This window comes from Eublepharis macularius, chromosome 8 (genome assembly GCF_028583425.1).
Source record: "Eublepharis macularius isolate TG4126 chromosome 8, MPM_Emac_v1.0, whole genome shotgun sequence".
Taxonomy (NCBI): Eukaryota; Metazoa; Chordata; class Lepidosauria; order Squamata; family Eublepharidae; genus Eublepharis; species Eublepharis macularius.
The window spans coordinates 100,886,061-101,007,956 of record NC_072797.1 but is presented as its reverse complement, the minus strand read 5'-3'; the positions used below and the strand labels follow the sequence as shown (position 1 = coordinate 101,007,956).

The 121,896-nt window shown below is 42.4% G+C and overlaps 2 protein-coding genes across 2 annotated transcripts; one reads left to right on the top strand and one right to left on the bottom strand.

Moving 5' to 3' along the window:
- Positions 1 to 6,731: 6,731 nt before the first annotated feature.
- On the top strand, positions 6,732 to 72,824 carry PGM5 (phosphoglucomutase 5). The gene is made up of 11 exons (XM_054986529.1): positions 6,732 to 7,313; positions 19,507 to 19,669; positions 20,881 to 21,027; positions 21,828 to 21,953; positions 23,026 to 23,216; positions 24,609 to 24,763; positions 45,567 to 45,682; positions 52,807 to 52,942; positions 54,914 to 55,097; positions 55,684 to 55,818; positions 68,602 to 72,824. Exons 1-11 carry the CDS (start codon positions 7,053 to 7,055, stop codon positions 68,689 to 68,691), a joined length of 1,704 nt encoding a protein of 567 aa, XP_054842504.1. The 5' UTR covers positions 6,732 to 7,052; the 3' UTR covers positions 68,692 to 72,824.
- Positions 72,825 to 75,414: 2,590 nt separating this feature from the next.
- Positions 75,415 to 80,043, bottom strand: TMEM252 (transmembrane protein 252). The gene is made up of 2 exons (XM_054987481.1): positions 79,720 to 80,043; positions 75,415 to 77,086 (listed from the first exon to the last, which is right to left on the bottom strand). Exons 1-2 carry the CDS (start codon positions 80,016 to 80,018, stop codon positions 76,819 to 76,821), a joined length of 567 nt encoding a protein of 188 aa, XP_054843456.1. The 5' UTR covers positions 80,019 to 80,043; the 3' UTR covers positions 75,415 to 76,818.
- Positions 80,044 to 121,896: the final 41,853 nt, after the last annotated feature.

Here is a 121,896-nt window from a genome sequence, read left to right as displayed (position 1 = left end):
AACTATGCCATTCCCAATTATCCTTTATTGTTTCTGAAGGTGCTTATTTGTGCTGTCAGCTACTGCAGTGTATGTTAGGTTGTAATGCAAAGATGGGAGTTCAAACTTCATCTGGAGCATTTCTTTCCTTTCAGGCTGTGTCATACAAAAACCAGTTAGGTAATGGCACAGGTATGGAATAGACAATGTCTCCAGTTAAGCCTCATCTCCTGGGATGCATTTCATATGTCTTGGTAGCTGAAGAGAGGTTCTCAATATAATTTCAAGGTCCTTTCTCACTAGAAAAGGAAACCATTGTGCACTACTTGGAAAAGGTGCTGCAAATCACTTCTACCAGATTGACAGTAATTAAGATACAAGTATAGATACTTGTGTGAAATGATTGATATGGGCCAATGGCACACTAGTGGGTGAGTTAAAGAAACAATTACCTTAAACTGTAAACTTGCCTGAGAGGTTTTCCTAAAGTTATTCTTAGGCAAATGCTGTTTGAAACCTAACATTCCACAACTCATAGTTGATAACATTTGCTTCAGATTTGTGTTTCTCACTGAATAAATTTTGTTCTTATTCATTTTTTAAAAGCAAGACATTTCACCTAATATCCTCATTATCAGACCAGGCTTGGGAAGGGTTGCTATCCTCTAGGTGGCTCATGGAGTTCTCCTAGAATTACAACTAATCTTCAGACTATAGAGATCACTTTCCCTAGAGAATATGGCAGCATTAGAGAGATAATTCTATGGAATACTATAGATTCTAGGTGAAATCCCTCCCCAAATTCTTTTCCTCAGCAACTCTAGCTTATACTAGGGATCCCAGGTCTTCGGGTGGAGGCAGGGGATCCCCACTTCTACCCTCTGCCCCCTGGCACCACTCACCTGGCCCGAAGTGGAGGGGGAGGCAAAGGAATAGGCTCAGTCCCAGGACAGCATGACTCTCAGGAGTGGTGTCATCATGCCGCCTTGAGAGTGGTGCCGTATTTTGCAGTGGGCCAATTTGGGGCCCAAACAAGATAAATCAGGCATATTTGGGCCCAACAAACAAAAAAAGTGTGAGTGCCAGGTCCCTCCCTCCTGCCAAGAGGATAAGGGGACCTGGCAGCCCTAGGTTATACCCAGGCCAGGTTTTATCCCCTTAACCTTTAAAAAAAATTGTGCTGGGACCCTGGTGCAATGGGGTGTAAGATGCTGCATCACTTAGGAAGATGTTGAGGGTCTTCTTAAGAAAACAGTATAACTTTATTCAAAATAAATGTAGAAAGGAACACAAGGCCTAACAGAGCCTTTCATAGGAGTCTGTATAGCCAGCTTGCCCTGAGCCTTAAGTACAACCTGGCCTGAAATCACTCCAGATTCTGGTATCATGGAACTATATTAAAATATAGCTTGCACTCAGGGCTGGCCCACCCATTGAGGCCAGTGAGGCTGCCGCCTCGGCGCTAAGGCACCGGAGGGGCGCCAGCCCAGGGGCAGGGGCATGCGCCAAGGAGCTGCTGCCGCTGGCCAGGAGTGTGTGCTGGCGGCGGCAGCGTGGGGCAGCTGAGCAGGCAGCCTCCCTTTCAGTTGCTCTGCGGGCCAGGCACAGCCGGCGGCCAGGGCAACTGGCTGAGCCTGGCCCACAAAGCAACTGAATGGGAGGGCTGGAAGCCCACCCCCTGGTGCGCATGCCAGCCCCTGCGTGATGACGTCACACACAGTGATGTCATCATGCAGTTCAGTGCGCGCGCAACACTGGAGCAGGTCCTGCCTGCACTTTAACTATTACCTGGGTAAGGTGGAAAACTGTGACAAGAAAAACCCTTTGGGGTGGTGTCTAACTCCTAGAAATCCATCATACTATTGTATGCTTTTAATACCTCTCAAAGTAATGGAAACAATGTGACCAGTCTATCACTTTTCTCATTCTTCCTTTTAGTTATTTTTAAAAAGCAATTAAATGTGGCTTTTCTTCCTGAGGAGGTCATACATTATTGGACTAAAATGCTACCTGACTAATCAGATACACTTTGCCTTACTGGATATATGTAGATTAAAGCTATGTAAACTTTTGGGGTATAGTAACTTAAAGAAGCCCCCCAAAGTACTGAGAGAGTCAATGTTATTTTGTGCAATTTTCTTTAAAACTTGTTTCATAATATGTGGGTGTATATATACAAGCATAGCAAGCAAAGTTATCAACTCATTGTATACTACACCAAATGCAGATGTTGCTTTAGTAACTCTTGTCAAGTATAACTATTGGGATATATAACATTATTGCTGTCAGCTGTAGTTTGGATGTATGTGCATGAGAAAATACTAGACAGTCCACATGGCTGTGTTTCAAGTAATTAAAAGCATACAGCTGCAATAAAAAATGTAATTTTTTTCTGGTGATTAATGAAGAACTGCCAGAAAACAATTTCACAGGACTACAATTCCCACCAGATTATAAATAGTCACTTCTCACAAAGAATTATTGGCAGAGGATTCAGTATACACAAAGTTCATCTGGATAAATATGAGAACCACACAATGCAGCATGGAGCATAAACAGAAAGTATGATGCAATCAAGCCATTCAAGATGGATCAAGCTTTACCCTTTAAGTGAATAGTTTTGAACCTGCTGATTTGGTTCTATTCATGTCAGCAAAAATCACTGTTCTCTTCCGGACTTCATTTCTGTTTCACTATAGCTAAAGCCTCGAGCAGCATGTGTGCACTGTTCCACATCCTACTTGCCACATCTTCCAAACACCTAAGCATTCAGTGCTTACACCCTTCTAACTCCATTGAAGTCAATTTATTTGAAAGGGTATAACTCTGCTTAGGATGGCAATGTTGTTATTTTTGAACTATCTGGTTGTTTAATTTCCATAACACAAGTCTATAATTTTAAAAGAATTATAGATGTTCTGTTCATTTTAAGAACAATATCTATCGTACATCTTGGATTTAGGACCTTTTTGTAAACTTTTAAGTATATTTTTATTCTTAATGGTACATTAAGGACAAGCACTTAAAAGTGCTTAAAAGTCTTTAGGCATACGAGTAGTCTAAAGACACTCAGTATGTCCTATTAGATACAGTTGGCTCCTGAGCAATGAAAAGATGTCTAGACGATATACAGGGACACAAGCTTAAGCCCACTGGTTGGACAGGTGTAACTTTGCATAAAATTGCACTGGCAATCACCTAGCACACTATCTATGGTATATTATTGTTAGCATTGTTCTAGCGCCATCATTGTGCAAGATCAGTTGTGACTTAATAACAGAAACAGTAAGTTCCTGCCCCCCTCCACACCAATTAACTCCTTAAAACTTTGAACAGTCCTCCTTACACACTAAGCACAGATACCTGCTTTGGGTCCTTATTTCAAACAAATGGAAGTAATCAATTCGGCATATGAACTGAACGTTTGAAAATGGCAAATGAATCAGCCATGTAGCAGTTGGTGTGTTGGCATCAGAGTACAGAAGTCCATGTTCAAATCTCTGATCAACTGTGAAAACTTCTGGGTAACCTTGGACTAGTCATTCAGTCCAAACATTTTCATGGGGTTGACTATGTAGGAAAAAACGGGATAATGTCTCACATTTCTTGGAAGATGTTTGGAATTAAAATCTAATAAAAAATCCATGCAGATAGCATGTGAATCTGTCAGTATTAGACCCTGGTGGCTTGATTTACAGATTCTTTCAGGGCCCTAGGTGAACTATGATTTCCCCCCCGCCCTCCATTCAATACAGAGAAAAGTGAGAAGTCTAAAATTAACTTTTACTTTTATTTACTTTCAAATGAAATGTTGGTGGGGGGAGTGAAGTGTGGTGAAGTAATAGGGGAGCGATGATTTTTCTATATTAATTAAATACATATTATATAGAATGGAGGTTAATGGATATAGCCAGTGCAGTGTAGTGATTAGAGTATAGAGACCCAGGTTTAAGTCCCCATTCTACCATAGACACTTGCTGGATGAGTGTAGGCCAGTCCTACTCTCTAAAACAAGAACCAAGCTACAGTAGAGATGCATAACTGGATATTCCAATGCATTTTTAATACTAAAAAGAAGCTGTGGGATGCAGGAGGTGTTCTTGTTTGTCTTATTTCTCTAATAGGGTTAATTGCAGCTTGGGGAAGCATACACAGAGAATGAGGCCGTGGGCAGTCCAATTATACTGAGGAACATACCCTGGGGCAGGATGGCATCTTCTGTCCCCAATGGTTGTTCCTGCGGTGGAACAAAGGATTGGGAAGCTGTCTCCGGGGTGAGACAATGAACTGGGAAGGTTTGATAAGACCTTCCTGGGCAAAATTAAAGTTACCAATGATTGATGACCCGTGATGGCTGGATGGGGGAGGCTATAATAGGAGAGTGGATAAGAAAAGATTGATAGGGTGCATGAAGTACTTCATTCAAGTACTTCTGGAGACCTCCATTGTTCTATGGTTTTGCACATCTCCAGGGATGGGGCTGAGAGTTAGTCTTACTTCACCTCTCACATTCCAGCACTTTTCCATCTTCACATAGTTTGACTTTCTGTTTTGTAATCTTAAAGCATATCCCTAAAGAAATACTGGAGGGAACAGGGCAAAGCTTTCCTTTCCATTGCCTATAGGTTCCTGTGATGGAATGCACTTTTTAAAAGCTTAGAAATGCTGCACAAACAGCTGAAGGACTGTGAAGGGTTAAATCTTCACAGAAACAGAATGCCTAGAGTGACAGGCTATTCCAAGGAATCAGTCTGGATATCATGAGCTGAATAGAGAAAGACTTCTGAACTGGATGCTGGGGAGAGGAGATTCTGATTTCAGCCCCAGCTGAGAGGAGTGGAATACTGACAGTTTTTGAGATTCAGCCCTGAGAGCAGTTTTAACACAGACAGGAGAACTAGGGGGAAGTTGGCAAGGAAGTTTGGAAGTAGGCACAGGATCCCATTTGGGCAAAAGAAAGGGGGTAGATCTTCTAGTGAGAGGAGAATTTCCCTACCCAGTCAAACAGGGAGTTATCTCTAAAAAGTGAAGAGATCCCTGGTCTGGTGTGGTTAGAAACTGCCTTTGGAGACCTTAAGAGTGAAACTCAACATGAGTACTGGTGTTTCCAGAGGGTTTGGGTACTAGAAAGAGAGTGCTAACCTTCTGATAACCAAAAAGACTAAGAGAATTCTCAAAGAAAGTGTACTGGAGTATTTGGGAAAACACTGGAACTAAAACCTCTCAACATAAAGATTTACATAACTGTGAAGAGCTTAAGAAACTCTCAGTCTGAAACATAAGAACTAACATCTGTGCAACTACTGATTTTACCTCAGAGTTATCTATATTGAGTTACCTCAGAAATTTTCAACCCCTGATTTCAACTGACCTTTCCCCTCTATATTAAACAAAATATTTTTAATTTTGAATTTAAAAATGCCTCTAGTGCCGTTTAAGTCATATTTTCTCTTAAATTTTTTTTGTTTAGTTTGATTTCTTTAATTCTAAAATCCCTCGCACAATGTGCCATTGAATTTAGTGAAATTTATTTTCAAGTAAACATTCATAAGACTGGGCTCTAGATCAAGGTTTTTAGCTAAATTAGAATGTGAAGCAAGCTGCAATTAGATGAGATAACTTCTCTGTTTGGATCAACTCCAAATTCTGAGAGTATGTAAACTGTTATATTCTTCAGGATGTCATTACTTAATGCCCTATTGGCTATTTTTAAATGTCAAAATGTTTTCTGCAGGACTCCTCTTTTGTTATCCTATTCAAATATACGAGTTCACTGAATTCACTGAAATGATTCTTCTTTAGCAGGAGTGTTCTTTATGTCACCAAGATCTCACTATTCATCCCCCCATTTTCTCATCATTCCAAGTGTCCTTGTGTCCAGTCACTTTGAAATCGTCTGATAAAAAAGGCAATGGAGACACTGCTGGGGGGGGGGATCTGGGAAGATTTCTATATCATTTTTTTAAAAAACTCACTTGCAATTTAAATAGGAATTAAACAGGAACATAACTTCATTTTTAGAATACTTTTATTTTGAAATGCTGAGTTGGGAACCAAGCTGGCACCAAAATGGAAACAAGATAAAACAAAACAAAGCCAGAATCACAGGAAAAGAGCTCCAATATGGAATACTGCACGAAAGTATACGCTGGACTGTGGAGTAACATTTTGTTAGTCACTGAGGTGCCACAAGTCTCTTGTAGCTGTGGAGTGTGACATATTTACTATTCTTGCAAAACCACATATATTGTTTTTGTTCCCTTGCTTTACCATAATAGTGTGAGCAAGTCAGGTCAGATTAGGTTTTTCGTCACAAATAGCTTGAGTGCTGGTGGAGGAAAGGATTCTTACTCTTTCTATATATACGAGTATGTGTGTGCCTGTCAGAGTGATCCCAACACCACAGGAACCTTCTTTCAGCATATCCAAGCGGCAGTCCCAAGAGGCCGCCTGTAAACCTGATCTAGAAAGACCTGGGCAGCTTTGTACTAAATAGAAAGCTGGAGAGCTGACAGTGCATGATCCCCTGGAACAAATGTGTGTGTGTGTTTCTCTCTCTCTCTCTCTCACTCACACACACACAGAGACCCTTAGCTTCCAGTTTCATCTCTGGCAGCAGACAACAATCCTGGGCTTCTCTGTCCAGGGTTATTATTGGCCGAGGGGGGGGGGGGGAGGCTACTGCCGGGCGATGGCCATGGAGCTTGGGCAGCCCCCTGGTGTCCTTGTTCAAAAAGGGCAGGCGGGTCGCTCCACCGAGCATTGGGGCGAGGCGAACACGAGAGTAGTTGCTGAGGCGCCCCAGCACAACGCTGCCTTTTCCTCTCGGCCCCTTTCCTCGGGCAACAGTCTGGGCGCGATGCAGAGCCTTTAGAAGCCGCGGCTTCCCAGCTGGGCGGGAAAGAGGCGCCGTGGAGGACTCAGCTGCCGGGCGGCTCCCGTGAACGCGGGGTGGGGCTCGGTTTTCGCCCCTCTCCTCCCATGTGAGGCACTCGCAGCAGCCAGTTTCCTGGCGAGAAGGAGGCGGGCAAGCCCGGAGCTTCAGGCGGACGGGGAGCAGCCGAAGCGCCAGCATGGAGGGGAGCCCTATCCCTGTGCTCACCATTCAGACCGTCCCGTACGAGGACCAGAAGCCGACGGGCGGCGGGGGGCTCAGGAGGCCCACGGCGGTCTTCGAGAGCCAGCGGAACTACCTGCCCAACTTCGTGCAGAGCGTGCTTTCCTCCATTGACCTGCGCGACCGCCAGGGCTGCACCATGGTGGTGGGCAGCGACGGCAGGTACTTCAGCAAGACGGCCATCGAGGTGGTGGTGCAGATGGCGGCGGCCAACGGGGTAAGGGCGGCAGGCGGCGCGTCTCCTCTTAAGGGCGACTCAGCAGGAGCCCCCTTAATTCTGGGTGCGGTGGGCGATGTGAGGGCGTCGAATCTAGTTGTGTGTACAGAACCGGGGCGGGGGGATAGTTCATCTGGAATAACAGCGCACTTCGCAGCGTTACGCAGTTCATTGAAGTCAATGGGTTCAGAAGGGTATCGCCCGTGCTTTCTTTGTACAATTTAAAAAGTGCCAGTATAAAGTGGCATCGATACTTACCATTTCCCCGTTCAGCACTTGGGAGAGCCCTCTCAAGAAGGTGCCGGTACCGATAAGTATCATCAAATATTCACACCGCCCTGTGTTTAGGATGACACTGTGAGTCAAGCAAAAGTGCTGTGAACATCTTTCTTTTATGATTTTTTTTAAACCTGACCTTCCTTACAAGTAGTTTAGGAACCGCACATGTATCTCCTTGATTTTATCTCCACAGCAACCCTGTGAGGCAGGTGGCTGAGAGATTGTAGCTCGCCCAGGGTCAGCCAGTAGGCTTTGTGGCTGTGCTGGGATTTGAACCAGTGTTGACATGCAACTTTTGTTTACTCCAAGCTGAGCCCTGATGTGTCCCACATTATGCCCTTATCTCACCCACTCATCAAGCACTATCTGTTGTGCACATTATTAATTTAATATATTTATAAATCACATTCTCAATAACAGATCCCAAGGTGGCTTCTGAACATCAAAGCTGTTAAAATGGAAAAAAAACCCTTATAATAAAACAAAGCTCAAAATATCTAACTGACTAATTACAGTGGCAATAAATAATATACTTTTAAAAACATTTAAATATGCAGGTTACCATGATATGCTAAATATTTTGATGTATTTATTTAACACATCCATATGTGTGCCTCATCACAAAGTTTCAAGGCAGATTTTTAGGAGGTAGGTCCTATTCCTATAGCCCTATTCCATTGAGCAAAGTTTATTAATTTTTAAATTTATTAAAATATTTATACCGCTATTTCTTTTTGGCTCATATTTACAGCTTTCCTTCAGTTGAAGGGACCTTCCTTCAATTTGTAGTACTTCTGTGGGAGGAAGAGCCACTTAAGTTGGAGAAAGGCTACTTGGAGGATGGTATCTTCAAAATGTTGATTTTCTCCCATCATATAAAAACCAATGTTAAAATAATATTTGGATGTCCAAAGGTATCTGAAGAAGGGAGCTTTGACTCTTGAAACTTTATACCCTGAAAATCTTGTTCTTTAAGTAGCTTCTGTACTCAAATCTTACTGTTCTATTACAGACCAACACAGCTACCCACCTGAAACTATTTGGATATAAGAATCTCTATAAATCTTATTGTGTCTTACTTAATGTACAACCTCTGCATGATAATGAACAGTTGCTAGAAAGAAAATTGGTATTCTGCCTGTAGACTGTAGGTTGAAATGCTCCAATATCAAGCATTCACCAGTAAAGATAGGAAATACATGAGAAAAAATTAAATTTACATAAGGGGAGCTGACAGTTATACTTTTTAATCCCACTCATTTATTGTGTTTGTTCTATATGCTTTATTACTGGTTTTTGATTATTTTACTTGCTGAGTCCACTAACAGTACAACATTATGCAAGGATAAAATTAATGGTCTTAATTTGGAGTAACTCTGCATAGGATTGCACTGTAAATCTACTATAAAGTTCTCTTAGTTTCACATGCTGAGCTTTCTTGTGACCCAGCCACTGTATTCCTGTGCACTCCTTTTCTCTAGCTATTACTTTGCCATACCTTGGTCTGTTGGAATCTATAGTTTACACCAATCATTGGGTTCAGTTTGATTTGTCATCTTCCACATTGAGCCATATTTGCAATCTTTGCACTTTATCCACTGTATTTCTATGACTCTCTAATATAATTTGTTAACCTCGATCACTGAATTCTACTATTGCATCATATAGGTTACAAATGTATCCCCAAGTGTCCCAGCTGCTATGTTTCTGAACTTATATACCCATGACTTCTTAGAAGCAACTGGTAAGGGAACTTTCTCTTATGAAAGATCGTAGGTTCCTAACACCTTCACCTCCTCTTCCATTTTCTGATGGTATCTCTCTCTCTCTCTCCCTCTCCCCACCCATATTGAAAAAGCAAGAGAGCCATATCAAAAAAGCAATCCAAAAAGCAGGAGAACAAGGCAGACAGACACATATAAATTCAAATACATATTTATCATGGCTTTTTTATTTATGTATTTCGTATTCCAAGGAGCACCCAAAGCTGCATTCTGTCTCATAATCTTTCTGGAGACCGTGTGTGGGAATATCAAGTTTGCCTGATCCTGTGCTTTGGTTCCAAAACAATTAAAATAATGTAATAGTCTGGAAACAAATGTGCATTGGAAAGGAAATATAGTGTTGGCGCCAAAGTCTTTTCCATTCAGATGGTGTCTGATATCTTTAGACTGCAGTAGTTTGGTTAATTCCTTATCTTGTTCTGGACGGAGAGATGACCGCCTAATGGTCATATGTACTTGCTAATAAAAACAAGAAACAAGATTTGGTTATGTGTATATTGGGAATGAACAGTTTAGCAAATAAAATCTAAAGAGCTTGGCCCTCCTATTTTGATTTAAGGGTGTTGCATGTTTTTTTTTAGGCACAAGCTAGCTTAGAAATTTTATTGTGGCTTGCCAGTCAATTAAAATAAAGTGTGATGGTCAGGGTATATAGATTCCTGTAGGCTGATACCACAGTAAAATATACCCATTTGCACTGGTTGGGATTCTGGGTGATTGGCTTCTACTGTCTCATCCATCCCACCAGGGCTTTTTTTCAGGGGGAACGCGGGGGAATGGTGTTCCAGAACCTCTTGAAAATGGTCACATGGCTGGTGGCCACGCTCCCTGATCTCCAGACAGAGGGGAGTTTAGATCGCCCAGGATGGCCATCTAAACTCCCCTCTGTCTGGAGATCAGGGGGCGGGGCCACCAGCCATGTGACCATTTTCTCTGAGGGCAACCCACTGAGTTCCACCACCTCTTTTCCCAGAAATAAAGCCCTGCATCCCACCCTCTGAGAAACTTGTTGACCCTCTGCCAAACCTTGTTCCCAGTGACCTCAGCTGCGCCAGTTGGCTACTTAAAGCCAGAGTCTCAAGAATTCTTCGTCTCATGCCAGAAACCTCAGCCCACCTGGATCAAACATTGGCAGCTATATTTGGTTCATTAAGGTACATCTGGTTTCAGTTTCCAGGATGACAAACTGTTTAAATAGTAATAAACTGAAGTTAGTGTGGGAGATAGCCCGTTACACAAAAGAAGGTGCAAGCAAAACTTTACTGGCAGAATGTCCATGGTTGGACTAACTTTATCTAGAAAGTTGTATATAGGGTTGGCATGTTATGAGAAGTCTGGGAAGTGGGAACCAATGATGTTGACAGTACTTTCAAGAAACAGAAAGATGGGAAAGTTGTGTTGTTTCCTCCTAGACTTTATATTTGGAACACTACATGAGAGCCTGGGAAATGATGGGCTGTCACTGCTGACCCACACAGTATTCTTAGCCTTGGAGTCAACAGATTACCTCTTTGTCTCCTTTTGTACCCTTCATCTCTTCTTATTTAAGACACTCAGTCTTTTAGTCACACCACAGTGTTTCTGAGCACCAGGTACAAATGTGTCGGCAGTGCTAAATGGAGAACCGCATATATGCGGGTACAATAAAACTGATGCTCCTCTACAAGAAACTGCCTTGATTTGCCTAATAAGAAAGCCGTTCAGCCTGTAAAGATAATTCATGGTATCTCAGGGATTTCATGAGTACTGATACTCTTCACAAATGGGGGTTTTGCTGCCTTTACAGAATTGACCGATATTTTCTTGTTGGTGTTATCGTAATTTTGACAGGAAGGAGATCCATGGGAATTCTTAGGGGAAGAAAAATTCTGTCTCTACTCCAATTTGCTCAGTCTTTGTTCCCTTTACCTGCCTGTTTTTTGCTCTTCCCTTTCTGTGCCTGCCTGCTCCTCTCACCTGCCCCCCCCTAATTCTCTCTCATTCACCTCCATTCACCTCTCCAGTTTTGCCCTGCATAGAACAGAAGGAACAGAGGAAGTTGGGTGGACCAGGCAAGCTGGAGCTGGCCATAGCTTCGCCTCTTTGCCATGGTGACCACGTTTTTGTGTGGCATTTTGGGTTGCCATGACAAACTCTGGGGGTTTGTTTGTTTTAAATCGGTGATATCTGTGTATGTGCAGATCCATATGCATGCACAGACATCATTCCTAATGTGAATGGGATTTTATCGCCTCAATTTTTTTTAAACAAGTTTTGGGTTTTTTTTGTTTTTTCTTTTAGAAACCAAATCCTAACCCCTGAGTGGCTCTGCTGTGTGTATTATTTGATCTTCAAGGGGGCGCTTTTGGCTATTGGATGTAAAAATTTGTAATTTTCAGAATTTTCCTGTCTGTAACTAGCATATCCTGGCTTGTATATCATTTCTGCTCCATTGCATTATGCCACTTAGTTTTGATGGTAGCTCTGTTAAGGATAAGAATGCAAAGACTGGGCAGTGCTTGAGATATTGTCTACTTATTTTCATGATTGTCAAGGTTAATAGACTGAAATATGAACGATTATGAAGCTGAATTTTTCACATACAAAAAATTAAGCAACACCATGGCAATCGAGAGAATTATTTGAAAATTCAAAGGAGCCCATAGTAGCTATGCTTGAAGGTTATTCTGACAAAATATATTTTAGGTGAACCTGCCTTTGAGCTTGTTTAACAGTTTGCTAGAAGTTATGTTTTTTCTCCTAAGGCTATTGTGAAATACAAAGCGATTCATGGAATATAACAATATTCAGTATGATTTTTTTAGCCCTTTAGAATAGTTGAGAACATATGACTATTAGCATGTGTGAATGAGCCGACCTAGATCAAACACCACAGGTAAAGTTTGCATATAATTTCCAAAACTATACTTGTGTGAATTGCTTTCAATGACATCTGTTAGCCTCCAAGCACTAAGAAAATGATATACCTGCTTTCATTAGCCAGTCTGTGACGATATATGCAGCTTGTGTACTATTTGAGTAAATTTATTAAGTAAGAACTCGGTTAACTAAAAGTTAAGGATAATTAAAATTATATTGTTAGTTATGAGATTTGTTAGTTGAAACTGGAGCAGACAATTTCCACATACACAGAAATTAGAAGTGCTCTACAACACTGTTTTATTTAGTTGTCCAGTCTGCTTAATCTATTGGAAGTCTGCATGGTCCGACAAATGGATAGTTGGATTTAGTTCTCAGTAAACTGGCTTCATATCTTGCCGTTGCTATAGACTGAGGCTCAACTAACATGTGGCTATGGCAGTTCAGCTTGTTCAAACTTGGGTACGCCTCAGTCACATATCAAATGGAGGATCAGACCTGACTGTTAAGATGCATGAACAGATGAGAGGAATTGAACCTTCCTTATATCCACTACCTCTTTCCCTGTATTCTTTTTCTCTGCCAAGCTCCTTTCTGGTATCAGAGCCCAGCTGAGAAAAGCACCAGTGGAGGTGTCACAGACCACTCTGGAAAGAGAAGGGGGGGGGGAGCAGAGATGGAAGGCCCTACTTCCCTAGCTTTCCTGGGTCCCATTTGGTTATTGCTTGCCCCTGAAACAATAGGCCACACACACTTGCAGGACAGCTGCCACCACCTGTCACTTTGAGATCTGAGGCAGAGTCTGACAGGCCTACTTCTGCCTCTCTCTGTCACTCACTCTCACGCACAAATGCACACACGCTCCTCATTCAGTTAAACATGCAACCTGGCTCACTTAAGAACTGGCCTACACATAACATAATCCTTTTACTCCCACGTGTTCTTGGAATGACAGGCTCTCTTAAACAAGAGATACTAATTTTATTTGAGGAAAACAAAATAAGGGAAGGCAGATGCAATAAAGACAATGAAAGGATTTCATACACATGGGAGAAAGCAAAACATAAAACAACATAAAAAGCGAATGCAACCTGACTATACTGATCCCCTCATGGCTTACAGATCCTGAGCCATGTCAATCTGACATGGGCCTATCTAGCAAGGGACCTCTTATTTCCTTGCTTATTCCTGGGAAAGTCAAATCTAACTCTCACTTCAAGGTTTTATAATTTTTTTTTCAGTGATCACACCCCTTTTCATGGATAGGTGCTCTTTTCCTGCTCTAGGTGGTATCAGGCCAGTCAACTGGTCCCTCTTCTTGGAGGAGAACCCTCTCTCCTCTATGTGCTGTGTTGCTTTTGCTGGCCCATTCCTGCTTTTGCTGGAAGGGCTGTCTAAAGGGGATTCTTGTTTTCGGGAATCATGGGAACCAGAAGAAGAATCATGATTGGGGGACAGGCTATGGAAAGGGGATAGGGAGAGTTTAGTATTCCTTTTGCTCTAGAAGCTGCCTCTTGCTTTATACATGCCTAGGGCAGGAAAGGGTTTTAAAATGGGTGTGCTCCATTTTGTGGTCCCTTTTTCCACATTTGTGACAATGGAAATGGGCATCATGCCTTACGGGGCAGGTAGAAGACAAACTTTACTCATTGAACTTGCTGTGTATAAACAGTAGCTTTTCTGGATAAAGCAGAGGTTTGTCAATTGTTGGTGGATTAATCCAGTGCTTATGCTGTTCACGTGCAGCATAGTATTGCTTTTGTGGTCTTGTGGATGCTATCCAACCTATGTTTCATGGCTGATATAGTAATGCAGTCTGTGCCAGCACAAGTAAGGGCTGGAGTGTTTGGAGGGACACAGAATTTGACCAGTTATGTGCCAAGGGATGTTTTTATGTTTTGTTTAAAATATATATCCTATGATATAAAAGGCGAGCTGTTTTGGTGCCAACGCACCTTTTATCCTGGCACAGGTGCAGTGAGGGGCCTGCAGATATGCCTGTGCCAAGCTTCTAAGGGGCCATGGAGGCAGTGGGAAGGCGTGACCTGGCAGCCCGGCCCAGCACAACCTGGCAACCTGGCCCGGCGCGACCTGGTGGCCCAGGCAGGGCAGCGCAGCCTGGCCTGGCCTGGGGAGTGCCTCACCACCTTGGGAGGGCTGCACTTGAGCTTGTTGTATTATTTCACACAACAGGCTCTGGTGCTAGTATACTATACAGTGCTAGCTACTATAATAGTTACATCAATTTCTATCATGGCATAACATAAATTGCATGGCTATGTTAGGCTTACAAGTTTTCTAGTAAGACATTTTTAGTACATAAGATACAGTATAGGGAAGGAAGGTGGCATAGCTCGATTTTATCAGATCTTGGGAGCTAAGCAGGATTGGTACTTGAATGGGGGACAACCAAGAAAGACTCTGCAGATAGCAAACCACCTCTGCTTCTCAGTTGCCTTGAAAGCCCCTTGCTGGGGTTGCCATAAGTTGGTTGTGACTTGATTGACGGCACATACCAAGATACAGAATAGTTAGTATCAGAGTCAACTTATGTATTGCAAATTATGTAAGCTGCTTGGGTATGTTGGGTATAGTTTAAGAAGTTAAACTATAGCTAATAGAATAAAAACACATTGCTCTTCTTTACTTTGTGATTTTCTTCATTTTTCTTCTTTGCTTATTTTCTGAATCTGTCTTCCCCACTTCTCTTGGTTATGTTCTTATACACACATTCTGTACCCATCCTTCTCCAAACAAGCTTATAAATTATTCTCTTTCAACCCACAATTGTAAATATTGCTACAGTTTTGTTATTTGCATTTGCTGTTAAAAGAAAACTCACTTGCCTTTTTGCTGAAATAAATGGAATGTTGTTTAAATGCTGTTGCACATGTTGGACCCAAATTTGTTGCTGGGGATAACAGTCTTTCTAAATATTGTTCTGTTATGACTTTAAAAGAAAGAGGCAAAAACACTGTAAATATGTCATGCTTCTGCCACAAGAAATATGCACAAGTAAACAACGAGACTAGCAGCCTGTGGCAATCTGTCAAGAAATTCCGTGTATTTTCCCCACCCATTTAGCACAATTTGGCAGCAAGGGCTGAGTAAAGACAAGATTATAATAGAGGCAAGTGGCAAGATTTCAAAAGCAGTTTCACAGACAAAAAAGAAACCATAAAAGGATAAAAACCACTGCAAACCAATTTGGAGCATAATTAACTTAAATTATATTTTATCAGATGCAGAGTCTTGGAAGAATAAAGACAATATAATATTAAAAACTTAATACGATTATTTGCTCCAAGTTTACTTACTTTCCAGGTAGGTGATTGGTTGGTGTATTTGTTTATCTCTGACCTCTTAGAAGGAGAAAACAAAATTAATCTATCAAGCATCAGATCTCTGGAACAGGACTTGCTGCTTACATGGTTTGTTATCCTGATGTAACACCATGTTATCTTGCTTCAGCTTTGAATTTGTTTATACAATCAAAGGTAAATTGACTGTCAAAATTAATTAGCTGCAAATCGAAAGCCCTTGAGTGATCATTACTCATGCTTTCCTTTGCTTTCCCTTGTCTGATAAACAGTTACATTTATGCAGTTACATGGGACAGAAAGGCAGGTTTATGGGTCTTTTATTTGAGGGAGTTTGGAAATTGGCAAAATCAATCATGATCTGGGCTGGTACTGGGAAATTACAAGGGGAACAAAATGAAAGATGATGGAATAGTATCAAGTCTACAATAATCCAGGCACAACTTCTCATCCTAGTGACAAAGGCATCTACTATTCTGCTTGTTTCACCACCTCTAATTCTGTCCATTGCATTATCTCTTTTCCTCTCTTCCCTATTTAAACAGCCTTTTATGAACTTCACAGTACCATCCCAAACAGAGTCACATTCTTCTAAATCCAACGAAGTCAGTGATCTTAGAAGAGTGTAACTCTGCTTGGAATGTGATTGCTAGTCTCTTGTTTACCTCAGCTCTCTCAGCTTTTTCAGTTGTCTTCCAAACTGTATGCTTCCTTCTCTATGACACTTAAACTCTGTCCCTTTCAAATAGGGATGCGGATGCCAAAAACCTGGAGAAAAAAATGTCCTTTTAATAGAGGCTTAATGTGTTGAAATGAGGAGATGAAAGCTTTTAAGGCAGTGAGTCATGTAAATATCACCTGGAAAGCCTGGGCTGCCATTCTTGTGGCAGGCCCACGCAGCTCCCAGCAACCTCTGCAGCCTGCACGGGAGCCAATGGAGCTGAATCCCCGGGCCGGCCAATCAGGCGAGACTGGCCAGGTCCCAGGGGGTGGCCCTTGCTGGGCAGACCTGGAGAGCATAGTCTCCAGTCAGGTCCAGCAGACGAGCTCAAGTTCCAGTGCTGCCTAGGCCACACCACAGTTGTATCTCATGCAGCTTGTCACTCATCCCTCCCTTGGGTTAGGTTATATTATCTAGCGAGTTTGTATTGGTGGGGAGGGAGGAGGTTGCTGTAAATGTTCTGATTCTCACAACTTTAGGTTGCGGTCTGGCATGACACATGGATCCTTTTGGGGGAAGCAGGGCCTACGTGCACTGCTTCCCCATAGCGGGAGGTCCCCTTAAGGGATCTTGAGAATGATGCTTGGTAGGGACAAGCCCGGCTTGGGGGCTGTCGGGCATGCTTGCTCCCAGGTAGCAGGGAATCCACAGAGATTTACACCCATGTGGAATCTCACTTACTGTCGTCCCACAGTTCCCCTCCTCAGCAAGCAGGCTGAGGGGGTCATCAGCTGGCAGGCGGGTCAGCCAATGCTGGGATCCGCTCCCCATGCTGTGCCAAGGCTCTGATAAGCTATAATCAATAAAGTTGTGGCCTTTTTATCTCCATGTGCAGTCTCTGTGTCTCTGTCGCCTCACATTTCACCTGGCGCCCCTAAAGCTGGTCCCGCAAAGAATCTATTAGCCTCTATTAGAGGAACATGACTCTTTCCCTCAAGGCTGTTGTTGGCAATCCTACTTTCAAACTACCCCCCCCCCCCCGGCCCCATTCCTTAGTTCACTTCGTCGGCCTTCCGTTTCTTTCTTCTTTTTGTTCATCATTTTTTAAAAAAGTTATTGTAACTCATCTTATTCTCACTCCCACCCCCTTTCCCCATTTTGTCCCTTCCTGCAATATTTGGTCCTTCCCTCTTCTGTTTGCTTTTAAGAGAGGGTGTTGTGGCTTATCTCTAGTAGAAAACTGAGACCATAACAGGCCTGCTTGTTTCTTCTGCAGAACTGTTGTTGTGTTTCTGAAACCTTCATTGCATACCAGCCAGTGATAAGAGGAATCCCAGGGGTATTTGTATCTCCTCCAGAAGGAGGTAGTTGGAAATCATTTTTTCCCTATGATCCCTTGACATTCAACACTGTGGGTTACTTTAAAGGGGGGGGGAGCAAATACTCTTTAATGTTCTGTAGGAATATGTCCCATTCTTCAGTAGTCTTCTCTAAGAATTTTAAAAAGGGAGGCATTTGAGGGAATAAACATTTAAAGATATGATTTGCTGAGTTTCTTTTAAGAGTGTATATAAGAGAATATATTCTTTAACAATAGTTAAGTTTCTTTTAAGATTGTATATAAGAGAATATACTCCTTAACAGTAGTTGTGAAACTGAGAAAATATTAATGGTAAACACATTGAGTCAGTAGTTAATAACAGCATCCTGAAACTTCGTCATGTTATAAAAATGGGGTGGTACTTCCTGTGTTTGAACCCTTCTCATCCCCTGTTCACACTACTTTTGGCAAGTGCCTCTCCGCAGGCTGAGTTCCGAAATGCACTGTGCTCCTGGCTTTTATTTTTAACACAGAAATCTGACTCGGGACAGCTACAGGTCCTAGCAATCAGTCATCTCTTTGATCCAGCTGAAAGGCCACTGTGAAAGGCAGTTGCTGCCTGTTCTCTTTCATGCCAATTAAAGATCTAAACTTACAGTTGAGTCCACATGTTTCAGATTCTTGCATCTTCATAGGGATTTGCTGGTTTCGGTTGGGGACTACCTGTACACAGGTCTTTGTGCATCTGAAAATGTGATGGGGCCTAATTGTAGAACCAAGATGGCACAAGATCAATTCTTTCTTATTATTTGTAGTTAGAGTTACTTCACTGACCAAGGTAGCTGAGAGCAAACTTTTCTCACTTTAAGAAATATCTTAAAGAGCTGTATCAATTTTGTAATAGTTTCTCTGAAATATCTGTCCTTTTAAATAATGCACAGCTTGTTTTGACTTTTAATATAAGGCTGTATTTTTATTTTTAGTAGGATTTCACTTAAGAAGCAGTTTGAGATCTGTGGCCCTTTAGAACAGATATGCAGTTTTAGCTCAAAGGCTCTAATACTGCTCTAGTCTCCAACATTAAAAGATGCATTCAGCAAGACCACTGGCTTCCAAATAAGTAGGTGATGTGGATGCAAATCCAGGTGCATGTTTGCATATGGCTCCCAATCTCTTTCTGGGCACAACGCGAGGTGCTAGTGTTGACCTTTAAAGCCCTATATGGCTTGGGACCAATATACCCGAAGGACCACCTACGCCCTTATGAACCTACCTGACTACTGTGGTCATCTTCTGAAGCCCTGCTTCAGGCTCCTGCACCTTCTGGGTTCAGATAGGTAGCAATCTGGGAGAGGGCCTTCTTGGTCATGGCACAAAAACTCTAGAACTCTCTCCCCAAGGAGACTCATCTGTCCCTTTTTTGTTGCCATCTTCTGCTAGCAGATAAAGACTTTTTTTTGTTTCATCTGGCTTTCCCTCAATGGTCCCTCCTTCCTCCCCTATATATTTAATGGTTGTTTTCATGTTTTTATATGTATTTTAGCTTTGGTTTAAATTGTTTTAATGGTGTGTTTTTGTTTGGTTTTAATGGTTTTTAAGATTTGTTTTTATTACATTTTTAATCCATTAGCTGCCTCAGTGGCCTTGATGAGGGAAGAAAGCCAGGGCATAAAATTTGTAAATAAATATATATTGGCTGTGCGTGCATATTGTGCCCTTCTGCCTGTAGGTCTCCCTTCCTTGTCTTGGAGGGAGGCATTTTAAGCCATAGTCTTCTTTAAGCACATCTTGTCTAAATTCTGTGTTCTAGTTTTAACAACTAGTTGGTCTTAGTTTCAAACCATATATTTATGCTGGGAATCGAACTGTGTTTTTATAGCATTTTCTTACTCTGATTATTTATTAAAGTTTCAACACTCAGTAATTTGTATTTATCAGATATGATCTTACCAACTATGTCTTTGTCTAGATTGGAAGATTGGTTATTGGTCAGAATGGCATCTTGTCTACTCCTGCAGTGTCGTGCATTATCCGAAAAATCAAAGCAGCTGGTGGGATTATTCTGACAGCAAGTCATAGTCCTGGAGGACCTGGAGGAGAATTTGGAGTTAAGTTTAATGTTGCCAACGGAGGTAAGTATTTTTATGATACATGATATCATTGCAAATGTAGATTTTTTTTTAAAGTTGGAAGAAAACATAACTAGGTTACAACCGTATACTTTCTGTGTAAAGCTTCAAAAGACATTTTTGCACATTTCTAAGCATTTTAAGAGTAATGATATTTTATAAGCAACTTTCTTTTGTTGGGTTGTTTCCCAGAGACATCAGCAGGTGTTCTTTGCCAAAGTCCTGGAGCATTGCCAATTTTTTTTAAAAAAAAACATTACTATATATGATATATAATTTAATTTCTGTTGTATTCAAAGTGGAACACTATTATGAGGCCCCATTGTTTTCCTACATGGAGGCATTTCAGATTTTCATGCAGAATTCTGCTTCGCTACACCAGATATTATGAAAGTCTTGCAGAAAGACAGGGAACTTGTGCATCAGACCAGTAGTAGCTGGGGGCAGCTATACTGCACAAAAATCAGTAGCGCCATATTTTGATGTGCAGGTTCCTTCTCATCAGAAGGAGTATCTGGCTAGTTCAGTAGAGCTTGAGATGTGCATAAGCATCAGTAACAGTGCAGTCCTAAGGAGAGTTATAGCCTACTAAGTCTATGGACATCAGTGGGCTTAGAAGGGTGTAATTTTGGTTAGGGCTGCACTGTTAATCAAATGAAAGAGGTGTGTGATGCTTCTTTGCTGTAACGAAGCATTCATTTTTGGCCTAAGACACACGGAATTGAGTTGTGTGTGTGCTTCTGTCTATATGACATATACTCTAAAGGTATATGGTGATTTTTTTTGATCCCATCTCTTTTCTATCCTATTTTCAGTACACTGAAAGAATTCAGTTTTAGCTTTATGTCCTCTCTTCTTTCGAGTAGAAAATTCAGCTCTGTTCTCTTGGAAGAAAAACTATTATTCTGTGTGACATTTCCCCACCCCACCCCACAACAGGTTTGATTTGTCTGTTCGGGTCATTTGAAGCCAGAGTCACAGGAAGTTGGCACGGTGGAATTTATGGCAGTTTTGTTGGGAAAGAATACAGAGATCACAAAATTGCACTTCTGTGGCTGATTTTGGATGTATTGCAGATTGTGGTTTATTATACTTTTAAATTCTGTGTTATGTCCTGTTATATAGAGACTCCAGATGTATGTTGCTGACAGTTTTTCGGCACTTAGAATGCTCACCTTATTAAAGAAATTATTTACTGATCATGTATCTTTCAGGACCAGCTCCAGATGTTATTTCTGATAAAATCTACCAAATCAGCAAAACCCTAGAAGAATATGCCATTTGTCCTGATTTAAGGATTGACTTATCTAGGCTAGGAAGACAAGAATTTGATCTGGAAAACAAATTCAAACCTTTCCGAGGTATTGTATTATTTTTCACAGCTTTAGTCTCCATTTGAGTTACTATAAAATAGTTGGCTTGCTTTCTGCATACTTTTCTAAATAGGAAAACATTGTAAAATTAGAATTTAGCAACTAGTGTAGTAGTATGAAGTATGCAGTTTGTTGACTGGAGGTAGTGTTCTGCTTTACTTTGATATATCCCCATAACATTGTGTGTGAGTGTGCATGTGGATTTGCTGTTATTTGTATATTTATTTTATTTTTTGTGTGTCACCTTAGCCAGCTTGTTAAGAAAAGCAATATAGTTTTTTAAAACTATAACCGTATAACCAAAGTTAAATGCTTTTAGTCCCTTTAAATGCTTTTTAGTCCCTTTAAATACAATGGGAGATATGTAACTATGTACTTAACTCTCCCACAGAAAAAAATGTGACTAATCTTGGCTAGGGCTGGGCCTTGCCCATTTATAAATAAACAAAAAATTGTGGAACCTTGTTTTTAACTTTAACTGCCACTCTGTGCAGCAGTTATCATGTAAGCATTAAATAATCTACTGTTCTCTGAAATCTTGCTTATCCTTCGTTTCTGAAACATGATTTTTGCTTACTTCCAGAATTTCTGGAAACTTGGCAGTAGTTGGCAGCTTATAATACCTGATAGTAATAAAAGTGCATTTGATGGCTGATCCCTGCCTCGGGAATGAGCCAGTAGGACTGTTTTGGGTCCCAAGTATATGATGTTTTGTGCAATAGAATTTCAGCTATTCAGAGATAAAATGCGTTGGTTAACTAGTCACTACTTTGACCTTGTTTATTCAGTTGAGATAATAGACTCTGTGGAAGTGTACCTCAACCTGCTGCGGACAGTATTTGACTTCAGTGCGATTAGAAGTTTGCTAACAGAGTCAGATCAACTTAAGATAAGGATTGATGCTATGAATGGAGGTAAGGAGATTGAATTTTGATGGGACAGAAGTGCTATTGTAATATAAAAGAAATATTATACCCAATGGCTAGATGGTACTACTACACAGTAATTATATTTACTATTTCTTCAAAGCATTTCATACGTAAGCCTTACAGAAGCCATGTTAGGTAGACCACCATTTTTACCCTCATATTTCCTATAGGGTGAGGGGCGGAGAGTGTGCTTTGCTAATGGCTTCCTAATGAGTTTGTTAGAGAAATTATTTGAACGAAGTGAACTTTGACTTAAATATCTGATAGAAGATAACTTTTTGAGTTGCCAGTAGAAAAGTCGTAATGATCTGACCATGGTGGAGAGCTGTCCTCAAAATGCATAGAATGATTAGTGTTTAAATATAACCTACAAGGGGCAATATAACCTACAAGTGTGCAACAAGGGACATCAATAATATTTATAGGACTGCAATGTCCTGGAGTAAGGGCAACTTTAAAATAAGAGGTGCCTCTTAAAAATAAGGCCAATCTAACAACTATGAGTTGTTAGATCCAGAGCCCATTTTCAGTGAGAATAGATTCAAATGCTTTTGAACCCATTTTTGAAAAGAGACTTCAGAGCATAGTCACATAACATTCTAGAAGTGCCTGCATGTCAGGAGCTTTCCAGTATTCAGGATACCTGCTGTGCAGACACTTTTAAACATGCAGTGCTGCACATTCAGCAAAGATGGTATCATGTGCCCTTCTGCACATTTGGTATGACTTCTCTTTATCTTAACAGACTGGGCAAATGGCTTCTGTGAAGGAATCAACATTAAATGAGACAGAAAGACTCCATTTAGTGGAACTATGTAGGCATAGATTCTTTGATAACAGCCTTTTCAGATGGAGACCTTACTTCATTCAATAGAAGTCAGTGTGGCTTTTTCCCCTTGAACTTTTCCTGACTGCTACTAGTGGTTGGTCATAATGCCCTGTCGTGATGCCTGCTCCATTTTTGTAATATAAATCGCAAACACGCATGTATTCTATGAATGTAAAGATAGGATGCGTGTGCTCTGCCTTGAAACTGGAGGGTTGATTCCTTTTACAGTGATGGGTCCCTATGTCCGAAGAATCCTGTGTGATGAATTAGGAGCTCCTGCTAATTCTGCAGTCGACTGTGTTCCTCTGGAGGATTTTGGAGGCCAGTATCCTGATCCAAACCTGACATATGCAACTTCTTTGCTGGAGGCAATGAAAGGAGGAGAGTATAGATTTGGGGCTGCTTTTGATGCTGATGGGGTAAGTATTTGGAAAAGAGTGGATATGGTGGTTACAGAGACTGTTAATTAGTTCAGCTGTGATATTTAGAGGGAGGCTTTTACAAGAATGTCCTGCTTTCATTTAGGTTCAGAAGAAATGGAATGCCTTTCTATCATTTTTGTCCTTGAAAAATCTGTATTTTGACTGTTTTTTCAAGTATTACTTAGTTTGCTGTTATTTAAAATTTCAGAAGTGCTGTTTCATTGACTTTAGAAGGCCAACCTTAAAGGTTTTGAAACCACAAGTAAGAACTGTAAACCAGCTCTCAGTATTGGGTTAAAGAGTCTTGTTTCACATAGAATATTTTTCAGATGTTATTAAAGCACCGTGCGTGTGGAATCCCACGTGTAATTTGTTATGTATGATGAATACACATGCATCTATTTTGTTAATATTCAAACTGGGGTTTGGGGGGGAATGCAGTAGCAAGCTGTATAATTGGAGCAATGACACGGGCACACAATCGTTTCAGGGAAAAACCAGTTAACATTAGAAGCTTCAGCCAAAGGCCCCATATTTTTTCCATTCTTCATAGGCAAGTTTTAAACAGTTCTTTACAGCTATGAGAGCTAGAATCCTCCTGTCCTCCCAAAACAATTCATGAAGTTTAGGGGATTATACAAATATTTCTTTTTTATGCAGAAAAGGACTTTGGAGATCAGGAGCTTGCAGAGATGTTACTTTTTCAGGGGTACATTGTATTCTTTTTGTGGGGAATACAGATCTTCTAGGTTGTGCTCCATTTCAAGGAACCCAATACTACCATCATAATTTAGCATTACTACTTAAATCCAATTATCCCACCCCCTTGAGCTAGCTTCTGTACCTTCCTTTGCATAACAATACAACAAGGGAATATTTTTTTATCTGTCAAATGCCACCTGTCAGGCACGTTGTTCTCTTTCTGTGCAGGACTCAAAACAGGTGGAAAAGGAACAGTGGACAGCCTCATTCATGGCTAGTAAGGGGTTAAGTCTATCTTTTTCATGGGCTCTGATTAAAATATATTAAGAAAAGATCTTCCCATACATATTCCATCAGTCTTTTTGGTCTGGTTTAGCACAACAGTTAAACTGAGCCCCAATAAAAAAATATCCCTGTCAAGAGAAGGAGACGGGGAGACAGACAGTTATAATTCCCCATGAGCTCTGGGTCAGGTCTAATCAGTGAAAAGATTATTTTTTACAGGAAATACACATGCATGTATCTTAATGCCATGAGACAGGCTGGAGCCAAGGAGCAATCATGGCTGGATTGATGGGGAGAGAAAGCTCAACATAGAAATGATATATTTTTACAGCGGTGTTGTGGATGGATGCACTCCTCTGCTTAATTTATCACCCCACCCCTGTGCTTTCTTTTCTGTTCCAGGACCGCTATATGATCTTGGGTCAAAATGGATTTTTTGTGAACCCTTCTGATTCATTGGCCATCATTGCTGCCAATCTCTCTTGCATTCCATATTTCCGTCAGATGCCTGTGCGAGGCTTTGGTAGGAGCATGCCTACCAGTACTGCACTGGACAGGTAAAAGGGGTAGAAGATTCATTAGTACTAGATCTAGGGATACTAGACTAAGATGCTCCATTTTATTGATTAATATGTTGGCTATTATGAAAAAAAAACTTTGAGCAGCAAGATTCAGGTTATAGTCACAGTGACATACCTGTGACAGAGTAAGAATGTTATCCACCATCTCATTCTCTTCATCCTAAGCAGGAAAAGATAGCCTCTCCCCTTTAGTCTGTCTTATCTGAGGCGGCTTTGCTGTGAATTCTAAAGATGTCACTCTGTAGTTAATTCATTGTGCAAACATTTCCTCTCATGGCAATGTTGCTGCTAGTACTCTGGTTCACCAGAAGGGCAGGCTAGAAGCACTTCAGCATATTTCAACACATCCTCTGTCTATTGTCTAGTCATACAAGCCCACTGTTTTGTACGTGCCGGTTTTAGCAATAGAACTGCAATCTTGGCTACATTAAAATTTTGGAGTTAAATGAAAAAATGTTGCTTAATGAAGGTCTTGAATCTTAATCTAGCAAACTTTACTAATAGTTAATTTGTGAACGAATATGTTTTATTATTTAAGCAGTTTGACCCCAGTGATTTGGAGAGGGGAAATTACCTCTAACTAGCACTTGAATGAGGACTGTTTGATCTTTAAGCAAGTGTATATAGGAAGGGCCAGAGTTAGCCTTTGGATGTTATTTCTTTCATTGGTATATATCTTCTTGTTATGTCCATAGAGTACTAATGATGAGTAAGTTAGACCAGTGGTTCCCAACCTTTTTGATAGAGGAACAAGTTGAAATTTACTTGACCCAACTTAAAAAAGAACAGGGCATGCACGAATCAGTAATACTGTAGAAACCTTGGGCCCACATTCACAGGCTTCTCAACTGACTTTTGGGTCAGGACCTACAGGTTGGGAAATGCTGAATTAGGCATGATTGTCAAGCAGTCAAGCACGACTCCTTTCTACTGTTTTTGATGTGGATGTGGGCCAATTGATGCCTCGTCTAAAGTTTAATTAGATAGCCAACTGCATAAGCCAGCAATATTTTTGATGGCCCATCTGCAGTCTGTTCTGGCCTCAGGTCTTTGGTCTCCTCATGAGCCAGGATTTACCCTGTAGATGTTCACAGCAGGATCTGGAGCAGGCACAGCCTGGAGCTGGATCTAATGCTCCCCGTTGGGGCCTTGCAAACTGGTGGATCCAGCAAAGGCTGACTTCCCAAGTCTTGGTTTAAGTAGGCTGTGAGGCAGTTGGTCCCAGCTGCACTGCTGGCAGATACTGGAGTTCCTGAGTCTGCTCTGTGTACCAGCCAGGATACTACGAGGAATCACCCTCACTGTGCTGCTATAGCTCTGCCTTGGGGTTCCCTGCAGCCATTCTGGCATATCACCTTCTCCGTGCCACCTCAGCCCAGTGTTCATGTAGACTGTGAGAGGGTCCTGGGGGATTACAGACCTGGGTTCAAGTCCTGCCTGGCAGAGGCCTGGTGACTGTCTCAGGGGCTGGTGGCAAGGTTTCCCTCACGGGCTCTGACGGAGTGTCCTGAGGTACTGATGAGATGTCTGCAGGTGCCCTGCAACGCTAGCAGTTCCTCGTCCCTCTGGTCCACCACAGCTGCTGATCCTGGGTCTTTGGGCTCCTCCTGTGGGGATTCTGAGTTGGAGCCATTGAGTGGGTCAGAGGGGATCGTGACCCAGACTTATTATTATTACAGCTTGTAGTGAGGAGTACATTCCTCCACAGCATCAAGGCAACAGTCCATATTTCTAATGAGTACAGAATTTCCTTTTCTTCTTTAGGTTAGCTTTCAGCTGAGTATATTAATGGCCATATTCTTTGAGCCAAGAGCTCTCTGTAGATAGCAGTTGCAAATGAATTACATGTCAGAGATAAGGGATAATATTTGGAGGTTGAAGCTGTTCTTAGATACAAGTAGGCACTATTTCTTCTCAGTGTTGGTTTTAATCTTATTTCAAAGCAGCCAAGAAATTATCTGGAGAATGCTGATGACTCTAAGCTCTCTGTTAGTTTTCAAACTACAATAGGAGGAATTTTCTTTTTTTCTTAATTTGTTATAAAATGTGGTAAAGACTCTTATGCCAGGATAATGGGAATAACCTTGAGCATTATTAACCATAGAGTTCTAGTGACTTCTCTAGATGGATGGCCAGTAAAGGAGGAATAGCGTAAGTGCTATTGAACCAGAATGGGGTAATAGTGTATTAGATTTATACCGGAGAAAATGTGAGATACTGTGGGCACTCAAACCCAATTGGGTGTGCCAGCTGACCTGCCTATCATCAGAGCAGGCTGCTGGGACAATCTCCTCTTCACCCCACCCGGAGGGATCCAGTGAGAGTGTCTGGAATTAGCTAACTGAAGGGTCTAGTAAGACCTTGCCTGGACATATGAAACTGTTGCCTTCAGCTGAAGCAACTTTTCTGTGATTTAACGACTTTGTTTCTCTGGGAATCCTGATTCCTGATATGTGCCAGTTTGACCTCGTACATTGACTTTTATTTTGGACTGTCTTGTGGATTCTGGCTCCTAGCCTGACCTTGGCTACGTTTCTGCCTAGCCTAGGACCCCCACTGAATCCTGACCCTTATTCTGCTGTGCCTTTATTCTACTGCCTTTATCTGTTCTTTTGGCTACTTGGCTTGACTTTGGACTTTTCTCCCTGTTCAGTTGTGTACCTCAGCACTTGTTAGTTTGCTCAGACTCCTCTTATTCTTATTTGGGTTAACAGAACCAAGTATGTGTTGGAGATGTCCCCGGGATGGATTGGTCCCCTGCAACTAGAGGACCCAAAACTGTGCCACTTGGTCCTGCAGGTGACTGTTGAAAAAGATTGGATGGCCAATCCGCTCATGGTACATGAGACTTCCCCCCCCCCAACCAAAGTCCCATCCAGGTACCCTGTTCCCCTGCTTAAATGAGTCAATAGAACTTAGCTTAAATCATTGTTCTCCTTTCATCTCCAAGCCTACCTTATTGACATAGTGAAGATGGGATTGGTTCTCTCACCCTACCTGCTAGAGAAGTTTTGTATTGTCCTGCTTGAATTGGATTATCCAGAGATTGCCAGTTGGGATGTATTCTTGAATGTGTTAACCAAACTATTTGAAGATTCCTCCCACAACGCTGATTCTGCAGCGACAGCTCTTTGGAAGCTCAGCCAGCCTCTTCCATCATCCCCCATGTACATTGCATAGTTCTGGTATTTGATTCTGGATTCTTCCTGGGTGAAGGACTACAGGATGAGCAGGCCTGTGTTTCCAAACTGATGCACAGTTTCATGAGTAGAGATGGGCACGAACAGAAAAAAACCCGAACATGATATTCATTGTTTGTTGCCAGCCACAAACAGGGACTCACGAACAACCACGAACAGGGCCCTGTTAATGAACATGTTCGTGATTGGCTGTTTGTGGGGGCCAGCAGGCTCTCCTCCAGCCATCATCCATGTCAAGTTCCCTACTGCACCACTCCCAGAAACCTGACCTGAGCAGGCACCGGGAAAGGTACCAATAATAAATAATAGCTTGGCCCAGAGCCTGGCAGCAGCCCTGGAACTTGAAGGGGTAGATCCCTATCCCACCACACACAAAGAAAATTCAAGCTCCAATGCACTCTATCAAAATGCCAACAGCAACTCTCTCCCTCTCCACTGTCTGCAAACTAAGCCAGAGCTGGGAGCCCCCCTCTCCCCTGCTCTTTGCTCCCTTGTAACAAATTTGGAGCTCCACACTTGAAAGGAAGACCTACCTATCAAGCTAAATTGGGCTTCCGAGGCAAGAGCAGGAGTTCAGACAGATGTTAGGGATACCATTCCAACCAAAAAAATAACCCAACGAAAGGAGGAGAACCAAGGATTTCTGAAATGTAGCCAAATCAGTTCTTCTCCCATTTTGCAGTATTCTGAGATGTCCTGGCTTATCTGTCATAATGCCTGTATTTTGTAGTCCCAGAGGACCGTATGTTTCCCATCAGATTACTTCAAGGTTTTTTACTTTCAGACTCTCAGTAAAAAGAAGCTGCAATAGTGATCTAAATACTGCAGTCTATTCTGCTTTGTAGCCTCACTTCAGTTTCCCAAGGATTCCCAGATCCTTGACGGCCTAAGAACTGTTGGGGCTTCCAGGGCATGTTTGAGAAATGAAACAGAGACATGTTACCACTCCATTGACCATTTGACTGCCCAGGTGGATCTTATGCTTACCTCATACCAGAGCCAGAATTGGGAGCCCATTTGGGAAAACCTGGAAAAATACCAGGCAATCCATGTCATCAGCTAGACCCACTGAGTTTTTATTGTAAAAAAGGATGGGTTCTTTGGTTATGTGTGGCTATAAAGCAGGGGTGGCCAAACTTGCTTAATGTAAGAGCCCCATAGAATAAAGTCATATTTTTGAGAGCCACAAGACATGATGCATTGAAGTGACTTAAAAGAAGAGGTGGGTTTGGGGGAGTGCCCTGAAAGTGACATCACAGGAAGGGGTGGAGTTTTGGTGCAGTATGAAGTGACGTCATCAGAAGGGATGGAACTTGGGATGTACCACCACCTGACCTTTGTCCTGGAAGTGACATCACAGGACATCACAAAAGTGATGTCATATCTTTGCTAGGCACCATCCCCAAAGTCTCCTGGCTCCACCCTGAAAGTCCCTAGCTATTTTCCAAGTTGGACCTGGCAACCCCAATGTTTTTATTGAAAATATGCAAATTTGTATTTTATTACCATTAAAGGAGACTGCCAAAAATGAAAACAAAAGTGATAAAAATAGATACTGCTAATGATATTTATTCTAGTACTTGGTCAAAACATGGATGAAAATATGTAAACCAATTAAATTAGAGATACCGACTGTTTACTGATTGTGAGTCTGTAACCAGGGGGTTGGGAATTGGACAACCGTCTTTAATTATATTAACCATGAATGGATTTACAAGAAAGACGAATCAGGGTTTCAGATTTTGCAAGTCCTCAAACCTATCTTGGAAATTATCAAGTAGTCCTTGTAATTTATCTTTGGATTCTTTCAGTTTGTGGTCTTGTATTTCACTATTAGGGAATATGTCGACTCTCCTTTTGAAATTGGGAAAGTGAATGAAATTTCTTGACAATATGTCTCTTCGTAAAACTTTTAATTTACTCTGGAAACTGTCTAAGTAACATCAGAAACAGTTTTATCATTCCCCTGGAGTGCCAAGTTGAGAATCTGTGGGGTTCCTAACCTCCAGGTTAGCTCTCCAGGCAGCAGAAGGCAGTTCTCTTGGAGGAAATGACTGCTGTGGAGGGTAGTCCCTATATTGTTTAACGTCAGTCTGAAAATTGTTTATGCTCCATTTCAGCATTTATTCAGCTCTGTACTGTATTTATTCAGCTCAGTACTGTATTTCTGTTGGTTTTAATTCTTTGCAAATTTGCAAGTATATACCCTATTATGTTGTTTATTGAAATGTCTGAAATTGATTATATTGACTTACTCCGTAATCTACCTTGAGTCTCAGTGAGAAAGGTAGACTATAAATAATGTAAATAAATAATATCCTTCTGAGTTCCCTCCCCAAGTTCCGCTCCCAAAATTTCCAGGGCTTTCCCAGCCTGGAGATGGCAACCCTACAAGTACCCCTTCTGCCTCTTCTTTCAAACTCTTCTTTCAAACAAAATATTTTCTGCACCCTACCTTTTTTTTTTGGCAAGGTTCTCGTCAAGCCAAACTGCATCATAACAGGGGGAGGGGAGGAGCTTGCAAGCTTGCCTTCCCCCCCTCTTTCCCCACTAAAATCAATCCGGCTCCTCTCACAGAACATGCATGTGTGTGGCTTCTACTGCCACACCACTTGGCGCACCCATCTACAGGCTTGCCACAAACTCAGAGATGGGAGCGGGTGGGAGGGGAGAGAGGAATGACCTCTGGGAGCTACAAGATACGCCTAAAAGAGATGCATGCAGCTCATGAGCCGCACGTTGGCCACCCGTGCTATAAATAATTGAATAACATCACCCCTAGAATTGTTACTCCTTGCCTCTGATTGTGAAGCTAGTCAGGTTATGGGATTGTACAGATATTCACTAATATGTATGGAATTTGAGTTCTCATGATGTCTGGCAGTCTCCCTGGTACAAATCTAACACTCTAACTAGTACCCTATTCTGGTTCAATAGCTCTTATACTATTCCTTCTTCACTGGCCATGTATCCAAAGAATAAAATCAGTAGCATTATTAGGACTCTGCCTAAGCATGTAGTATTAAGGTTACTACCTTTACTGGTAGCAGTTGATGAACTAGTTATAGAATATAATTTTTAATACTAGTAATAACATAGCATCACTGACAGTTTTAAAACAGTCCAAGGTGCTATTTCTTAGAGATGAGTATGAAATATGAATCTATTCTACATTCAGTTTTGAAAACACTCTCTTGGACACCATAATTATTTCTGATATCCACTCTGGAGTATTTTAAAAATACTTGTATAGAAAGTCGCATGCTAACTGAATTACTTTTATAACTTGATATTTGGCCTGCAGCAGCAAAACCTGTAACTAGAGCGTTTATGAGAATCAACTGTTTTTAACACTGTGGTGGATCCTGGTCTTAATAGTTACGAGAAGTGGCTGACTACAACAAATAGTTTCCCCTCTTTTTTTGTTCTTTGGAACTATTCATATTTATTGCCGGTGGAGCATCCACACTGAGTGAGCTGTATTCATTTGTGCTCTGCATAATAATGGGACCTGTCTACTGCTGTATCTTACGTTGCTTGACCTTTTGGCTACACTTTTAAAAATGTCACTTACGTTTCTTTTCTCTCTCTTAGAGTACATGAAGTGAGTACTTCATGCATGTGATTAACTAGGCTTGGGTCCATAAATACTTTTATCACAGTATATATGTCGCAAAATGATTAAGATATTTTTATCTACTCTCATAAGGACACTTCCCTGGGAGTAAGCCACACTGAATAAGATGGCATTTACTTCTGAGTAGACCTGCTTAGGCTCATTCCATTTATGATTAGGTAATAACAGTTGCTGCACATATATAACTGGTGGCTAAAGAGCCACTCTCTTTAAACTGACAAAGTGATGAGAATCCGCACGATTTGGTTATGAGCACGGCATTCTGTGGCTGCTAAACCTGACTTGGTATAGGTGCTGAGAAGGAGTTCAAAGCCTTCAGCACATAGGAACAGTCTCTGTGCTGCCAAATTACAAGGGAAAGGGCCTGTCAACACAATATTGTCCTGGAGCAGGTCCAGTATACTTGATGCACTTGCTGTACAATATATGAACATAAATGACATTGTAAATGATGGCATTTATGAGTGATGGGTCCCACCCTGTTTTTGTCTCCTGCACTAATGGATTAAAAAATACTCTGTTCTCAGCTAAGCACTAGGGGAAAAAAAGAATATTTCCCAAATCAGTTGAGCCAGATGGATCAAGATAACCTTTTTAAAAATGTTGAACAACATACATTCTGCACTGCACTCTGCAGGGTTCCTGGGAAGAGTGTGGAAATTTCAGGCACCAGAATGATTGTTGATGTACAGTGTATGTGTATGCAGTTTCACACAATAGGAAGTAGGAACTAGGAGCCAAGTGCTTTTGTTATGAGAAAGCTGCTGCCAAATCACAAATCTCTTTCTTTGTCAGAAATGCTTGAATTTTCTAGTTGCGTTTCCCCCCCTCATATCAACATACACTCTGCCTGGCCTTGATTTGAAGAACCACATGCATAATGTTTCATTCATTCGTTTTGTTAGAGCATTTCTGAAAGGGTTTTCAAAGAAAATACAAGCTCTCTTTCTCTGTAGAAAGGTCTCCTTTTAATGATTAGCTTCTGTAGAATGTTGTGGGTAAATCTACGCATTTATCACTTCTACTATTGGAATTCAAACCAGTTGAGAAAATCAGATAAACCCTATTTATGCTACTCTGAGCTATTTTCAGGGGGGGGGGATTGAAATGCAGTATATTGTATTTATTAGCAGAGAACAGCAGTAGCACACCATTACAACAGACAATTTGCTCAGTGAAGAGCAAATGTCTGAAACTACTTCCTTAGATCAGGTGCTGAAATTGATACATTTCAACATTCCTTAGGATTGTACTGTTACTCTTGGAAAATATCAGGTCTAAGGGGAGATGCATCATACTGCTGGAGTACAAAAGCAGTCCTGAACTCTCTTTACCAACACCTCCACTGACTTTATAAGCTGATCCCTAGCTTGGTTGTGTGACTTCTCTGACTCTTGTCATGCTCCACTATGATTTTCTGTACAAGATGTGTTCTGAAGGACTGACAGTTCCCAAAGATCTCAGTTCTGCCTTTCAGGTAGTGTGAAGCTGCTTATGAAATTAGTTCTGCCCATGTGTTCTGCAAATACAAATAGGTGCTATGTTCCTCTCCGCAGGATAAGATTTCCTGTCCATAGAGTTCTAGGGTAAATTGTGGAATTTGCAGTGCCAAACTTTAAGAATCATGACAATGAGGCTAATGACAAATTGGTAAATAAACTGTCAGTAAATGTAATTAACTGGCATTGTTTTTTTTGGTCTGGGATCTGTTTCTGCGCTTCAAGTAAAGCCTTTTGCTTTCATTACAAAAATGTATTGCAAAAGTGATTGTTTCTGCCTTGGATAAGGCTTTTCATCTTTGTCATTTCAGGAGTGGGGGGGAAGAGCATGAAATGCTAAAGAGATCAAAATGTCATTTGTGTATGTGTAGAGGGTGTCCTTGGAGCAGAGGCCTGGAGAAGAATGGCAGCCTCACAGCTGGGGGAGAGACGTTCCCTTGTCTTGCAAAGATGGTAGTTGCAAGGGAGCTGGAGAGGAAGCAGGATGTGGTTATTGGCTGACAGGAAACATTTAATGTAGAATTTACTAGCCCAGGATTCCCACAATGCTCCATTTTGTGCCTGGAAAGAAAGGAGGAAAAATGAAAGCCTAATTTCTCATGAGATAATGCTTATGATTTTATTTATTTTTATTTATATCCTGCTTTTCTCCCAAATTACTACCCATAGTGACACATCGTCACATCATCTGACCTATTTTATCCTCACAACAACTTTGTGAGCTAGGCTAGGCTGAGAAGTTGTGACAGGCCCAGAGTTACCCTGCGAGTTTCCATGCCAGAGTTAGGGATTTAACCCTGTTGCCTCTAGTCCAGTACTTTAACCACTATACCATGACAGCTCCCAAACCTGAATGAGAGCTGGTATACTACCCCAGCAAAGTGTTTAAGCCATCAAACTGTTTATTTTCAGGCATCTAGTTTATTTAAATGGAACTAAGTCCTGAGGGCCAGATGAATTGCACCCAAGGATACTTAAAGAACTCGCAAATGTAATTTCTGAGCCTCTATCCATTATTTTTGAGAATTCTTGGAGATCAGGTGAGATGCCAGAAGATTGGAGGCAGGCAAATGTTGTCCCCATCTTCAAGAAGGGGGAAAAGGAGGATATCCAGGAAACTACCGACCCGTCATCTTGACATCTATACCTGGAAAAGTCTTAGAACAAATCATCAAACAGTCAGTGCTTGATCATTTAGAAAGGATGGCTGTGATTACTAAGAGCCAGCATGGGTTTCTCAAGAACAAGTCATGTCAGACAAACATCTCTTTTTGAGAAAGTTACTACCTTGCTGGATCAGGGGAATGCTGTAGACATAGTTTATCTTGATCTTAGTAAGGATTTTGATAAGGTTCCACGTAAATGTGGTTTGGATCTTATTACTATTAGGTGGATCTGTAACTGGTTGACAGATTGCACCCAAAGAGTTCTAGTTAATGGTTCCTCATCCTCTTGGAGAAGAGTGACAAGTGGAGTACCTCAAGGATTAGTCTTGGGACCTATTCTGTTCAACATTTTTATAAATTATTTGGATGAAGGAATAGAGGGAATGCTTATTACATTTGCAGATGATACTAAATTGGGAGGGATAACAAATATGGTCAAAGACAGAACAAGGATACAGGATGATCTTGACAGGCTAGAAAACTGGGCTAAAACAAATAAAATGAATTTCAACAGAGATAAATGCAAAGTTCTGCATTTAGGAAGGAAGAATCAAATGCATAATTATAGGATGGGGGAGATTTGTCTTGGCAGTAGTACGTGAAAAAGGACCTAGGGGTCTCAGTAGTCCATACACTGAACATGAGTCAGTAGTGTGATGTGGTAGTTCAAAGGGGAAATTCGGTTTTGAGCTCTATCAACAGAAGCATAATGTCCAGATCACAAGAAGTGATGGTATTGCTCTACTCTGCTCTGGTTAGACCTCACCTAGAGTATTGTGATCAGTTTTGGGCACCTCAATTTAAGAAGGATATAGACAAGCTGGAACGTGTCCATAGCAGGGCAACGAAGATGATGAGGCGTCTGGAGACCAAGTCCTGTGAGGAAAGGTTGAAGGAGCTCAGAATGTTTAGCCTGGAGAGGAGACGACTGAGAGGTGATACGATAACTCTTTTCAAGTACTTGAAGGGCTGTCATATAGACAGTGGTGTGGAGTTGTTTTCTGCTGCCCCAGAAGGTCAGACCAAAACCAACGGCTTGAAATCAAAAGAGTTTTCAGCTAAACATTAGGAAGAAACTTCCTGACAGAGCAGTCCCTCAGTGGAACAGGCTTCCTTGGGAGTTGGTGGGCTCTCCTTCTTTGGAGGTTTTTAATTAGAGGCTAGATGGCCATCTGACAGCAATGCTGATTCTGTGAACCTGGCAGGTCATGAGGGGGAGGGCAGAATGTGTTACATCAGTGCTTAGTTCTCGTGGCCCTTCTTACATGCCCAGTGTAATGCTGATCGCCACCTTGGGATCAGGTAGCAATTTTCCACAGGCCAGTTTGGCTAGGGATCCCTGAGGTGTTTTGCCATCTTCTGGGCATGGAGCAGGGGGCGGGGGTTGCTGGGGCAGTCTGGGGGGTAGTTGTGAATTTCCTGCATTGTGCAGGGAGTTGGAGTAGATGACCCTAGAGGTCTCTACCAACCCTCTGATTCTATTATTTGTTTTCTCTATGGAAGATAGTAGAAGAAAATGTTGCAATTGGTGATTATAGTAAGAATGGAGCCCTGGCCTGGATAGCCCAGGTGAGTCTGATCTCTTCAAATCTCAGAAGCTAAGCAGTGTTGGCCTTAGTTAGTAATTGGATGAGAGACCTCCAATGAAGACCTGGGTGGCAGAGGCAGGTAATGGCAAACCACCTCTGTTAGTCTCTTGCCATGAAAACACCACCGGTGTTGCCATAAAGTCACTCTTCACAACCACTGAGAATGGAAGCCTGGAAGTTTCTTGTATTTCCTTGATCAACTGAGCTGGAGTGCCAAAGGACACTTCCCACATCTCCTCAGTGTTAATTTCAAGATCAAAAAGTTGTTTGTTTGTTTGTTTGAAGTCAGAGCATTTGGGAAGAAGGTAGAAGAGCTTTTCAGCACAAAAATAGCAAGAAGCAGCAGTTGCATGCTGAGATCTAAAAGGACTTCAAATAGCAGTTTGATGATGGTTTAGGAGGCCTCTTTATTCTAAGTATAGTATAACTGTGTTTCTGTACTAATATTTTCTTAATAGTACAGGTTGTATACATTTATGTGCCTTTGCTTAGTCCCTTGGGACTGCTTTGATTTTTCTGCCTTTGAAATCCTTAATACAGCCCAACTTGTAACTGAGAGGGAGGAGACACTATTTGATTGCTCTTTTGGCTCAGCAGTAATTTTCCATGACTTCAGGAGGTTCACTGAAGGAAAGTAAGTTTAAAATAGTCCAGGAAATAATTTAGCAAAATGACATAGCTGTAAAGTACATTATTAGTAAGTGATTACTATGTCAGGATATCCAGTGTAATTCAAGACATGATAGCAGCACTTTTGTGAGCTTTTAAACTCCTTGCATCTCCTCTTCCCAAGTGGCTTTCTTTCAGCCAGGAATATTGCTTTCGGAATTAAAGACCAAGCTAGGGGGGAAATTCCTGGAGAGAGGGAATGCAGGGAGATACATTACTGGCAGCGGAAAGGCTCTGCCCTTCACATTGGTGCATCCTCTTTGCTTTTTAATATTTGGCATCACCCTATTCTCTTTCTATGTAATTGTGGCCAGTCTGTGTTTTCAGAATTGGCACCATTGGGTCTAGTTCAGCCCTTGTGATCTGTGCATTAACGCAGGTGTCCCCACCAAGTGTTTTTAGAACATGGGTGGGGCCAGATGGGGCTTTTGCCAAGCATGGCTTCTGATTGGCCATTGGAGTTTTGATTCGTTGTGCAGATTTTTAAAAACATTGCTTTGGCCGAAGCTGCTTCCACAGCACAAGGATCTTCACTGTGTGACTGAAAGTCAGCTTCAGAAGATGTTTTGTGGCTGGCTCCACCTCCTGCAGCAGCCATTTTGTGGCAGCCATTATGTGGCTGTGCCCACCACGCTGCGTCAGAGTTCCAAATGTGCCCACAGACTTAAAAAGAACCCCTGCACTAACCAGTTGCAGTTGTTGATGCCGTCTGCCAGCCAGTAGGAAGCATGCTTTCCTAATGCTTAAGCAGAACCAAGGTGTGTGATGCTAGTGCTGGGTATTTTAGACAATGAGGGGGTAGCACGGAGCAAGAGGGCAACAGCTTAACTTATATTTGAGCTTGTAGGAGAAGGTTATATATCTGCTTCTACCGCTCTAGAAGAAAAACTAATTCCTTTTTATTGAAATTTTATTGAAAGTACATTTCAATGTCTATAACTACTTACCTTGAAATAAAACTCAAAATTGGAAACAGAATGGCCAGCAGAGATCTTGCAAAGTAGTCTGTGAGGTATCTGAAACCATTTGCTCTGCAGACATCTGTTTTACAACAAAGGCGATGGATCAGACTGGCTTTGCTGCCTCCAGCTCCGTTATATTTTATCCTTCTGAGTTCTACTAGAAACCTATTTGTCGCTTTGTATCTGAGCTCTCGCAAATGCCCCTGGTTATCTGTTTAAGGCTGACCAACTGTTTTTCAGTTCATAAATTAACAACAGTGGGAGTAACATCTGTAACACTTTACCATATATGGGGGATTGGCAGTTGTTTGGTTTTACTCTTGGTATATACACTTCATGTTCCCTTAAAAGGCATCAGTGCATACACAGTGAAAATATCCAGAAGCCCAGCATCTATTTCATAGGGCTGCCACTGTTCAGTGTTCATGTTTAATAGGGCCACATGAGAAGTATAGGCATCAGAGTGTAACACTTAGAATGGGGAGGGGGGCAAGTAGAGGGCAATTCAGCAAGTTGCTTGCATAATTTGCAAGTTTTAACTAAAATCAGAAGAGGTAAAGAAAGAAACTGTCTGAATACTCGCCACATGTTGTGGTATTCTCATGTCATTCATTTTGCATTGTTCACAAAGTCCTGATGCTTTCAGATGCTGCAGAAGAGACTGGTATATGTGAGTGTATGTGGCTGACTTTGTAACGATCCTGTTTCTTGAAGGATTCTGCTAGAAATAGAAGACTAGGGCTGCTACGCACATATTAGTGAATAACACACAGAACACAGTAGGTCTTATTAAATATTTTATTTATTTATTTATTAACTTTATTTATGCCCCACCTTTCTCCCCAAGTAAATGTCTACACTAGAGAGCAAAATCGAAAAGAGTCCAGTAGCACCTTTAAGGCAAACCAACTTTACTGTAGCATAAGCTTTCGAGAATCACAGTTCTCTTCGTCAGATGCGACAAGAGGATCTAGTGTAGGATCTAGAGGATCTAGTGTAGATCCTCTGGATCTGCACTAGAGAGCCGCTTTCCCACTGGACTGGATAAAAGTTACTCAGTGAGCTTCCACAGCAGAGTAGCAATTAGAATCTGGGTCTCCTGGATCCTTCTCTGAAACTCCAACTCATACACGACACTGGCTTTTGTTGAAGGGGGCGGGGGCGTTGTTGAACAGCAGCAAGCAGTCAGGCCTGGTTGAGTCGTGCAAGTCATGTGGTATCAAGTCCTCCAGTGGGTGATTCTGGGCCTGGCCCCAATGAGTCTTCCCTCAAAGGCCAAAACAGCCCTGGAAAATGCCCAACCTCCTCTCCCTCCCTTTTTGTGACAGAAACCAAGCTGGAATACTGGCCAAAATGTTATGGTTACCTAGCAACAGCCACTGAGAGCATACGGTTAAAGCTACAGGTGCTCCTTTTATCATTTGGGGTTTTTTGAACCACCCAATGTATTTTTTTAGAATTTGGATTTTGCTGTGAACCTCAAGTGAGTAGGAAGATCTGTCGTGTCCATTCATGGTTTCAGTCTCCCAATTTAAGTATCCATAGATCAATTGGCTATTCGTATATAAGACAAATGGGGGACCCACAGGGACTTGCAGGGGACATCACATTTCCCCCTCCCCCAGCAGCCTTTCCCCATAGCGCAGTTGCATGATAAGGAACCTGCAAGGACTTGTGGGACGGGCGTACTTCACTTCCCCCTGTATTCACCTCCCCGCTCTATTTGCTCTTTCTTGCCTCCTGGTAGCCCCCATATGCTCACTTTTCTCAACTTCCTTCTTCAGACCTGGTAAACAACTTACCTTTTATCTGCTCCCCCATCTTCATCTATATTTATTATTTATTTACTGCATTTAAATGCTGCCTTTCTTCACTATGGAGACCCAAAGCAACTTACATAATTTTATTCACCTCTCTCTTATCCTCACAACCACCACTTTCCATAGACCAGGGCCACTTGGCTTTTAGATAGCTGATATAGTATATTCTTGTGTAATACTGTGTGCTGATGTAGCAGCTCTGATCTGCGGATCATTATAAAAAATGAAATATTTGGCATAGAAGGGTTTATAAAGATACAGAAATTTTATGCTTTGCTGCTAAAGTGTTAATATGTGATAGACCTGTACTAACCCAGTGGGATTTTAGAATTTTTATTTATATACCTGGCTCCAGTACAATATCACAAACTGAATTTGAAATTCTTCTCAGTTTCTAAAACCAATTTGACTTTGGCCCTGTTGGAGCTGCTGTGGTTCCCCCCCACCCTTGTGTCCCCAGGACTAAGTCCAAACTCCTTTAGACGTGTATAATGAGAGTTACAGTATTTTGAATTCAGTCCTTTATCCTTTAGACAGGTTTCAAATACCTACATTTAAATAAAAGTATGTTTTAGTTTTAGCCTTTTTGGTTTTCCAGATCTGGTCTTCTGCATTTGGGCAGCGTTTTTCATTACAAAGTGAGAAAATTACAGAAAATGGATTCATTTCATTATCTCTATAAAATGAACATTAAAGAACAGTATATTTGGATTATACTGTGAAGGATAACTTTTTGAATTGCCCACCACCCACCAAGTCTTCTAAGAATAAATCAAACCACTTGTTCCATTCAGTATGGCCCAGTTGGAACCAGTCCTTGTTCCTAATTGTGTGTAAATCTTTTTGTGTACATAAGCAGTATAAAGTCTAGAGAGAGATTTATTGCTGAGAAAGAAGCAAGAAAGCCTGATTTTCATATCTTATACAAATCTTGTACTGAAGCTAATTTTGTGATTTTGCATCTGAAATAAATTGTAGTGTTTAGCATTAAATCTTTGTGGTCATGCATAAAAGGAGCCTGGTGTCTAGAGAACATTTGTTTAGATTTGGCTGCAACAGAAAGAGACATGGAGACTAACTTGTCAGAAAGCCCAGCCTTGAAAAAGAAAAAGTGTCTTCCATCTAAACTGCATTTAACTTATTCTGCTGGTTGAAATATCGCAAAGTGTAATTTGCTGTTGCTGCATCTAATTGTGGCTGCAGCAGACTTTGCTCCATTCTGTAGATTTTTTAACAAGATTCTTGGGGGGCAATAATGGATTTCTTAACAGGTCATATAAGTTAGGTATGCCTCTGCACTCACGTGTATTTCAACACCATTAATGAAAGCCACAAATACACAAACCCAGACACAATTTGAGATAAAATCTGTTGACGCTTTAAGAAAATTGAGTGGTTTAGCTCTTCCCAGATAGCCTTATGGCCTGAAGTGTCTGTGTGAATATTCATTATGGCCTTCCCAATGACTAACTTCTCTTGGCTGTATTACTATTCCAGTCCTGAAATTTACCACCTGTTTGGAATTTCTCAAGTCTCCCCTTCCCCTTCTATACCCAGATCCCCAGTTGTCCACTTCAGATTTTCTCATTGTCTTGTTCTACCGTTTATCACAGCTTGTACTCTCTGATTAGCCATCTTCATTGGATTCTACTCCAGTGATTTAAATAGTTCCGGATAAGCTGATGTGTTTATTCAATTATGTAGGCTCCCTCTTTCCCACCGTATAGTTTTCCTGAAACATCATGTTTGTAGCTTCAGGAGAATGCATTTAAAACATGATAAACTTCTAAACCTTGCATTCAGGATGTTCTATCCAGCCATAAAGGTTAGTACTAACAAAAATAAATAAAAATTGTGGACCTCCCCCCACCCCAAGATATTATAACAATTCATATGATGCATACTTTCTCTTATTTTAGATGACAAGTAAAAAAAAAATCCTGTTCAACAAGTCCATTAGATGTTTTCATTAAGTTCTTGATGTGTTCCTGGGTTTTGTGTTGAATTTTATGTTTAAATTTATAATTTTGTTTTTATTGTACTGTTTTAACTTGTTTTTGTTAGTTATATAAAATTCTTGGGTTGAGAGGAAAGGTATAAATCTTCTAAATAAATAAATGTAGATTAGATCATTCTAATTATTTCTTAGTTTAGATAGGTTCTTACAGTGCAAATGAGCAGTTTCCATAAGTGTACGTTAGTATGTGTCTTTATAAACCTATCCATCCATGTGTTTTAGCCGTTAATTGCCAGTGTCCCTAATTTTATAGCAATTTTAGAATTGATTCTTATTTACTGAAAGCAGACATGTATTCTGGGAGGGACAGCATAAATGCTTATTCATTCTAAGCCCAAGCTACATTCTAAACCCATCTTTTAGCATCCAATCTGTAGTTGCAAGCTGCGTAACTAATTGTATGTGACTTGTGTTCTCCAAGAATGAATTGTGTGTCAGTGAGGTGCTAATGTACATATTGCAGACATTTCAAGTGGGTCTCCTGTGCCACCATCAGCATTTTTAAAAATGTGCAGCTGACACCTGGCAAATAGGAAGGCCGAGGGAGACAGAGATGTGCTATGAATACTTTCTTAGTACTTCTGAAAACCCTCTCTTGTTGTTTTTTAGTCAAGGAAAAAAACACAGTGAATTTATTTTGATCCATTCTGTGCTCCAGCTGTATAGCAAAAGTAAAACTTCTAATTTATTAGATTTAGAGAAAAATCTCAGGAGGAGTCTCTTTCCACACGTCTTTGAGGGGAAAATAGGAATTTTACAGTTTCTAGTGGATCCCTTTCTCATTTGCTCACATGTAGCTATTTATATAAAACAGTTTTGTCTAATGAGAATTAAAATAGCAGAAAAAGTACACAAAGTGGTTCTTCCGAAGTTGATTTAAATATGTGATTGATTGTATTCAATGAAAAAAGTATTCAAACTTTGTCTGGCTCCTTCTTAGGCTATTTTTAACTGTTGTAAATATTTTTAAACTTGATTTTCTAAATCAACTACTTTTACCGCCCAATCCAAAGGCCCCATCCGTCACCCAGGCACCAGCGTAACTGGGGTGCCGCTCCACCTTTCCCTATGGACTTTTGCAGGAGAGCCATGCTGACACCCAAGCCCAACAAGGTGTGGTGCAGCCACTGCCAAGAATGCCCACCCTACCATTTCCCTGAAAACCCCGCCAGCACCAGCCAATGACTGCACCTCTCCCCAGACAGGCGTGTAAGGGGCAAGCAACAGTACAGCCAGTGGGCAGGCTGAGATCCCCACTGCCCAGAGACACCACCTCCTCCATTGCCAGGGAATAGGCAGTTGGGGACCACGCGCCCTGTGACCATGACATCTGCACCAGGGAGCCCTGCCAGAGGAGGCTGCCTGTTTGAGCAGCAGGTGGGGTGTGCTGTCCCTCTGGGGGGCAGGGTGGGATCCACAGCCTACTGGGGGGGGCAGCAAGGTGCAGCCAGGAGACAATGCTCCTCAGTTGCCCTGGCAACAGCGGTAGAATCTGCCAATTGAAGTGTGGCAGCAGTTGACAGCATCATGCGTGGCAGAGGAAGGCGTAGCCAGTCCATGGGCTGGGCCACATCTCCCATCAGCAGCTGCCAATGATACTCCCCCGCCCTGCAGAGAGCAGGTGGATAGGACAGAAAGATCATTGGGCTGCAACATCCTGGGAAGGTTTCATGGCTAGGGGCAGCATCGCCAGCAGCTCCATTGTTATAGGTCCTGCGAGTGACCAGATGATGCATACCCTTCTGGAGAGAAAGTACTCCTCATCTGCATCTGGATGGTCTACTCCCATGGCTGCTTGCAGCTCCAATTCTGTGCGGGAGACAGTCAAGGGGTTGTGTGTCCTCAATTGACCAGAGAGCTACAAAAGTGAGCACCCAGTCATCCTGAACCATAGCCACACTCTCAACTCTGCCTGAGGGGGGAGCCCGGCTGAGGGTGTTTGATCGGAGCCCCAGCATGGGCCACTCGAATCCATCCACCCTGTAACAGCTGTGCCAAGCACGGCTCCTTGGGCATCTGCCTCCTTGGCAGTTCATGAACCATGCAGGCTCATGGGCAGGGGCCGTGGCCCCTCTCTGGTGAGCCTTGTTCTTGGAGGCGGGTCGACTGAGGAGAAAGGATAGGACTATGTGAATGAGCGAGCTGGAGCAGCTGCTTCCCCAGCTCCTCCATACCTGTCGATGTGCCCCCAGCCCTCCCTGAGCTGGGACTCAGGAGCTTGATAACCTTCAAGGGAACTTGGATGACAGTAGTCAGCCAGATATTCAGGTCCCAGCTCCCCTGAGTGCTCAGGGCCCCCTCAAATTTTACAAAGTCTCCCCAGTGCACTCCTGCCCCACCACCTTGTGTACCCTCTTCTAGTCCATGCTCTAAATCCTTACGGTAGGGTGTTCTCGGGCAGGACCTCTGGCCATGCCCCCTCTTCCTTGGGGCCATTGCCTCCTCAGCCAGAGGTTATATAGGGTGTGTTGGGGACTGATTGGCTGCCAGAAAGGTGGCTTACCCGCTGAAGGGATGTGAGCAGATTGGTCCCCCAGGTGGCTGGCATCTTGTGCTCTGCCAAGCTACTTGGGTGTGGCCGAGCATTGGGGGGTGAGTGAGTTTTTTCTGTACAATAGGCGCCTACACCGCTGCTTTTCACAGCGTAACTTTCAGCTGCTGCAGGGGGCATTCCCAGGCCCGAAATGGCTTAGGGAGCTGACTAACTCACACCCCACTCCCCAGATCACCCACCTGGGCGCCAGCACAGGGACTTGTGCTGCACTTGTATCTGCACCTGGCCACCGTAGCTGCATGCCCCAGGGAGGAGGGAAGCAGTGCAGGAGCACTGCAGCCAGGTGCCGTCATGAGGGGAGGTTACACTCGTGTAAGCCCAGGTTACTATGGCATAACCCTTAGTCTGCTCTCTGTGCACCCCCACCCCCCGCTCAGGATTGGCCTATTAATCTACTACATTATACCCCAAGTTTTAATCTTTGCATAATGGTATGCATGGTAGGGTCTGAATCTTTCATCAAGTCTGCTGCATTATGTACCAAGCAAGAGCCCCGTGGCGCAGTGGTAAACTGCAGTATTGCAGCCCAAGCTAGCTCTGCTCACAACCTGAGTTCGATCCTGGGCCGATTCCAGATGACTAACCTGAAGGCGCTGCATGCCGCCATGTTCCGGATCACGATGGGGAAAACGGGGAAAACGCGATATTTCGCGTTTTCCCCGTCGCGATCAGGAACATGGCGGCATGCAGCGCCTTCAGGTTAGTCATCTGGAATCGGTCCTGGTGGAAGCCTGGTTCAGGTAAAGTGTAGATGACTAGGGAAGGCAATGGCAAACCACCCCGTAAAAAGTCTGCTAAGAAAATGTCGTGATGACGTCCCCCCATGGGTTAGTAATGACTCGGTGCTTGCACAGAGGACTGCCTTTACCTTTAAGTGTGATCAGTGCCTGGATAGATCTTCTGGGAACCTGTGCGCTGCTCAATCTGGATGATGGAAGAAAGACAGGATGCGAATTTAATAATCTGGCCTTTCGACTCTGCTTTTAAAACCTCTGTAGATTCCTTATTCTAATTTGTCAAACATTCCTTTTATCATTTTGCTATTTCTTGTTGCCATCAATGATTTGGAAATCTGCAGAACTAAACAAAAGCAAAACCATTGTATAAGAATATCGTTTACAGGACCATTTGGATAACCAAGATCAAAGAAAGTTGGTTCATTTATACTTCACCATGCCATTAAGGGATTAAGTGAACAGGCCATATATGTAATGGTTTGACAGATTGCCTATACCTAGCTCTCTTTCCATTACTTGCACAGTAGTGTATATGGCTGCCAATGTTATTAATAAGGAAATGAGTTTAAAATGTTTATGTTCCTAATCTTAAAATGCCCTTTATTTCTAGTTATAGGCGTGATACAATGCTTCTCTCTCCGATTGTTCAGCATTCTATTTTCCAGTGTATTTGTGTGGAATTTGCATTACATTTTTCATGCAATGCTATTCTTTCAGTCAGAAGTTTCAAGACTCTTATGTGGCTTCCTTAAGAAATGCCATTTATTTATCAGTAGTTGTTGTAGTGGTCAGTTTTGCCTACTGCTTATAGGGCAGACATATCTTTGTTCTACTGAGCAAACGTTGTCTCTTGATAGAATAAATTTGCAAGAATATATAAAATAACTGAACCATCATAATGTTGTGGTATTCTGTGATGTCTCTCTTAGGGTGGCAAAATCCATGAAAATTCCTGTGTATGAAACACCATCAGGCTGGAGGTTCTTCTCAAATCTGATGGATTCTGGCCGTTGTTCCCTCTGTGGGGAAGAAAGCTTTGGCACCGGTGAGACATCATATACTCTGCGTGGCAAACTATACGCCAACTATACTTGTATCAAGTCTATATGAGAACTGGACCTTTATGGGGACTGGATATTTTAATGCAGACCTGCATTATATAGCCTAGTAGCTATATAAAGTGGGCCACTAGGGACTCCATAAATCTCCTATTTCTGTTGTCTGTAGGGAGGGGGAGGGGGATTATATACATGACAGGTGACAGTATCTGGTCAATGGGCTTCCTTCATCTTGGCAAGGAAGGTGAAGACATCTCTTGAAGGTTTACCTTGGTCCATAACATGAAAGTCCTCAGATTCATTTTAATTTACACCTGACTAGAAATCTGTCAAATGCTGAAACCTGTAAAGAATTACAAGCTACCTGATATTATCAAAAGTACAAACTGTAATATGTGGTCCATATGAATTGTTGGACATTTAGGTCTAACTAGCAAGGAGGACTATGTTGTTACTTCCGTTCCATAATAGCAGAAGTACATTAAAACTCCTCCTAAAATCATTTATTTTAAGAGTTTTGTTTACATACAGTAATGAAGAAAGTAAATATTTTTCACATATTCATGGAAAAATGATACTTTTTCCACTTAATGCATCTGTGCTTTGATTAAATCAATGCACCTATGTTTTGGTGTGTTTCTAGAACAAAGATCTTTCTAGTTTGGGGAGAACTAGTGTATGAATTATATCAATCAGGCCATTGTGTTGAAATTGCTGGTCATATCTCACTTTACATTAATTATAATGGAAACATGGAAGCTCTGCTGAGTAATGCCCATATTTAAGTAGTAGAATTATTAAATTCAGAGCCATAAAGAAAGAAAGAAAAATGTAACGTGGGAACCAGAAATTTATTTATTTATTTATTTGTATTCCGCCCTCCCCGCAAGCAGGCTCAGGGAGGAAAACAACATATTAAAAATACAATTAAAAATTCATGTTCATTAAAAACAACACATTTAAAACAAGATGGTGGACAGCCTTCACAGGGAGGGTTAAGATTTATCATGTATATCATTTATACATGATAAATGTATAAATATATATATCATGTATATATCATATATTAATATGTATATCGTGTATAAATGATATACATGATATATCATGTATATCATTTATACACGAAAATTGTGTATATTGTTGTGGTAGAGAGTGTCCTCAAGTCATAGCTGACTTATGGCAACATGCCTCCCCCCACCCCCAAGCGGGGTTCTCATGTGGGAAGTCTCCCATTCAATTACTATCCAAGGCTGATCCTGCTTAGCTTCTGAGATCTGATGAGCTCAGGCTCACTTGGGCTATCCAGGCCAGGGTATGTAGATTGTGCAAACATCTAAAGGTACATTTTGCATTGAGAGATGAATTTGAGTGGGCACCTTTTCTAGCAAGCTGATTTTTAAGACAACTCCATGAAGCAAGTCATCCTTTCAGGACAGGGAACAAGAAGTTATTCTTGGAATTGGAGATATTTAAATAATCCTCTGTCTTAGTAAAATTTGATAATATGGGGGAACCTGAACACTGAAGAGAGAGGCTCGAATCTGATTTGGTGCCAAGGCCTTTTCTGCCATCTTCAATTCATTGTCAACAGAACATCTGAACAACCTAACATAGTTTAGGTTGCTTCATCTTTCCTAAGTGTTCTAGGATATCATTGCTTTTTGGAATACCTTGTCTACTAGAAAAGTGAATAGCTGCCTGGATTTATTAACCCAAATGTATAACATATTGAACAGACATGTGTATCTCATTTATGCAGATGGAACCTCTTGATCTTAGATTGATCCATGATGATACTACATTTCCTTCTGTTCCCTTTTAAGACTTTTCCCATATTCAGTAGACTATGCAAAGATCCATAGTAAGCAGAAAAATTTGGGCTGTGGGAGCCTGTATTGTAGAGTATACGTGGGAGAAACAAACGTACACTCAGAGCCTTGTTTAAGCCTTAGAAAAGAAATAAGAGTTCTTTATTGTGGAAACTTCATACATGATAAGAAAGGTGTGAGAGAGATCTCTAGCTATCTTGTCTAAGGATGTCAGTGGATGGTAGGATGGGAGATCCTACTCCGATGGTGCCAAGATGGAGAAGAGAGTGGAGAATGTGACAAAGAAAGGAAGATGAGATGTCGTGAAGAGGAAGTCCCTGAGAATAGCATTCTACATGTCAGTGCCAGATACCTCTCTATCATTCTAACTCCTTGGTTTGTCCCCCTCCGAAACCTGAGTAAGGGATAGCATTCAGTCTTCCTCTGCTTACACTATGGTCTCTTCAGTCTTTCCTGCATGGGGCTTTTCATTGGTTCTGGCCCATACTGCATCAATTTCTCTCCCTGTTCTGCATGCACAGTCAGAATATCCCAATTCAGTCTCAAGGCTGCTTCCCAAACTTTTTTGCATTCTACACAGAAAAAGGCTGCATTTGCCACAGAACTGATCTTTCAGTGGCTTTTCTGTGGCTTTTCTCCTTGCACACATACCCCAATTTTCTTCCCCTACTGAAGTCAAACCACAGCTGTTTGAAGTCCAGAATGCTTTCTTTGGTGTGAGGTCTGGCCCTGGCCCTGTCCTCCCTCCCCTTTATTCCCCTGCAACCTGACTGGTTGAACAGCAACCAATCCAGTTTTTTTCCTGATTAAAAAAAAAAATTAAACAGCAACATTGCAGTGTTGGTGTCTAACCCCACCCCCCACCCCTGACCAAACTTGCAACTGATGGGGGGAAATGCCACAATATGACTAACACAAAAACTGCAGAGAGCCCCGAATCCCACATGATATTTTAAAGTTTCCCTCCATACTATTTATTCTTTTTTGGCCAGACAGTTCTACAGACCTGGGAGAACGCCCATAGAATCATAGAGATAGAAGGGATCTCCAGGGTCATCTAGTCCAACCCCTTGCATAATGCAGGAAATTCACAACTACCTCCCTCCCACACCCCCAGTGACCCCTGTTCAATGCTCAGAAGATGGCAAAAGAACCTCCAGGATCCCTGGCCAAACTGGCCTGGAGAAAATTGCTTCCTAATCCCAAGGTGGCAATCAGCATTACCCTGGGCATGTAAGAAAGGGCCATGAGAACTAAGCACTGATGTAGCCCTCTCACGATCTTCCTAGGTTCACAGAATCAGCATTGCTCTCAGATGGCCTTCTAGTGTCTGCTTAAAAACCTCCAAAGAAGGAGACCCAACTTTTCACTGAGGGACTGCTCTACTGTCAGGAAGTTCTTCCTAATATGTAGCCAAAAACTCGTTTGATTTAATTTCAACCCATTGGTTGTGGTCCAGCCTTCTGGGGCAATCGAAAACAACTCCACAACATCCTTTATATAACAGTTATCACCTCTCAGTTGTCTCCTCTCCAGGCTAAACATACAATATTTGCTACTCCTCCCAACTTAGTATCATCTGCAGATTTAATAAGTATTCCCTATATTCCTTCATCTAAATCATTTATAAAGCTATTGAACAAAACAGGTCCCAGGACTGATCTCCAAGAGGATGAGAAATCATTAACAAGCACTCTTTGGGTGTGTTTTATCAACCAGTTACAGATCCACTTAACTGTAATAGGATCCAAACCACATTTTACCAACTTGTCAACAAGTATATTATGCGGAACTTTATCAAAAGCTTTACTGAAATCAAGATAAACTATGTCTACAGCACACCCCTGATCCAGCAAGATAAGAGATAAGATACTTGTTCTTAAGAAACCCATGCTGGCTCTTAGTAATCACAGCCATCCTTTCTAAATACTCAAGGACTGACTTTTTGATGTTTTGTTCTAAAACTTTTTCAGGTATAGACATCAAGCTGACAGGTCAGTAGTTACCCAGATTCTCTTTTTTCCCCTTCTTGAAGATGGGGACAACATTTGTCTGCCTCCAATCTTCTGGCACCTCACCTGTTCTCCAGGAATTCTCAAAAATAATGGGAAGAAGCTCAAAAATTACATCTGTGAGTTCTTTTAGTACCCTTGGATACAAGTCATCTGGTCCTGAGGACTTGGTTTCATTTATTTTATTATTATTTTTATTTTATCTTATTTATATTCCGCCCTCCCCGCAAGCAGGCTCAGGGCGGATTTAAAGAAACTAGGTGTTTATGTACTACCCCGTGCTGATCCTAGGCTGCAACTCCCTTCTTTTTTTGTGTGGTCTGTTTTTGCCATGTTGTGTGGTCTGTTTTTGCCATGTTGATCACAATTTCTCTTGCAAGAAAAGACTGAGGAAAAATAGGGATTGAGCAGTTCTGCCTTCTCTTCAACACTTGTTACAATTTCACTTTCTTGTCCCTGCAATGGGCCTACCAGGTCCTTGCTCTTTTTCTTACTTTGAACATAAGCAAAGAACTCTTTTTTGTTGTTTTTATCATCTCTTGCTAGCCTAAGCTCATACTGAGCTTTAGCTTTTCTAACACTTTTCCTACAAGCACTGGTTATTTGTTTATATTCATCTTTGGTTATAAGGTCCTCCTTTCATTCCCTAAACGAGTCTTTTTTATTTCTCAGCTCTTTAGAAAGCTATTTATAGTGCCACCTTGGCTTCCTTAGGCTCCTCCCATTTTTCCTTCTCATAGGAATCGTTTGTGATTGTGCCTTCAGTGTTTCACTTTTAAGAAGCTCCTCCCACTCCTCTTTAACGCCCTTCTCCTTAAGTATTTCTGACAAGGGGATTCTACTCAGCATAATTTTTTGTTAAAATTTGCTTTCCTGAAGTCCAACCTATATTGGACTTCAGGAAAATGATGCACCCAGGTTTGTAGTAAAATCCGGGCGGGTTAAAATGCACGTTAAAATGCAGAGATCCCATGATGCCATCTCACCCACCATTTTTACAAGAGCTGCTTGTCTGTCACCTGAGAACGGGACCACAAGTGACACCTGACACAGGTTGGACACTTGCCAGCTTCCCTCAAGTTTTGATGGGGAATGTAGGCAGCTTGGCGGAATGTTGGACAAGTGACAGTTGAAAAGTCCATTGGACAGCAGTCAGAGAGTCAAGCTGCAAGACCAGGATGCCTACATTTCCCATCAAAACTTGAGGGAAGCTGACTAGTGTCCAACCTGTGTCAGGCGTCACTTGTGGTCCCGCTCTGAGTCAGTCAGGCCAGGGCACTGGAATTGCAAGTAGGCAGGGAGCCATGACCATTGCCCCACCACCATGCCACGTGTAGAGTTATGCTACAGTGATCTAACAATTTCTGATTTTTAAAAGCCCCCTCAGTGGTGTGAAGCAAAATGGTGGCTAAAGGGGTAGAGCCATGAAAAATGCAGGGAAACTGCTGTGTGGACAATCGATTGCCACTAGAAATATGTTTGTATTTGCAGCAGTGACAAGAGCTACTCAGAAATCTTTGTTGCAGGGCAGCTACTGATCTTTTAAGCACACTAGCTAGTGGGAGGGAGGCACCATGTTTAAAGTGCATGGAGATACCATAAACATGTTCTGCTTATAATCACATGATAGTCTAAGACAGACTAGTAAACTAATGCAAAGGAAAACTATTTCTTTTGTCCTTTTAAGGAACAGTCCATACAGTGTAAGCATGTATGTATGCCATATAGTGTTGAGTTATTTGAAGGATTTCTTAGTTCTTGAAAAGAACAGTGCTGTATAAATCCATGATGGTTTTATTGATGAGTACTTGTATTAAAAATGCAGCTTTTTTCTCTTACTTTAACATTCATTTTCCCCCACGTATTTGGGAAATGAGCCAGTATCAAGAATAATTCTTTGCCTTCTTCACAAAAAAGCTTGATAAGTCTATGGTTTGTTCTTGGAAATTTCATCCAAATTGGACCCCAAATTACTGCCTTACTCTGATTGTAGAAAGAGGGACAGATATGCTTTCACAAACCTACGTTTAAACAATCATGTCAGCAGACATCATTTAAGGGGCTATTTTTTCTTTGTAATGACATTTTGACCGTAATCTTTAAGGAATGTGAAAACCTGTATATATAAGAGAGTGGGGCGGGGGTGGGGGGGAGAATGCTGCCTGGTAAATAAAAGCATCCGTTCTGCTATAAAAGGACAAAGGGGTTTTGGAAAAGTTCCATTGGGCTCTGTGTTCTCAGACTTGTTCTCTGGCAGCGGATCCTGGAGTTCAACCAGCACTACAGTAACTTCTTCCTTTTTTGTAGCAGCAGAAAGGAATTTGTCAGATGAAATTAGTAAATTGTGGGTATTATGACCCTTCCAAAAGAAAGAGGCAGTGGACAGCCATTGCACTGCAGGCTTCGTATGCAAACTTTTCTTCACCATTGAGAGAGCAGCATACATGATTTATATATTTGTTCTAATCCTCTTTGGCAGTAATACATTTTTTTACGTTTTTACTTTTTGTTTTGTTTAAACTCCGTCTCCAAGTTGATATGAGCAACTATTGGTTTCCAAGTGCTGCTGAGTTTTCTAATTGTATCATTGTTTTTACTTTGTTTGTCAGCTGACTTGTGGATCATTTGCTTAAAAGGTGGTGTATAAATCTTTAAAATAATAAATAAAAACGAAAGAGAAAACAGTAATAATTTTATAAACGGATGATCCATTTTGGGTAATCAAACACCTCATAATCATGGTTTGCCCAGGCATGTGAAAGGGGGTGAGAGAAGGGAAGGCCAGGAAGTTCTGTAGTCTTTCAAGTAGGCCGCAGATCCCCCTCACTGCAGCTCCAGCCTCTCCGGTGCCTCGGATGGTGGATTCTAATTCTTTCTGAACTTGATATTATGATACTTGAATCTGGTCTGTTATGCATGTACACTCAAACACAAAATCTAAACAGTTGCATTCTCTGAATTAGAGTAGATTCATAACCATAAAAGGTTTCCTGCTTGCTTATCAAGCATTTGAGGATCATGTTTCTTAAAAATACACCTTGTGTATTAACAGAACTTTTAAAGAAGTAAGGCCAAACAGACTCACTGTTTCAATGGAACTTCATAAGTGTGGATACTTTAACTGTCCATAGTCTGGACAACTTTATATTTTCCTGGGCTGTAGTCAGGAACGTAACCATAATTTGAATTAAGAGGCAGTCTGTCCCAATGCCTTTGTTCTCCATCTTCGGAATTAATTTGATGCATACATTAATATTTTTCTAATAGGTTCTGACCACATCCGAGAGAAGGATGGACTTTGGGCTGTCCTGGTTTGGCTGTCTATCATGGCAGCCCGGAAGCAGAGTGTGGAAGAAATTGTCAGAGAACACTGGACAAAATTTGGCCGTCATTATTATTGCAGGTGAGACTAGGAATATCCAGATGTATGACAATATGAAGGACAGTCTTCTGCTAACCTAACAGCAGTACTTCAGGTATGCAAGTATAAATGAATTGTCTGCCACAGAGTAATACAACCTAAGATCAGTCCCTGCTTAGTGCTCATGCAGACACTTCTCTGTTTGGGAAATGAAGTAAGTCCATTTCGATGGTTGTTGTGGGTTTTCCGGGCTGTATTGCCGTGGTCTTGGCATTGTAGTTCCTGACGTTTCGCCAGCAGCTGTGGCTGGCATCTTCAGAGGTGTAGCACCAAAAGACAGAGATCTCTCAGTGTAACACACTGAGAGATCTCTGTCTTTTGGTGCTACACCTCTGAAGATGCCAGCCACAGCTGCTGGCGAAACGTCAGGAACTACAATGCCAAGACCACGGCAATACAGCCCGGAAAACTCACAACAACCATTGAAATGATATTAATAAACCAGGCTAGGGGAAGAGCATAAAACAGCTAAAAAGATAGAGCCACTTAGGTAAATGCCTGGATGAAGACAAATGTTTTGGCCTACAGCCTAAAGGACAGGGAAGTTGGTGCCAGGTTATCCTAGAGGGCAGGGATGGATATTCTCGGTGTCATGTGAGAGCTATAGTTTTCTGGCACCTCAGAGCTCCCCCAATTCTTCCAGCAACCTAGTAAGCTAGTATTCCTATTTTAAGCATTCAGGGAAGCAAGTTAAAAGTTTTCTTCATATCAGACATATTTCTCCCACTAAACAAGGAGTATGGGAGTTTGTAGCAGGAAGGCGGGATGGTGGAGATAACTGACAGCATGGTAGTTTCAATTCACCTGTACAATTTTACAAAGAATTAGACCTCTGGGACTGACCAGTGAGGGAACACATGTTGCAGAACTCTGATCAAAGAAGTGTTTGGAGATTCTTCCTTAATTTGGATCCTGTGATATTTGGCAGGCTTGGGGGATTGGCAAAGATACTAACTTTGTCACAGGCTATTTTGAGAACCTGAAAGTGACGGACTAACATCTGGGGTGCTCCAGCCACCCATGTTTCTAGCAAGTTACACTCCTGGTTCTCTCTGCTCTCTTGGGCTCCAACAGATGTTGTGGTATTTGGTGAAATGTCTTTCATCATGGCAAAAGGAAAAGGAAATGATCATCTCCCTGCAGTCATCAGAATACTGACTGGTTTTCAAAGCTTCAGCAGTCAGCTTTGATTAATAATAAATAAATAAATCCTCCCCTCCTTCCAACTAGACTGGCTCACACCAACACATGTGTATTATATATTGTGATAGTTTTAATTTAAGCTTCTTTTGGAACCAGTCTGGCTGAAAAGTGAGGTATAAATAAAATAGATCTTATACTGCTGATTGAGATGCATTTTATTTTTTTGCTTCCCTTTTTCATGATTGTTATCAATAAAACCATTTCAAGATAGTTTTGGGGGGCGGGGAATTGTCACAGTGAAGGACTGAGAAACGACTCTGAGAACTGATTGACTGCTCTATTCCTGACATTCTCCGGGCTAACTGGGGCACTGCTGTGGTTCTTCAGCAAGTAAAGGTCAGGCTTGTAGACATACCAGCTTTTGCCTTACTGTAAGGGGGTCTAGAGAGGCCTGACAGGAAATAGCATGGAGAAGCTTGTTTGTGCTGGATAGGGAATAATGAGCTTTGACTGGACCCTCTTGCCAAGAGGTTCTGACGCACAGCATACCTTACAGTCCCTTACATCGCATTGTGTTGGGGCAGAAAACAAACTTAAATGGAAAATGTGGTGCCACTGGATACTTTTGTATTGGCATGACCTTTGGTATTAGAATCTCAGTGTTGCTAACAGTGGTTTGGTTTGCAAGACCCAACTGCTAAGACACAGTTTTCTGAACAAGTTAAAATTTGGCTTGCCTGTTTCATGTTTGCATTTATCTACTAAAGTTGGTGTTTCCCATATTTCTTCTCTTACTTCCTGCAATACAAGATTTGATTATGAAGCACTGGATCCTAGAACAGCATATTTCATAATGAGAGACCTGGAAGCTTTGATCACCGACAAGTCGTTCAGTAATCAGCAGTTTGCTGTTGGAAACAATGTCTACAGTGTGCAGAAAGCAACTAGTTTTGAATATGTGGATCCCGTAGATGGCACTGTGACCAAAAGACAGGTATGAAGGGTGGCAGGTATGAAAGGTAAAGAAATAAAACTTTCCCCCACACACACCTCAACAGGGCAGGACGAGTCTTGGAAAACGTATGATTCAACTGTTAGATTTTAATAAAAGTTTTTGCTTTATTTTTATTTATTAAGAGCACATTACATTGGAACAAACATTCAGATCCTTTCTACTGTAATCAGCATGCAACCAAGTAACTGCAAAAGTTGCAAACTGGTTCAGACCTTTATTGTTACAGAGCAGTAGTTCCCAAGTTTTTTGAGTACGTGGGGGAACCACAATTTTTTTTTAAGTTAGAAAAAAAATTGTGGATCCCCCACATAGTTATACTATTTGTATCTGTTGATGGAGAAAATACATAAATAACAAAAAGATTGAAATGACAATGCTTAATGCACATACGGATTTGTGAACCCCTTGTAATAAATCCGTAGCCCCCCAGAGATCCCTGGTCCCCAGGTTGGGAACTTCTAATGAAGAGAGAATTGGCATTCTTGCAAAACAACTATTTAGCTACTCTTGTTAAATAATATTAACGAGACAGTTCTCACTGATAAACTGAATGTTCTCTTTACAGGGGCTGAGGATAATCTTCTCAGATTCATCCAGGCTCATCTTCAGACTAAGTGCTTCTAGTCATGTGCGAGCCACTCTCAGGATCTATGCAGAAAGCTATGAAAAGGACCCCAGCAAACATGACAAGGAGCCGCAGGTAAGTACGAAGGGAATCTGCATGTGGCCTGGTAAAAGCAAACACTGAGAGCCAAGCTACAAGTGACGCCTGACTCAGGTTGGACACTTGTCAGCTTCCCTCAAGTTTTGATGGGAAATGCAGGCATCCTGGTCTTGCAGCTGTAATGGAGATCCAAGCTGTGAAACCAGGACGCCTACATTTCCCATCAAAACTTGAGGGAAGCTGACAAGTGTCCATCCTGTGTAAGGCGTCACTTGTAGCTTGGCTCTGAGTATATTGGCAGAATTCCTAGGGAAAAGAATATGAGGTGTAATATGACACCACAAGCAGCCTGGGGATTCCCTGTGTCTGCTGTGAGGAGAATCCCAAGCTGACCCAGCATGTCACGAGATTTGCAGGTCTTGTATGCATCGAGTGAGTGCCCTGGAGACTGGAGGGGAAAACTCAAAAGCCTGATTCAAACATATAAGCCCATAGTGGCTTTTCTACCTGACCGGCCATTTGTACGAAATCATTTTCGTATGCACAGGATTTTTCTTTTGCCCGTTAATGAATTAAAAATGAATTGAAAATTACTATGGGTTCATAAGGCAACCTTGTTTTCCCCCAGGTTTTTTTCAGTTCTCTGATGTTAAGTTAGCTGGATTAGCGAATGAATTTGTCTGTTTTATATGTTGTTGCAGTGATGAGCATCCTTTAAGTTGACTGCCTGCTAATAGCCAAGGATAATTTGTTGATGTTATCTGAATGGGACCTAATGGCTGGAAATCTTCCCCCTTCACAAAGTGATAGTCCTGCTGCAAGGGGGGGGCAAAGTGATAGCATTGAAGCAGCTTGAATTGGGAGATGGAAAGTGATGCATTTAGCTGAACTGGAAAGAGATGGGTCAAGACTGCAGGGATGTAGGAATTGGGTTCAGTTAAGACATGAAATGAAAAGAACCAACATCCAGCTTGGAAACGGTCACTCAAATCATGAATTGCCTTTGACAAAAGCTGCTTCTCTTTGCAACCTGAGAGAATGTCACAGAGAAACAAGCCAGGATGAAGCCAGTATATCTGCATTCATACATCACATGAAACCATGGTTAAGTTGAGCTGGTTAATAAAACAGTTTCAGGTGGTGGTTTCAGACTGTAGTTTGAGCACAATGAGTGGCATGGTCTGCATTCAGAAACTAACCATAGTTCGTTTACTTAAACCATGGTTTTGTATCATGTCTGAACTGAACCTTGCTCTGTCTGGGAATCCAGTGTAAGATCAGAAGTTTTTCTGACTTCTACCATTATGCTGTGCCTATGTATAGTATATTACAAAACAACATGCATCTTAGTGAGGTGACAGCAAAAACAACAAATAGTCTTTGGGTACTTATTTGTTGTGAAGTACATTGTGACACAAGTTCTCATACACTCATGTCCACAAAACCAGATGCCATAAAGGGAGCTGTACTCCACGTAACCTTATAACACAATAAATCTGCTTCTAGACTTCTAGACTCTTGGAATTTAAGAGTCTGCATATGCTCAGGGGCACTTATTACTATTTCTGAATCTTAGCTATAGCAGTAGAAAATGGTTCCAAGACTGAGCCCTAGTGACACACGATTCAAATTAAGCTGTAAGGGCCAAACTGCACATTGCATTTAGTCTCCTAATGTTTTTTTAAAGGTAAAAAGTAGCTGCCCTGACCTGGATGGCCCAGGCTAGCCCAATCTCATAGGCTCTCAGAAGCTACACAAAATCAAAAAGAGTCCATTAGCACCTTTAAGACTAACCAACTTTATTGTAGCATAAGCTTTCAAGAATTACAGTTCTCTTCGTCAGATGCATGCATCTGACGAAGAGTGATTCTCGAAAGCTTATGCTACAATAAAGTTGGTTAGTCTTAAAGGTGCTACTGGACTCTTTTTGATTTTGCTACCACAGACTAACGCGGCTAACTCCTCTGCATCTAGAAGCTACACAAACACTGATTAATAGTTGGATGGGAAACTACCAAGCAAGTTCATGTTTGCTGCACAGAGGCAGGAAATGAAAAACCCTGTCTGAACATCTCTTGCCTTGCAAACCCTATGGGGTCACCATAAAGCTGGCTGTAATTTGATGACATTTTACACATACACAGATAGGGTTACCAGTCCCCTAAAATTATTCTCATAAAACATTTTCAATTAGTCATCTTTCCAAGTAAACATAGGCCATTTTGTTCAATGCTGTTGGGAAATGTAGTTTTTTTCCTGCTTCCACATAACATTGTGGTCCTTTTATGTGGCTGCTGGGGTTTTTTTTTTGCTGTCGCTGCAGGAGCCATTTCCTCCCCACACCTGGCCACCAGGGGGATTTTTTTAAAATCGGCACTAAAATATCATTGTATTGATTTATACCATTGTAACAACAGCTGTAACAGGTTCTCTGAATTCTGAGCTTTCTTTTTTTTTAAGTAAGTCTGTAGCCCCTTTCCTTGCAGAGATATAAAAGGAAAGGCATATCTTGGCAACAGAAGTGTCTAGAGACTTTTTTTTTAAAATGGAAGCTTGGAATTTACAAAACCTGTTACACCTATTGTTATAACAGTATATCTATATACTGATTTTATCTAGTATAGTATATCTAGTACTGATTTTTTTAAAAAATTGCAAAAGCCCCAGTATCCCAGGGAATGGGTGGCATTTGCTGAGGGACCACGACAAGGAAACTACCACATGAAAGCACCATTACCACTGCACTTTATATGCAGCCATATCAACAACAAGGAAAAATACACAAGTACCTCCCTGTGTAGAAATCACGTTGGTTATAGAAGAGAATTCTAGAATTGAACCAAGACTCTGCTGCTGATATCTTTAAAGAAATTTAAGCTTGATAAGATTTCAAGCTCTTTGGGATGCAAATGGGCCTTTGCTTTTTGACTGTACTGCTTGTTTCATTACCAGGTTACCTGTTTTGCTGAGGTTTCTATACAGTTACTTCTGTATGAGAGACAAAAGTGAACCTCTTCATATGTGACACTTTCCATGGATATAGAAAAGATGATCTATCAAGAGTTATATAATAAAGCAAAGCCTAAATGCCTTTGCTTCCTCTTCTTCTTTGCTAGAATAAAAATCTGTGTTAGAATTCAGCATTTTTAAAATAACTTCTTGTCAAGCCAATTTGTCTGGCAAATCACTTCTGTAATATCCCACTGACTCGTCATAATAATATCACATTTGGGAAACACAAATTCCAAAGTTGTAGATTCCTTGTAAGGAAGAAATGGAGAGCTGAGGAGTTCTCTTGTATTTATAAACAAAAAAAAACTTTTCTACAGAAGAGCTGAAGGCTGAGGGAGCATTTCAACAGAATGCAGCCAACATCTGCAGAATTCTTCTAACTTTATCGTTTTACCTGATTAGTGGGAAGCTTTACAAGGAAGTCCTTCCCAGAGAATGAGAGTGCATTATGGTATTTGGATTTTTCAGGGTGATGAAAGCTATAGTTCAGATTAGAAATTGGCAGGGCTTTTTTTCAGGGGGAACGCGGGGGAACGGAGTTCCGGAACCTCTTGAAAATGGTCACATGGCTGGTGGCCCCGCCCCTTGATCTCCAGACAGAGGGGAGTTTAGATTGATCTCCACACTGCTGAGCAGCGCGGAGGGCAATCTAAGCTCCCCTCTGTCTGGAGATCAGGGGGCGGGGCCACCAGCCATGCGACCATTTTCTCTGAGGGCAACCCACTGAGTTCCCAGAAAAAAATCCCTGGAAATTGGGTTACATCTCAACTCCAGAATGGCTACCATGACTGTACCATTTCCTGGTCCAAAGTGAGTGGGTTTGATTATTGTGAGAATGATCAGAGTTAGGTAAATGTTGTTTCACATAGGATGCTAATGACTGGTTGAGTTTGGGCTTTCAAATAATTTTACTTTGTCTTCAGATAAAGCTAAATGTTTTAACATGGTTTTCAAGCAACTTAAGTTATTTTTTCTGGAGAGTATTTAATTGTTTATTTCAAAAAGCACACTACTTGTAGCTAGATATTTTTTCTAGGGCATTTCCTTTAGCAATTCACATACTTCAGGGGTTGCTGTTGTAAACTCGATATGAGAACATTGGAACTGGATTAATCCATTATACTTGGTTTGAAAGATTAACAGTGCCATCTTAGAGTAACCCCCTGTTAAGATGAGGCAGCCAGCAAGAGGGTTTGGTGGGGCAACATCATGGGAGATTTTTTTAAAATGCAGCCTCATATACTTACCAGAAGTTTTACCATAGAGTTTCCAGTGATTCCTAGAGCTACATTTTGTCACTTCTGCTAAATACACAAGACTGCATTTTTTTTAAAAAGTCTCTCACTGTCACTCTGAGCCACATTGAGCAATCAAACGGGGTGGGGAATCCTCCTCCCCCACTGGGGACTTGGCAGCCCTATTTAAGTCTGTTGAACTCAATGTGCTTTAGAAAGGTTTAGCTTTGCTCAAAATTGCACTGCATATCTGTTTAGGCCAGCTTTGTGTCTTTATGAGATTGCAACGAATAGACTTGGAGTAGGAGTTCATTACAGAGATGCTTTATTGTCTGTCTGTAAGCAGGCTTGCCAGCTTCTGACCTGGAGTATCAGCTTGACGGTACTCACAGTTGGTAACTCCTGACCTGTGTTGTTGTGGTCAAGTTCTTCACTTTACTCCTCTTCGTAGTAGCAAGAAGGAGGGTGAGGAATGGTACGCTGCAGTACCAGGGCAGGTAAATATTCCTGGGTAATGGCTGTCATTCTCGGATATGCTAGAATAGCAGACGTTTTCTCCATGACAGCCTTCAATATGTTATTGTTTGGTCTGCCAATGCAGATGAGCACTTGTGCTCTATGGGAGAAATCCAGTTCCCTACTGATGTATACATGATCTAAATATGCACATTTAATTCTGTGGAACTGTTCATGTATGTGGATACATTACTCTTGCTTTGGCATACAAGATCTGCCCAATAAGCCCTGGATTGTGTTTTTAAGCATACTGATGGCAGGCAGAATTGTTTTCAGTTTAGACAAGGCCTAAATCAGACGGAATTGTGTCATGGGAAGAGTTGGAGCTAAATGCTAATTTCCACTCCGGACACATCTGAGGGGGGCTACAGTGCCATTCAAATAGCTTAGCAGCCTGTGAAACATGAACAAGAGTCCAAATATATTTCCTCTCCAATAAAACTTTGGCAGTAGAGGTGATGCTTTCTCAAATGATTTATTTTCTAAAGTGTTGTGATATGAACTGGAAAACAATGGGGAATGTTCTGCCAGTGGGAAACACTGAATTATTTAAAAGATTTTAACCCGTCTAATTAAGACTAGGGAAAGCACCCTTGCACAAGTGGAAAGACCTGAACAAATGACTTTTCCTATTAACTGATGAAAGCAAAACTTAGAGAAAGTTATAGATGAAGAAAGGGGCAATGAGATGGATTTGGTTTTATTGTGCCCAAATAAACACTACTGGACAAAACAAAGACACACAGAGTCTCTCTACACAAGACATCTTACAAAGGGACGCTTAAGTGTACAGAGGCATAGCGTTAGCCAGGAAGCATGGTTTAAAAACACAGAGCTGACGGAGATTGCTCCTCAGAGGCTTTGTTAATCTCATCTTCACCTCTGGGAAGGCTCTGTCATTTTCACCTCCCTTTCCAGGAGATGAAGTTGAAATTAACAAAGCCTCTGAGGAGCAGTCTCCACCAGCTCTGTCTTTAAACTATGTTTCCCAGCTAACGTTGCATCTCCCTACACTTGAGCCATCCCCATGTAAGATGTCTTGTGTAGAGATACTCATATTCCACATCTAGAACTGATGTGTTTTTTCCTCCACTGGACTGTTCCTTATGCCTTTATTTATTGGCAATATACAAACACGAGTAAATACAAAACTGTGTCTGTGCGCATGCATGCTATCAAGTTGCAACTGACTTATAGCAACCTCAGAAGAAGCTTTCAAGGCAAGTGAAGAGAGAGGCGGTTTTCCATTGCCTTCCTCTGCAAATCAAAATACAATTAATGAATACAAGAAAAAAATACAGATGCTTAGCCATAAAAATGTTATAATATAGAAAAGAAGTTATAAGGATAAACATTGTCTTGAAACTTTATGTGATGAACAGCATTCATTTTTCAATGAATTTATTAGCTTGGGGAGTGATGTCATTTGTCCTATAACAAGTTCATTTAAAACATAAAGAAATAAACTGAGTTCTTCTAAATCACTTGGCAGTAGGAAGTAGTTCTGCTTTATTCCAAAGATGCAACACTCATTTTGGCAGCTGTGATTCCTCGGTTCCAATTCAATTTAAATCACTACTTTTTCAGATATCCAAGTAAGTGTTAACCTCTTTAGGGTTAAGAGGTAGAATATAAGCAGTTGTTTCCTTGATTAACTCCAGAATTTCTTTCCAAAAGCTTCTCGTTACTGAACAAAACCAAAACACGTGTAAAAAACTCGGCATGATTCCTTTCACAGCACCAGTGAAGGTCCCGTGATATATGTTGAACTCATCTTAGAAAAGTGTTATGTAACACTGGTGAAGTATTCAATATTCTTTTCTCATTTCTTTTATAAATCTATAAGTGAGTGTTCTGATTAAATTCAATAGTAAATGAAATATTTTACTATTTAGGTCCCTGGCCTGCTTGTGCCTAACACCCAGGCATGCAGAAATTAAGCCCTTCAAGAGAGCCTTTTTCTCTTTATCTCCATGTCAGGGAACTATGAAGTGTCAGAGTCTTCAGAGTCTATTCTAAAAGTATAGGAGCAGGGCCAGCAAAGACAGTCTGCAGCATATGATTTGTGAATTGTGTGACTTCTTGTTTTGAAGATCTGGTCAGCTGAGATTGAGAAATTCCAGTGCTCCCCATATGTCTGGACACCTCTATTTCCACAAACTCAACCCAGAGAACAGTGCCAAGAATACTTGAGCTTATGTCAGTTAAAACCTGCATGGAAACCATTACAGTATTTCATATATTTCAGGCCAGACTTGTGTATGATTACTGAGAAACTGAGTCCTATTTTTTTCACTTCCAAGTGAGCAAGCATAGAATTTCAACTTTGGAGAGGTACTGTTAAATTGATTCAAATAAAGTTTTCCAGTAATTTCCATATTCATAAATATACAATACAATTTCAGTGGCACTTGAGATCCAGATATTATTTGAACAAGCAGAATTAAATTCCTTTCCTTGCATTCTGAGATTTAGCTGCCTTATCTCACTTTTTCCACTGCCAACAAGTGCCATCATACTTGCTTAAGCAGCAGTTTTAAAAGGAAGGCAAATTTTTCCAGTCATCAACAATCCATTTTAGCACATTATTAAGTTATTACTAGTTATGTAGTGTACACAAATTTACCTCTATCAAAAGTGAAGAAATAATATAAGATAAATAAAACTACCAAGTCAAAATACAAAGGGTAATCTGCAGTCTCTGTAAAGCAAACCAGTTTCTCAGAAATTGGTCCTGGAACACAGTTGAGATGGAAGGCCATGTTTGCAAATTAGGTCTCATTTAAAGAATCACAGGAATGTGTTTCTCCAGTTTTTAATAAATGTTTAGGTGTCTGGTTTTGAAATTTTCTGGCTATAATCCATATTAAAAGATGGATGTATTGATTGTTTGATACGCCTTCTGAAGTGCTGGGTTTAGAAAGCCAACACAGCCAATGCAAAGTACTGAGTGCTCTTTCTTAATATGCATGGCTTGTAATGGGGGAAAGCTGAAGATAAGTGCATTATAGAAGAGAATTTGTGATTATGTATTCTATTTAAAGTTTGTTATTTTAAGTGTTTATTCACTTTCTTCTTTAAAAAAAAAACTCCAGATGATTTACAAAAGAACTATCAGTCGAATAAACAATGTTAAAACAATAGATGTGACAGCTGGGGAGGGGGGCTAGAAAAATTCAGAGGAAAAATGTGTGCCCTCCTCCCCCAACTTCTTTCAGTTTTTCCAGTGGAAAAAATTGAACTGTTGGGTGTACTGGAAAGAAAATGATTATATGAAATGCAGGAGTTCATTGCAAATTATAATTAGCACTAAAAAGAAAAGTGAAAGGGGAGCAATGTATGAGAGGGGAGAAACGTATGAGGAGTTGTTTTTGCAGCTTGCTTTCAGTCCTTGGCACCGTGGCTTCAAGGATCATCTGAACCCAGCCTGCGTGTCTGGGTTCGTGGTTCATGTTAATGCAATAAGGACGAGCCTCTTCTTTCCCTTGATAGCCACAACCTCTGCATGTCTTTTATTAGCTTATTATAATAAACAGAACCTTGGACTTTTATGCAGCAGCATAATTTCATTGTGGGTTTTTAACAAACCAAACCATGACTATTCTAATTGTATCAGCATTACGAAATTTATTCTAGATGAAAAGGATAATAAAATAGGTGCCGTGTAATTTAATGTCTGAACTATTTTTATCTGCATTTTATTGTACAATTTCAACTCATAATCTGTTTGCAAACTGTACAGTGCTTATCTGCCCATTTGCATGTCTAAATAGATCCATAGACCTGTTAAATTATTATTATTGTTTGTGTTGCTGTTGTCAGTCCACCTTTCTGAGATCTAAGGCAGATTGCACATGCAAGTGATTACAATATAATCGATAGCTAGGACATTCACTGACCAAAATACAATATAACCCACTGTTAGGATATTAAATGAAAACAGACACATAGGGTATGGCACCAGAAAATTTGTTAACTAGCATAAATCTGAATACAGAAATGAAATCTTTCTGAAATAAAGCATAATTAATTAACATGACATCTTTAGCAACTTGCTGCTATAGCATAGTGGTTAAGTGACTAGACTGTGAATCAACATTCTGCTAGTTCAGCTCCCACTACTGACATGAACTCTGCAGGTAGCCTTGGGTAAGCTGCTCCCCAGCTATATTTTAGGGATTATAATAATAACACTGACTTTGTTCACCACTCTGAGTGTGGCAGTAATCTGTCCAGAAGGGCAGAAGTACATAAGCACACTGTTTTTGTTGTTGTTATTATTGACTACCTAGTAGGAGCGTATCTACACCAGCACACAGTATCCAATAGCATAGTCTATAGTCCCTGTCCCTTACCAAGGTATCTCTTTGAGCAATTTCTTATGACACAGCCCTAGAATCTGAGTAGAAAGTCCTCCTGAATAATTCAGTTGTATATTTTGTGGAAAGCTAAGAGAGTGGGAATGTTCCTGACCTCCTCAGGCAGGCCATTCCATAAGGCTGGGGGGATACCACCGAGAAAGTGTATGGGTATTCAACTTTAAACTAACTTTGAGACTGTGGGCTGGATCTTGCCACCATTTCTTCTGACATGACTGATTCCCCTCCTCACTATAGTCCTTTATTGGTGTGGCTTATGGTCTGCATGGGCCCTCCAATCTCTGGGATGGCAGTCCTGGAGACAGAAATGGGCCCCCATCTCTTTCTTGCATCTGTGGAATAGCTGATAGTATCCAACCCCATGTCTGCAAACATGGGGCTTTATTTAGTCAGTTATTTGGTTAATCAAATTAATCTTAAAAACTTTTGAATGCATCAAAAAGACACCCATGACTAATCAAGCCATGTTTTTTTAAAAAAAAATTATAACTATTTTGAATAAAAGTACTTGAAAAACTGGGAGAAGTGTTATAGGAAAACCAACAAGAACAGAAAAAGAAGAAAGCATTCATTGTTTTAGTGTATTCCTTACTCTTTATGTTTATGTTGCAATTTATGTTGAACCTAAAGCCAAACACTGTATTCCACTGAGAATATTTTGTTCATTTGCAAATTTGTGTGTATGTGCGTGTACATACTCACCATCAAGTCATAACTGAGTTATGATGACCCCCAACAAGGGGCTTTCAAGGCAAATGAGAAGCAGAGGTGGTTTGCCTTTGCCTTCCTCTGCAGAGTCTTCCTCGGTAGTCCCCCATTTAAGTACCAACCCTGCTTAGCTTCTGAGATCTGATGAGGTCAGGCTATACCATGCCACTGTCCTTCCTATGCACATTTATACTGACTGATTATATTGATCAAAAGTTTTACAATTAACAAAAAAATGTAATCAAATGACACCCCCTATTAAAGATGTAATGAATAATCTGCTGTATTCCTCACTATGTTTGCACAGACATTGCAAGGAACATGATTCCTTGGAAGGTTCTTATAACTTGGTGGGGTGGTAAGGGGGTTCTACTTATGGGTAATGTCTTGGGTAAGCAGTGACTTGTTGCACCTCTGGAGTTCCATAACTAGAGGTAGTGGTTAACTCTACACAATATCCATGGGTCCCCAATTTGTCTCTGAAGCATTGGGAACAGGGTGTTAACTGTTCCTCCTGCCCTTCTGTATTTCCTTTACTGAAAATATCCCCATGAGCCTATGTAATTCCAGCATCAGCTGCGCCTAAGAAAAACATTTTTATTACATGGGGACAGCCATGATGGAAGCCTGAGATTGTCACCTGCCTACACAAAAAAATAGACAGAAGAGACTGCTTGGATAACCGGAAATGCTACATGGCTCCATACTGGGAGAGATGTTCCTACAGCTGCTGAGGCTGAGTTCCTGATTTTTTGAGACCAAAATGCCTCCTGGATCCCTTGTACTGGAGAGATCCATCTCTTTCTGCAAGGACACCCTGAAGTATTTTCCTGAAGTCCAAAAACATTTATTAGAAACAAGTGTCTAGTTCTAATGTTTCAAGATTAGAGATGGGCACAGACCGGAAAAAAACACGAACCATGCAGTTCGTGGTTCGTCACATTTCACGAACCATGAACTTTCACGAACCTGTCCCGGTTCACAAATTGGTTCATTTTGGTTTGTGAAAATGTGTCTTCTGGGCCAGCAAATCACCACTTCTGGGTCAGCAGAAGGTCACTTCCAGGCCAGCAGAAGGCCACTTCTGGGTCAGCAGAAGGTCTGCAGGAAGTCCATCCCCTGTTGCCTAGGAAACTGATCGGCGCCAGACTGTCTGCAGTGACAAACCAAACGAACCAGCCTAAAGTTCGTGGTGGTTCGCCAGAAATGGGCTCTGATGAACTGCTGGTTTGCGAACCACAAACCAGCCTGGTTCGTGCTGAATTTTGGTTCGTATTTTAGTTCGTGCCCATCTCTGTTCAAGATAGAATTGCCAAGGATGTAAGAAAAAACAAGTAGACAGGTGTATTACCTGACTTGCTTTTCAGTCGTCATATTTCAAGAACTGTCAAAAAATCTTTGGCATCTCCCATTGAAAGAAACAGGGAGCAAGTGATGTGAAAGACCTCTATGTGAGATACTCTAGAGGGCTACTGCCAGTTTGAGTAGACTACATTGACCTTGATAAACCAATGTTCTGATTCGGTATAAAGCTGCTTCATGTGTCTCTGGCCAAAATTATGCAGGACATAGGAGGTTTTTCTCTTTTTTCCCAACATTTAAAAGCTCTTGAATGTTAACTGTGGGTCTTTCTAATATTGAAGTATGTACAAAGTTCAGTTGATTAGCTGTAGATACTTATTCTACTGTGTGGAGTAGGAACAAATCGTACTACAACTGTAACACTGAATTAATAGGTTGGTTCTGTTGTGTTGGTTTTGTATGTGGAAGCAGATGAAAGAAGATTGATTTGTTTATGAGAGATGAGATCAATGCTAATGTTTTACAGATGGCACTTTGAGTAAACACTGTTGGGTGTTGCCACCAGGTCTTCCCATCTCAAGCAGAATTTATATATTGCATGTGTGGGTATGATTGCCATATAAACACCAAATGGTTAAGGAGACAGTCCGGAACTAATGGGGAAAAAATGAAGCCATCCCTGGAGACCATAGGACTTGCATAGCAGGAAACAATAAGAATTCCCACACTTTGTGTTTATTATTTAAATGTTTTCAAAACATGTTTTTCTGGAGACTAGAGATTAGGAGTTTATTCAGATAAACAAAATTGATACAGAGCTTATGTTTTGCATGTTGCCCCAATAGATTACAGCTTGTGAAGCAAATAAAGTACAGCATTGTTTCATGATGAAAAGATGTTCATTTGCACGAAAACTTTGACAATCAAACCCACAAGGTGTTGCTTCTGTGTGGTTTCACCCAGCTGCCACAGGATCCTGTGTTGTTATAGTTAGCAACAAATACAATCTGGCTGCCCTTTCAACCTGTCTCTTATTTGTATCCTCGGATTACATCTCCAGTTGCTACACATGTGATATCAGGCAGGATTCTGAGATTACATCCAAGGCTCCTGGCATATTGTATACGAGGGCTCTGGTTTTGGCAGGAAGGATTACAGGACAAAAGTGTGCAGGACATTTTTAGATCAGCAGGAAGCCTGGACAAGTAACACAGTTGGTTTTTTTTTCCAGATCAAGCTGTACATAGAGTGTCATGCACATGCTGCTGTTGGCTGTTTTGCCACACAAAATCTTTCCTTGATTTAAAGAAAATAAATATAGAAAGCATTTGATAGCTTTTACCTGCAACCAAATTTTGAACACAATCTGGAGGAAGGTGGAAAACCCCAGATTGTTGGATTTCCTGACTTGCAAGTGCTGAAACACTCTAATCAAGTGTGATAAGTGGTTCTTGGCATCTATTAAAGGAAGGGATGGAATTGCATAATCTATGCTGTACAGGTCTGTCCTCAAGGAGCTACCAGTGAATTTTGTGCAAAAAAATTTCGTATATCTCTGAGCCTGTCTGTGAAGTTTCAGCTGATTTAAAACTATGTTAACGAAAGGGCTACTTGTTATATCACAAGCTTTCCACTAAACAGCATTTTACTGTTTGCTTTTCTTTTAGGCTGTGCTGAGTCCACTTATAGCAATTGCACTGAAAATATCTCAGATTCACGAGAGGACAGGTCGTAAGGGTCCTACTGTCATCACCTGAACCAAGGAAGGATTGCTAACCCTGGGCCAAAAATAAGAAGGCAAGGGAGGAAGAAGCTCTTGCTCGGACACACCATCTGTTTGTGCCTTTGTATTATTCTAAGGGTTTGAGGTCAATGGAGGGGAGGGCAGGGGAACGGGGACAGAAATTCATTTCTGATCATATTGTTCTGCTAAGACTGTGGTGCATTTACTTCTGTACTATGGCTTCAGTATCATCTTATACTCAAAAATAACCAAAGAGAAAGCTCCCTTACATCTAGATTCAGTTATCACAAAATACTAGATTGCTGTGAGCTCCATTTTGTGTTTTGTGCTTGCAAAGCAGGAGTGGGCTACATATAACCCCTGTTGGACTTTGGTATAATGCACAGCCACTTATTACTATTTTGTGACTCTTGGCTTCAACTGAAAAAGAGAAGAAAAGAGTTTGTGGTAGCCAAGGTAAATATGGAATTTAAAGGAATACTTTTCAAAATACATTTCTCATGTTTTCTAAACCCACCCTATTGGTTTGGATGGGCTGCTTCATGTTTTGAACTGGTGATAACAGAGCTCTTGGTCACTCCAGCTGGTTGGAAGACTCAGCTGCTGTGAAGGGCTGGTCGTACTGCCTAAGATGCCAGGAATTGTTTCCTCATTATGAAGCGCCACACCAAGCATAAAGTCAGAGCCATGCAGCTCAAGTTCAGAACCACAGTTGTGGGTTCTCAAATTCCTACCAGTTATAGATGTGTAGTCTGATCCTATGCTTGCTTGCTCAGTAGTAACTCAGTTGAAGTGAGTTCAATGGACCTACTCTTGTGTAAGTGGGCATAGAAGTGCAGCCTGAAATTCAGATCTGATATAATTGATATCCTGTTCAAAATGAACTGACAGCTGCCAGTCCTGATCGCACAGATGAAGTTGCACAAATAAGTACAGTTTCTGTATCAATGGAAGTTGGGCATCAATCGTATTCATGCATATGTTATATAAATTAAGACATTTTGAATTTATAGGGTGGAGAACAAAACTGCTATCCAGCCAGCTTCCATTTTCTGCTCTTCTTTGCAGTGTTCATCACATCCCCAACAGCACAAATGTTTTACATGTATAATTTATGTGCTCACAATAAAGAAGTGAAATTGCTCTTTCCCCTCCCCCTGCTAAACCTTTCTGTATTTTAATGTGATTATGTGCGTTGTCCTCAATTTTCATTTAGTGGTGATAAAAGGAAGTGTCAGGAAAATGGTTATTATTTAACCATTTGCCTTATCAGAAATCTGTATCTTCTGTTAGTCTTCACTGTTTTGGGAAGGAAAGTGCTGCAGCCTCCCCTCCGCCCCTTAAGAATAAATGATATATTATGAACGGTTATCTAACAGTGCCATCCTTAATAGAGTTAAACCCTTTTAAATCCATTGCGGTCAATAGCATTGAAAAGGTATAACTCAGTTTAGGATAGCAGTTTACTCATTTTAAAACCTTTATTTCTCTCAAGATGAACTTGTGTTCCACCATTTTAGGGAGGAGTGGCCACTGGCACAGTAAAACTTTTACACCAGAAGGGACACACGACCCATCTAAGAAGCCAGTCTTAGAATTCAAGCTCATATGTCAGAAATGCTCCCACTGAGTGCTCAGTTATTTCTTGATTTAACCAGAATACAGTGCAGGATTGGCATTGTACTCTAGGTAAATAAGTCCACTGTAACTGAACAAAAACATCTCTGACATATTGTTTTGAACTCTGAGCCCCATAATATGGAAATTATTAGGCAGAGGTTAGTAATGTCATTTAATTAGGAATAGGACCCAGAAAATCTAGCATTCACAGATTCATCTGAGAAATGTCAGTTCCATGTGTTCTGTTTACATTTTGTTTAGGGTTTTTAAAGAAACCATGTGCAGTTGGAAGTGACCCATATTCCTCATTATTTCTCGCCAACTTGTGTTTCTGTGGCTTTCTTGAAGTATTATGAATAGCCTTGAAATGTTGCATCAGAAACGGTCCTCAAAGAACAACCACTGCCTTAGAGCAGCTTTCTGCACAGAGCAGCTTTTCTGCACAGTTCCACTCAGATGAACCGAATGTTGTTTTGGCTCTTTTTAATCTCATGATGCTAGAAGACATGTGTGGCAGCCATTTAAACCCCCAGTGTGGTGTCTTTGAACTATTCCAGAGCAATTTACACTCTATCAGAAGTCATTATTGTCTTAAAACTTTAAATGGATGGGAGGTTGGGAAAGGCAGGCTGAAAGGTTGTGAGTTCAAGATTACTTGATTTGAAGTGCATTGCAGTTCATTGAACAAGGTGTGTTGGATTATTTCCTTGACTGTAAGCACACTGCTGTCATTTTGCATAACCCTGGTCAAGAAACAGCAACCCTGTTTTCCAAGATGCACTCTTTAACAAGCGTGCATGATAGCCAGCTGTGATAGATAGGAATGCTATAGTTCTGAGTCTTTTGGAGCACTGGGTCTTGAGAAGGATTTTGTCCCTAATGAAATACCAACTGCAGTTGCCCTTGAACTGTAATGAACTGAGTACAATTTTCAAACCGCTCTTCTAATTAACTTAGCTGTCTGAAAACTATAGAATGCTTTATCAGAGGTCTGTCGGAACAGATTGAGCAAAGAAGGAGGATGGCTTCGGAAGTATTTGGATGTAACAAATGGTTCTTGTGCTTGTGAAAGAATAGCACCGCTCCACCTAAGGGACACAACATTTAACTGACAAGATCATTTTGTGCATGTGACTCATTTGAATGTTTTTCTTCTTTGGGAACAGAGGTGCTCCTGTATGTCATTTGTGGAGATGGCTTTTGTGCAATTTGACACTTTTTTATAGCATAGTGCAATTCATTGCGATGGTCATAGTGCAATTTTAGTGCCTTATGCTTTTGGGAATTAATTTAGTTTCTTTTTTGATATTTGTCAAAACTTTCTATGACATTTAATAGCCTTATTTCTGCCTTGCATGAAATTCCTGATGATGGGGCGCAGCCCAACCTGATAGAACACAGATTGTTTTGTAGCTGCATCAATGTTATTGAGGCTCTAATCAATTGTTTTCTCACTTTTAAAAACACGATTTATTGCAGTATTATTAAATATCTTTTTTAAATCAAATGAAATTTCATGGTTCCTTTTTATATCACTAGTATGTCCACAACCATTAGGCTATAAATGTCATGTGGCAGAACACTGCTGTCTTCCTGTGATGTTGCAGTTGTCTGTCTGGGAGGGACCACAGCCCCATGTGAGACCCCACTGAGGCAGATGCTGCTGCCATCCAAATGTCACTTATGGCAGCAGCATCCTCACTCATAAGCATGCAGCACTAGGGATGGCTAAGCCTGCCTCTCCATGGCCTCTGGGAGCTGCTCTTACAGGCACAGGTGCCAGAGTGGACAGAAGAAGTTGGCAACTTGAGTCCTCAGATCCATTTATTATTTGCCGTTTAACAAAGCCTGGGTTGTTCCTCAGTTGTCTCTCTGTCTGTCTGTGAGCTCATGACAAGCCCTCCCGGCCCCACCTCCTCTCCTGCATCTCTGACTTTCCCTTGGGGATGCCCCTTCACACATCTAAGAGGGTGGGTGCAGCAGGCTCAGAAATGCCTATTCTGGGGTGGCTGCAATCGGTTTTCCAGGGGAAAAACAAGGCATTAATACTTTATCCCATAAATATGCCAGTTAATACAGTTTATATGCTAACTAAATCATAAATGATGCATTTTATGTTGTTAAAGTAGTAAAATAGATTTAGGTTTGATAGGAAAGTAAGTATCGCATATATTTCAATTTCCCTCTAACATTTCTAGTTTTTATTTGAAAGGAGGTGGGGAATGTTCCATGTCTTCAAAATTGCTGGAAGCGTGACATCTTTAGTACCTCCAATATCTCTATTATCAGTTCTCTGCTGTGCTGCATTATCCGAGTAACACTCCCCGCCTCTCACAATACTAATACTAATATTTAAGCCAAAGAAGACCAGTTTGGTTCTTGAACTTGACTTGAAACATCCCAGCCTTCTATAAATCAATTTACTTTATCCAATTTGGTTAAATTAAACAGATTCAAATACAGTTTTCGGCAAATACGATTGTATAAGGTCAAGATCATGCAAAATAAAATGTGAAAATATTTTCTGCTTCAGAAGAGTTACTGGCATTCTTTTCATTTCATCTATATTTTGCTTCTTTCCAGACTTCTCTGAAGGCATGGCTTATTACATTTTATGGGTGAAAAAATGAATCGCTTAAAAACACATTGATTCTGTTGACAACTTGTCTCTTCTTGATTCTTCATGGCTTAACCTGTTCAATTTTTTGTTCGCAGTGTTAATTTAATTATGCTGTACTTTAAAATGCTACCTTTTCCTGTGAGTGTTTACATTGAATACACAAAGTATTTTACATAAAATACACAAGGTACAAATTAGAATACACAAGATACAAATTGGAAAATGAGAATTGGAGAAAGTAGGTACATTACAACAGGGCCGATTCCAGACGACTAACCTGAAGGTGCTGCATGCCGCCATGTTCCGGATCGCGACGGGGAAAACGCGATATTTCGCGTTTTCCCTGTTGCGATCCGGAACATGGCGGCATGCAGCACCTTCAGGTTAGTCGTCTGGAATCGGCCTAGGTGGAGCTCTCTGAAATGTGAGAGGCAAAATTCTACTTTTCTCTGTAGAATCCTGAGGCAGAAACAAATTTCCTAGATTTCAGGAAGATGTTTTACATTGGAAAAGGTAAGATTTACCCTTTCCCCTATGGATATTCAAGAAGAGAGGGACCGTGTTTACTGTCCTTTACAGACACTAACAGAATCTTCTTAAGTACAGTTACATCCTTCAAAGTCCATTGCAGTCGACAGGCATAAGAACAGCGTGACTCCGCTTTGCCTGACGCTGTGAATGAACAGTGGATTTAGAGAAGAAGCCAAAACATTTAACACATAGGACTACATTTGCAACTGTTATAGGGATAGGGATTATTGACTGGGATCTTCCCAGTCTGAAGATATGTAAAAAAAATCTTGGTTCTTGAATATACAAGTGTCACATTCTACCTCTGCTCTGCAGCACCCTTCAGCAAGACCCTCTCTCAGACTGGTGCACAGCCCCATTTGTAAGGCAGAGGTTGAGAAACATATGCTCTGCCCCCTCCAACACTCCTGCAAGGTAGGCACTCTGCATAGCGTGCCACGACACCTGAATGCATAGTGGGCCACAACACCCCATTCTTAAGGACCTTTCCTTGTGCCAGAGCAGCTGCCCCCAAGGGGTATGGAGTAACGCTGACCAGCAGTTGGGACATGCAAGAGAAATTAAGGCAATGATCCTTAACTAAAGCACAACTCTGGGGCAATTCAGGTACAAGACTAAAGGATACAGGCTGAAGAAAATAAAGCAACAAAGAATTGTTACTAGTTAAGGAAATTACAGCTGCTTCTCACCAGCTCCAATGTGGAGGCTGGTAGGAGAGTCCTTCATAGGCACCGGCCCGTCCATGCAGATGAGGATGCACACATCTGTCACTGCTCTCTCCCACAGATGTTCTTGCCCTGCCTCATTTAATGGCAGCAAGTTTCTTTATATATCAGCAAGATATGCTCTCCTAAATGTAGTTGTGTGTGTGGGGGCGGGGGTCTCTTGAAAATAAAACAGCCCCAAATCAAAGAGCTACTGTAGACATGCCAAGGCGCTTGCTGTCTTTTTCTTTTTGAATAGGTAGTATTGCGGCTGCTGTTGCTGTGATAATTGCTGTTGAATTTCCTTCCATTTCAAAAAGGGCTTGCACAGTGATGGGGGGGGGGTTGCTGCACTTCGAAGCCTTAATTTAGAGTATAGAAACTACTTATATGCTTCCTTCTGTTTGGGTAAGTATCATGATTTAGGGGCAGGTGGCAAGCTGGTAAAAAAAAATTTTTAAACCCAGTCTGGCACAGGGTAGAGGTGTAGAATTAGGGTTGCCAGCTCCAAGTTGGGAAATTCCTGGAGATCTGAGGGGTGAAACCTGGAGAAAGTGGGGTTTGGGGAGGGAAAGGACCTTGGCACGGCATAATTCCAGAGTCCACCCCCCAAAGCAGCCATTTGCTCCAGGTGAACTGATCTCTGTGGCCTGGAGACTAGTTTTAATTCCGGGAGATCTCCAGCCACCACCTGGAGGCTGGCAGCCCTATGTGGAATACAGTTTGGCCCCAAGAGTCTTAGCCCTCAGCTCCATGCTTAGCTCATAAATCTCTGGACAAGTGTCTGTCTCAATCTAAGCTGCTGTGTGAGCATAAGAATAAAGTGCCATGCAAAGTGTTTGCTGTTTACACCTGCAAAATGTTACACAAATTAGTAAACAGAGGTCTGGAAGAAAATTCTCCAGACTAGAAAAATGGTACTTTACATTGTACTGTGTGACAAAACATGAAAATATGGGCTAACAATAGGAGATGTGGATGCTGCGCATTCATTTGTGTGTTTTAAAAAGAGAAGGGGTGTCTTACACAGGGACAACATGATGTGAGGGGCAGAAGCAGATGCCAATGTATCAAGGAAAGTTGTGTTCCTAAACTGAAAGGCTGTGTGGGCTCTTTCCTCAGCCTTGGAGCAACTGATTGGAACCGTTTCTGAAGCTCTGCTAACAAAAGTATTACAACCTGTTTGAAGTTGTGCTTGTGCTTCCATGCTTGTTTTTACCCCATTCTACAAGCAAACACCATTTTTTACAGAACCTTTTTGTTTTTAAGTACAAAACTTTATTGTAAAAAAAGAATAGTGCAATACAATATTAGCCGGTATGTAAACCAGATTGCTTCAGCCACATCACAAGAGCATTGTCCTTACAAAATAACAAATAAATGCCATTTGTTAGGTCATGAATCAGGTGATTTTTCCACTCAAAATTAGCCAATACTATCAGAAGACAAAGCTGATGTCAAAACACAGGAGATACAAATTAGTAAGTATGGACCCATAACGATGATATGGCTGCAATCCTAAAAACACTTTTCTGGGAGTAAGTCCCATTGAATAAAGTAGGGCTTTCTCCTGAGTAGACCTGTCTTGACATCTCTCCCTAAAGCTAGTATTTCACATACAGTGCTCAGCTTCCATACCCCAGCTGGCCATTGACTGTGGGTCAGTCCAAAGACCTGGGCCATTTTCACTCAAAGTCTGAGGGTCAGTTGAAATGGGGTAGGTTGCAATGGGAAACTGCTATTTTATACTGCTTTTAAAATCCTTTTTTCAAAACAAGAGAGACTGAACAAATGTTTTAACAGTGATATTACATCTTCTGTCAGTTGAAATGCTGTGCCTTTAGGGCTAGAGCGAGGCCTCTGTAAACTTGTTTCTTAGACACAGATCTCACACAAGAGTATCACAATGCTTTAAAAGGCTGCATAATCAGTTTGAAATAGAGATTTTTGGATTTAACTTGCATAGACTTCAGCGGAACTACTTGAGTTTTAAGCCACAAGCCTTTCATTTTGGCTGGGTGGTCCAGGAAAATTAAATCTTAAAGTTATTAAATAATCCATCACAATTTGGATCTAATTTTCTACAGTAAGACCTTTTAAATTAATAAAGGCAGTCCAAAAAAAAAGAGTCTCTTATGCCAATGCTAGAATGCATTTGCTCCTTAACAACGGTCTCAGTGTGCATCTGTAGGTCTCTTCAATCCATTTCTTTGCCATGGGTGTCTTTTTCCCTTGTGCTTGCTTTCTAAAGCCATCCTGAGTCTGAAACCTCATCTTGCTGCTCTTAATAATATAACATTGGTTCTTACAGGTATTTCTTTAACAGGAACAGAATAAACATATAATATGTAAACAAACAGACCCAGTGTTGCCAACCAGCTGTTAATACTGACTTTGCTCAGCAACATCATTATTCATATTGTTAGCAGCCCCAGATTTCATTCCTGTCCTCAGGTACCAAGTTATTCTGTGATTCCACACAGCCAGCCATTAAAGGCTCCGACTGCAAGGCTATCTTTATGCTCAGTACTGCATTACACACGGAGTAACCCAGTCCTACTTTTGTCTTGACGCTCTTTTGCACGAAGTGCCTTAACGGTTGCCTTTATCCCCGAACAGTAGGCATGACTTATCTTTTCTGCAAGTCCTTTGACAGTCTGTTTGATTAGGGCTGTGACGCAGGTGCATTAGAAGTCTCTTGAAGTGCCGAGTCACATTCGGCAGCTGGCTGTTGCTGCACAGATACTTCGTATGACGGTGGCTGTTGTTCCTGAGAGCTGGCCTCCTCGATGAAATCCAGACTGCTTTCTGTGTATAGAGGTGGAGGTATGTTGTAGGACTCTCTTTCTTCTTCCAGTAGGCAGACTGGCAGCGGGAATGTCTGCTTTTCAGGATCAGTACTATCCTCATAAGTTGGGGGATAGAAGTCAGGCCTGCATGAAACAGCCAAGATAAACACACGCTATGTTAGATCTATGTGAAATTGTAACAGGCTATTAGGTCTTGTCTTGAGAGGATTGGCATCATGCCACAATGTGCATCTGCCCTACTCTTCAAAGACCACATCTGCTCCTTACAATGCCCTCTCCTTCAAAGGCTAAACCAAGGTATAGACTCTCCCAGCCATTTCCATGACCACAAAAATCAAAAGTGACTCTGTTTGCATGTCAGGCCTCCTGGTTGGATTACTGATGCATTTTCAAGTGATAAGATTTTGCCAAGGTAAAGGAAACTTTATTTCTGCCCAGATGCATGCCAGTCCTTTTCTTCTATTAGAGCCCCCCTCCCCCCCCCCCCGGCGCACACACACAACTTGAAAAGGAAATACATATTCTGTGTCTAAGCTGATTGCACAGGGTAATTTATTTTGCAGTACAGGCCATGAGTTCTTTCAAACTGTTAAATCTTCCCCTGGTTATCTTACCAGAGTATGTACTTGGACGTATTTATAGAGCTGCCTTTGGTGAGCGTTTATGATGCTGTTACAACAATGGAACAGGAAGTGACATTTGCATCAATGGCCCAGTCACTAATTCTGTCAGGCTTCAGGCCAGCTAGGCTTAAGGAAGTGTTCATTGTTGAAGCATCCGTCTTCACTTAGGAATGGCAAAGACAACAGTTACAGGAACCTCAGGCACAGATTGTGCTGTGAATAACTTTTGCCTTTGTAAGAATTACTGAAGCAAAAAACTAAGCTATATGGGAAAGTATAGCATCTGAGTTACATGTTTGGGAGGGAAGAATATACTGCAGGGCCAAGTGTGCCAATGGATCCGAGCTAGATTTCAGCATATATAATTTGACATTAATCTATTCATGTATACAGTGCTTCTACATGAATTGCAATTTAGCTCATAGAAGTGCATGTACTACTGCAACAAATTTCAATTCCAGTTCCCAGTATTTGGTTCAGATATACCAAGATGTTTCCGTCATGAAACTGTATACCAGCAGCAATTTGGAGATAAAATGCAAGAAACTAGTTTCATGCAAGAAACTAGAAACTCTGGTAATTTAGTTATGTACTTGTTACAGGATGTGTGGGTGGGACTGTGACACTGGTAGAGCATCTGCTTGCCACGCAGAATTTCTCTGGTTCAGTCCCGGTATCTCTAGTTAAAAGCCTGAGATGGTAGGGAATTGTGAAAGACCTCTGCCCAAGACCCTGAAAACTGATTGCCAGTCAGCATAAACAATACTGACCTTAATAGACCAATGATCTAATTCAGTGTGAGGCAGCTTCATGCGTCTGTGGGCATGCTACTTTCCCCTCTAAGGTGCATAGAGAGGTGTTTCGTGCTCACAACAGCTTTGTGAGGGAGGCTAGTCAGAGAGCCAATAACACAACCAAGATTTCTAAGAGCAGAACCACAAGTGACAAAAGGCACAGATTGGACACTTGTCTGCTTCCCTCAAGTTTTGATGGGAAATGTAGGCAGCTTGGTGGAATGTTGGACAAGTGACAGTTGAAAAGTCCATTAGACAGCAGTCAGAGAGCGAAGCTGCGAGACCAGGATGCCTACATTTCCCATCAAAACTTGAGGGAAGCAGACAAGTGTCCAATCTGTGCCTTTTGTCACTTGTGGTTCTGCTCTCAGTCAGCCTGAAAGCTGAAAAATGACTTTGCCTGGTTCCCCTACATTCTACCACTATACTGGGTCTGTTCATCATGACACAGTATGGAAGTTAGAAAAATGTTCCGAGCACAATACCCAGAGGGACCATTTCACTTTTACACACACAAGTCAAAATAGAATTGGACAAAAATTAAAACTGGACTAAAATTAAATGAACAATTATGTCAGAATCAGTTTGGTTTTAGGAAACAAACAGGATCAAGGGAAACATTGTAATCTCAACTTTTGTAGAAGACAAGGAATTGGAACCCTTTTATAACCCTTCAAGCTAGAATAAAATGTGCACTAGACTACAGAAGACATAGACAGATGATTACGACAGGGGAATAATATACTGCTTTGTGAGCTTGTTTAGGCTAAGAGTTTCCAGGGCATACATTTAATAAAGAGAGTAATCAGTTGATGTGAAACAAATATCCAGGAAACTAAATAATAGAGATGGAAGGTGAACAGAAGGAATTAAATAATAGAGATGGAAGGTGAACAGAAGGAATTAAAAGGAGAGAAGGTATCGGAAATGAAAGAAAACATGCCAGCTGATCTGAGAGAAATGTATATGAATAAATATATGGCATATAGTTTGAAGTAGATGTGAAACAGAAACATTTGGTAAAATGGAAAGAAACAGGAAGCACAGAATACAAAAAATGTTTAAAGTGAATTAGACAGAAAGGAAGACTAATGAACAAATATTAGATAGGCAGGGATGGACGCCAAGGATGAAGAGGCAATCCAGCGTAACAGGACATGCCGGTATTCCTAAAAGGAAACTGGAAGGAAAGATGGCAAGAGGAAGACCTGAAAACATAAAACAATTGAAAGGGGGGGAAAGGGTGAAGATGTCTGGGGATCTGAAAAGGCTTGCACGGTACAGAAAAAAGTGGTAGTATTAAAAGACAAAGTTACACACTGAATCACATCAGACATACCTGTCTATGGTAGTGATATGACTATCTCGAAATCTAGGATTTTGCTGGATAATTCTGTGGAATAAGCTCTTGTGCTTGCTGGCCTCATGATAAGTGCTCCAGAAAATCCCCGAGATGAGAAGGAGGAACCCCAGTGGCAAAAGGAAATATGCAATAGGCACTTTATTGCACTTGCAGGCAGAGGAGCCTGCCGAGATGCAAACGGCCCCTGAGCAGATAATGGCAAAACCGAGGAGGAGCACGCACAAGCGAAGAAACGAGAAAAGGTTCTTTGGCATCTTTGCAGTTAGCCCCAGCATTTGGTTCTGCCTGGGTAGAGCTCCTTCAACTCTGCTTCCTGCCTAAGTCGTTGATGGTTTTATAAGTTCAGTGATCAATTGGCCTTTGGACAAGGAAAAGAGGCAGGTACTGTTAAGATACTCATTAACCATTTGAAGCAGCTGTAATATCCCAAGAGATTAATTTATAATCAAATCATGGCTTGAGATGCTTCCTGTATTGTTCTGCTGCCAGCATAAACTCAGCAAACTTTTCCTGTTAAGGATGCAAATGGCTGGCTGTAGAAATGGCAGCTTGGATCGGAACAACAGAGGGAGGCTGTTTCCGGTCTATGGACAACCTGTTTCGACCCAGTCGTTTTTTTGTTTTTGTTTTTAAAAAATCATTGTTAATCCTCCATAAATGGATGGAGAAAGTTTTATTGTACATTCAGACATCACATTCACACATCACAATAAACCATGTTTTGCAATAGTGGTTTGATCAAAGCCCAGTGAATTGCATGGTGTCTGAATGCACACAGTCCAAAAAACTGTAGACTGATCAATTTCCTCCTTCTGCCTCCCTTTTAGCCAACTGCCATTCCGTTGCAGATAACCTGAATCTTTGACGTTTCTGAGCGGGTATATTCTGCTCTTCAGGTAGCAGGATAAAGACCTGGGGACAGGAAGGAGGGTAAGAACATAAGAATATAAGCAAAGCCATGTTGGATCAGGCCAGTGGCCCATCCAGTCCAACATTCTGTCACACACAGTGGCTAGAAATCCAGTGCCATCTAAAGGACTGTCAGTGAGGCCAGGACACCAGAAGCCCTCCCACTGTTCTATTTGTGTTCTATTTGGCTTCCATACACCTTTATGCCGTAGTGACGGTATTTGAAAATTCTGATAGAAATAAACAGTGGCTGAAGGAAAGAGTAATGGAGAGAAGTGAGGGTGGGGGGGAATGAACGTGTCCTAGAAACCAGGAACATGCCATTGTTCTTGCTAGCAGTTGGGTTACGCTTCAGCTACACCAAACAGTGCTCAGGGTTTCCAGAAATGCTTGCTTCCATGATCTTCAGCACTAATGGTGAGTTCTGTTATTGTTCCAAATAAGCAGTTTTGCAATGTGATCATCGTTATGCACACTGCCTTATGCACACTGCCTGAGAAGTGCACATGTTCATGTGGGTAAGAAAATGTACAAAGGAATCAAGGACACTGAAGCAAAAGGAGCCACCCAGTCACGCCATAAAACCTGCTATAAATCCACCCAGAGCTGTTTTAGCTTCTGCTAACTTCATTGTTGCTGTTCCTTTATCTGCTTTTATGTCCCAGAGTCTCTCCAAGTAAACCTGCCAATAGCGTTGGTTATTATTAAATACTTAATAATACCAGTAACAAAGGCAACAGTACACAAGGAAGTATTGTGTACAGTGATGTCAGTGAAGAAAGTCTTTCTAGTATCCACATAGCTGGGGTTAAACATGACACAGTAAAAAAACTTAGCTACAGCTGACAAGCATAAAGGCTGCATTCAGACATGATAAACTGAGGTCTGTTAAAATCTTAGTTGTTATAACAAATGGTAATCTACCAGACTCGAGTAACAAATCCCAGTGTGTGTGTAAATTCTTGTTTTTCTATTTCTCTTATACCTCCCAAACATTTCCCTCCTGTGTTGTCTCTGTGGTTAGGTGGTCATGAAGCATGGCTCTACTTAACTTGTGATTTATGATCTCCAAGATCACTATAAGTATAAACTGTGGTTAGCAAATCAGCCATAAATCCTAGTTTGAAATCCCAGCAGTACTGAACCACCTGCATTCAAACATCACAATTAAATGTGATTTGGACAGGTCATTGTTTATCATTACATCTGAATACAACCTAATAGAAAATGCTATATTTTATGGTTTAGACATGGGGCTAGATCCAGTGATATGTTAAAAGAAACGAAGATACTCTTAGTACAGTTTCACTAGCTCAAGCCAAAGCTCAAGAGCTACTCCAGCACATAGTGTTTGATTATTGTGCTCATTAATCATGAGCATAATGAATGTTCTTATTCAACTTCCAATTGTATGGTTGTTTATCCCATAAAAATTAGCAATCTTACTATATAATTGAGTAAGCGTATTTCAGACAACTGACTTTATATCTTGTTTCACCACCAGAGGGCACTGCCATGGAGGGAAGCCTAGGAAAGGCACCATGTCCCTCCAGAAAACATGCCATGGTGGGAAGCCCAGGCCGGGAGCAGGATGGGAGCAGGTGGCAATGCCCGCCTCCTACCTTCACCCAGCTGGTATTAGGAGCAGATCAGATGGCAATGCTCACCCCCCTGCCTTAACCCAGTTGGTACTGAGAGCAGAGCAGGGGGCAATGCCCACCCCCGTCTTAACCTAGCTGGTATTAGGAGCAGAGCAAGTGGCAATGCCCACCTCCTGCCTTAACCCAGCTGGTATTAAGAGTGAAGCAGGTGGCAATGCCCAGCCTCCTTCAGCCAGCTGGGATCAGGAGCAGAGCAAGTGGCAATGCCTGCCCCCTGCCTTAACCCAGCTGGTGTTAGTAGCGGAGCAGGTGGATATGTCCACTCCCACCTTAATCCAGCTGGTATTAGGAGTGGAGCAGGCGGCAATGCCCTCCCCGTGCCTTAACCCAGCTGGTATTAGGAGTAGAACAGATGGTAATGCCCACCCACCTCCACCTTAACACAGCTGTTATTACGAGTGGAGAAGGTGGCAATGCCCACCCCTGACCTTAACCCAGCTGGTATTAGAGGCAGGGCACTTGGCAATGCCTACCCCCCCTTCACCCAGCTGGGATCAGAAGCCACTGCCTTAACCCAGCAGATATTAGGAGTGGAGCAGGTGGCAATGCCCACCCCCCACCACCTTAACCAAGCTGGGATCAGGAGCAGAGCAGGTGACAATACCTACCCCCCCTCAATCAGCTGGGATCATGAGCAGATCAGATGGCAATGCCCACCCTCCTTCACCCAACTGGGATCAGGACTGGAGCAGGTGACAATGCCCCCCTCGCCTTAACCCAGCTGGTATTAGGAGCAGAGCAGGTGGCAATTGCCCATCCCCCACCTTAACCCAGCTGGTATTAGGAGTGGAGCAGGTGGCAATGGCCTCCCCTACCTTAACCCAGATGGTATTAGTGGGGGAACAGGTGACAATGCCAACCCCCCGCCATCACCCATTTGGGATCAGAAGTGGAGCAGGTTGCAATGCCCACCTCATGCCTTCACCTGGCTGGGATCAGGCATAGAGCATGCCCTTCTTCCCTTCACCCAGCTGGGATAAGGAGCAGAGCAGGTGGCACTGCCCGCCTTCTTCAACCTACTGGAATAAGCCACTGAGCAGGCAGCAATGCCCACCCTGTCTTCACTGTGCCAGAGTCAGGAGCCAAGCATGCAATTCCTGCCCCCCCTTCAACCTGCTGGAATCAGGAGCAGAGCAGGGGGCAATGCCCACACCTTCCTCACCCAGCTGGGATCAGGAGCAGAGCAGGTAGTAAAGCCCGCCACCCACCTTCACCTGTCATGATCAGGCACAGAGCAGGAGGCAATGCCTGTTCCTCTCTTCACCCAGTGGGGAGCAGGTGGCAATGCCCACCCCCTTTCACCCAGTTGGAATCAGGCTAGGAGCAGGCGACAATGCCTGCCCCCCTTCACCCAGCATGTATCAGGCATGGAGCAGGTAGCAAAGCCCACCACCCCTTCACATGGCCGAGATCTGGCAGATCAGGTGTGGAGCATATGACAATGCCCACCCTCCTTCCTTCACCTGCTGGAATCAGTGACGGAGGATACCTGCCTGCCTGTCCTCCCCTTTCTAGAGCCCGTATTTTTTTGCCACAATGGGCTTTGTTGCTAGTTAATCATAAATACTGTGAGCAAGTGCATTTTCACAGTAATTTTCTCAGGTGACCTATTTGGGGCCATTTTGAAACAGAGCAATTTGTACCTGTAACTTCCTGGAAAATGCCCACACAACAAAAAGGAATATATATTATTGACCCTATTGAATGATACCTTGCGCTGTAGCTTGCATATGTAGATACAATAACTTACGCTTAGCACATAGTTTATTGTTAGCATTTTTACTTGTGCCATGAATGTTGTACATACTGAAATGTTCCTTTGGATCCAACCCACTGATTTGTTAACATTTTTATTTGATTTTAATCCTTTTAAGAATGAAACTACATTTTATGAAGCAATTGGGGCTTCCAACGCTGTCTTTGCCTCATAATGTTTATTCAGGGACAGAGAGACTAGAGAAAAGCAGCAGGTAGGTTAAGGGTGGTTAACCCCCTCCTACTTGCCAGTTCAGTTCATTTTTTCACCTCCACCACAGCCCCTTCTGAGATTTCTGAGACTGTTGTTTCAAGGTTACACTTGGCCTACAATGGATGTGGGCTGCTGGAATGATGGAGGTTGTGTGTTCCCTTTTCAATGCATCTGTGCCAATCAGGTCCACCAGAACTTGTGCATGACCTGATATGCAAGTAGAAAATCATATACATTTTTTTTAGAGGATTAATCTGAAGGACAGAACTTTTGTTAGTATCTGAAACCAACTTCGAGTCTATGATGGAGAGAAAATAAGAGGCAGAATGAGAACCAAAAGCTTTGCCCTTCTTTTTCAATTGGTTTAGCTGGGAAATAGTAATGGATAGCCAGATCTGTACATTGGCCGTCTCTTGCAGGGAACTCACTAGACTCTTGGTTGATTGCCTTTTTAGGGGCAATTGTAGAAACAGTCGAGTCTAAGAGAGCAGATGCTTTGGACAGGCATCAGAGCAAGGGCCCACTGCCAGCCTTAGGACGATCACAGCCATTGGTCTCTGACCTGTTTATCTCTATAGTGGCAGCAGGACTGTTGCCACTATTGGTGTGTCACTCTTGGGACCCTGTGTCATGCCACTTCCCGTGGCGGCCAAAACAGTAACAGTCCCCCCCTCCCATTCACACCTAGGACAAGAGGGCAAATCTGCAGCTGATGGTTTCAGTCAGTGGTGTAGCATGGGGGGGCACAGGGGTGGTTGCTCTGGGCAGAAAATACATAGAGGCGCAAAATTTCAAAAGGCTGACCAAGGAGAGGCTGAGGAGAGGCTGCGCCGCACCATGGGGAGGCCACCTGCGCTGCTTGCGTGCTGATGGAGCAGCTGGCTCGCTGGGTGCCGAGCTGGCCTTCCTGCAGCGGCTGCTGGCTGAGGAGTGCGCCGAGCTGGCGGCTCAAGCCGAGCTGGCAGCGGTGGCATGGGCAGCTGCGGCAGAGGACGCAGGCTAAGCCACCTAAGCTGGCCAACTGCAACCAGGAGGCTGTGTGCAGCGTCCGCCAGGAGACGGCGGAGTACCGGCACCTGCTGCAGTCCAGCTTGGTTGAGACGGAGGTCCTGTGTGGTTCCGCTGACTCTCTGCACAAGCAGCTGGAGAGCCTGGAGGACGAGCAGAGCACCAAGGTGGCCCACTGCCAGGTAAGGGGCAGAGAGGTGAGTGGCCCAAATTGGCCTGGATTGCACCCCCCCCCCCGCCCCTGCAGAGCACAGGAGCACTCCCAGGGGTTGCAGCTCCCTGCACAATGATGTCACTTGTGACATCATTGTGCAGGCCTGAGAGCACAACACATAAGTGCAGTTCTTGTCTTGCCACTCACGCTACGCTAGACAGGTCCAGTGGGGGCCCAGTTGCCACTAGAGGAGTTAGGCAACATCACCTACTCCTTGCTGCATCTGGACATGGGCCACCACTGGACCTGTCTACCATCGGGACCTGTCAACATTGTGCCATACAGGTTGCCGTGGCAACTTCCTTATGGCTCCTCAATTAGGCTGAGGAGGAATGAATAGCAATTGGCATGCTTATCCACTTGTGTCAAGCAAGCCTGACTAATGCTAGGAGCAGTGGTGCTTAGTTTCCTTCCTCTGTGAGTGATGATCCTAACAGCCATCGCTGCTCATTTGCAGGGCAAGAAGCCCTTAGACAAACAGCTGCAAGCAGCAGTTAGTTCTCACACGCAGTATGCCTATGACCCAAGGTGCACATCTTGTGCCAGCCTGGCCTGGCCTACACAGCTGTGCAGGCATTCCTCACTTTTTGCTATACCACAAGCTCCTTCCAGCTATATTAGGACCATAACATTAGTGGGTGTGGGAAGGGTATCACTAAAGCAGGCTAAAATTAAAAATACTTCTAGTGCAAATAGTACAACTGTTATACCCTTCGATAATTCCTATGTAGAGATATGATCCACCCTTCTTTTGGGCATTGAGTTTAGTTACCTTGTATGAAGTAATTTTTAAAATTACCTTGAGATTTGAACTGGGAATTTGGTTTATTGGGAAAGCATGATATTTTTCTAGGTGCCTGATAAGAGTGAACTCAGTGAGCTTCTGACTCATTCTTATATATATATCGTAAATGGTCATAAAATAATTCCGCAAGTTGCTTTAGAAGTCCTCTTCAGTAGAATCCACTTACAGTGGAATTTGTATCAAAACATGTTTCATGAGGGCTTTCTTTTTATTTTGTATATAAATATGTGTGTCAAGTTTTAAGTTATGATACTATGTAGTCATATACTAGAAGCCCATAATCCATACCACAAACAGCCGTGGGACACAGAGAATCCAGGTTTATCTGCAAGAACTTCCTTTTGATGCTGGCTGCTGTGAGAAAACAGGCATACAAGGAGCTATGACTGATATCGGTCAACCGAATATCAAGAGCCCTGTGGAGGAGCAGCTTGATGGGCTACTTTTCATTGTAAATAGAGACATTTATTGATAAATGATTGATTTTCCCTCCCTTTCCTCACCCAAAGGAGTCTGAGAGGATTACAATCAAACAAAGCGAATAAACCAATCAGTACAACAATCTGTAAACATTTTTTAAACCCAATACAAAGATATTATTGTAGAGTTGTCAACTGCTAGAGATTTGGGGGTGGAACCTGGGGAGGAACCTCAGTAGGATATAATGCCATAGGTATATAATGCCAGAAGGTAATCTGAAGGCAAGGGGATTATAGACCGGCTCCTTGTCACGAACAAATCACTACTTGCTGGGGTTTAGACTTACAGACATGCTACCAAAACTCTGCAGGGATGGATCAGTTACATTGATCTGCTCCCCATAGCCTGATGGATCTGATTGGTTTTTCAGATGGCACAAGGGGATTTTCCTGCTGATATGAACAATGCTCCTGTCAGTACTCTGGAATGAAGAAATGAACAAGGCAATTGACACAATCACTCCTAATTGTCCTCTCTCAGATCTTAAGAGCCCAGGCTGCTCCTGGTTTAAGAGGCTGCAGGTGATAAAAAGACAAGGGAGACATCTAGAGTGACAATGGAGAAAGACTCAGGATGAATCTGACAAGGCAAGGGCTAGAGCTCATTTTGGCATTGATGATGGTGAGGGAACAATGTTCTTTGCCACTATTGCATCCGTACCGTGTAGACCTCTTCCAGGTAGTCTGGGACCTATTGGGTTCCAGCTTACTGGAGGAGGTGGACTGCTCTGCAGTCTACTGTGATCATTTTGCAAAGTACTTTGGGATAAAACCTTTCACATCTGTTCTGGCTTGGACTCTACATTATCAATGACAGGATCAGAAGGTCCCAGGAGGCCAGCTTGCTCAGTTATGTGTGATTCCTTCCAGCTTGTTTAGTTTGAGGATATGGACAGGATTCTTGTAAGTTTGAGACCTCACTCCTGCTTGTATGACCCTTGCCCCCCCCTCAAGACTTAAATATGTTGGGGGAGGGAGCACTGGCAGACTGGGTCCAGGAGACAGTAAATGCCTCTCTAAGAGAGAGGGTGGTCACCCCTGCCTTAAAGCAGGCAGTGATGCATCCTCTCCTAAAGAAACCTACTCAGGGCCCAGAAGAGTTAAATAACTACCATCCAGTCTCAAATGTACCATTCCTGAGCAAGGTGATTGCATGAGTGGTGGCTGGTCAGCTTCAAGGATTCCGGATTGAAGTGGATTGATTGGCTCTGTTCCAGTCTGGTTTCAGGACTACTTATGGCCTGAATGACATGCACTAAGAAAACATACCAGGAGATGGATGGATGGTGTGTGTGTGTGTGTGTCTTAATTTTCCTGGGCCTCTCAACAACATTTGATAATATCAGTCATGGTATGCTTCTAGATCACCTTTTGGGGTTGGGGCAGGGAGGCACTGTCCTGCAGTCTACCTCGAAGGTAGGTTTCAGAGGGTGGTGCTGGGCATCTGTTACTTCACCTCTTGGCCTGTGATCTACAGGGTTACACAAGGTTCCTTCTTGTCTTCCATGCTTTTCAACGTCATCTATGTAAAGCTACTGGGAGATGTCATCAGGAGATCTGGGCTGAATTGCCACCAATATACAGATATACAACTGAAGCTAGATGGGTAGCAACCCAAGAAAGGGCTTTCTCAATTGTGGTGCTGAAACTTTGGAACTCCCTCCCCAGAGAGAGTCGTCTGTCTCCCTCTGTTGTTGACTTCTACGTTTTTGATGGTTGTTGGGGGTTTTCCGGGCTGTATTGCCGTGGTCTTGGCATTGTAGTTCCTGACGTTTCGCCAGCAGCTGTGGCTGGCATCTTCAGAGGTGTAGCACCAAAAGACAGAGATCTCTCAGTGTCACAGTGTGGAAAAGATGTAGGTCATTTGTATCTACTCAGGAGGGGTGGGGTTGAGCTGAGTCATTCTGTAAGAGTTTCCCAGGGTGTGGAATGCTAATGGCGGGAGGCTTCACTGTAACCTGAGGAGGTTCTTTTGCATATGGATTGGTGCTTGATGTGCTAATCTTCTCTGCAGGGCTATTGTCGGGTGTGGAGTGTTTTGTTGGCCTGGTGTTTTTCAGAACTGGAGCCCATGCTCTGTTCATTCTTAAGGTTTCTTCTTTCCTGTTGAAGTTTTGCTTATGCTTGTGAATTTCAATGGCTTCCCTGTGCAGTCTGACAAAGTAGTTGGAAGTGTTGTCCAGTATTTTGGTGTCCTGGAATAAGATACTGTGCCCTGTTTGAGTTAGGCTATGTTCAGCCACTGCTGATTTTTCAGGCTGTCCAAGTCTGCAGTGTCTTTCATGTTCTTTTATTCTTGTCTGGATGCTACGCTTTGTGGTCCCGATGTAAACTTGTCCACAGCTGCAGGGTATACGGTATACTCCTGCAGAGGTGAGGGGGTCTCTGCTGTCTTTTGCTGATCGTAGCATCTGTTGTATTTTTCGGGTGGGTCTGAATACTGCTTGAAGGTTATGCTTTTCCATAAGCTTTCCCATCTGATCAGTAATTCCTTTGATATATGGCAAAAACACTTTTCCTGTAGGTGACTGTTTTTCCTTGGTTGTTTGATTCATCCTGGGTTGTTTGATTCATCATTCATTCTACGTTTTTGTTGACTTCTACATACCAATCAAATTGTATGACTCTCCCCCCAGTTGATCTGCCAAGCAGATCAACTCCTAATGGGAAGACATTTCATTCCTGAAAAAGGCCTGCAAAGAGGCTGACAGTGAGAAAATGTTGTGAAGTGCATAACTGGCACATGTGTTTATAGTGGAACAAACAGTCCCACACGCCCCAAGCCATAAAAGGTTTCAAAGGTAAGAACTAGCGCCTTGAGTGGAGCCTGGAAACAAATGGGCAACCAAAGGAGATGTCTTCGTAATTTAAGTTACCAAGAATGGATTGCAGAAGAGGTGGAGCATCAGCAAGCCCATTTAAAAAGAAAACATGTTGTTCCAGTTCCAAAGTCTTGTGTGGCTTCATCAATGCACCCCTCCCTAGAAGGACTGGCTAGTCCATGGGCTCTCCTATTAAAATCAGCAACAGATGAACTCAGCCTACTTTTGATCAAACTCTTACAAGTAATGCTGTGCTTCATTTCAGTCATATATTAACACTGTTTTGGCAAGAAGACTTTGTGACTTCTCTTTGTGAACAGCCAATTAATTGTGGCCCTGGCTGAACAGAATCAGGGCAATGTCCATCTGTGTAAACTAGGCCTCAAGTTGCCTCCTTCATCTCTGACAAATTCTGGCAGCTTCTCCACAAACATAGCAAGGGGTTAGTGGTCATTTTAGTGGCCAGTGACTGAGAACATAGTTATAGGCTTGGATGACTTACAGCCTGAAGAACAGTAATTCCTTTCCTTTCCTGGTATAGCTCTTTTGGCCATAGCCTTAAGCCTGATCCCGCAATAACAAACAAAAACCAAAATACTAAAACTACTATTACCTGTAATAGTGAGAAAGAATCTTACTCCAATCACAAAAATGTTCTAATTTTAGATTGGATTACTAAAAGGTAGGATGCCAGTGACCTGGTAATGTATGGGTGCTTATCTTGTAAAAGAAAAGAAAGGCTCTGATTAATATTTGTGAGCTCATTCTTCTCAAGCATTGAAATAATCCATCTTTGTCTCTCCTCACTGAAAGTTGGGCATTCAATAACTAGATGAGCCAAGGTGCCTATCTTCCCTGTGTTACAGAAACACATTCTGAAATGGGAATTCTCAAAAAGCAACCTTTCATTTCTGGCGTTAATAAAGCATTCAATCTAGCAGCCAAGAAAATATCTCAGTATTGAGGTATAGTCATGGACTTTATATATGCTGGTAAAGTTTCTGGAGGTTCGAGTCCAGTATAGGCAAGAGAACAGACCCTTCTTGTCGCTGATTTGTGCTTCTGAAATCTAGCAGCAATAACTGCAAGAACAGTAATTTAAAATGGTTATACTTTGAAAGAGGCAATTGTGCCCCTCCATTTACCTGCACTGTTCATAATCAAATAAAGCAGCAGTCATATCTGTGACATGCAACAATAAGCAACCTTTGAGAAATGTAGCCTCCTGATTTCATTGGTTTTTCTTTTAATTGAGTGAGGCAAATATTTCCTTTAAATATTTTTTGTTATATTTTATTTTGGCATCCATGGCACAAGAGATCCAGGATGGTAGGGCTCAGGGTCTAGACTTTCTCCCACAGGTGAATGTGGCCCTGGAGCATTCCTTTCTTGAGAACTCAGTTGAGGAGGAACAACTCAATTCCTTTTCAGCTCTCCTGCCCACCAAATAACTGGCAATCACTACCAGACAGAGTGCTAAGAGAGAAGCTCCTGAGAACAAAAGAGGACCAAATACAACACGAGTTAAAGTCCTCTCCAGTGCCCAGTGTATTTGAGTGTAACTCAGAGATGATAACTCTTCCGGCTCCCCTTATTCCAACTGTGGTAGATTTAAGGAACCCAGGTGGCCCATCAAAAAATCCTCAGCAGGAGAATCTCGACAAGAAAGAGGCCAGAAACCACGGGGATCTTAGTACGGTTGAGAGGATTGTCCTGGAGGGCGTTTCCCTACATCATCATCATCATCACCACCACCACCACCACATTAGATTTATATACCACCCTTCAGGACAACTTAATGCCCACTCAGAGTGGTTTACAAACTATGATATTATTATCCCCACAACAAAACACCCTGTGAGGTGAGTGGGGCTGAGAGCTCCTAGAAGCTGTGACTGACACAAGGGCCGTCGTCACACGGGCATCTCTTCCGTTAAATTCCGCATTTAGCGTCCTACCTGTTATCGGCACAGTAACGTTTCTTTGGGTCACCTAACGGCTCTTCACGCCACCAGCTGTCCACACCGAAGCACTCTGTTCTGTTCTCTCTAACCGCGCAGAAGCAGCTCCCCCCCCCTTTTTTATTATTCTGGCGTTTAATTCCACTATAATGGAATAACAGCATATAAACATTCCGTTAGAGCAAAACATTACGACCCTTTTGTTTTTCCAACTTTGAAATTATATAAATAGCCCTTTGCCCACAGAAAACTCCCTGTCTGACGTGATCCCCATCGCTGAAGACTCTGCCATGGAGATTGAGTCATTTTTACTTCAGCAGAAAGTTTGCATTGTGTTATGTTGTTATGTTGTTATAAGGACATAATAAAATTTTTAAAAAGGGGAGTCGCGGGAAGAAATGGATTCTGGTATTGGAGGGCATAGGGCGTTGCGAGGTGAAATACATCGATGTGAGGCATTCACACTGAGGCACAAAATAGCGCGACTATCAAACACAAAGCAGAAGAGAGAAAATCGCTACAGTGTTGGAATAAGGTGGGTGTTTGCTGGGAAATAGCGCCATTTTAGCGCTAAATAAAAGCCTGTGTGACGACGGCCAAGGTCACCCAGCAGGCTTCAAGTGGAAGAGTGGGGAATCAAACCTGGTTTGTCAGATTAGAGTCCCATGCTCTTAATCACTACACCAAACCGGCTCAAACATAAGAACAGCTGTATCTTCATGGACACTGCTGGCATCTTAAACAAGTTAACAGCTAACAACTAAGGTTTCTATTAAGGAATCTGGGGGGTTGGCTCAATAGGCTATATGATCCAGATTTTTTGACCTTCCTACAGAACTATGACATTCTCTGTTTGCAGGAAACATGGATTCAGACCCCTGACTACCTGTTGTTCAGGGGTACTGGGTCTATGCTGTCCCAGCGATTAAAAGACGCTTGAAAGGACGGGATAGTGGGGGCTTGGCTATCCTGATCTCTGTCAACTTACATGTAGATGTACAAGTAGGGATGCGCAGCAAAAAAAGATTCAGTTTTCCTGCTTCGTAATTTACAAAGCAGGAAAAAGAGTCGGAAATAAGCGATTTCCGAAGAGGCAAGCCACATTAGAAATTGCTTATCGGCCTGCTTCAATATGCTCCGTAAAAGATTCGGAGCACATTGAAGCTTCCCTGCCACCACAGCTTCTTCACCCAATGCTGGGGACAGGGGGGAATTTCCCCGTCTCCCTGGCATCGGGTCAGTGAGCGGCACTGTGGCAAGTTTGAACTTGCCTCCTCTTCACGTGATGCCAAAGAGATGAGGGAGATCCCCCTGTCTAGCTGGCATCAGGTGAATGATCAGCTGTGTGGCAAATTTAAACTTGCTGTGGCCACCACAGCCTCTTCCACCCGATGGAGGGGAGATGGGGAATTCCTCCATCTCCCCAGCATTGGGTAAATGAGCAGCTGTGCAGCAAGTTTAAACTTGCCAGGCCCCTGCCGTCTCCTTCATCTCATGGAGGGAAGATGGAGGAATTCCTTCATCTCCCTACCATCGGGTGAATGAGTGGCGGGGCAGTAGGTAAACCTACACTTTTCTAGCTGCTTGCAAGCCCACACTTCCCACACGGCTGCTTATTTCACCCCATTGGAGGGGGAGGAGGGGGTCCCCCTCCTCTCCCTCCCATCGGGTGAAATAAGCAGCAGGTAGGTAGTTTAAACCCCCAGCCAGCTTGCATCACCTGCGTGGCGGGGAAGTCCCCACCAAGCAGCTGAAGCCGGAGTTTCAATGCCCCTTTCTGTGCCACTGCACAGCCGCACGGAAAAGGGCATTTAAACCCCACTGGATTGGCTCAGGTGCCTGGTGGAGAAGTCCCCACCAAGCAGTTGAAGCTGGAGTTTAAATGTCCTTTCCCTGCTGCTGCGCAGCGGCACAGAAAGGGGCATTTGAACTCCTTGACCAGCAGCTTCCCAAAGCAATACAAATCGCTTTGGGAACCTTTGATTTGGGGTTTTGAAATGGGCCCGGCATGCAGAGGCCAATTTGGAAATTCCAAATCTTTGCAAATCTGGTCCGATTCGGGTATTTCCCCCAAATTGGAAACCCAAATTGCACACCCCCATGTACAAGTGCTAGAGAACATCTGTCCTATTAACTTTGAGGCCCTACTCCTCAAAGATGTGCATATTAGTAGGATATTATGCATTAATGTATATATCATTCCTAGGGGTTCAGTGTACCAGGATATGGGATGCTTCTGGGACCTATTACTTGAGATGGTGGAAAGATTAATCTTGCGATACCCAGATGCATATATCATCTTATGCAGAGATTTCAATGTAAGAATAGGGTCAGTCAACTTAAAAGTGAGAGGTGGTATAAATGTGCATAATGCTATGAATTTTCATGTTCTTGAGTGTTTAGCAAAGGATAGGGTAGTAAATAAGGCTGGCCTTAAATTGCTGAATCTGCTTTCATGGACCAACTTGCATATTCTGCATGGCACCTCCCTTGATCCCTCAGGGGAGAATTTTACATACATGGCATCAACTGGAACCAGTACTGGAGATTATATTGCTGTATCTCCTGCAATACTGAGTCTAGTCACTAATTTTGAGGCCCTAGACCTAACCACTGTCCCTTGCAGTTGTCGCTTACTGTTATGCTAAGGTACTAACAAAGCCTGTCCCAGAACTCACTGAGTTGAAACCACTACACTTATGAATTACACTGCAATCATTACACATATGTACTTATAAATAAACCCTGTTTCTGTTTAAGTAAAATGCCTGTTGCATCTAGAATAAAAGATCCCCTTCTTAACTTGCAGCAACCTCCATGTGCTGACCATTCTGTCATTCTACCATCTATAACTAAGCCTTCCTATACTATTAGTAAAACTGAGAGAGAACTAAGCCTTTGGTGGCAGTGAAACTCTAAAGGAATACTAAGGAAATCAGGGAAGCAGCAATACACAGGCCACATAAAAAAGTCAAAACACCACATTGACCATACACAGCACCTGCTCCTTGGAGGTATACTTTCTCTGTATATAGAAACTGCAACCTGAGAGCCAGTTTGGTATAGTGGTTAAGAGTGGCAGGACTCTAATCTGGAGAATCAGGTTTGATTCCCCACTCCTCTGCTTACGATGGCCCTGACAGCTCCCACTCCCAAGTTTCTTTTATGCATCAACATAAAGAATGTTCATCTCATACTTTTAAAGACTTAGCAGTTGCCCCTTACTAAACAACAAAGGTCCTCTTCTATGATCTCTATTAACAGCTATGACAATGAGCGGACCCGTGACCACACATAATGGACTAAGGGGCTCCTCAATTTGCGAGAGAGGCTTTCAACAGGGGCACTTTATCATTGATGGGTGAGAAATGCCATTCTTCCTAAAGTCCCTTCTTCATCATTATCACAGGTGCTGTGTTCTCTTTTTGTACCACCTTATCCTACTGATCAAGAAACTCAAAACCAATTTGCTTGCCAAAGGCCTCCTTCCCAAGACCGAGATGCCTGGCCCATTCTTTCTCAGCATTTAGGAAAAACTGCAAAAACCTGCATTCCAGGAAAACTTTTGATGTCTCCTTACGCTGTTGGAGGATGCTAGCTTTATTTGGCTTCTTATTTACTTTCTATCAGTTCCCTACTTTTGCTTTATAAGTCTATACAAAGTGTTGTCTTTCATAGATTGGTTTAACAGCACTAAGTCAATCAAGTAAGCTATACATATTTAAATAAATAAATGAAAATATATTAATAATAAAACATAGCACCAGGAGCAGGCTCTGAGAGGGTTATTTATTTACCTAAGGCCTTATTGTGTGCAATAAAGCTGAAATAAAACTCAAATAATTTCTCTATCTGGGAGAAGTATGAGGCAGCAAACATAGGGAATTGCGTTTACTGACGAGGCTGTGATGACTGCTGGGCTATTGCCAAGTACGAGGTGTTCTACCATCAGATTATTAAAAAAAAAACGCCTGGAGAATGGTGACGTTTGTGTGTGCTGATCAGCCAATCAGAAAACCCAGAATGTGCAATTCCCTTTTTTCTTTGCATTCAGCAGTATGGAGGTGATGCTAACCAGCATCTAATATTATTGGAGGTGATTTTTAAAGCTGTGTTTAATAAGCATCTGGGAAACAAAAGCCTGTGAGAACTAGCGTATAGCAGACACAGCATCAAGAGCCTTTAGAATTCAGGAAAACCTGATTTGGCCAAATAAGTGCAAATGCCTTTGGGTGGATTCGTAGATTGCTTTGTTTCTATTAGATAGATTTGTTCTTTAGCCAAATAATCATGTTGCTCATTGACAGGGTCAGTTGCATGGGTTTTTTTAAATGGGTCGTTGGACAAAGGGTGCCCCCACTACCAAAGCCCCTTTCTCTTCCGCTCCAGTCATGGCCACATCCTCTCTCATGGCAGTTATCTTCTGCCCCACCAGTCACAGCTGCCTCCTCCACCAATCATGTCGTCCTCCTTCCTCTCCCCATCACAGTCATACTGGAGGGAAATTTCCTCACACACATTTTAGCTCATTACAGTGCTGGGAGAGCTAAAGGGAACAAGAAGGAATCCCTGCACTGTTGCAGGGATTCCTTCTTACAGTACAGTTGGGGCAGAAGGGGTGCAGGGAGGAGGCCGCAGAGTGCGAGTCTCTTGTCTTCTCCACTGCCTGGCTGGTTGCTTTGCAAGTTGGTTGCCAGAAGGGACAAGGCCATTTCTCCCTCTTCTGCAATTTTAGAAGAATACTTATCACATACGGTATATTGAGGGTAGGATCCAAAATATTTCCATGAATGAGTGCATGGAGGAAGGAGTTCTGGGGAGCAGCAGCAGAGTATCGTCCAAATGAGGCTGGCAGTTTTTTTTGAGTTCCGTGGTTGTGAATGATGTACAGTATTCAGTAAATTGCATTTTGTTCTACACTTCAGTCTCCTGATGCATCATTTTACAAGCCAATATTGCACTAGCTTTCCTGCACACCTGCAAAGAATATTAAAGTTTTACCCTCTAGCCCAATCTGTGCTTCCACTCTGATGAGAAGACTCCACTCTAAAGCCCATCAAAGAGGCAGAATATTTTATCAACAGCAACTGTACACATACAAATACCTAGATCACTCCCCAATACAAGGTGTTGCCCAATTTACTTTCCTTTGCCGTGCCGTTCTTTTTCTTTGGTTACTTTTCCTCTCCGCAACCTTTTACTCCTTGCCGCTTTGCTGATAGCACCCTTGGGCAAATGCAGACATTTGGTGGGCCCTGGCTTCTATTGAAAGATGAGATGACTGCAATTAAGATTACCGTAAGAGCTGGTTGACCTCCACACATGAGAACTGTGGCAATAATTAAGGTGCTTAGCACACATTGTACTCCTGAACTCTTGGGGAAAGATTGGTGTTGCACTTACTGACTTCTTTTATTTGCCTGACTTCTTTTATTTGCCTGCCATAAGATGAAGCAGAAATCATTACAGCAACATCAGAGATAAGATAGCAAAATGTTGTGATGGCATTTGTTTCTAAAATGTGTTGTTACTGGGTGTGGGTGGCATCCAATATGGCATAAAAACTGTTAAGTACCATGGGAGTGTGATTTTCAAGGGTAAAGATGCTTTCAAAAATAAAGGTTGATTCTTAACACTGTAATAAACTGCATGTCAACTCATTGAGAATGTTGAAAGACTGCTTGTTACCTCCTTAGGATAGCTTTCAATGTGGAAAGGGGCTGTTTGTATTGGTCAAAACTGTTGTTATTATACACGTGAATATCCCACCCTTCTGTGAAGGAGTCAAAGTAGCATTCTGGTCTCCCCATTCATTTCATCCTCACCACAACTCCATGGGAATAGGATTAGCGTGAGAGTTAACGCTGGCCCAATATCACTTTACTGAGTTGTTAGTGGCACAGAGATTTCATCTATATGACTGAAGCCCAACACTTTGTTCACAACTTTCAGTTCTCTCCCCATGTACTAATTAATATCTACATCAGTGATATCCAACATGTTGCCTGTGCACACCACACTGCTCACCAGTGAGTTTCCTGTGCCACCTTGCTTATCCCCCAAAGCAAAAAGCCAGTCCTGGACTTTGTCTAATTCACTAGAGGAAGAGGTGCTTCAGAACGGCCCAGGAGACATCCATTTGGAAACAACTGCCTCCCACTTAGGATGCTTCTCTTGGAGCCTCCAAACATGCGCACATTTTGAGAGTGATCCCAGCCCACCTGGAAGTTTTTTTGTTGTGTATCTGGAGATCTGGTGTTTAATGCAATCAATATGTATATGATGCACCCCCCCCCCCCGCCACCGCCAGCCTTTCCACCTTAATCAGATGAGAATGTTGATATTCTGAATCAGTATCTCCACAGTAATAAGCTGGTCAGGAGCCATCAAAACAAACGATGTAAGACTGAGGAAATGTTAAGTGGGTGCTGGTCATGGAACTGAGAGAGAGTTTATTCTGGATAGGCTTGCACACCCCCTGTAGGAGCGGATTTACAATGTGAGAATGTTGTTAGATCCAGATCTGTAGTTGGAAACTCAGATTTCATCAGTGGTATATATCACTTTTAACCAACTTCAACTGGTTTTCTAGCTGTGATCTTTTCTTAACGAGCATGATCTGGTCATAGTGATCCTCCAAGTTAGATTGTTTCAATGTACTCTGTGTGGGGCTGCTCTTGAAGACAATCTGATTAGTCTAAAATGCAGAAGCAAACTACAAACAACATGTTAAACAAGTGCTTAAATGTCTTCATTATCTACCTCTTAATTTCTAGCCCCAAATCAAGGAGGTGCTGTTAACTGATAAACCCTTATAGTGCCCGTGTACTTAACAGAGTGCTCACTCCCATATAGCCCTGTCTGAGCATTTTGCTCAGTGTCTCTCAGGTCCTTTTTCATCTCCCTCTACTTTCAGAAGTGAGTCTGGACCTTTCTGTGGTTCCCTGGTTTCCTTCCCTTCTCCCCATGCCTGGCAACAACTTAAATATCTTTGGGCAGCAAACTAACCCTTTAATTTTTTTTCAGTTGGCTTTTAATTAATTTGGTTGATTGATATTCCCCTTGGTAGTTACTATGAATCTGTCTCCATTGGTTTTAGTAGTACGGTTTGCTTTAACTTGCTGCTGCTGTGCTTAGCTGATTGGAGTTTATTGCGAGTCATTTGTTTCTGGGATTGTTTTATTCATGGGAACAGCCCTGAGCACACTGCTGTAAGGTAGTAAGTAGATGTTTGAAATAAATACATCACAGTTTTGTCTCTCTGTCTCTTCAGAGCCTTCCAATCTGATCATGTTTATCTGATAAAGCATGTTCTTCGCTTATCTAGCCAGACATGAGAGTAGCATTAACTATCAGTCTTTTCTTGGAAAGAAGGAATGAGATATACCCAGAGGTGTATATATGCCAACCCCCATAAAGCAACAAAATAATTAAAAACAAGAAGTACTTGCCCAACAAGAACGCCAACAGGAACGCAGCCCGTGTTTGAGTCTCCAACGCCATAGACCTCAGGTCCCTGATCTATCCGTCTAATGATAAATGCATGCCGTAGCTCAAGACAAATGATCCAGACCAGCACTGCCACATGTTTGGGTGGCAGGAAAACTGGATCCAATCACCTCCATTACTTCTCCCCTGGGCTGGTGATTAATTTGTTTCTCAGCTGTGGGAACCACATCTGTAGCACTCCTTTGTGCGAAAAGTTCCTTCTCCATTAACAGATGTATGAACAGAAGCCTGCTGCCATCACTTTGAAGGACCAGGTGAAGAAGTTTAGGGCAGGGGTGCACAACATATAGCCCAGTGGCCACATAAAGCCCACCAACCCCTGTGGTACAGCCTGCAGCCCTCACCACTGATTTGGTGATTCAGCGGGCATTTTCTGATTCCACGCTCCCATTTGAATGCAACAGGGACCAGCTCAGAAGCATCAAGTTAGCCATTTCTGGTTGACAGTGAAGCAGTCCCACAAGAAATAATCTGAGGAAAGCTGTCAAAAGGCACTGGCACCTGGGGCATTTTCCTCTGTGAAATGCTAACAAGAAAGTAGGGAGCCAGGCTTTAAATAGTTAAATCAAGTGAAGGTTGAAGCAGGGCTGTATTAACGCATGGCTAGGCCCCTAGACTTTCAGATATTTCAGGTCCCCTCTGGCACTTCAGTCTTACACCCCCTACAGCTGACAGCCTGACCCTGGTAAAGTAGGTACTAGACCACAGTACCTAGCTCTATATCCACTTTGAGGGTCTCCTGAAGAATTCTGGCCACATTTTTTTAATATTTTCATTGCACAAGTAGAACTCTTCAGGAAAGCACATTTTGGGAATATAATTGTTCAATACTGTAATATTTTGAAGTGAATAAGTCAGCCTTATGAATAATACAGCCCTGGGTTGGAGGATCAGCCCCCACCTTTCTGCTCTGTACAACCCCAAAGCAAACTAAGGTGATGTCATACTTTCACGATATGGCCCACTTACTTCCAGTCAATTGTAGTTCTGTCCAGTGCAATTATTTGACCCTGGTTTAGGATTTCATGGCTCCCATTTTTATTCATTGGATGATCCTTATGATTGTTTGTATCCTTATGTTATGCTGTGAGGCTTTTTTGTTTACATTAGTTCACAAGTTAGATAACTTTTGAAAATACAAGAGAGCATGTTGGTATTCACAGCTGTTTACGTTTTATACTTCTTTTAAGATAGCTTCATTTGTGGTGATTGTCCTACATGAACACCAGCTGTATGTGTTTTAAAAAAATATACAAGAGACAGTCATACTTAAAAGCTTACAAGTACATATTTTTCCTTTTGGTTATATACCCCAGTGGGAAGACAGAGTTTGTGAATGATAAATAAATTGTTTTGTAGGCCCCAGAAACCTAATTAAAGGATTCCATATTTGGGCCATTAGCAGAGTCTATCATTTGGCATAGGAAGCATGATTATAGGTGGTTGTGTGAGCTGATTCTGCTGGCTGGTGTGTGTGCAAGACAGAAAATAAGAAATTCATACACTTGCTTTATATTTAGAAAAGAAATGAGAGTTCTTTATTGCAGGAACATACTCTGGTAAGAAAGGAGGAGAGAGAGATCCTAACTACCTATCTAGTCTAAGGATGGACATGGATGCCAGGACAAGGCCTGCATCCATGCTGCCAAGATGGAGGGAGGAGAAGCAGAGAGGTGTTGCCTGGAACAAAGCCAGGAAGAGAAGAAGTGAGAAGGAGGAAGTCAGGAGGAGGAAATCCTGAGAATAGCAATCTACATATCAAAAGACAGTCAGAGCAGTAAACAATAAACAGAGTGCCCCTACTTCTCTATCTTTCTAACTCTTTGGTTTGGCCCCCTCTGAAACCTGAGGAAAGGGACATTGTTAAATCTTCCTCTTCCAACAGTGGGCACAGTGTATCAGGGAGATGCTGTTAGCAAGGAAACAACACACACATGAAAAATAAGTAAACACGAGTGACCTTTGTTATGGAAAGATCCCTGTGTTTTAGGAAGAAAGAAGCCTGTCCTGGGCCATCGTCACACGGGCATCTTTTCCGTTAAATTTACAGCATATAGCGTCCTACCTGTTATCGGCACAGTATCGTTTCTTTGGGTCACCTAACGGCTCTTCGCGCCACCAGCTGTCCACACCGAAGCACTCTGTTCTGTTCTCTCTAACCGCGCAGAAGCAGCTCCCCCCCCTTTTTTATTATTCTGGCGTTTAATTCTGCTATAACGGAATAACAGCATATAAACATTCCGTTAGAGCAAAACATTACGACCCTTTTGTTTTTCCAACTTTGAAATGATATAAATAGCCCTTTGCCTGCAGAAAACTCCCTGTCTGACGTGATCCCCATCGCTGAAGACTCTGCCATGGCGATTGAGTCATTTTTACTTCAGCAGAAAGTTTGCATTGTGTTATGTCGTTATGGCGTTATAAGGACATAATAAAATAAAAAAAAGGGGAGTCGCAGGAAGAAATGGATTCTGGGATTGAAGGGAGGGCATAGGACGTTGCGAGGTGAAATACATTGATGTGAGGCATTCACACTGAGGCACAAAATAACGCGACTATCAAGTACAAAGCAGAAGAGAGAAAATCGCTACAGTGTTGGAATAAGGTGGGTTTTTGCCGGGAAATAGCGCCATTTTAGCGCTAAATAAAAGCCCGTGTGACATCGGCCCTGTTCTGAATATTCAGTTGAGCCATAAACTCTGTCACACAGACCACAGAATGTACACCGTATGGATGGGGAATGGTGGGGGAAGAGAGAAGCAACATGCAGGTGTCCCACCTGACATGTGAACTTCATTTTTATCCCACTTTTCTCCCCAATGGAAATCTAAATGGTTGACAACATTATCTCAGGATGGTGGTCAACAGAGAATTTCCCCAATCTGAAACCCATTCCTTCCTCTCTGTACTCTGCTCTCAGTTTGCACACTGCATAATTTTCAGGCTCAACTCTAAACGATATGGGATCCTAAGGAAAAGGTTTGTCGAGAGTTTCGAATGAACTCAACTCTGATTGGGCCAAAAGGAACTTTCCACTCTGAGGAACTTGAAATATGAGCCAAAAAGATGCAAGTCTCTTCCTTTTGCCAAGCCCAATGTCAGCTGTACAGTTTTGTAAGTTTATTGAGCAAGCAAACTGTTTCCCCTTTTGTTTTCTGTTTTGTTAGATTTTTCTATTTATTTAGATTTTGTTAGATTTTTCTGTTTATTTATTTAGATGTTTATACCCCAGTTTTCTCCTCAATGGCACTTTGGGGCCCCATTGGGAAAGAAGACAGGAAAAACAAATACATAAATTGGTGCCTGAAGTGATTTAAAACATTCACTCCTTCTCCATTTTATCCTCACAACATCACTGTGAGGTAGGTTAAACAAAGAGAAAGCAAATGGCTCGCCCAATTCCATGGTAGGGTAAGGATTTGAACTTGCATCTCCCAGATCCTAACCCAACAGTTTAACCACTACACCACACAGGTTCTCACATAATAGCTTATTGGCATATCTATGGTATAAAACCTTTTTACAATTTGTTCTTCATCTTTGAGAGGCTTCTGAGTTACTTTCCCCTATGGGCTGTCCAATGAAACTCATGTAATCAGATACAACTTGAGAAGAGGGAGGAAGAAGGCTCTGCCCTACCCCAAACACATGCGTGTAGACACTTTTTAAAGGAACAGACATGGCTGACCCAGGGTAGCCCATATAATAGCTACCCTAGGTGGTGACAGGAAAACTACCAAAAGTAGGCTAAGACTAGAATCCAGGAGAGCTGGGGCCCACACAGACATAAACATGCATGCACAGTGTGTTCAGAGGAACATGGGGCACTGTAGCAAGCTTATAACATGTGATGTTGCGCATGAAATTCCTATATGCAAATGCAGAAAAATGATCAGGAATGAACTAACCCTCATTGTTCACTCTTTGCTTCTTTGGGAGCATTCAGGAGTTTGTTTACTCAGGAGGACCCAAATAAAGACATACAAGGGATGGAGATCTGGTAGAGTAGTAAGGCTTATTCTTCTGTAAGATCAGTAATATATGCCACTTTCCTATTAAAAACTACCTCCCAGGTTCTTAAAACAGTTTGCAATACAAAGAGAGAGACCTGTGCGCTGGAACATAAACAAGAAGTCCCACTGAAGACAGGCAATTCCTTATATGTCCATGAAAGAGCTTGCTGGAACAAAGCCAGTAGTTGGAACTAGTGGTCCTCAAACAAGCAATCACCAGTCATAGGTAGAGGTAAGGTTTGTTTAAGGATTTTACTAATAGAGGCATACTTTTTAAAATTCAAAGAGAAAAGCTGCTGGCCTCTTCAGCTGTACAAAGAGTTGTTTTAGAAACCGCTTAGAGGCATGTACAGTTATTCCTCAAGTGCACATTATTTGATCCTGGCCCCAATAGACAAACCAGAAACTGAGTTTTACCTTGAAGGCCATCCAATGCACCATCCACCTGATGGGTATAAGAGAAGAAACAGCTTGGCCAGCAGAGAACCATAAAACCCAAGTACTAGTTTTCAGTATCTATTGCTCTATCATATTTTATGCTATCATTACTCCAAGATGGTATATGCCAGTGATGGCGAACCTTTTTGAGCTTGAGTGCCCAAACTGCAATGCAAAACCAACTTATTTATTTCAAAGTACCAGCATTGCAATTAAACCTGAATACTGAGGTTTTAGTTTAAAAAAAACAACTCATACAATTGTTCCAACTAATTAACATCTCTCTCTCTCTCTCTCTCTCTCTCTCTCTCTCTCTCTCTCTCTCTCTCAGGAGCCACGACTGAAAGTAAAGCAAGTTAAATCAAAGCAGTTTGCCCTTCTTTAGACCAGCAGCCCTGCTTGCAAGCACTCTCTCTCTCTCACTCGCTCAAGAGCCACGACTGAAAGTAAAGCAAGTTAAATCAAAGCAGCTTATTCTTCTTTAGAAAGCCAGCCCCAGCAGCCTGTCCACTGCCTCTGCTTCCTGCTGCTAAAGAGACGGGCAGCAGGAGGCAGCCTAGAGGAAAAGGAATCATATGGGCAGGGCCAAAACCCATGTGATCTCTGCTCAGAACGCTGTTCCAGGCATTCCCCCTCCAAATGAGCCCTGGAACTAGCGTTCCGGCGACTTGGCTCACGTGCCCACAGAGAGGGCTCTGCGTGCCATCTGTGGCACGCGTGCCATAGGTTCACCATCACTGGTATATGTGGTTCAGTCCTCTCCATTTGATTATCACAACAATTTTGTGAGGTAGGTTAGGCTGAGAGTGATTTTTATTTATTAATTTACTTCACTTGTACTCAGGGCTTTTTTTCTGGGAAAAGAGGTAGTGGAACTCAGTGGGTTGCCCTCGGAGAAAATGGTCACATGGCTGGTGGCCCCGCCCCCTGATCTCCAGACAGAGGGGAGTTTAGATTGCCCTCCGCACCAACTCCCCTCTGTCTGGAAATCAGGGGGCGGGGCCACCAGCCATGTGACCATTTTCAAGAGGTTCCGGAACTCTGTTCTACCACGTTCCAGCTGGAAAAGAGCCCTGCTTGTACTCCTCCTTTCTCCTCATTGGGAACCCAAAGTGGCTTACATCATTCTCCTTGCCTCCATTTTCTTTTCACAACAACCTGTTAATGTAGGTTGGGCTGCGAGTGTGTGACTGGCAAGTGCTTCAAAGGTTGCTCAATGGGCTTCAGGGCCATAGTGAGGTATTGGACCTAGTCTTCTTTATCCAACACTCAGGAATCCAAACTGGAAGCCTGGCAGAAAAGAGCTGTTTGTCAACCCTGCAGAATAAAATCGAGGACAAAGCAGGACAGAGACGATCACATCACAGAGAAGAAAAGACAGCTGGGATGTGGCAGAAATCAATAAACACTTTTAAAAGCAAAGCTAAGAATAGAGCAGCCACCTCTCTTCCCAGCTGTGTCTCTCTAGCTCCAATGTTCACCACTTGGAGGTTTCTCTCATCACTGTACCATCATGCTGATGACAGAGCCACTGAGAAAGGGCATGGGCTGGGGAGACAAGTTCCAATGGCCTGGGGCACTCCAGGGGTCCATGGAGGTGGGCAACTCATTTGATTTGTTTTCATTTGATGTGTGGGTGTGCTGGAGTAGGGTTATATAAAGAGAGGCCAGAGGGAATCCTTGCTTGGAGAGTTGTGGTGGTTTTTAGCAGACCTGGCTGGGGAAGGCTCTACTGGCTGAATTTCTGCCTTAAAGATCCAAACTATCTGACAGGGAAAACGGGCAGCAACCGTGGCAAATAAAAGTAAAAAGTGACAGCTGTTGAGGATATTACCACACATGAAGTTCAAAGTAAGCCTAGCTTTAGTTCAAAGAGGTAACGGTATTCGTTTGTTGCAACACAAATAAACAAGAGTCCTGTGGAACATTCTGTTCCAGTATAAGCTTTGGTAGAGAGTAAAGCCCACTTTTCCTGGTAAAATTAGAGCTAAACTACATGAGATGCCTGACACATGTAGGGTCCCCACAAGTGTACCTGGGAAATGTAGTTGGGCCAGCAGCAACAGCAGTGCCAGAAGGATGGGAGGGAAAGAGTCAGTGAGGGGAGCCTGAGGCGACAGGCGGCTAGCCATGGCAGAAGGAGCTGCTAAGGCTGCTGCCCTCACAGCTGCTAGACTCCACCAGCCCTTCTTACAGAGGGCAGTGTCAGCTTCGGGATCAGTTCTCTTCAGGCTTTGCTCGCAGCGCTGGATCCAGGGTTGCCCACGCCTGGGGCAACCCTTGGCTTACTGCCTTGCACGCGTGCACAGCGCGCGTGCGCGCTCCCCGCACTGCTTGATGACGTCACTTTGGTGACGTCATCACGCAGGGCAGATGGAGGCAGCGTGTGGGGCTGAGAAGCCACCCGCCCCATTTGCCTCCCCGCAGGCGAATGGCGCGGGTGGCCTCGCAGCCCCCCGCCTACTTTCGCCTGCTCTGAAGGACAGGGGGCAGCCGGCTTGCCGCGCACCCCCTGCCCTCCAGGGCAGGCAAAAGCAACGCGGGGGGCTGCGAGGCTGCCCACGGCATTTGCCTCCCCACAGGACAGGGGGTGGCCGGCTTGCCGGGCACCCCATGCCCTCCAGTGCAGGCAAAAGGCAGCGCGGGGGCTGCGAGGCTGCCCACACTGCCGCCTGCGCGCTCCGGCAGCTGGGAGCTGCTCCCGGCGCCCCCTCCCTGGCGGCACCATGGGCAGAGTACCCCCCCTGCCCCCCCGTAGATCTGACCCTGTTTGCTCGCTGACTCTTTCCCTCCCATCCTTCTGGCCCTGCTGCTGCTGCTGCTCTGACATGCTCCCCACCCCCGAGCTCCTGGAGAAAAACTTGAGCAGAGTGGATTTTTGCAAACCGCCTCCAACTCACCAGAGAGGCTGAGAGAGGCTGTTTATGGCACCTGAAGATGTTGGCTCTAGTCCCTGAGAATTTATGCTGGAATAAAATGTTAGTTGTTTTTATTTTTAATTTGTCACCTGTTTATTTTTGCTTTAGTTCAGTTTGCAGCATAAAAAGAAAGCTAGGAGCTGGAATGCTTATTTGCATTACAAATGGCTTTCCTCTTGAAAATGAATTCCTTTCAGAAATTAGTTCAGACACTGTCATGAACAATTTAGAAGAGGCAAAACCTTTACAGCAGATATCTAATTAAGCAGGGACAGTAAGAATTGAAATGGTCCTATAATCTGGCTCTCTGTCTCTGGTGCCTGGAATGTAATCTTAAAACAGTGGACTTTGACCCTTTAAGACCCTGGGCCTACTTTAAGCCCAGCTTTCACTATGCAAGTTAGTTTTGTATAATAGTATATTAGGAGAGCCAGAATGGTATAGTGGTTAGTGTCAGACTGGGAGGCCCAGGTTTGAATCCCCACTCTGCCTTGGAAGCTCACTGGGTGACCTTGTGCCAGTCACACACTGACAGCTTAACCTACCTTACAGGACTGTTGGGAGGATAAAACGGAGGAGAGGAGAATGACGTAAACCTGTTGGGTCTTAAAGGACTTGAGGAGTTGTGAGAAGACTTAGAACTGGTATATTGCCATCCATTAAGGCTCTTTGAAAATAGGATAGGATTGGTACTATTTTCTAGCACTGAAAGAAACACAAGAATGAGAGTTCCATCCGAAAATGGTCAATTCCGCTGACTACATGAGGCAAAACACATTTTTCATACTGAGTGAACAGACTGCGTTCTCATGTTGCAAACCAGGAAGAGAATTATCCCTAATGAGGATCAGGAGGAGGAAATTGGTTAACTAATAATGTGTAAAGGTACTAGCCAAAGGAAGAGATAGTACTGAATATGCTCTGGGAAGCAGTTTTCTTCAGGAAGCCCAGCTTGGAACAAACCCAGTGGCTGTTCCACTTCACAAGTTTGACATTGACGTTCATGGTGCAATCTGTGACGTTCTTGGAAGTTCACTGAGTGTGATGCTGCCGTTAAAACTGCTGCCTGGCTCTTGTGCCAACTGTTCAGTTTAATCAGAAATACTAGAAAGCAGTCCTTAGGCTTGGTACGGCCATGGCTTGATTTTGAACATGGCAGGCACTGAGATTCCAGCCCACCTGGAAATAACACCTTCCCAGTCAGAGATGTGAGAGGTGCAATGTATTTAGGTAGCACACTAGGATGTGTACTTTGATATGCTTAAAAGCCCACTCTATTTTATTATTGCATCACATACAACTGAGCATTGAAAGGTTCTGTGGCTAAATCCATGGTTCAGTTCATAGTAGAATGTGCAGCTCCTTTTTGTCAGATATCTGATTGCTGCAAGTGGGTGTAATGCATGATCCCTAAATGTAGGTAAGCCCTAACTCCTTTGCAATATCACTAGGGGTGCTGGAACAAGCTTGCAGTATTGCCATAGTCCAAGAACTGCACTGCATGGAACCATGGGCTGCCCTTTCTTGGACAAGTAAAACTGGGAAGGTATCTTATTAAAAGCATATCTTATAGTATTAATTTTTTAAAGAAATGTACTAATTCGGCTTTTTTCTAGTGAGTTCTAGGGGTGTGCACCAAGAAAATTTCTGTTTCTGGTTTGGTTCCAGAACAATTCTGTTCCATTACTGTTTGTTCAGGCTGGAGCAGTGCCAGCTCAGAACTGATCTGTTTGGGGAAAAGAACTGTTTTTGCACACAATGGCACAAAAATCACACAAAACACAGTCCTCCCTCTAAACTATCAGCCCACCAAGTTTGAGAGCATGCAAAACTGGGTTCTGTGTTTATGGACCTTGAGGAATGCTTGAGGAAGGTGTGCTTAAAGGCAAGTGTTGAGCAGCTGTGCAGTGTGCACGTACACACACTGTTCTTTATGGGGGGAGGGGTAAATGAAGATCTATTCGCTCTTAACCAAAAACCACATCATAAAAAACCCATCGATCCAATGAGTGTCTCCTCAAGCACATGAAAATTCATTGCTTCTTTGTGATAGCAAAGCCAATAAATTATTACTTTTAAGTCCCTGTGCTTTGTAGTTACATTTCCACCATGAGGAGCAGGCTAATCCTCCTCAACCTAATCTACTTTGCAGCAGGGGACAGCAGTCATTACAGCCGCGATTCCTGGATTTGTTCAGCATTCCAGAAGCTGCTTTAAAGTGCTGAACCAGCAATTTTTGTGTGTATTTTTGGCTCTTTTTTCATTATGCACCCTCTATTGAATACCATAGACAACCATGGAAGTGGAGGCTTAAGGATATGCTTAGGGTCCTAATAAAACAGTCGTTGTTTTCCACATCAGGGGTATCTTGGATGGCGCGTGGCAGCTGTGAAGGGGAAGAGAGTCTCTTGTGTTATGTCTGTGTTTTAAAAGTTCCTTTAACACATCTGATGGAATGAATCCATTTTTGCTACAACCAAAATGAGGCACTAGAAAAAGTGCAGCATGCTTAAGGCTGCAGTCCTGAGCACACCTAGTAGGGAATAAATCTCCTCCAACTCTGTGGGACTTGCTTCTGAGTACATATGCTTAAGATCATGTCCATGTCACATAAAATAAAAGGGAATTTAAGTAGGTGCAGCCTGATTCCAAACATGGGTGTTCAGAAGAAAGACCTATGGGATTCATTTGGACTTAATTCTTTAGTAATTGTGCATATAGCTACCGGCCTCGGTGGCTTTGAACACTTGTCCCATAAGGCTTTTAACTACCTCTGAAGTGTTTGATCCATTTCAAGATTAATATATAAAATAACATCAAAAATAGATATGAACTATAGCAGTGTTATCTGACACCATTTCTGTCACAAGATTATAATCTCATTTGCACAAACGAACTAGTCAGAATTAAAAATGCAAATAATAAGGAAACTGGTATTTTAATGCATTCATTATGTTTTGAATTTACAGCAAATGGCTGGGGGCAGGCAGATGGATTGCTGTGTGTGTAAATAAAGTACATTCTGGAACAGACCAGGAGAGAAGGTGACACCGCTGCTGGAGCAGGCTGAAGCACATCAGGATAAAGGTTCTCTCCCTCTGTTGCTCGCTGGAGATTTGATGTCGGGTTGCAGATATGTTGCCCTGTATGAGTGCCACTTTGCATCCATCTGTGCACTGCTCATCTATTTATAAATAAAGCAAATACTACAAAAGTGACATAAATCTCCAATGCGGTTTCTCTTCTGAATGGAACCAATCCAGGCAAGCCCTGCCTCTGGAATTGGTCACTGCCCAGAAAAATGGCCATATGTGCAGCAATACTATGTTTATTTATAAGTAAGGTTGGACCACCCACTTTCCCCCCACTGGTGGAGAGGTGAGGATTGGTTTTTTAGAAATAGATTTTTATCTGTTTCAACACAACATTGTGAACACACCTCCCCACTGCTCAACTAATGCAATGCAACCAAGATCTGCTTACTGTGTAGGGCAGTGCTGCAGGAAAACCTTTCCACAGTCAAATAGCCTAAGCTACATAAGCCCAAAATATAAGCAAATGATTGAACCCAGCAAGATAATCTGCTTCTCACGTCTCTGTTCCAGGATACTAATTTAGATAGAACCACACACACACACACACACCCCAATCTTGTTCATACCCTTCCTAGAAAAGCTCTGTCTCGGATGGTTAGCCCAAGCTTGCTGGAATCGTCATGATCATTTAAAACCATTTGGAAAGGTTTATTTTTAAAGTTAATGTCCACTTAATATTTATACTAATTGCTCCTTCTTGAGAAATCAAAGCCATAACAAAGTAGTCATGTTTCAAAGATCTCTCTCTCCCCTTCCAAAGCCTAAATTTCATTTAAATGCCCTATGAAGTAAAACTGTAGTCAGTTTAAGGTTGCGGGACTTCCTATCTCCATTTATAGTAGAATTTTGATTTAGTATTAAGTTCTCACAGACCTATGATATAGTCCAGCATGTATGCAGGATAAGACTGGTTGATGACATCTAGGTTATCATCAGGAGCAAGGTGCAATAAGTTCCCCAAAAGTAAAATCTTTAGCAAAACACATCCGGATGGCACAAGCAGTTTCTGTGAACTATGGGACCTTCTTGTTAAATTATAACATGGTTGAGCCTGGAAACTGGAGAGGTGTGTCTTTATTCTGAGAAGACAGGACAGGCTTCAGAACTGGTCACGGATAATTAATTGGGATAGAAAAAACTTCCTATTTCAACTTCAGAAGAGCAGTTATGTGGACATTTGACAAATGTCATGATAACTGTAATCTTGTGTCACAATCAAGCTGTCAGGCGATAAATGAAAATCAACGTCATTGACTCTTCCAGTTTTAGCCTTGTGATGTTTCCTTGACACAGTTTTGTTTGAACTCATGTTTTAAAATGGGCAGCACACATACCTATATAGAAATCTGCAGTGTCTGACCTAGAACACTTCCCCTCTAATCTTAGAGATATGCAAGTCAGTTATTGGGTAACTAGCAACAAAGCCCGTTGTGGGGGAAAAAATAAAATGGGCTCCAGAAAGGGGAGGACAGGCAGGCAGGCATTCCCTTATCCTCCGTCACTGATTCCAGCAGGTGAAGGAAGGAGGGTGGGCATTATCATCTACTCCACGCCTGATCTGCCAGGTCTCGGCCATGTGAAGGGGTGGTGGGCTTTGCTACCTGCTCCATGCCTGATACGTGCTGGGTAAAGAGGGGGCATTACCTCCTGTTCTGTGCCTGACTACGGCTGGGGGGCAGGCATTGCCGCCTGCTCTGAGCCTGATCCCAACTGGGTGAAAGGTGGTGGGCACTGCAACCTGCTCCCCACTGAGTGAAGAGAGGAACAGGCATTGCCTCCTGCTCCGCGCCTGATCCTGACAGGTGAAGGTGGGTGGCGGGCTTTACTACCTGCTCTGCTCCTGATTCCAGCAGGTTGAAGGGGGGCTGGCATTGCTGCATGCTCGGCTCCTGACTCCAGCAGGGTGAAGACTGGGTGAGCATTGCTGCCTGCTCAGTGCCTTATTCTAGTAGGTTGAAGGGGGGCTGGCATTGCTGCATGCTCTGCTCCTTATTGCAGCTGGGTGAAGGGAAGAAGGGCATTACCTCCTGCTTTGTGCCTGATCCCAGCCAGGTGAAGGCGCGAGGTGGGCACTGCCACACGCTCCACTTCTGATCCCAAATGGGAGATGGCGGGGGGTTGGCATTGTCACCTGCTCCACCACTAATACCAGCTGGGTTAAGGCATTGCCACCTTGCTCCACTCCTATTACCAGCTGGGTTAAGGCAGGGGGTGGGCATTGCCACCTGCTCCGCTACTAATACCAGCTGGGTTAAGGCAGGGAACGGGGAATTCCAACTGCTCCGCTTCTGATCCCAAGTGGTTCAAAGGGGGGCAGGCATTGCCACCTGCTTTGCTGCTGATACCAGCTGGGTTATGGACGGGGTTAGGCATCGCCACCTGCTCCGCTCCTAATACCAGCTAGGTTAAGGCAGGGAGAGGGCATTGCCACCTGCTCCACTCCTAATACCAACTGGGTTAAGGTGGAGGGTGGGCATTGCCCCCTGTTCCACTCCTAATACCAGCTGGGTTAAGGCGGGGAGAGGGCATTGCCACCTGATCCACTCCTAATACCAGCTGGGTGAAGGTGGGAGGCGGGCATTGCCACCTGCTCCCATCCTGCTCCCGGCCTGGGCTTCCCACCATGGCATGTTTTCTGGAGGGACATGGTGCCTTTCCTAGGTGCTCCATGGCAGCGCCCTCTGGTGGTGAACCAGGGTATAAAGTGAGTTGTCTGAAATACGCTTACTCAATTATATAGTAAGATGCTGTTCCTCTTGGGGAAGGCTGTTTCTCACAGAGGTTGCCCGGCACTTATCTGAGTTGTCAGGCCAAAACATTTCCTCTTTTACCCAGGCTTTTAATTCAGGGATTGGTCATTTTAAATCATCTTTACAGGCTGCTTCTGGTCAGAGAACTATGTTATGAAACTTGTTTTATGCTATTTTTATGCTCTGGCTGGATTCTTCAGGTTGGACTTTTAATAGATTCTTATGTTTTAGATAATTTTATGCTGTTTTATGTTCTTTTACATCATATTTTACTTTGTAAAGTACCTGAAGCTGGAGAGGTGGTGCAGAAATGAATTAATTTTAAAAGTTGCCTAGAGTTAAGAGAAATGCATTTACTTAGGAAATGCAAACACTCTTTCTGATTATAACTGGATCTGTCCACAGCTAAGCAGCGACATTCAAAGAAGTTCTCTAGCTGAGTTCCCTTGATTAGTTTCAGCTCAAAAGAAATTCCAAGTCCAGCTACTGGAATTATACAATTGTAGCCCAGAGCATTGCTTGAAGGGCTCTATTGAATTTGGTGCCCAAATTGTCAAATGTTCCTTCTAATTTAGCAATGTGGTGAAAGCATGAGAAAATACTTTATTTTCAAGCTATGGATACTGATGCTCATCGTCTTGAGAAATCATGAAAAAGAAGCCGCTCCTGCCTTGTGCTACTTTTCCTTGTTGTGTTCTTTTAAATGATTTTATGCGGAATAAACAAAAAGTGTAACACATATCAAACATTCAGCCATTGCCCCACATACAAATCCAAAAAGATGTTTGACGGCATTGCAAACCCTTGCCTAATTCAGGTTTGGGCTGACCTTCCTCTACCCTGAGGTAAAACTTCTCCTCTCTAAGCCTATGAAGCTGAATACTGGGCTGGGATGCCTTTAGTAGCGTGGCTGAGGTTTCGCTTCAACTTTCTTTCTTGTCCTACTCTTCAGGAAGATATAAGTGGCGTGGTTACCCAGCCAAGTCCAGTAGAGGCAAGATCAGAGGTTTGCACTTTCCTTAGACAGAAACTGGCACAGGAGGCTTAGGGAGATTCAAAATGAAACAGAAGGTTTATTTACAAGTAGGTAAAATATGAAGAAATGTGGGCAGGTGAAGTAACTTAGAGGTTTATGAACAGAACACTTCACTGGTGTAAGGCACAAAATACTTGGTATGGTTCTTAAGTTGCTTGTCTTGTATGAGAGATGTTGGTGTTATCAGACTTTAAAGTTGTTATAGAAGGCTCTTTCTGAGGTTGGCACTCCTTCAAGTTAGGTGCTCCTATTTTCATACATACACACAGCATGACTTCCCCTTTTCTGCAGACCTTAGGGTACTCCACTGAGTCAAAACCTTTCAAGATACTGGGCAGGCATTATAGTTATGCCCCAGCTATAACCCTGTTCCTGTGGCCCAAGGGGAGAATCCTTTCTACTCACTTCCTTGGCACACTACAATTCCTAGATCTTGTGTCTCCCCAGAAGTTAGTGCTCTTTCCCACTTTAGTCCAAGGACTACAAGTGCTTCTTGAACGTAATGATTTTTCCTTAAAGGGTACACCGTCCCCATCCTTCCTCACACAGAGGACTCTCTGGCTGACCCTCTCTGGTCAGAAGCCAGACTCCAACTCCCTCACTCCTCAGTTTACTCCAACTCTCAGCCCCTCAACATTCCATCACCAACAGCCATTTAGCCGCAAAGGTGTGGGCGAACTGTCAATCATCCTCCCCTCTTTACTGTCTGGCAATCCCAGCATTTGAAGCTGAGTCCCTCACAGATGGTTCTCTGTATGGGATAACACAAATTATGTGGGACAACAGAAATCTTCGGAGAGGTTTTTACCTAACTAGTATCATCTTTAGAACTGTGATCTGCGTACAGCAGGGTATAAAGAATAGCAACAGCACCATCTACTGGTAACTCCGAGAATGCACTGTGCCTCCATCTTGGGTTTCAGAGAGTAATTCCCTAACTAGTATGCTGCTTGAGCAATAAATTATCCAACATCAGAGAGACTGCCAGCTGGACTTGGCCTTGCCTCCTTTCAATCAGGCTTTCCTGCAAGCAGGTAATACTGTTGTGTGTCTGTATCATGAGTAATTGGATCACTCACTTGCTCCTAATGCTCAGATTAAGCGTGCTCAGAACTAGGTTTGCCAATTGGCCTGGAGAAAAATGTCCAGTCCCTTTAATAGAGACATAATGTGTGGAAATGGGCAGCTGAAGCTTTTCATGGCATGGAGCTAAACAGCCTCACATGGTAAATAATGTGTGGTCTGACCTCTGTTAATGGGACAGAATATTTTCCTCCAAGCCTGTTGGCAAAGCTGTGCAGAGTAAGGGCTCTGTGTCTACTGGCTAGGGTCCACACATCCTTCCTCTGTCATCGAGTTCATCTCTCATCTGCCAGATGCATCATCTTTAGTGGCCCATTGTCCTTGGGGGAATTCTGTCCAGGGGGTTGCAGGGGTGTACTGAGTCTTTCTTTGACCAGGGAAGTTAATGAATGGGTGCTGTCCTGTTTTTCAGGGCTCCTGGCAGCTGGAAAGAAGCTGAGTCCCAGCAGCACTTAGTTGGTGGGGTTTGAAACTGGCATAAGCTCGCCCATTGGGTCCTCTTGCACTGCCTGGAATGGAGACACTGGGCTTAGACCCGCTGCCAGTAATCAGGGGGAGGTGACGGGGTGTACTAATACCTGTCTCTGTCAACATTGCTGGTTAGGTTCAAGCCATAGAGGTCCCAGGAGCCTGTTTGGCCCTGCTTGCTCCTGTAGCTTTGGACTCACGTCTCAGTCCAGCCCTGGGTGATTGGGCTTGTTCAGTTTCAGTATCAAGCTAACTGTGATGGCCACCTCTCTGACAGGTAGGTCTGCTACACAGAACTACATAGGCTGCCTTCTATGCCCATGCAGATCTGGGAATCACAGCCAATGTCGTATAGCACTGCACCACTTTCATACAGCTGCTTTGGCAAGTGGAGCACTTCTTAATTAGCATCATTAAATTAATTGCTTAATGTCTATGCAGGCAACTGAAAATGTCAAACCTCTATAAATGTGTAAATTATACAAGGCTTTTTTTTAAAAAAGAAAAGCTCTAACTGAATACATTTTAAGTGAGCTACAGAAGACAGTTATTGGATTATTCATTGTGCTCCAAGCTGTTTAATCAAGGAAGCGAAAATAGGGCCCAAGCATTATTTTTTCAGGCTCAGGAAAAACTTGTAATACACCCCCCGCCCTCCACACCAACACCACAATCCCAGACATACAGTCTTTGAGCTGTGAAAGTTTGTTTTAATTATGAAATTACTGTTATGATTTCTACATTTTTTAAAAATGCCAGCTTTTGCTTTTAATAATAACATCCAGGCTCTGTGTCCTACAAGTTTGATAACTTTGTAACTTTTTGGTCATTATCCTGTCAATGTCTCAATTTTTTTTAAAAAATAATTCGAATGCTGCAACCGTTAGGCCAATTAATTTTAAAGCTGTATTTTTCTGGCTGTTTTCATTGCAAAATCATGAATTATCTTCTTAAAGTCTGGCAAGTTTACATTCAATAGGCAAGATGGCTAGGTGGCTTAATTGTTTTTGTCCCATTGTAGGGACAAAAACTCCCCTGCAGTTTTTGACGAGTGCTCACTTGCTGAAACTTCTTCCAGCTTATGTCACAATCACTGGCAGTGTGGAAAAATCCACAGGGCTATGCACACTTCACTGAAAATGAGTTACATTTCTTTTTTGTAAATTTCATTTAACAATATAAGTTGAGGTAGTTCATATTCTTTTCCAAAAGGAGACTTGAAGATTTTTTTCAGCCCCAACATTTCAAAATGAAAGTTCTTGGAAAGTAGACATTTAGAAGCTTCCAGCTCTCCAGGCTTCAATGTCTCATATTTTAGGACTGAACAGAATGTAAAACAAAAGTTATTCATTGCTTTGAATCTATCTGTTATAATCTTCCACCTCACAGGCTCTGAAAAACGCAAAAAGTTGCTGAACACAACCCCGAAATGTGAATGTCTCAGTAAAGACTGTAGCAACATTAATCCTTACAAGATTGAGTTAAATGGGAACCACAAGGAGAGTGCGCAGCAAGTTCATTTGGGGACATAATGCAGGCCCGACACCTTTTATTTTCCCTAACTTTGGAGCCACTATCAAATTCTCTACAGTTAGCCAGAGCAATATTATGATGTTTCAAGCTGCCGATTAGCATTTCAGCTGTTTTCCTTTTTTAAGTTCAAAGCTGATAAACTCAATAAACCTTCTTTTAATGTTAAATGAATCACTGTCTTTGTTGCTAATGACAAATTGCAGCATTAACACATGCTTAGAAGCATCGAGAGAAGCATCACATATGATGGATAAATCAATGGCCTTTTCTCTCTCTGAACGTATTGCCTTCGGTGTATTCTTACCACTTGATTCAATAAACTTCTTCTGACTCTCCCATGACAGGTAATGAACCAGTCCTTTCATTGTTCTGCTCTCCATTTGCTTCTGTTTGACTTTAGTCAACAGTCATGAGTGATGCTGTTATAATGAGCTATAATCTCAATAGCTCCAAGAAAGTTACCATTAGGTGGGTCTCCTATCAGATTATTATATCCTTGGAATGCTAAATCTCTTGAAGCATGGAATAAGGTAGCATTCAACAATCTTTCAAATATTTCTTTTCATATTATAGCTTCTCTTAACATTTGTTTTTGAATCTCACTGTCTATTCCATATATACATGACAGTGACTGCCATAATTGAGTATCACTGACAATAGTAAGTTGTATGTTCTATGCTCTCTTCATGTTTGGAAAGTTTAGTATATAGTTTACACCATTTTTTCACAACTGAACTATTTACCCTGTGCGCATTCCTGTACCCACCAATTACATCATTTTCCAGCTCAACATGTAAATGATGGGTCGTGAGTCGTGTGACCAACTCTCTAAAAATCAGTCCAAAACAGTGTTTTTTGTAGGGGGATTTTTAGAGAATCCCCCCCCAGTGCAACCCATTGCTTCTATGTCATGCCAGAAATTACAGCATTTTCTGGCATGATGGGTGTAAGCTTAGGGTTAGGGTGCAGGGGGCTGGGGGCAGTCGAATACTCGCCTTCTGTGCTCCCCCATCAAGCTGAAAGAATGACATCATTTTTCAGTGTGATGTGAGAGCTATGGGTCACAGTGAAACTAAATTAATTAAAAATCACCCATTTGAAGGCAACTTTTAATGAATTGGGCTTCAGCATGACCTACAGTTCCCCTATCACACCAGAAAATGACACCAGTTTCAGGCACAATGGGGGGGGGGGGCGGGGGAGAGTGCGCACTTCTCCCCTCTCTGTGCTTCCTCCGCCCACTGACTGGGTGAATGGAGCTGGGAGACAACAGATGGGAGCAGGGGACTGGCAAGCCTAGATGGGAGGTGCACACATGCCTCAGGCCTCTCTCCAGGTGCCTCTTCCCCTTGCTGGCCAGATGAGCTGCAGCAGAGTGGGGCGGGGCCGGGGCTTGGAGGCAAGGGATCCTCTGCTACAGAGCGGGATATGACAAATCTGTTCAGCATGTTGCTTGAGATCGCTAGTCTAACACTGTTTTTGGTTGGCTCCAGCAAATCTCAGAAATCTAGACAATAGATACAAGGAAATAAGTTCCTGTAAATATACTCAGGCATGATCTATGGTTTATTCTCAATTTTTCCCTCATGTTAATGGGAATTGCAGCCTGGGCCTGGCCTCGGCTTGCTATCCTCCTGCGGGGCGGGGGAACCCCCAACCCATCTGCCGTCTCTAGCCCTGTTCACCTGGCCAATGAGGTGGGGGAAGGCATGTGTGGGGAGAGATGTGCATACAGGATCACCTTCAGATAGGCAATTTTTACTGAACTGAGCTTCAGCGTGACCTGTGGCTCCTCCATCATGCCAGAAAATTGTGTCATTTTCCAATACAAGGGGGAAGCTGCAGATCACACTGAAGCACAGTTCAGTAAAAATCACTCATTTGCAACCGATTTTTACTAAATTGGGGTTCAGCACACTCCTCCCTTACACTTATTTTCTGGCACAATGGGGGAGTGCAGGAAGTATGTACACGCTTTCTGCACATAGAAGGTAAGCACCTCACTGTCCTTCCACCCCTGCACCCCCTGGCAACCCTAGACAAGCCCCTCTGGATGTCCAGGCCACAGTAAAGTATATCCTTCCCCCTGATGTGGGAACCTGGGAAAGAGTGGGGTGGGATGGGGTGAAGTGGAGCAGAGTCCAGCTACCAAATAATGGAGTGGGGGAGGACACACAGCTTTTGTGTCCTTGGCTAGTAAATCCAAATGGAGAGCCCCAACAGGAAGAAAGAGTTTAACAGCCTAGTGCTAAGACTGGTCATGCTGCTGCTGCTAGTCAGAATCAAAGACTCCCCCAGAAGGGCAATGAAAGAACAAGTTAACCAGTATAGGGGATTAGTTACCATCCTAATCCACTCCAGAATGGATCTGGAAGATCCTGGTTCAAATCCCACTCTGTCATGGAAGCTTGCTGGGTGACCTTGAGCCAATCACTCTCTTGTCACTTAATCTACCTCACAGGGTTGTTGTGAGGATAAAATGAAGGAGAGGAGAACAATGCTTTGGGTCCCCATTTCAGAGAAAGACAGGGTATAAATGAAGTAAGTAAGTAAATAAGTTGAATGAGTACTCTGAGAGCTGTTCCTTGGCTGGCCAGCCGCCATAGCAAAACCTTTTATCAGAATGTCACAATCATTAGTTTTACTGGTAAAGAGCAGAATCAGTTAGAATGCTGTCCTGTTTGCTTTATTTTTACCTACACGAGCCTCTCCTCTTTCTTCTCAATAAATCTTAGTTGTGTTTAACTGTTTTTCTCTGGTCATTTCGAAGCAAAGACAACCACAAAAACTCACTGCTGCCAAGAAACACATTATTCTTGATATACTACAAAAGACAGTGGTTTGGAAAGCTATAATGACAGATAAAATTGTACAAAGAATACATACATTTTACTCCCCTGGAACCTCGATCCCACATGCCTGGCAAGGAAAGAATAAGGGGAGGGAATGCCCTGACTATGAAATCTGGTGAGCTATGAAGATTTTACATTCTGTGCCTGCCCTCATTTCCTTTCAAGCTTTTGTTTTGGTTTTTTTGTTTGTTTGCTTTTTGGACAGATGGTCCATGTAGTTTCTTTAACTTAAAATAAACTAGAGTATGAGGATGGGGTAAAAGCTCTTATATTTAGGAAATAAAGCAGATTTATGGGACAGTTGGACTCTGTGGCTGCATTTCTTAGACTGAGTTTGAAGATTCCTCAGGGGCTGCAGAAGTATTCCAGGAGTCAATGTAGTAGCTTGGTGGTTGCTGGAAGGCTTGGTCCTGATGAGTCCGCCGTCAAAGGCCATAACAGTCCTGGAAAAAGCCTCGACCTCTTTCTCTGCCTTTTACTGACAGAAACCAAGGCTTGAAGGTTGCAATACTTTTGCAGTTGCCTAGCAACGGCCACTGAAGGCATTCATTTCTTAAAACGACAAGAGCTGCTTCCATCATTTTGGGTGGTTTTACCCCTATAATGTGTATGTGTTTTAAGATTTCAGATTTTTCTGCAAACCTGGGGCTTTTCTCTGTTTTGTAGGAAGATCTGTCTTATCATCCATGGCCCCAGTCTCCAGATTTAAGTATCCAGAGGTGGAGTCATGTTGAGAATTAGATATATTGATGTTATACCTAAGAGAGCTGGGTTCAGATCTGCACTTAACAATGAAATTTGCAGAGTGACCTTGGGCCACTTAATCTATCTCAGCCAAATCTATTTTACAAGATTGTTGTGATGGTAACATGGAAGAGGGAATATCGCACATGCTGGCCTGAGATTATTGGTATGAAGGGTAGAATAAAAGGTTGTTTATTGTTACGATCGGGGACCAGTACATATCAAACAAGTCAAGGATGAAAATGTAATTAAGTCTATCTCAGACACAAGTATATATAGTCAGTCAGTCAGTCAGTCAGTCAGTCAGTTAGCCTTTACTAGCATTGGTTGGCACAATATACACAATACAGAAAACACGGGAAAAACCAAGTTACTTCTGGAACCACTCCTGACAGAATTTTATAGCTGTATAGAGGAACATTGCTACATTCTTGATGGTTTTAGGCAGGGAGTCATTCAGAAGGTGAAAGACCTTTAAGAAATCTGGGAGGCCCCTCATATTAACTAATTCTGCATTTAAGTATTTGAGACGCAAATCTGCATATAGTTGGCAATCAAGCAGAACACGCGAGACTGTCTTAATACTACCGTGATTGCAGTGGCAAACTCTGTCTACATATGGGATCTTATTATATCTGACGAATAAAATCTTGCAGATGGCATCATGTTGAATCTTGCAAGGGAGAAAGTACATATCAAACAAGTCAAGAATGAAAATGTAATTAGACTCAAGTATATATACCATACACTGACTTATATCATAGGAGTTAATCATGAATCCATTTCCTTAAATTAAATCCAAAACACGGTGAATTCGTTGCTCATTTTGATCTTCCCATCCGAAATGTGAGTCTTTCTAATGATATATTCATCCGGTATGTCCTCTTTTGCTTAAATCACTAAAGAACTGCCTTTTCCATCTGAGACACAACCTGAGCCAGTTACTTTTCCTTTCTTAGTGCATAAACTTCCACCTGTGCCAGGAAACGTGCCTCTTGTGAGTCACTGATACTTAGTCTTGTGTTCAATTGTCTTGTCTGCCTTTTAATTGTAGGCCCTTTGCGGGCAGGGCTGTTAATTGCTTAGCAGGCTTTGTTTACAGTAAAGAGCTCTGGTATGCACTCATGTTTCTGTATTTGATTTCTAGTTCTTCCTCACTGCAGAGAGAATGTAATAGCCTATTAGCTCAGCTTAGTCATGCCTGGAGAAGTGATGCTAATTGCAGTATCCACGATTTTCTTTGTACTGGTAAGCATTAGGAATTGCTTGGCAGTCTTTCAAGTGCGGCAGGTTCTGCAAGCTGTCCCTGCAGTTCATTTTGGAGAGCCACCCACAAACCACTTGGAAAGCTCACTTGCATTTAGCACAGCTGAAATCCACAAGGTAGCTAATATGTTTTTAAGTGCAGGAGTATTGTTGGCAGTGGTCTGAAGATCACAAATTTGACTAAAGCTGCAAATCCCATCTTAATACATGGAAACTCACAAAGTGCATTTCTTTCCTTCTTTATTGTACAGGATGGAACTAAATGGTTTGTCAACTGTGGGGTTGCCACTGAAAACAGCAAGCTGACTCCCTCCTGTCCCTGTAATGTTTAATAAGGGGCTTAATGTCATCAAATCATGTTCTTCTCTGCTCCTCCTCTGGCACACTGCAGTGAGCCATTGATGCAATGATGGGGAAAAAAACTCCACAACAAAATCATGGTATCATGTCTGACCAGTCACTCTTTATATTAAGGATAGAGAAGATGGAAAAGGACGTGAGGTTGCTATACTTAGCAGCAACTCTGAAATTGTAATCACATCTATTTCTACTGGAATCTCCTAAATGCAGAAAACCACATTGAGAAGCGAAAAAGCAAATGACAGGACAAAGTGGGGGGC

Bases quoted from the DNA above. Each gene is read 5' to 3' on its own strand.
- PGM5 (XM_054986529.1), top strand. From the start codon at position 7,053: ATGGAGGGGAGCCCTATCCCTGTGCTCACCATTCAGACCGTCCCGTAC. The intron at 19,670-20,880 runs GTAAGTATTTTT...TGTATCTTTCAG, and splicing joins GTTTAATGTTGCCAACGGAG to GACCAGCTCCAGATGTTATT. The intron at 21,028-21,827 runs GTATTGTATTAT...TTGTTTATTCAG, and splicing joins CAAATTCAAACCTTTCCGAG to TTGAGATAATAGACTCTGTG.
- TMEM252 (XM_054987481.1), bottom strand. From the start codon at position 80,018: ATGCTGGGGCTAACTGCAAAGATGCCAAAGAACCTTTTCTCGTTTCTT. The intron at 77,087-79,719 runs GTATGTCTGATG...TGTTTCATGCAG, and splicing joins CATATCACTACCATAGACAG to GCCTGACTTCTATCCCCCAA.